Source organism: Dama dama, chromosome 28 (genome assembly GCF_033118175.1).
Source record: "Dama dama isolate Ldn47 chromosome 28, ASM3311817v1, whole genome shotgun sequence".
In the NCBI taxonomy this organism is placed as follows: domain Eukaryota; kingdom Metazoa; phylum Chordata; class Mammalia; order Artiodactyla; family Cervidae; genus Dama; species Dama dama.
The window spans coordinates 21664877-21809055 of NC_083708.1; the positions used below are offsets into that span (position 1 = coordinate 21664877).

Consider the following 144179-nt stretch of genomic DNA (forward strand, 5'->3'; position numbering starts at 1 on the left):
TTATTAATGAGATGTCTCTAAGAAAATGAAAGGGATGTTTTCCCCCCAGAGTAAAATCAAGCGTCACATAACGCTCTAAGGAATTCCACTTTCTAAAACAAGATCTGCCCTCATGCTGTGAAAGGTATTGCCCAATCAAAGACCAGTTAATCAAATGCTTTGTCAGCAGAAAGTAATTGTACCTGTCACACCTGGGTCATCAAACTTTAAAGAATGGAAATGCAGAAGATACTCTTCATAGCAAATCTTCCAGGATTCAAAGACCCTTGAGGCACCTTAAATGTGCTCTTATGCAGCTCACTGAAAAACAAGCATACTTGTGTGGGAACGTTCTCACTTTTGCTGGAGCCAAGTTAACCCTCCTGCTGTGTGTAATGGTCTGTACTTGGTTTGGACAGAAGGATCTGAGGGTGACACCATCAGTAAAAAGGCGGGGAACAGTGGGCCAAGTTCGCATTCCCCTTTGGCAACGTAGGGCCAGACACATAGGAATGTGGTCAAGACAACATTAAGTTGAACTGATATTTAGCATGTTGTAGTTGGGAAAGCCATGGTGTTGCCTCCGTGTGAGCCAGTAAGCCCTAAGAGAAAAACAGACCGTGCGAATGGCATTTCCAAAAGTCACACACTGGCAGGCTGACACGTTTGGACAGCAATGGCCAATCCAAAGTTTTCTTCCATAATTAGTAGATTCATACACTTGAGAAAGGACATTTTCCATGAAGAACTTGCTTTGAAGGCAGACTTTCACTGCCAGGTCTCCTGGGAGGATCATTTTTTCCAGCTCTTACTTTTGCTATCTCTGACTCATCTCACGGTTTAAGGGAAAACATTCTTATGAGGGGGGCCACATGGGGGTCAAGATGAAACTTTGTGAGTGTCTCCAAATATCCCCTATCCTCAGAGCTTCACATAAGTTTACTAAAATGCCCATGTGATGATGCCAGCTCTGGGTTCCATCCTGGAGATAGGGAAACCAGGTGAGCCATAGGGGCAGCTTTTTTTTTTTTTTTTCAGTGGGTTTTGTCATACATTGACATGAATCAGCAATAGATTTACACATATTCCCCATCCCGATCCCCCCTCCCACCTCCCTCTCCACCCGATTCCTCTGGGTCTTCCCAGTGCACCAGGCCGGAGCACTTGTCTCATGCATCCCACCTGGGCTGGCGACCTGTTTCACCATAGGTAATATACATGCTGTTCTTTCGCAACATCCCACCCTCACCTTCTCCCACAGAGTTCAAAAGTCTGTTCTGTATTTCTGTGTCTCTTTTTCTGTTTTGCATATAGGGTTGTCGTTACCATCTTTCTAAATTCCATATATATGTGTTAGTATGCTGTAATGTTCTTTATCTTTCTGGCTTACTTCACTCTGTATAATGGACTCCAGTTTCATCCATCTCATTAGGACTGGTTCAAATGAATTCTTTTTAACGGTTGAGTAATATTCCATGGTGTATATGTATCACAGCTTCCTTATCCATTCATCTGCTGATGGGCATCTAGGTTGCGTCCATGTCCTGGCTATTATAAACAGTGCTGCAATGAACATTGGGGTGCATGTGTCTCTTTCAGATCTGGTTTCCTCAGTGTGTATGCCCAGAAGTGGTATTGCTGGGTCATATGGCAGTTCTATTTCCAGTTTTTTAAGAAATCTCCACACTGTTTTCCATAGTGGCTGTACTAGTTTGCATTCCCACCAACAGTGTAAGAGGGTTCCCTTTTCTCCACACCCTCTCCAGCATTTATTGCTTGTAGACTTTTGGATAGCAGCCATCCTGACTGGCGTGTAATGGTACCTCATTGTGGTTTTGATTTGCATTTCTCTGATAATGAGTGATGTTGAGCATCTTTTCATGTGTTTGTTAGCCATCTGTATGTCTTCTTTGGAGAAATGTCTGTTTAGTTCTTTGCCCCATTTTTTGATTGGGTCATTTATTTTTCTGGAATTGAGCTGCAGGAGTTGCTTGTATATTTTTGAGATTAATCCTTTGTTTCTTCATTTGCTATTATTTTCTCCCAATCTGAGGGCTGTCTTTTCACCTTACTTATAGTTTCCTTTGTTGTGCAAAAGCTTTTAAGTTTCATTAGGTCCCATTTGTTTAGTTTTGCTTTTATTTCCAATATTCTGGGAGGTGGGTCATAGAGGATCTTGCTGTGGTTTATGTCGGAGAGTGTTTTTCCTATGTTCTCCTCTAGGAGTTTTATAGTTTCTGGTCTTACATTTAGATCTTTAATCCATTTTGAGTTTATTTTTGTGTATGGTGTTAGAAAGTGTTCTAGTTTCAATCTTTTACAAGTGGTTGACCAGCTTTCCCAGCACCACTTGTTAAAGAGGTTGTCTTTTTTCCATTGTATATCCTTGCCTCCTTTGTCAAAGATAAGGTGTCCATAGGTTCGTGGATTTATCTCTGGGCTTTCTATTCTGTTCCATTGATCTATATTTCTGTCTTTGTGCCAGTACCATACTGTCTTGATGACTGTGGCTTTGTAGTAGAGTCTGAAGTCAGGCAGGTTGATTCCTCCAGTTCCATTCTTCTTTCTCAAGATTACTTTGGCTATTCGAGGATTTTTGTATTACCATACAAATTGTGAAATTATTTGTTCTAGTTCTGTGAAAAATACCGTTGGTAGCTTGATAGGGATTGCATTGAATCTACAGATTGCTTTGGGTAGAAGAGCCATTTTGACAATATTGATTCTTCCAATCCATGAGCATGGTATGTTTCTCCATCTGTTTGTGTCCTCTTTGATTTCTTTCATCAGTGTTTTATAGTTTTCTATGTATAGGTCTTTTGTTTCTTTAGGTAGATATATTCCTAAGTATTTTATTCTTTTTGTTGCAGTGGTGAATGGTATTGTTTCCTTAATTTCTCTTTCTGTTTTTTCATTGTTAGTATATAGGAATGCAAGGGATTTCTGTGTGTTAATTTTATATCCTGCAACTTTACTATATTCATTGATTAGCTCTAGTAATTTTCTGGAAGAGTCTTTAGGGTTTTCTATGTAGAGGATCATGTCATCTGCAAACAGCGAGAGTTTTACTTCTTCTTTTCCTATCTGGATTCCTTTTACTTCTTTTTCTGCTCTGATTGCTGTGGCCAGAACTTCCAACACTATGTTGAATAGTAGTGGTGAGAGTGGGCACCCTTATCTTGTTCCTGATTTCAGGGGAAATGCTTTCAATTTTTCACCATTGAGGGTGATACTTGCTGTCGGTTTGTCATATATAGCTTTTATTATGTTGAGGTATGTTCCTTCTATTCCTGCTTTCTGGAGAGTTTTAATCATGAATGGGTGTTGAATTTTGTCGAAGGCTTTTTCTGCATCTATTGAGATAATCATATGGTTTTTATCTTTCAATTTGTTAATGTGGTGTATTACATTGATTGATTTGCGGATATTAAAGGGGCAGCTTAACATTCAAAGAAAGTGCTCCACCTGTCATGCCATGGGCCCTGAGGTCCAAAACACTTTCCTTCTTGGGAGGAAGTCATAATTTACTCTTGATGGAGGAAGTAGGGATAGAGTTCTGGAAAATGTGAGGTGGAGAGCCATGGCGGGAAGAAGGGAAGCTTATCCGGATGCTTTAAGAAATTACTAGAAAATAACAAACAAGCTTGGGTGGCCTTCTGAAGCCCCTATAAAAACAACCCCCACTAAACTGGCTAATGATGGAAGTATATGTCATCCAAAAGAATAGGCTTTGATTGGCCTGGCCTCTTGGATTTTCGAAGCATTTAGGGAAACAAATTGACCCTCTGATGCTGGAGACATAAACTATGGCCTCATCTTTGATTTTTTGCTGTGACTCATGAATCTTTCCTTCTCGTTTTGTATGGACACTTCAGGATTAAATTGATCAAAGCATGGGGGGTGGGGATGGGGGTTCAGACAGTGGCAGCTGGTTTTTGTCTGATTTGTTAAATACTTCTAATACCCACGCTTCTAACCGGTGGACTCTGCTTCACACCCCGAGCAGTACGTTCTCAGGATCTCCAGAGTTGAGAACGGCTCCCTTCACGGAGTGCAGGGAGAGGATTAGTGCTATCTCCAGCAGCTGAGCTGTCGGAAGACTGCCCACACGCCCAGGCACTGACCAGCAGCCTGCCTCCACCTTTAGAGGCCCGTAAGCAGGGCATCTGCAGCTTTGCAACTGCATAAATTATACAGAAGTAAAATAATGGTTCCTCCTTTAGGGGTCAGGGGTCTGAGAACCTCTGATTTTTTTAACATTTTACTGTTCTGTAAACAGTCTCCTATGGCCCCGGTTTTATTTTAATTACATGTATCCATCTTTATTTTTTTCTTCTCCAAACCTGTATTGCAGTAATGTATTGCACATTTAAAAGAAACCACATACAGAAAGAAACCACATTCTTGGATTGAAATACCCTGAAAGAGCATTGACGTGTTTCTTTGGACTGATGTTGGCAGCTTCCATACACATGGGTTTAGAATTACTCTCAACAATCGGGGGCTTTGAGGGAGTGCCTGGCCCTCTTCTGTGGGGTCTGATAGGTTTCTGACCTGTGAGCAAGGCAGTCCCCAGAAAAATTTTCTTGGAAATCCAATTTAGTTTCTCCCAAAACATAACAAATTCAGACATTAAGTTTATAAGTCATAAGAAGGTGCATTTTCTTATTGGAGACCAAGATTCCAATTATAGAAGGAAAGGCTCAATTCTCTTGAGTTTGATTTTATGTATGAAAAAAAAATTTTTTTAAGTGAAAAAAATGTGTTAGTCGCTCAGTCATGTCCAACTCTGCGACTCCATAGACTGTAGCCCCCCAGGCTCCTCTGTCCGTGGAACTCTCTAGCAAAAATACTTGAGTGGGTTGCCATTTCCTTCTTCAGGGGCTTTCCCCAGGGATCAAACCTAGGTTTGATCCGTGTTTCAGGAGGGTTCTTTACCATCTAAGCCACCAGGGAAGCCCCTTATGTATGAAAATATATAAAAGCAAATACATATGAATACATACATACCTATACATGTCCATATATTTGCTTTTATGCTACTTTTTTTGCTAGATTTTAAAGTCTTAACTCCTCAAAGACAACTATAGAAACTATTTGATGAACAAATTGTCATTCAAATAAAAAATATAAATTTGTGATCAGAAGACTCTCTTAGTGTAACTCCTTTGGAAAGGAATACTGACTGCACAGAAATGGACTTCAGTGATATTTGGGGTAAAATCCTTGGAGAAGCACATCCCAGAGGGTTGCAGCAGGCAATTACCAGGAGCCCAGAGAAGTAAAACCCAACTTCCCTGGCAGTCCAGTGGTTAAGACACCACACTTCCAATGCAAGGGATGCAGTTTCAATCCCTGGTCAAGGAACTAAGATCTAACATGCCATGTGGCACAGCCAGAATATTTAAAAAACAAAAAAATTAATTAAAAAAAAAGTAAAGCCCTCCAAGGAAAACACAGCATCCCTGGCCCAGGCTGAAGTAACCCTTTATTCTCCCACATCGCTCTGGAAGTACATTCAGCCTTGTGCTTGACACTGTTGCACCTCTGGAGACATGCCATTTCTAAGTGATGGCCACGGCCCTTCCACAGGAGACAGCCTGTGTCTCCCAGACCACCGCAATTATGCCTCTCCTCCCCTGGCCTCTGCCCGCAGCGTGGGTCAAGATGCCGCTGTCCACTTACAGCACTCGCTCGTTTAGAGTCCCAAGGGGATGGTCAATACCACATATGTGAATTCTGAAGAAACGCACTGGGGGTGGTAAAAACCCAGCAGGATTCAGAAATAGCACATCAGTAAAACCCAATGTATAGTCAGTGGTTTTCAAGAGTTCTATATATGTCGATGTTCCAGAAAAACAAAGCTAATTTTTTAAGTATCAAAATGCTTTTCAGAGGATTGATTCGATCAGTAATGAGGCTTGCTCAGCCCTGGGATGGTTGCCTTCTCTGTACCAGTAGACATGCTTTCTAAAGATGGTGCAGGGGCCAGTTCTACTTGGAGCTGAACTGGAGCATGGAAACACCTCTTCACTGAAGAGAGCCGGGCTGAGCACTCATGTTCAGGTCAAACCCACCCGGCAGTAATGGCTCCTACTAATGAAGAGCCAACTATTTTCCATTCCCCTTAAGAGAAAGTTAAACCTATACGGTGTCTCAAAAATTTGATCTTTTCTTTAATAAAAGCCACCGCAAAGAACATACTTCCCTTGAACCATCACATCTCTAAGCAAAATGACTTTGAAATTCATGGACTCTGAGAGGCATTTATTTCCATGGTTGTGTTTTAAGTCAAGGGGGGAAAAAAAGAAAAAGAGAGAGGGGGAAAAAATGCATGGATAGCAATAGAATAAGTACATCTAGAAATTTTCCTCTGGCAGCTGAAATCCTGCTTGGAAATCCTGCTTACGGAATCTGTTTAGTTGTAGGGCTGTTCAACCTCTCATCCATTCAACAAATATTTATTGATGACCAACATCCTGTCAAGAGTGGTCCTAGAGACAGAGAAATCACAAGGACCTAATAGATCGAAGGGCAGGGTATTTGGAGGTATAAATCACGGAGGCCTTCCCTAAGGTGACAAATAGTTGACCGCACGTGACCTGGGGTGGAGGACATTGCAGACAGAGGCAAGAGAGTAGTGTTCCAAGACCGAAAGCCACTCAGTAAGCCTGCAGGGCTGAGGGTGGGAAGAAGGTGCAATTACAAACCAGGCGGTAGGGAGAAGAAAGGCCATCTTAGGAGTTTCGCTTTATCTCAAAGGTGATGGGAATTATCAGAAATATCTAGAATGTGTTACATGAAGATTCATAGTTAGAAAATAGTCAATCTGCAATGGCTCTTTTTTAATATTTATGTATTTATTTATTTATTTATTGGGCTGTGCTGAGTCTTAGTTGCAGCATGTGGGACCTAGCTCCCTGACCAGGGATCGAACTCAGGCCCCCTGTACTGACAGCATGGAGTCTCAGCCCCTGGACCACCAGGGAGGTCCCCTGCCATGGCTCTTAAACATAAGAAGAGATGCTCATTTAAAACTCAGAGAGGCTGCTTTTCACCTATCAGATAAACAAAAAGTTTAAGCAGGGTAGAGAAAGGGGTATTTGACCCGTTTTTCTGGCAGGGGTAATAACAACTTGGCAACATAGATTAAATTTACAAACACATCTGCCCTGAATCCAGCAATTCCAGTTCTCAGAAGCCATCTCGAAGTTACTCTTACAGCAGTATGGAGTGACATATTCGTATTCATTCACTGAAGCATTGTTTGTCATAGCAGAATATCAAATACTCCTAGTGTCCCTTAAAAACAGGCTGGCTAAATATATTTTATTATCTCAATATGATGGAAACCTGACCCTTTGAAACATTAAATGTCTTCCTTACACAGAAAGGTTACTAAGATACATTGCATATTTTAAAAGGAAGTACAAAACAGTGTTTCTTTTTTGTAAAAGTGGATATTAAAAGATACATTAAAATGTTCAATTGTATATGTATGCAGTATCTCTCGGAGAAGGTAATGGCACCCCGCTCCAGTACTCTTGCCTGGAAAATCCCATGGATGGAAGAGTCTGGTAGGCTGCAGTCTATGGGGTCGCGAAGAGTCGGACATGACTGAGCAACTTCACTTTCCCTTTTCACTTTCATGCATTGGAGAAGGAAATGGCAACCCACTCCAGTGTTCTTGCCTGGAGAATCCCAGGGAGGGCGGAGCCTGGTGGGCTGCCGTCTATGGGGTCTCACAGAGTCGGACACGACTGAAGTGACTTAGCAGCAGCAGCAGCAGTAGTATCTCTGGAATAACACAGAATACATTCCTCCCCATGACTGTGCAGAAGGGAACTGGGTGGCTGGAGGTGGGGCTAGCAGGGATCGTTTCCAGTGAAAGTCATCTTCCAGGACCTTGGCCCAAAGAATTTCATGGAGTGTTGTGGGCAGAACCCAAAGTGTAGTTGACGACTGGATGAATGAGCTGTGACAGACAGGAGACCACTTTCAACAATCTGGCTGTGGAAGGGGACAGCAATAGGTCAGGATGGGGGTCAAGGAGCAGTGTCAGATCCAGAAAAGTCTCGCTTCGATGGGGAAACAGAGTTGAGCTTGTTTTCGAATACAGACATGGTAACAAAAGGATGAAAAATGTAAAGGAGGTATTGATGAAGTGAGACAAGGGTGGAAGTGAAAACATTGCAAATTCCCAAAGAAGATTTAAAATGGTAAGTCCAAAGATTGTATCTTTTTCCTGTTTTGTTTCTTTTCCTTTCTCTCTCCCCTTCTGTTGTTCTCAGAACAGCGGTTTATACCAAGCAGGACTCACTAAATGTTTATTTCCCATTTGATGTCATGGTGCCTGAGCTCCTGTTTTGAAGGATCTCCCTTCACTGAACATCAGCTGCAAGATCAAAGAGGCCCGCACCTACATTCGAAAGTGTGTGCAGGAATCCTACCAACCCTATGTCCCTCCCTGTGCCTGGAAGAGTCAAGAATGTGGCTTCTCCCTCCCCTCCCTGGCATTCTTCCTCAGTTCTGCCTAGAGTTCCTGGCTGCAGATGAATCCTGCACCAAAGGCTCTGCTTCCAGCGGGTCCAGACCCACACTTCGTGCAACAGCCAGGAAGGACACAGCCCCACAAATTCCTTCCTAACTTTTCAGTGTTTTCTCTGTCCCAGCATTCCAAACCATCGCCCCCACCCCCACCCTGCCTCCCTTTCTGGCATTTTCCAAGTGAAACATTTGACTCACACTCCCCCTAGTGACAGCCCCAGGAATGCTTTTCACTGATTAAGCTGTACTTCCTGGAGAGCAGAGAGAAGCAGCCAGCCCTGGATGGGCACCTTGGCATCCTCAACTCCCACCCCCACCCTCGACACATTTACTGACATTGCTTTCTGTGATTAGAAAGCAATATCTGAGCAGCTGAATCTCTAGAAATTAGCAGATTAGAGGGAATGAGTTTCAATCACAGTGGAATAAAAGCATCACCAGATCTTAGAAGCAGGAAGACTCTGCACATTAGAAGGGAGTAAAGGGGAATGTAGAATATGCCTGACATGCCCAGGGCTGCACGGGTGATCCCAGAGCCACGGCAGGATGACTCTGGCTCAGTTTAAGAAGACAGAAACTCAAAGGGTTAATGCATGAGGATGGGTTACTCTGTGGGAGATATGGCTTTAAAGGACAGTGAACAGAGTGATTAAATATTTGCAGGGCTGACCAGTGGAAGAGTAAACTTCCTTGTTCAGAACAACTCCCCATTGGTGGTTCTGAACGATTTCACAGTCGGTTTGAGAACTGATGAATCTATAGACTTCCTCTCCAGAATAATATACTTTCACATTTCAGAGTTATGGGGGTGGGGGGGGGTGGGTAATTCTTGCAATAAATGCAGACACAGATGTTTAACCTCACTTAAAAATTCAGGCCAAAGTAACAAGGATAAGAACAGGTTTGGAAAAGATTAATTTAGTAATGCAAATTAGAAAGACATGAGGAAACAGGCACTCTTGCACAATTGATGCATTATAAGCCAGTGCCATCTTTTCTGGAAGAGGCCCCATATGTTAAGTGATTCCCCAGGCCACAGCTTCACTTCCCATCTTCTGGCCTATGAGTCTCCAGTGTGTATCATCCATCCAGCTCAGGCAGGCCTCTTTGAGCTTTAAACATGAGAAATCAACTGTCTTCACTTGACCGTCGCAAAGGTTCTGCAAATCTAACGTGTGCAATTCTTGCAGAACTCAAAGTGTTAGCCGCTCAGTCGTGTCTGACCCAGATAGCCCACCAGGCTCCTCTGTCCATGGAATTTTCCAGGCAAGAATACTGGAGTGGGTTGCCATCCCCTTCTCCAGGGGATTTTCCCAATCCAGGGATTGAACCTGGGTCTCCTGCCTTGCAGGCAGATTCTTTACCATCTGAGCCATCAGGGAAACCCAGAACTCAAAAGCCCCAGAAACATGGTGATATTCCCTGTGGTGTAGAACACCTTATCCATCTAGCTGTGTTAGAAATCCCAGAGGCATCCTTGACATTTCCCTCTAAGTGCTTCTCCCCACTTCTGTGTCACCACAGCAGTTTAAGATATTATCCTGTCTCACCTGGATGACTGTAATAATCCCCTAACTTGTGTCCTAACAGTCTCTCTGATGGGTTCTCTCCATTGCAGTCAGAGTAACCCTTTCAAAGCTTAAAGCAAATCACAGCAGTCTTCCTGTTTAAGTCCTGCAAATGCTTTTAAGATAAAGACAAAAATCTTAAATGCAGCCAGCAGACTGGACACTATCTCACTTCTTATTGCCATTCCAGGCCCCTCTATCCCATCCTCTCCTTCATTCCCACATGCCAGCCTCTGGCTTCTTTCTCTTTCCTTAAAGCCACTTTTCTCTCCTGCCTTGGGGATGGATATATACATCCATATTTCTCTTGTCTCAAATTATCTTCTTCCTCTCTTCACCTAGTTAAATCCTACTCAGGACATAATCAAGTACTGAAGGAAGGCATTCCTGTCATCTCGGTTCAGCTTAGTTTTCTTTTGTTTTTATGAAATCAGAGAGCCATCTCTTTCTTCTTTCTGGATTATAGCAATTTGTAATTATGCTCTAATCTCTGGGATTGTTTCAGTTCTGTCTTTTCCTGCTACTAGACTATAATCTTCATGACAGCAGAGACTTTGTTTTCCCCAAAGTGTGCTAGTGTTTCTTAAATAGCAAGAAGTAGTTGTGTATGTGTGTGTGTGTGTGTGTGTGTATTAGAAAATGTGAGGAAGAAAAAACACAAAAATGTTTATCAGTGGTTATTTATAGATAATGACTTATGCATGACTTTTTCCTTCCTTTATTTTTCTGTAATTTATATATTTTATACACTAGGTATGCATTTATTTATAACCAGATAAAAATCAATGTGTTGTGTTTTGATAACACCTAATAGGTTTTTGATAAAACCTAATCAATTGAATTTCAGAGGAAATGCATTTCAGCCATTTCTTGCAAATAAGAGCGGACTATAATAGCTTATCAGGAATGCTAAGGAAAACAAACAGCATTAAAATGAGAGTCTAAAATGAAATTATAAAATAGCCAAATGTGGGATAACAATAGAAGAGGTCTTTTCAAAAATCTGAATTAGCATCTTCAGAAACATTGGAGAATGTTATTTTCATCATAACAAACTGCTGTGTAAAAGAGAGCAATTAGAGAACAAGAAAGATATTTATGTTAATTAAAAATATATTTGCAAAAAGGCAAGGAGCTGCATGATAAAATACACACAACTGAAGTTGGTGAGCTGAAAGATAAATCAAGGCAGTCCCCCAAAAGAGAGGAAATTCAAAGCAATGGAAAATATGAAAGAAAAGTTAAAAGACACAGCATATGACCAAAAGGTGTTTGAGACAGAGATGGCAGGAACTATACAGAAGGAAGAGAATAAAGAAAGAAAAGAAAAGGCAGAAGAAAACTTTTCTGAGCTAGAGACGAAAAATGGTCATCAAATATGCCAAGTGGAAGAGAAGGGGATTTCAAGACATAAACCTAGATACATACTCTAAAATAATCAATTAACCAAGGATATAAAGAAAGTCAAATTGCCTCAACAAATAAGAATTTCCTGCAGCAATAAATAGAAAAGACATGGAGCCCATATTCTAGTAAGAGGGAAACAAAACAGATAAGGAATAAAATAAATAAGTGAAATATGTATTTTTTAAATTTTATTTACTATTTTTGGCTGCACTGGGTCTTTGATGCTATGCTTGGGCTTTCTCTAGTTGCAGAGGTTACTCTTCAATGTGGTGTGTGGGCTTCTCACTGCAGTGGCTTCTCTTGTGACTCCCAGGTTCTAGAGTATTCAGGCATCAGTAGTTGTGGTGCTCAGGCCCAGCCACTCTGCAATACATAGAGTCCTCCCAGACCAAGGATCGAACCTGTGTCCCCTGCACTGGCAGGTTTAAGTAGTGTTATCAGGGCAGCCTCACTGGGAAAGTCACATCTCAGTCAAGACCTGGAAAAGGTAAGGGATTAGCCTTTCAGATATCTGCAGTAGAACATGCCAGTGGGGGCATGGGGTAGTGTTCATCATGTGCAAAGGCCCTGAGGCAAGAGCATGCTCGTCATGTTCCAGGAACACCGAGGAGGCCATTGTAGCTGAAGTAACAAGGAAGAGAGATAATAGGAGACAGACTACATAGGACCAGTTAGTCCACTGGTAAACATCAGCTTTTACTCAGAGTGAAATAGGAAGTTACTGAACAGTTTCAGGCAGAAGAGGAGACATGATCTATCACTTGAGTTGATGTACTGGAAAGAAATGTGAAGGGGGTGAAGAAAAGATTCAAGGAAACTGGGTGAAAATAAATTCAGGCAAGAGATGTATGAGAGAAGGTCAGACCAGGATGGTACCAGAGGAGGGGGTGAACAGGGCTCATATTCTAGGTACATTGTGGGTGTAGTGCTAACAGGACTCAGAGTCACTGCAACATTTGTGACTTGAGAAACTAGAAGACAGAACTGCCATTGCCTAAGATGAGGAAGGCTGAAAGAAGCAGACGTGGAGGGAAAGGTCAAGATTTCAGTTTTGGATGTGTTGTGTTTGAAATTAGATATCCAGGCGGACTTACAGAAAAGGAAGTTGGATAAACAAGTCTGGCTTCAGGAAAGGATATGAGAGAGAGAGAGAGCTATTTGTATACTGTGTGTGAGTGTGTATGTGTGTGTGTGTGCATATATATATATATATATATATGCACACACATATACATATGTATATATGAATCATCAAGGTGTGTGTGTATATATATATATATAGACATAAACATATACATATGTGTATATGAATCATCAAGGTAGAAGTGTTATTTTAAAGCATGAGGCTAGAGGAAGCCAAAGCAAATAGAGATGGATAAAGGGACAAGATCTAAGAACTGGGTTGTAGGATGTACTAATGTTCAGAGGTCAGAAGGATGGCAAAAGGAGCAATAAAACTGAGAAGTTGCAACCACAGAAATAGGCAAAAACTCAAGGGAGTATCACATCCTGGAGGCCAAAAAAAGAACATGTTTCAGGGAAGAGAGTCATCAAAACTGCTGACAGGACAAGTAGAATGACCGCTGGATTTGGCAACATGAATGTAATTAGTGCTCTAGATTAGAGTGGTTCTGTGGAAACACGGGAAGATACTGATGACAGTGATTATTAGTAAACCTTTAGAGTGTTCTTACGATAAAAGTAAGGAAGGCATAGAGGGTGGCTGGAGGGGAAAGTGAGGTCAGAAAAGCATGTTTTGTTGATATGAAATAGAACATCCTCTTTGAAGGTCAATGGGAGGATTCAGTAGAGAGGGGGAAATTAAGTTGATGAAACAGGAATGAAAAGGGGAATTGCTGGAGCAATGTGTTTACATCTGCAAAAGAGGACGGGATTGGAGGCAGAATGAGAGGAACTGGGCTCGGCTAGGCACGGGGAGAGTTCAGCTGACATATAGGGAGCAAAGTCTCCTTAAGTAAGTGGAAATGCAGAGAGTGAGCGGATGCAGTGAAGGGAGCTTGTGTAAGTCTTCAGACTGTGACCGTCGACTTGAGAATGAGGATGAAAGTGAGGAAAAGAGGAAAGAATAGCATGCATGTAAGACTAAGAAAAGACCAAAACTAGAAAGAAAATCAATTTAACCTTGGTGCTTAAATTAATCTTCTTTAAGGAACTCAATTGGGAAGATGTTATTTGTTCGCTTGTTTAAAAGCTTACATCTATTTTCCTGTGGGTTTAATCACACAACACGCTTCCAAAGTGACATATGTGGTGATATCATGATATATATCTTTGTGTGTGTAGTCGCTCAGTTGTAGCCAACTCATTGTGACCCCATGGACTATAAACCCACCAGGCTCCTCTGTCAGTGGAATTTTCCAGGCAAAAGCACTGGAGTGGGTGCCATTGCCTTCTTCAGAGGATCATCCTGACCCAGGGATTGATCCATGTCCCCCTGTCTCCAGCGTCTTCTGCATTGGCAGATGGATTCTTTACCACTGTGACGCCTCAGAAGACCATAGTAATATATATACATATATATATGTATGTGTATATATGTACATATATGTGTGTGTGTGTAATATATATGTAAATATATATTATATGTATTACTATATAAATAGTCTTCAGTTCAGTAATATATATATATGCATACATATAGTCTTCAGTTTAGTCGCTCAGTCGTGTCTGACTCTTTGCCACCCGGTGGACTGCAGCACACCAGACCTCCCTGTCCATCACCAACTCCCAGAGTTTGCTCAAACTCATGTCCATTGAGTCAGTGATGCCATCCAACCATCTCATCCTCTGTCATCCCCTTCGCCTCCCACCTTCAATCTTTCCCAGCATCAGGGTCTTTTCAAATGAGTCAGTTCTTGGCATCAGGTGGCCAAAGTATTGGAGTTTCAGCTTCAGCATCAGTCTTTGCAATGAACACCCAGGACTGATCTCCTTTAGGATGGACTGGTTGGATCTCCTTGCAGTCCAAGGGACTCTCAAGCGTCTTCTCCAACACCACAGTTCAAAAGCATCAATTCTTCTGTGCTCAGCTTTTTTTTATAGTCCAACTCTCACATCCATACATGACTGCTGGAAAAACCATAGCTTTGACTAGCTATACATATATATATATATATATATATATATATATGTATGTATGTGTATGTATGTATATGTATATATGTATATATACATATATGTATGTATATGTATGTATATGTATACATATATATGTATATGTAACTAAGACGTTTTATATATATATATAAAAGAAGTCTAGCTTCTTTCAGAAATACATATAATGGTTTTTCCACTAGTCATGTATGAATGTAAGAGTTTTTCAATTTGTGGAGCTGGAGAAGACTCTTGAGAGTCCCTTGGACAGCAAGGAGATCAAACCAGTCAATCCTAAAGGAAATCAACCCTGAATATTCATTGGAAGGACTGATCCTGAAGCTGAAACTTCAATACTTTGGCCACCTGATGCAAAGAGCTGACTCATTAGAAAAGACCATGATGCTGAGAAGATTGAGGGCAGGAGGAGAAGGGGACGACAGAGGATGAAATGGTTGGATGGCATCACTGACTCGATGAACATGAGTGTAAACAAACTCAGGGAGACAGTGAAGGACAGAGATGCTTGGCATGCTGCAGTCCGTGGGACCACAAAGAATCAGACAAGACTGAGTGACTGAACAACAATATATGTACACACATACATATAATTTAATATATACTAATCATTATTCATCAGTTTCAACATTTAGAAACCATATATAAAAAATTTAAGAAAAATATGATTAAAGAATAGTGAAAATATTATAAACCTTGACAATGTAAAAACAATATAATAAATAGAATCAGGGGCAAGAGAATGAGATCGAATTGGAACTGCGCTAAAACTCCTTGGGTGTATTTAATAGCTGTTGTGTAGAATATATATATATACCAAAGTCCAGTCCTAAAGGCAAGAACCAGAATAAAACACAAATAAAAATATAATTAACACATTTAGGAAACAGAAGGAAATAAAGACAAGTTAAAGTCTTTTTATTTCACATAAATCCCTGGGTTAATATAGTTTTAAAATTGATAAATCAGGAGGTTAAAGCGTAATTTAAAATTAGAACCATCAGTTCAAAAAGAGGTAAAGAGCAATGTGACTACTTCTGGGGAATAGTACTAACTGGAGAGGAGGTGTTGTGGGGAAGTTCTTTATACGTTTCAGGATTATTTGATTTGCCTGTGATTGTATATACATGTATTGTTGTCAAAGTGTTTTTTTCTTTTTTTTAGTGTTTTTTTCTTAAAGTAATTTAAGAAGCTATGAATACTATTTTTGAATCAAGTAGGATCTCCAAAAGATTATATAATGAAGCATTTGGTGAAGTCTAGGTCCTTTCAGAATGACTTCACCAAATGCTAACATTAATGTGGTAGCTTTTATCAAATGCTACTTAGAGGGGCTTTCCTGATGGTCTGGTGGCTGGAACTCCACTCTCTCAATACAGGGGACCTGGGTTTTGTCCCTGGTGGGGGACCTGAAACCCACATGCTACAACTAGGGTTCCAACACACAGCCACAAAGAGTGAAGATCCTGCATGCTGCCGCCGGTGCAGCCAAATAAATGAGTATATATACTTAAAAAAAAAAAAAGGCTGCTTAGAGAAACAACCATAAAAAAAAAAATTCCTTGTTTTCTCTAGAACTGTTGTTGAGGATATTGATTATGACGTGACTCAGGCTTCACTATGTAGAGCCCTTGAGTGAGTCTCTTCATCTTAGTATGAAACAAAGCTTTGCTTCTGCTGAAGAACTATTTTGCTTCCTCCTAAAAGAACCATCAATTGGTTATATTCACCCTTTTGAACCAAGGGTTAAACTCAAAGCCCTATCCTTGCAATTCTGTTACCTGTAAGAGTGGCTTATTTGTATTTTCCTTACCCTTGGCCCTGGGTTTCTGTTTCTATTTTTATTTTATCATTTACTTTTACCTCTTACTGGTGTAAATTCAATGATGTAAAATCATTTGTAAATTGAGGTGGGGCATAAATAAGTAAATCAAGTTGGTTACATAGCAAAATAAACTATTTATGACCATTTATAAAAGGTATAATCCTTCTATTTTCCCAAGCTATCAAATCTTATGCAAGATCTCCTTTTCCCACATCATCTTTGAGTTCTATCCACCAAACTGCAGACCAGGATGTCCTCAAACTTTCTCAAATATACTGGACAAAAGTTTCAAGAAGACATGCCAAAGGAAAACCTGAATACAACAGATGCAAATATCAAGTGTAAGGAAATGTTTCCCAGTAGCTAGGGCAGTCCAAAGATGGGAAGGAGCTGCCCCAAACCAAAGAGTTGGTCATGTCATGGGACCCTAGATAGCTTTCTGATGGAGTCAAGGGAGACAGTCATGTGTTCACTTTCCCTCACCAGCAACACGGCCCAGTGTCCTCGCCTCTGACCATCTCAGTGTCAGAAAATGTCACTGGATGATACTGCAAATGCCCAAAGTGGAGGACTTGATGCCTAAGTCTCTCTCACGCCTTCCCAACCCCCACATTAAAGGTAAGCACCAGTCTCATGGCTGGTAGCTCTGTCCATCTCAGCTACCATGGAGGAAGATCAGCAACAGCCTTAGTCTCTCAGGTAATAGTTTCTTGTTTGGTCTTCACTCATTACATAGAAGTCTGCAAAGGACTGATCAGCAAGCTTATATGTAAAAAAAAAATCTTAGGAAGCCACAGAGAAAGTATGGGCAACATTAAGATTGGCACATGGTTCTCTGTGAGATTGCCTCAGTGTCCGATTCAGCTGCAGATCAGAGATCTAATCCCTGTTCCAGCTATTTTGCAAGCAAGTCATGGTAATCATCTAAGAATTGTGACCACTGGAACAATTTATGTTCTTTTATCTTCATAAATTTCTGAATCATACACAGTACCCATTTTTTCTATTAGTTTGGGGATTATACTTAGTTAAGCAGACATGGTTACTCAGCATCCCAGACCAGAATCTCTTCTGAGGTTTTGAATGAATTGGGAAACACTCAAGGGAGAAATTTCAGAAGACTTGAATCATTTAAAGAAGCATGCAGAGCAATGCCATAAATGGTCATAGAACAGAATGCAACTAGACCACCAGGGACTTAAATTCTCCAAGGGTGGAAACTGTGGTGATTCATTCAGACCAAAAGGGGTTCCAGAGTCTGATGTCCATAATACCCACTCAGAACTTGAACAGCAACCCTGTCCTTGGGGAGGAGGATGGGGTAGCCAAGAGTGGAAGAGAGATGAGCTCTGAGATTGGGAACAGAGGGAAATTGAGGACTGGACGACTCATAAACTGACCACCAAACCCAGAAACATCTGGACCTGTGATCAGACTGTATCAGAAAACTACCATTTGTAAAACTTCATCCTTTTCTATGATTTTGCTATTTTTCATTTTTCCTATGTAGAAATGTCATGATAATAAATATCATATGATAGCACTTATACATGGGATCTAAAAAAATGACACAAATGAACTTATTTACAAAACAGAAACAAACTCACAGACATCGAAAATAAACTTATGATTACCAAAGGGGAAAGAAGGTGTGGGAAAAATTTGGAATTTGGGATTAATGGATACACATTACTATATATAAAATAGACAAATAACAAGGACCTACTGCATAGCACAGGTGACTATATTCAATATCTTATAATAACCTATAATGGAAAATAATCTGAAAAGAATATATATGTAAAACTGAACCAACTTTCTGTACACCTAAAACATTGTAAATCAACTATACTTCAATAAAAAATAAAAATGAAGAAAGTCATGATAAACTCAAAAATTATAGATGTTATTTAAATGATAAATTAGAAAGTGACTTTCTATTTTACAAAAGGATTCTTGGCTTCACAAAAGAAAAAGTCATAGCATTTTAAAAATGACTACATCCCTTTTTACACCTAAAGTATGATATCATTTTGTATTAATCAAGCTCCCAAGAGGAAACACCACATTCAAATAATGTGTGTAATTTAGTATGCAAAATCTCTGTAGTTCTCATTAGTTAGTTCTTCATTAACCATGGTCTTCACCTCAGATGCTGGGGGAGATTCAGGAAGAAAGCTATTCCTTTCTGGAAGCAGCTCAAAGTTTAACAAAGCTTAATGTTTTGTTAGAAAAAGAAGACACGCCTATGAAGCAGCCTCAATCACTAACCCAAAATTTGTTCTGAATTTTGGGGTGCATTCTACAAAATATTTAGGTGACTACAGGAGCAATGACAGCTGAAATGGTCCAGGGAGACCCCATGGGAAAAGCAGGGAGTGTAAAAGTAGGACTGAACAATTTCTCCATATGGAAAGAAGAAATGGAAAGTATGCAAACTGGGAACAGGTATAGAGACTAAGAAGGGAGTCTGCAGACCGAAAAAGTAATTTGCAGAATGCATGGCAAACCTCAACACTTAACGCCTCTTCTTAAATGATGAGGCTATTTTAGATCTTATCCATATTTTATATCGAAATAGAGGGAAGCATTTTGAGGTGACAATCCCTTCCACTATTGCTCACTCTCATGTAGCTCCCTCCAACAGTTCTGAGGAGGGATGAAGATAGAAAATTAGAAAGAAGTTAACTGATAGTTACGGGTGGTAAAAGGACAAGATTTCACCTTTTGACTACACAGAGGCAGAAAGCATCCTCTCTTTTCACCAGTTACATTGCTGTTTTCCTTTTTTTTTTTTCTCCCACTGGCAACCAAATCAACTCTGACAACAGTTCACAAAGATTAACTTTAGAGGTTTTAAAGTTGATTGTGTGTGGGTTGAAGAGACACTGTGTTTGAAGGTCCATAAAATTGTTTTTCCATTACCTATGACATCAATTTAATACTGATTACAATTTAATATCAGGGAATTTTTAAAAATCACAGCATCAAAGCCGCGTCATTAAAAAACCCTCTGAAACTTCCATGCCCTCGGTGCTCTCAGTAAAAATGTTAAGAGAACATTGTGACCTGGAAATCAGGAATACACAAGCCAAACCAAACAAGCTAACAAAGATAGGGTGATAATGTAACTTGGGCGCTGTCTTTCGTTTACCTTTCCTTGCCTCACTCATGCACCTATTTTTTTTTTTTAAGTGGTTTTGCCATTGCCAGTAAATGGAAAGATGACCTCAAAATCATTTTGTGGTATTCCCAATGATGGACCTTTCTGAAAGGGAGTAGGTGGGAACACCGCAAAATGCTTAAAGGAGCATCTAATTCTAAAGGCATTTAGTCCTCCCTGAACCAGAAGTTCCCCTGACTCATGAGGGTAAAGATCAAACCTCTGTCTTCCTTTCCAGAACAGACGTAGTCACATAGCAAACTGGCTGGAACTAAATAGCCGGAGAGGGCAGACATTTTAATATTTTATGTACTGAGGTAAGACCTTGGATATAGATGAATTCTTGTGCTTTGTTTTCTATCCTGAAATCGCTATTGTTTTTGATTCCTGTAGTTCTCAACCTGGCTGCACAAAAGAATCACCTGGAAAGCTTTTTTTAAAAATGCTGACTCCCTCACCCCACCCCAGACCAATTAAATTGGGATATCTGAGGGAGGAGCTCAGACACTCTTGGGTCACAAGTTCTCCAAGTGATTCCAAAGTTAAATCAGAGGTCAGTACTAGTGTCATTGGAGGCACGCACTTGACTTAAATGAGAATCACTTGGTCAGGGTTGGAGGGTGAAAATGAAAGTGTCCTTGTTTCATAGTTGGAGCAGAGAGCGAGCTGGAGTGTTGGTGGAAGGATACCTGAGGTTGTGATTGGTCCCAGCAGAAAGGTAGAGACTCAGGCTAGTTATAGTCCTTGGACATCCGTACAATTTGAGCCTGTCACGCCTTGCTGTTCTTTTTAGTATGTACTAGTTCGTATTCTATTCTCGGGCTTCCCTAGGGGCTCATTGTAAAGAATCCTGCCAGTACCAGAGACACGGGTTTGATCCCTAGGTCAGGAAGATCCCCTGGAGAAGGAAACAGCATCCGGTATCCTTGCCTGGGAAATCCCATGGACAGAGGAGCCTGGCAGGCTCACAAAAGAGTCAGGCACAATTTAGTGACTAAACAGCAATTTCTAGTCTCACTAAGAGTTTTCCCATCTACCATGTTTGCCTAATGAGCTGTTTGTTATCAGCATGACCTCAGAATACTTATTCAATAGGTTATAATCCACTGGTGCTTAAATCGTCCCAAATTTAGTTCAGACTGGCTCTGGTGTCTTGGGTTCATGACTGGATCACTTTATTCTGATTTTCTTACTTTCGGTCACCACAAGGTATTCCAGATTAATCTTGAACCCTCTATGTCCCAGACCTGGACTCAGCCATTCAGCCATTTCTCCAAACTGCCTAGATTCCTTTTGGTGGAAAATGATGTTTAGAAACCAGGACCTGTAATTAAGGTTTGTTCACTGCAACTGTGGTGTCATCACTTCTAAGGATAGATAGATAAGACAGACACACATTCAGATAGGCCACTCAAGATGACTGTTCTCTTGCTTTCTACATCCCCTGCTCAACCAGACCCAGCTTCAACCACATGACTATCCAGTGCTCTTAATTATAGGGCTTCCTCAGTAACCGCCTACAGTGCTTTCCCCCAGCCCCAGCCACTGGTTCCCCTGGTAACTGGTGAGCCAGTCAGATGTCTGTTTCCCCTATAAATGGTAGTCCCCTTCCTCCATTAGTAGGAGCAAGTTCTGCCTGCCTTTGGCCACTGAACATAGTGGCGTATCGCTCCAGGACCTCTGCCTTTGACATATAACGTGCCCTGTTCAGTAAATCATGGGCGTCTCTGTCACTGACTCCAAGTTCTTTCTTCCGTCTCAGGGCTGGGCAACTACAAGGCTTGCTAGCGACCTTGTGGGGGTACAGTCCAACATATGTATATACCAGGAGTTTATATAAATTTCCTCTATTCTAATCCAACCTTACAGCTACTCCTATCTTGCCTCACCTTCCATATTTGTATCTCCCTTATTTCACAGAGAGATCTTGACTCCCAATAACCTCAATATGTTTGCTCACGTTCTCAGCCTACATGACAATCATGTGAGTCTCAAAATTGCCATATTCATACCATACTTTTAAAAATAGTTTTTAAAAGATAAAGACTTGTCCTCAATTCTTTTTTTCACCTTAAGACTGAGGATAGTGGGTTCATTGTGATTGCTATTTATTTGAAATGCGGGTGGGATCACTTGTTCCTGCTTACATTCATTGTTAGGATATTTTTCTTCCATGCTTATTGATTAAGTTTATTTGTTGAATATACAATATATCAGTATGAGTCCAAAAGTCGAAGCTCTCAGAATTTCCCTCCCTCTTGTATACCTTTTACTCCTTTCCCTTTGAAGGTAAGAATCCCATTTGTTTCTGGTTATACTCCCTGTGTTCTCTTTTGCAAAAGCAAATACATTTATTTCTTTAACTTTTTATCTTATATTGGGGTAGAGCCAATTAACAAAGTTGTCATAGTTGCAAGTGAAGAGCAAAGGGACTCAACCACACATATAAGCAAATATATGTATTTTTATTTCTCCTTTTTTTAACTAAAAAGTAGCATACTGTATGTACAAGTTGGATGTACAACTGAAGCAAAGGTGGACGTAATTTTTATCTTTGTTCTTCTGTATATAAGATCTTTTTCACCTAGCTTCTTTGGAGTTATAATTTTCTCTATCTTTGACTTTCTGTAATTTGAAAATCATATGCCTAGATGTAATCTTTGTGGTGTTTATCATGTTAGGTGTTCTCTAAACTTCTTAGATCTATGGTTTGGTGTCTGACAATAACTTAAGGAACTTCCAGTCCTTTGCTTAAAATAGTCTGTTTTTTCTTCTTCTAGTATTCCCATTACATGTTATGTATTTTGTAATTCTCCCACAGTTCTCAGATATTCTGTTTTCGCCTAGTCTTTATTCCCTTTTTCAATTGTTGTGGATTATATCATATATCCTCTAGTTCAGAGATTCTTTCCTCAGCTATGTCCAATGTACTATTAAGCCCATCAAAGGCATTCTTCATTTCTGTTACAGTGGGGTTTCTTCTAGCATTTATTTTTGGCTCTTTCTTAGGATTTCCATCTCTCTGCTTCCAGAGTCCATCTGTTCTTGCATGCTATCCCCTTTATCCATTGAGACCTTAGCATATTAAATTTTTATTTAATTTAATTTAGAATTTTAAATTCCTGATCTGATCAATCCCACATCTCTGCTGTGTCTAGTGCCAACACTTGCTCTGTCTCTTCAAATTGTGTTTGGATTTCAATGTGCCTTGTACTTGTTTGACAGCTGGACAGTCTGTACCAGGTAAAAGGAACTGCTGTGAATAAACCTTTAGTAAAGTGATGATAGGGCTTCCCAGGTGGCTCAGTGACAGAGAATCCGCCTGCCAATTCATGAGATGTGGGTTTGATCCGTGGTTGGGAAGATCCCCTGGAGAAGAAAATGGCACCCCCCTTCAATATACTTGCCTGGGAAATCTCATGGTCAGAGGAGCCTGGCGGGCTACAGTCCATGGGGGTCACAAAAAGTCAGACATGACTTGGTAGTTCAGTTCAGTTCAGTTGCTCAGTCCTGTCCAACTCTGTGACCCCATGGACTGCAGCACTCCAGGCCTCCTGTCCATCACCCACTCCCGGAGCTTACTCAAACTCATGTCCATTGGATCAGTGATGACATCCAACCATCTCATCCTCTATTGTCCCCTTCTCCTCCCGCCTTCAATCTTTCCAAGCATCAGGGTCTTTTCTAATGAGTCAGCTCTTTGCATCAGGTGGCCAAAGTATTGGAGTTTCAGCTTCAACATCAGTCCTTCCGATGAACACCCAGGACTGATTTCCTTTAGGATGGACTGGTTGGATCTTCTTGCAGTCCAAGGGACTCTCAAGAGTCTTCTCCAACACCAGAGTTCAAAAGCATCAATTCTTCTGTGCTCAGCTTTCTTTACAGGTCAACACATCCATACGTGACTCCTAGAAAAACCATAGCTTTGGCTACGTGGACCTTTGTGGGCAAAGTAATGTCTTTGCTTTTTAACATACTGTGTAGGTTGGTCATAGCTTTTCTTCCAAAGAGCAAGTGTCTTTTAATTTCATGGCTGCAGTCACCATCTGCAGTGATTTTGGAGCCCCCCAAAATTAAGCCTCTCACTCTTTCCATTGTTTCTCCATGACTTAGTAACTAACAACAACAACAACAAAGTGATGATAAGATGTAGGAAAGAGAAGAGTTCTACAGTCCTATGGTTAGATCTCAGTCTTACAGTGAGCCTGTGCCTCTGGATTGTGAATTTCAAGAGTTTCTCAGCTTCCCTTCTGATTAGGTAGGATATAATGGATAGAACTACTGGAGTTGGATATTTTCCCTTCTTCCTCCCCACCCCAGGTCAGTTCAGTTCAGTTCAGTTCAGTTGCTCAGTCGTGTCCGCCTGTTTGCAACCCCATGAATCGCAGCACGCCAGGCCTCCCTGTCCATCACCAACTCCTGGAGTTTACTCAAACTCATGCCCATTGGGTCGATGATGCCATCCAGCCATCTCATCCTCTGTCGCCCCCTTCTCCTCCTGCCCCCAATCCCTCCCAGCATCAGGGTCTTTTCCAGTGAGTCAGTAGGCTCTGATAACTCTGAGAAGCTAGACTCTGGTTAATTGATATCACCTGAGAGCAGAACCTTACATGGAACAACTGACTGGTTCAAAATTGGGAAAGGAGTACGTCAAGGCTGTATGCTGTCACCCTGCTTAATTAACTTATAAGAAGAGTACATCATGCAAAATGCCAGGCTGGATGAATCACAAGCTGGAATCAAGATTGCCAGGAGACATATCAAACAACTTCAGATATGCAGATGATACCAGTCTAATGATGGTAAGTAAAAAGAAACTGAAGAACCTTTGAATGAGGGTTAAAGAGGAGAGAAAAAGCTGGATTAACACTCAGTGTTCAAAAAGCTAAGATCATGGCATCTGGTCCCATCACTTCATGGCAAATAGAAGGGGAAAAGTGGAAGCAGTGACAGATTTTATTTTCTTTGGCTCCAAAATCACTGCAGAAAGTGACTGCCACCATGAAATTCAAAGACACTTGCTCCTTAGAAGGAAAGCTTTGACAAACCTAGACAGCAGTTTTGACAAACCTAGACAGTTGAAAAACAGAGGCATCACTTTGTCAACAAAGGTTTGTATAATCAAACTGTGGTTTTCCAAGTAGTCATGTACAGATGTGAGTTGGACCATAAGGAAGGCTGAATATCAAAGAATTGATACTTTCAAATTGTGGTGCTGGAGAAGACTCTTGAGAGCCCCTTGGACAGCAAGGAGCTCAAACCAGTCAATCCTAAAGGAAATCAACCCTGAATATTCATCAGAAAGACTGATGCTGAAGCTGAAGCTCTAATACTTTGGCCACCTGTTGCAAAGTGCTGACTCATTGGAAAAGAACCTGATGCTGGGAAAGACTGAGGGCAGGAGGAGAAGGGGACGACAGAGGATGAGATGGTTAGATAGCTATCACTGACTCAATAAGTGTGAATTTGAGTCAACTCTGGGAAACGGTGATGAACAGGGGAGCCTGGCATGCTGCAGTCGATAGAAACTGAACAACAACAAGAGCAGGCTAAAAGAGCAAAGTGCTCTGGTATATTTTTAAATGATTCCTTTTCTCTTACCCTGCAGGAGGCTCAAGGGGATTTTTTTCTCTAATATTTACTGTGGGAACCTGGTCAAGCTCCTGGGGGTGAATCTCACAGTATTGTGGGAGTCCCCCATGACTGGATCTCCCTGAGTTTTAACTCTGAGTTATCACACTGAGCCTCCAGCAATTCATCAATTATAGGTCAGGTTTTCTACCGCAGCATTGACTCCCTCATTGGTTTTCACGCATGACTGTCTGCACAGGGAAAGCTGTGATGCCTGTATTTACCTCTCTTTCCGAGTTTGGTGGCAGTACTTTGTCCTGTGTCCTCACGTCTCTTAGGGATTCAAGTAGAATTGTTGGCTTTTCAATCTACTCATGTTTATAATTTATTAAGATGGAATGGTGATTCCAAGCTCCTTGCATGCAGAACATGAAATCAGGAGTCTATTGGCACTTTATTTTTTAATGTGACAATTTATCTTGAAATATGTATAATACATACATATTAGAAAACTTATGAATTTTTGCCTAAAAAATGTATGACACTTTGATTTACTTATTTGACTTAGTATGAATAGAATGCTAGATTTCTAATCAAAAAATAGATATGCAACAAGCAACAAAGGTTTACTGTATAGCACAGGGAACTATAGTCAATAACTTCTAATAACCTATAATGGAAAATAATTTTAAAAGTAACATATATGTGTATGTATAACTGAGTCACCTTGTTATGCACATGAAAAATTGTAACTATACTTCAATAAGATATATATGTATGAAAAAATATATATACATATATATATAAATATCTTGGAAATCACTCTATATTATAGAGATCTTTCACTTTTCAAAACTGCACAGTATTCAGTTATTCTTATGCACCATAGTTTGTTTAGCCTGTTTCCTACATTTGGGCATTTAGGGCATTTCCAATATTTTCCACCTTTACTCAACCATACAGACACCCTGATATTGGATGACCAGTCTTAAGAATTGTGAGAAAATAGACATAAATCTTTCTTCTTCATAAGCCACCCAGTCTGTGGTACTTTGTTATAGCAGCCTAAACAAATGAAGAGAGATACATTGCTAGAAATGAAAGTGCTAGATACATTGCTGGAAGTGGAAAGTGCTAGCTTAAAGGGTACATGCATATGTACTTTTGCTAGATATTGCCAAATTCCTCACCATAACAATGTATAACTCACTGATTTCCTACATACTTTCTGTCAGAGTACAATATTAAGATTTTAAAGTGTTGCCAGTCTGATAAATGATAGAGCTCAGTGGAGTTTTAATTTCATTTCTTATTGTGAATGGTTAAACATCCCATCTTATGAATTGTCACATTTTTTGCCTATATTTTCATAGAATTTTTGTTTTCTTTTTCTTTTATTTGAGATTTACATATAGTTAAATGCACCGATGTTGGTGCCTACCTCAAAGAGTTTTCACAAATATGGTGGTGGTTTAGTTGCTAAGTTGTGTCCAACTCTTACAATCCCATGGAATGTACCCCACCAGGCTCCTCTGTCCATGGGATTTCCCAGGCAAGAATACTGGAGAGGGTTGCCATTTCCGTCTCCAAGGGGTCTTCCTGATGCAGAATCAAACCTGTGTCCCTAGTATGGCAGACGGATTCTTTACCACTGAGCCATCCGTATTATGACAACCTCAATCAAGACATGGAGAAACATTCCTATCAGAAAATGCTCCTTTCCAATCAATCCCCTCATCGCATCAGCATCCAGTTTTGACTTAAGTCATATGGTACAGTCACATCAAAAAGAATAAAATAACTAGGAATAAACCCTCTCTTAGGAGGCAAAAGACCTGTACTCCAAAATCTATAAAATTATAATGAAAGAAAGTGAAGGCAACACAAACAGATGGATATACAATATTCTTGAATACTGTCAAAGTTACTATAATACACAAGGCAATCTACAGACTCAATGCAATCCCTATCAAAATGCCAATGGCATTATTCACAAAGCTAGAACAAATAATTTTAAAATCTATATGGAAACATAAAAGATCTTAAATAGCTGAAACAATCTTGAGAAAGACGAGAACTGGAGGAATCAGGCTCCCTGACTTTAGACTATACTACAAAGCTACAGTAATCAAACCAGTGTGGTACTGGCATGAAAACAGGCCTATGGATCAATGGAACAGGATAAAAAGCCCAGAAATAAGCACATGAACTTATGGTCAATTAATCTATAACAAAGGAAATAAGAATATACAATGGAAAAATGAAAGTCTTTTCAAAAAGTGGAGCTGGGAAAACTGGACAGTTACATGTAAAAGAATGAAATTGGAACATTATCTAATTTCATATACAAGAATTCAAACTGCATTAAACCTAAATGTAAGGCCAGACACTATGAAACTCCTAAAGGAAGACATAGGTAGAACACTTCTTTGACATAAATCATGGCAGTATTTTTTTTTGGATCTGTCTCCTAAAGTAAGAGTCAAAAGCTAAAATAAGCAAATGGGATCTAATTAAAAATAAACAAATGGGACCTAAGTTTTGCACAGCAAAGGAAAATATAAATAAAACTAAAAAACAACCTACTGAATGGGAGAAAATATTGGAAAATAACCAACAAGGATTAATATCCAACATATATAAGCAGCTTGTACAAGTCAATATCAAAAAAAAGCTAACAACCTAAAATCTAAACGATCTAAAAATGGGCAGAAGAACTGAATAGACACATTTCCAAAGAGGAAATACACATGGCCAAAAGGCACATGATGTTCAACATGACTAGTCAGGGAAGTTCAAATCAAAACCACAATGAGACATCACACTTGTCAGAATGACTACCATCAGAAAGAATACAAATGTTGGCAAGATGTAGAGACAAGAGTGCCTTCATACACTGTTGGTGGGAATGTAAATTTGTGTGGCCATTGTGGAGAACAGCATGGAGGGTTCTCAAAAAACTAAAAATAGAGCTACCATACAAGCCAGTAATTCCACTCCTGGGTATATCAGTTCAGTTCAGTCCCTCAGTCATGTCCTACTCTTTGCAACCCCATGAACCGCAGCACACCACGCCTTCCTGTCCATCACCAACTCCTAGGGTCCACCCAAACCCATGTCCATCGAGTCGGTGATGCCATTCCAACCATCTCATCCTCTGTCGTCCCCTTCTCCTCCTGTCCTCAATCTTTCCCAGCATCAGGATCTTTTCAAATGAGTCAGCTCATCGCATCAGGTGGCCAAAGTACTGGAGTTTCAGCTTCAGCATCAGTCCTTCCAATGAACACCCAGGACTGATCTCCTTTAGGATGGACTGGTTGGATCTCCTTGCAGTCCAAGGGACTCTCAAGAGTCTTCTCCAACACCACAGTTCAAAGGCATCAATTCTTCTGTGCTCAGCTTTCTTTATAGTCCAACTCTCACATCCATACATGACCACTGGAAAAGCCATATCCTGGACCATATGGACCTTTGTTGTCAAAGTAATGTCTCTGCTTTTTAATATGCTGTGTAGGTTGGTCATTACTTTCCTTCCAAGGAGTAAGCGTCTTTTAATTTCATGGCTGCAGTCACCATCTGCAGTGATTTTGGAGCCCAGAAAAGTATTCAGCCACTGTTTCCACTGTTTCCCATCTATTTGCCATGAAGTGATGGGACCAGATGCCATGATCTTAGTTTTCTGAATGTTGAGCTTTAAGCCAACTTTTTCACTCTCCTCTCTCACTTTCATCAAGAGGCTCTTTAGTTCATCTTCACTTTCTGCCATAAGGGTGGTGTCATCTGCATATCTGAGGTTATTGATATTTCTCCCGGCAATCTTGATTCCAGCTTGTGCTTCCTCCAGCCGAACATTTCTCATGATATACTCTGCATATTAGTTAAATAAGCAGGGTGACAATATACAGCCTTGACATACTCCTTTTCCTATTTGGAACCAGTCTGTTGTTCCATGTCCAGTTCTAACTGTTGCTTCCTGACCTGCATACAGGTTTCTCAAGAAGCAGCTCAGGTGGTCTGGTATTCCCATCTCTTTCAGAATTTTCCACAGTTTATTGTGATCCACATAGTCAAAGACTTTGGCATAGTCAATAAAGCAGAAATAGATGTTTTTCTGGAACTCTCTTGCTTTTTTGGTGATCCAGCGGATGTTGGCAATTTGATCTCTGGTTCCTCTGCTTTTCTAAAACCAGCTTGAACATCTGGGAGTTCTCGATTCATGTATTGCTGAAGCCTGGCTTAGGGAACTTTAAGCATTACTTTACTAGCGTGTGAGATGAGTGCAATTGTGCAGTAGTTTGAGCAATCTTTGGGATTGCCTTTCTTTGGGATTTGAGTGAAAATTGACCTTTTCCAGTCCTGTGGCCACTGCTGAGTTTTCCAAATTTGCTGGCATATTGAGTGCAGCACTTTCACAGCATCATCTTTCAGGATTTGAAATAGCTCAACTGGAATTCCATCACCTCCACTAGCTTTGTTCGTAGTGATGCTTCCTAAGGCCCACTTGACTTCACATTCCAGGAGGTCTGGCTATAGGTGAGATAATCACCATTGTGATTATCTGAGTCATGAAAATCTTTTTTATACAGTTCTTCTGTGTATTCTTGCCACCTCTTCTCAATATCTTCTGCTTCTGTTAGGTCCCTACCATTTCTGTCTTTTATTGAGCCCATCTTTGCATGAAATGTTCCCTTGGTATCTCTAATTTTCATGAAGAGATCTCTAGTCTTTCCCATTCTATTGTTTTCCTCTATTTCTTTGCATTGATCACTAAGGAAGGCTTTCTTATCTCTCCTTGGTATTCTTTGGAACTCTGCATTCAAATGGGAATATCTTTCCTGTTCTCCTTTGCTTTTCGCTTCCCTTCTTTTCACAGTTATTTGTAAGGCCTCCTCTGACAGGCATTTTGCTTTTTTGCATTTCTTTTTCTTGGGGATGGTCTTGATTCCTGTCTCCTGTACAATGTCATGAACCTCCATCCATAGTTCATCAGGCACTCTGTCTATCACATCTAGTCCTTTAAGTCTATTTCTCACTTTCACTGTATAGTCATAAGGGATTTGATTTAGGTCATACATGAATGGTCGAGTGGTTTTCTCCACTGGTATATATCCCCCTCTAAAAAAAAAAAAAACCCACTAATTGGAAAATAGATGCTTGCCAATGTTCAAATAGCATTATTTCCAATTTCCAAGATGAGGAAGCAACTTAAATATACAGTGATGTGTGAACTGATAAAGAATTTATGATACATATAAACAATGGAATACTACTCAGCCATAAAGAGAATGAAATATTTCTATGTGCAGCAATATAGTTGGACTTGGAGGACATTATGCTAAGTGAAATAAATCAAAGAAAGACAAATTCCATGTGATAATATATATGTGGAATCTAAAAAATATCAAAAATAGTAAATTTTTAAAAACAGATACATGAATATATAGAACAAACTAGTGGTCACCAGTTGGGGGTGGGGGCACAAGACAATGAGTGTAAGACAGGCTCAAGAATGTATTTTATGATGTGGGAAATATGGCCAGTATTTGGTCATTACTGTAAATAGAAAATAACCTTTAAAAATTATATACAAAGTTAAAAAAAAAAACTTTAAATTGTATGGTGCATGTTTCACATGTGATTGCTTTTGTTCCAAACATTTTTGAGATTCATTCACATTGGTACTTATATAAGCAACACAGGGAGTTAGGGATGCAGATCCTCTGTGCAGTTGAAAATCCACTACAACTAAAAGCCTGCACTCCATGTATGGGGTTCTTCCACTTCTGTGGGCCTGTGATCCTGTAGTATTGTTTACTAGCACAGAGAATCCACAGATAAGGGGACCTACACAGTTCACACCCATGTGGTTCAAGGGTCAACTGTATGTTATTAATTTCTTTTAATTTTTAGTGCAAAATTCAGTGGCATTTATTGCATTCACCTAATTATGCAACTACCATTTCTTTTTTTTTCCATTTATTTTTATTAGTTGGAGGCTAATTACTTTACAATATTGTAGTGGTTTTTGTCATACATTGACATGACTCAGCCATGGATTTACATGTATTCCCCATCCCGATCCCCCCTCCTACCTCCCTCTCCATCCAATCCCTCTGGGTCTTCCCAGTGCACCAGGCCTGAGCACTTGTCTCATGCATCCAACCTGGGCTGGTGATCTGTTTCACCCTAGATAGTATACATGTTTCAATGCTGTTCTCTCGAAACATGCCTCCCTCACCTTCTCTACATCCATTTATGATTAAAACTCTCCAGAAAGCAGGAATAGAAGGAACATACCTCAACATAATAAAAGCTATATATGACAAACCCACAGCAAGCATTACCCTCAATGGTGAAAAATTGAAAGCATTTCCCCTGAAATCAGGAATAAGACAAGGGTGCCCACTCTCACCACTACTATTCAACATAGTTTTGGAAGTTTTGGCCACAGCAATCAGAGCAGAAAAAGAAGTAAAAGGAATCCAGATAGGAAAAAAAGAAGCGAAACTCTCACTGTTTGCGGATGACATGATCCTCTACATAGAAAACCCTAAAGACTCTACCAGAAAATTACTAGAGCTAATCAACGAATATAACAAAGTTGCAGGATATAAAATTAACACACAGAAATCTCTTGCATTCCTATACACTAACAATGAGAAAACAGAAAGAGAAATTAAGGAAACAATACCATTCACCAATGCAACAAAAAGAATAAAATACTTAGGAGTTTATCTACCTAAAGAAACAAAAGGCCTATACATAGAAAACTATAAAACACTGATGAAATAAATCAAAGAGGACACAAACTGATGGAGAAATATACCGTGTTCATGGATTGGAAGAATCAATATTGTCAAAATGACTATACTACCCAAAGCAATCTATAGATTCAATACATTCCCTATCAAGCTACCAATGGTATTTTTCATAGAACTAGAACAAATAATTTCACAATTTTTATGGAAATACAAAAAAACCTCAAATAGCCAAAGAAATCTTGAGAAAGAAGAATGGAACTGGAGGAATCAACCTGCCTGACTTCAGACTCTACTACAAAGCCACAGCCATCAAGACAGTATGGTACTGGCACAAAGACAGAAATATAGATCAGTGGAACAGAATAGAAAACCCAGAGATAAATCCATAAACCTATGGACACCTTATCTTCAACAAAGGAGGCAAGAATATACAATGGAAAAAAGACAACCTCTTTAACAAGTGGTGCTGGGAAAACTGGTCAACCACTTGTAAAAGATTGAAACTAGAACACTTTCTAACACCATATGCAACTACCATTTCTATGCATTCTAAAACGTCTTTATCGTCCTAGAAATTCCATATCCATTAAATAGTCATTGCCTATTCTTTCCTATCCCCAGCCCTTGACGACCACTAAGATGCATTCTATCTCTGTGAATTTACCTATTCTGGACACCTCATATAAATGAAATCATATAATATATGCCCTTCTGTGGCTGATTTCATTAGCATGACTTTTGAGAATCATCTGCATTGTAGTATGTAGTACTTCATTCCTTTGTGTCTGACTAATATTCCACTTCATAGACATATCATATTTTGCTTATCTGTTCATTGGTTGATGGACATTTGTTTCCACCTTTTGACTCTTGTGAATAGTGCTGCTACAAATCTTTGGGTACAGGTATTTGAGTACCTGTTTCTAGTTCTTCTGGGAATATACCTAGGAGGCAAATTGGTAGGGTAATTCTGTGCTTAACTTTTTGAGGAATCAACAAACTGCTTTCCACAGAGGCTGCAATTATTTTATGTTTACAGTAGCAATGTACAATAATCCAATTTTCCACATCCTTACTAACAAGTATTCATTCCTACTACTGCTATTAGCATCCCAGTACATATGTATCACACAATTTGTGTATTCATTTTTTGTTAATGGACATTTGGGATATTTGAATATTATTAAGACATCCTGGACATCATTGTACAAGTTTTTTCTGTGGACATGTTTTCATTTCTCTTTGATAAATACCTAAGAGCAGAAGTGCTGAGTCACAGGATATATGTATGTTTAACTTTATAAAAAAAAAATGCCAAAGTTCTCTGAAGTGGTTGTAGCATTTTACAGACCTACTGGGAATGTATGATAGCTCTCAAGGCTTTATACCATAGCCAACATTTAGCACTGTTAGTATTTTTTATTTTGTTGGTTTGGAATGTTACCTTTGGTATCCTATTGTGGGTTTAAAATCTCTTTCCCCAAAGACAAATAATATAAAGCGCCTAGTTTTCTGCATATTGGTCATTTGTATATCTTTTTTAGTGTCAGTTCAGGCTTCGTCCATTTTTAACTGGTTATTTGACTTTGTTACTGATTTGTTAAAGTTCTTTAAGTATTTCTTGAATATACATATTGCAAAAATATTTTCCTGTTCTGTGGACTGCCTTTTCATTTGCTTTCTTGTTTCTTTTTAGGTTACAAGTTGTTTTATTTGGGGATCTTAATTAAGGACTGTAGCCTGGGAGAGAGCCTCTCAGATAGCTCTGAAGAACTACTCTGAAGAGGTAAGAAGAGGAGCAAAGATACAAAGGAAATGTTTTTACTGGGAAAAAAAAAGCAAACATGTAATCAAACATCAAAAGATTACTGCTAATCACAAAGAACAGATATCTCAAGTTAATGATTTTAAGTACTTTTCTATGTAAGGGAAAATATGAGTCTGGGCTTGTTGAAATTATCCCTTATATATGGATCTAGGGCCAGCATCCAAAGCACAGAATGCTTTGTTCTGCTTCATCCTGATTTCCCCTTAGGGCACACTGTCAGTGGGCAGCTGCAGTGGCTAATGTTTTGATCCTTGTAGAACTGGGATGATGGGAAACATCATTGGTTTACTAAAATAGCAGGCAATATTCCCCATCCACATTCCCACTTGGTTATAAATTCAACCAAGGTTTGAGAGGCATTGCGTGACCAAATTGTCCTATTGTGCTAGGAGGTTTTGTTTCTACGTCAGATAAGGATTCCATTGATATGCTACTCATGTGCTATTTTTGGACAAGCCCCTGTTGATGACCTAAAATTCTCTGGATTGTCTGCCTTACTAGTCTATTATGATCCAAGAAATGTTTTCCCCGATTGCTTCTTTCCGCATCTGAGGGCTTCCCTGGTGGCTCAAATGGTAAAGAATCTGTCTGCAATTCTGGAGACCTGGGTTTGATCCCTGGGTTGGAAAGATCCCCTGGAGGAGGAAACAGGTACCCACTCCAGGATTCTGGCCTGGAGAATTCCATGGACAGAGGAGCCTGGCTATGGTCCATGGGGTCACCTCACTAGTCTGTTATGATCCAGGAAATGTTTTCCCTTGTTGATTCTTTCCATATCTGGAGTTGCTCTATTACAATATTATATAGAGTTATATATAGGAACAATTGCCTCAAGACATTCAACCATCATTAATTTTGTCAAAAGCCTGGTTATACATTGAGTAATGCAAGAGATAATAATCTTATAAAATAAACAGAATATAAATAATATAGCTAGTAACATTAATAAGGTTATAGTACAGCTGAGAGACACAAAGCATAAACAGTTTGAAAACAACAAAGAACAAATTAAATGAATGGTTAGTATAATTAGTCATGATCTGTGTCACAACAAGCCATCAAATCTAGAGGGGAGCCAACTGATGAACCAAATTCTAGAGGAATCAGATAGAAAGAAAAAAAATGAATGTTTAACCTTTGTTTACAAAGGAATATTTTAGCAATGTTGTAGGTCATAGTGTAAGGGGAAATGTTTCCTGGAAAACAAAAATTAAAAGCCAGTAATGTTTCTGACAAAAAAAATCATAGAAGTGTAAATCATATTTACCAATTCATTTAGCCCCATGTAATTAATTCCTGTTGATCTGGACAAAGCTCTAAGGTTTTCCACTAGAATTTTGTTGCTTTTTACCCAGTTCAGTGGTGTGATCTAAGAGTCATCAGAAACCTTGTTTATAAAGCCCTTTTTAAGAATCTCTTTAAAGATCTTCATTTTGTAAAAGAATCAGAGTAAAACAATGTCTGTGAATGACCAAAAGAATTGTTAACAAAATGGCATAGTTTAAGATCTTAGGACAACACAATTGGGCCTTAGGAAGCATTACTATGAACAAAGCTAGTGGAGGTGATGGAATTCCAGCTGAGATATTTCAAACCCTAAGAGTGCTGCACTCATTATACCAGCAAATTTGGAAAAGAGCAGTGGCTACAAGACTGGAAAAGGTCAGTTTTCATTCCAATCCCAGAGAAAGGCAATGCTAACGATTGTTCAAACAATTGCACTCATTTCACATTCTAGCAAGAATATATGCAAAATCCTTCAAACTAGGCTTTGGCAGTACGTGAACCAAGAACTTCTAGGTGTACAAACTGGATTTAGAAAAGACAGAAGAACCAGAGATCAAATTGCCAACATCCATTGGGTCATAGAAAAAACTAGAGAATTCCAGAAAAACATCTGCTTCTTTGACTACGCGAAAGCCTTTGGCTGTGTGGATCACAACAAACTGGAATATTCTTAAAGAGATGGGAATACCGGACCACATTATCTGCCTCCTGAGAAATCTGTATTCGGGATAAGAAGCAACATGGACGTGGAACAACAGACTGGTTCAAAATTGGGAAAGGAATATGTCAAAGCTGTATATTGTTACCTACTTATTTAATTTATATGCAGAGTACATCATACGAAATGCTGGGCTGGATGACTCACAAGCTGGAATCAAGACTGCCAGGAGAAATATCAATGATCTCAGAAAAGCAGATGATACCACATTAATGGAAGAAAGTGAAGTGGAATTAAAGAGCCTCTTGATGAAGGTGAAACAGGAGAGTGAAAAAGCTGGCTTAAAACTCAGCATTCAAAAAACGAAGATTATGGCATCTAGTCCCATCACTTCATGGCAAATAGATGGGGAAGAAGTGGAAACAGTTTCAGATTTCATTTTCATAGGCTCCAAAATCACAGCAATGGTGACTGCAGTCACAAAATTAAAAGATGCTTGCTCCTTGGGAAAAAAGCTGACACATACCTGCCAGTGTATTAAAAAGCAGAGACATTACTTTGCCCACAAAGGTCCATATAGTCAAAGCTATGGCTTTCCTAGTAGTCATGTATGGATGTGAGAGTTGTACCACTCAGTTTAGCTGAGTGCCAAAGAATCGGTGCTTTCAAACTGTGGTGCTGGAGAAGATTCTTGAGAGTCCTTTGGACAGTAAGGAGATTGACCAGTTCATGTTAAAGGAACTCAGTCCTGAATATTCAGCTGAAGCTGAAGCTCCAGTACTCTGACCACCTGATACAAAGAGCCAATTTATTGGAAAAGACCCTGATGCTGGGAAAGATTGAGAGCAAGAGGAGAAGGAGGCAACAGAGGATGAGATGGTTGGACGATATCACTGACTCAATGGACATGAGTATGAGCAAACTTGGGGAGATAGTGAAGGGCAGGGAAGCCTGGCATGCTGCAGTTCATGGGGTTGCAAAGAGTCGGACATGACTTAAGTGACTGAACAACAACACAATTTATAAGAAACAGTTGTTTCTGTGGCATACAACATTTTTAGATAAGTAGAAATATGATTACATTATACCAGAACATACCAGATCTTTAGGCATTCCATATACTTTTTGGAACATTTAATGACATTTACCTACACAATAATGGACATTTCTATATAATAATAAACAGTAATGACAGTTATCCATATAATACAACCAAAGAAGTTTTATCACTACTTGTTTGACAATGTTTCCTATGTAATTTAACATACCAAATAAACCTAAGTTTAATATATCTCTTCAGAATCTTTCAGAGGTCCTCTTAAACATCCCAAAGTTAGCTAGAGGTCAAAATAGCTTTATTTAGAATTTGGAAATTTGTCAAGAATATCAAAAGGTTTCAAAACACTTGGCCAAATAGGATCATCGGTTACTGTGAAATAATACTTAATATTCAACCAAAGTTACAATTAAAGATTTTACATACAGAAGCTTGTAATGGGTTACTTTTCCCAGGTGCCTCCGTGGTAAACAATCTGCCTGCCAAGAAGGAGACACAGGTTCAATCCCAGGGTTGGGAAGACCCTCTGGAGAAGGAAATGGCAGCCCACTCCATTGGGGCCTGGCGGACTACAGTCCATGGGGTCACAAAAAGCCAGACACAACTCAGTGACTAAACAAACAGCTGCAAAGAAACCTTACAATCAGTTATCAAAAGCAAATTAATATTCCAAAAAAACCTTTGTTCTCTTAACACAGAGAACATAAACCAGAGAGAATGAACAACATTTTATTTTTGTACCAGCTTACTCTTAATATTAAAATTGACTTACCTAATTATATTTCATTTTTAATCTTAGCCAGTTCTGACCATGCACAAAACTCTTCTCAGGACTCCTTTCCCCAAAAAGCTTATATAACTTTCTTACTTTCAGATTTTGTCCTATGCTTTCTCTTTCTCCTTCCAGGATAAAATTACTTTCTTAGACTTAACAAAGTATTTCCATTTCTTACATCTTTTTCCCCTTCATACAAAGATGTTTTCCATGTGAATTTTAGTAGTCTTGTCAGGTGAGTATAATCTCCTCAGTTCTGTCTCGTCTCAACAAAAATTTGAAGCAACGGACATTAAAGCCCTCGGCGCATCACAGCTCTTGGACAGACCGTGTTATAGCTCTTGGTTCTCAAACAGACCATGTTATAGCTCTTAGAGAGATCAGTGTTACAGCTCTGATTTACAGCCCAGTTTTATTTGGAAAATACATCCTCGAGGCATGAGGTCATGCTGACCCAAAGACGCGAAGAGAAGAGAGAGCCCCGGCCCTTTGGCTCCTCTTTTTATATGTTTTTTCCTCCCCCCTGGGCCTGTCCTATGTAAACTGGGCTAGCCAGGAATGCTATTTGTTCTACCTGAGGTCCTCACTCCGGTCCTCAGGCCTTCCTTTATTCTATTTTCAGGGGCTTTTCCCTTCCTTGTCTTTTAGCCACTGCCATTTTGGACTCCTGTTTCCTATTCTACCTACCTAACAGTCTTAATTATACATATATTAATTAGAATTCTTTTTAAGCTTAATTCTGGTGAAAACTAAGAAGCAAGCAATTATAAACTGGCCTTTACATTAATTAGCATTCTGTAGATTGGCAAAACTGTAAATTCAACTTATAGTTTTTGAAAACATGTGCTTTTTATAGAAAAATTTTCAGTGTGGCATGAAACATTTTTACTAATAGTCCTAAATATCTTTAGTTTCTCTGTAAAAGGAAGCCTGTGTTCAGTGTTAATGTTTCAGTATTTTGTTTGGGAATGATCTGCATATTTAATGAACTTTCATCATTTAACTTAGCAGAACTCTAAAATTCCAAGTTACCAAAAATCTGGAGAAACTATGTTTAAGCAGACATACCACAAAACAGAATTATTTTTAAAGATTCACCTAAAAGCCCTTACCCAATTTATATCTATTTAACTCACTTGTTCCTAACAATTATGTTCAGATTGCCCATGAAAACTTAGAGCCGTTAGACTAAATCAGACATCATCCCTAGCTACTTTCCTTACTGATAAATTTTATAAGAGATAATAGGGGCTTATTCAACTTTTATAAACCTAGGTGCAATAAGAGTAAGACATGGCTGTATTAATTAAACCAGCAAATTTAAACTTTAGTTCTCAGTATTAATTAATACTGAATATTTCCCAGATCATATGAATTTGGAGTTCATTTGAGTTAGTTTCTATTACATTTAGAAATATTTAATTTATAAGTGCTTACTTTTAAGTCAATTAAATAGAGCTCTTACATAAATTTAATTCTGATAATTCTATCTGGAGGTAGAGACATGTATGTATAATGTACATACAGCAGATAAACAGACATAACTAGAGGTGTTATGGCTTCATTTTAAAACTTAGTCATGAATCCAGATACTACTGTATAAACTTACTAGTTTATAAATAACAGTTGGACTAAGTTAAATCTATTTACTTAGCTGACGAAGTCTTTTTACTATTTGTGGAAATGACTTAAGATTTGTATTTATCCTTGGTAAATCTTTAAGGAGGCTATGAATTCGAGTTGGGGTGAAGGAGCCTTTTTAGCAGTTTGAGTATTAAAGGGCTTCTTTTCCCCCTTTTTTGTTTTTTTTCAGTTTCAAGTTCTATCTGATTGAACTAATTGGGCTAAACCTTAGGTCACTGTGGGATGTATTTACACTTCAATTCTAGAAATTTGCAAGACAGAGACAGTTGCTTCTAATTTCCAAATGATCTGGATTGCCACCTAAATGATATCAAATGACCAACTAGCCCAATTGCATTTTCTTTAATTTGCTTTTATTAGTCCCTGAATATTAGCCCCCAGTTTTTACTTTATATTGTGTGGGCTAAGGTAACCCTATTAGTTTCCTTTAGTATATTTGATTAATATTGTCTGAGAGTCAGATTTGTGTGCCCTGTCTTATAATACCATGCAGGGAAGCATTCCCCAGTGAGACATGTCTATCCCATAATATAATTATAAGCTCATTTAAATACATCAATTTTTATAAACATTCATTTCAGTTCTATCAAGTATTTTACCTTTAACTTTAGCTTCCATTAGAACCCTATCGAGAAGTCTTGGTCTTAACAAGGAGTCCCAGAAAGTTTCTGTTGGATCCTCTGGCCATTTTATCTATTTTTGTATAAAGGTTTTGGGATCCCCAGTAAGGAGTTGAGCCTATGGACTTAGGTCCTTTTTGTCAATCTTTCAGCTTGATAAATTCGCCTAACTCTTGCCCCATGCAATTGATGATCAAGTATCCCAGTGTAATTTTCTTCCAGCCTTTAGAAACTTTTTTCAAATGGGGTAAACAGAGTGGACTTGGTTTGGGGTCCTTTAAGGTAAGGGGGACCAATAGGGAGTCCTTTGGCCCATTCAACTTTAGGTAGCATGTTATCAAAACCTGTGTTTAATCCCATTATTGCCCAGTTTATTTATTTCACTACTTAATAAACATCAAAAGATTTCTGTTCTACTGGGACAGGTCCCTTTAAAATTTGTACCTTATTGGGGAGAAGTCTTTTGACTTTCCCCTCAGCTTCTTCAAATTTCCCTGTTAACCAATTTTACTTAATGTAACATTTTTATTAGCATCTGTAAAATTCACTGAAGAAACTTGGAGACAACAAATAAGGTTTCCCAAACAAGTATTTTAGTATTTTTTTCTTTTAAAATTTATTTTTATACAGTTTTCATAGATTACTTTCCATTTACACTTATTACAAAGTATTGGCTATGTTCCCCATGTTGTACATACATCCTTGAACCTATCTTACACCCAATAGTTTGTACCTCCCCCTTCCTCACCCCTATACTGCCCCCTACTAGTAACCCCTATTTTATTCTATCTGTGAGTCTGCTGCTTTTTGTTATATTTACTAATTTTCTGTATTTTTTTAGATCCCCATATAAGCAATATCATACAACATTTATCTTCCTCTGTCTAATTTATTTCACTTAGCATAATGCCCTCCAAATTCATCCATGTTGCTGCAAACGGCAAATTTGCATTCTTTTTTATGGCTGAGTAGTATTCCATTGTATATATGCACCTTTGCTGCTTTATCCACTCATCCATCAGTGGATTGCTTCCATATCTTGGCAATTGTAAATAATGCAGCTATGGATGTTGACATGCATTTGTCTTTTCCAATGAGTGTTTTTTTCAGGTGTATACCCAGGGTGAAACTGCTGGGTTATACAAATTGTTCTATTTTTAGTTCTTTGAGAAACATCTATACTCTTTCCAAAGTGACTGCACCAACTTACATTCCCACCTGCAGTGTAGGAGTGTTCCTTCTTCTCCATAATCTCTCCAACATTTATTATCTATAGACTTTTTAATGATGGCCATTCTGACTGATGTGAGGTGATACCTCATTGTAGTTTTTATTTGCATTTCTCTAAATGGGTAGTATCTTAATAACGAACCAAACCAGTAAGACCCAAGAGATGTCCCCATAAAAAAGTGCAAAGAATGCAGCCTTCATAATATTGAGAGTTTACTTCCAAAATTAGTTTGAGAAAGTAAAGACTTTTATCATAGACATGACATAATTAAAATTGAGATGACAAAGGACCCTTACAGCCTGGAATCCTTTATGGCAATTCTCCTTGAGAGTTGGCACAGCCAGGCACAAAGACTGCTTGGAATTTCAGTTTATTTGACTAGTTGCCAAATGTACACTATTTACGTATCTTGCAGTTGGCAGAGAACAAACTCAAACAGACACACACACACACACACACACACACGCACACACCCCTGAGATCAGATGGAAGATTTGCATCTCAAAGACACGACATAGGGAGAGAAATGCAAATGTTCCTCCTAGAAGGGTTTTGTTTTTTAGGGTCAGAATTCTGAAAAGATGTTTTTTCAAGTCAGATTTTTCTAGCTGCATAGGCAAAAAATTTTAAATGTAAAAAGAACCCCAATTTGACCATTTTGAGGATGAGATTTCCTTTAATTTCCAGTTAAACAAGTACTTGTCTGTATAAATTCTGTCTGTACATAATAAAATCTTCCTGGGTTCTCTCAACTTGGGCAAGACAGTCAGTATCTTCCAACTGAACAAAACCTTCCCAGGGTTTTGCAGGGGTAACCCAGGTACCTCTTTTTGAAACTAAGTTCAAGGGAAATATACGCTTCACAGAGAGGAGTTTATCCACCACCAAATAAACCTCAAGGCTATCCAAGACCCAGAAGAGATCCAAATTCATCTGGACTCTCCAAGGAGGTAGACAGGCACAAGAGGTTTCTGCTGGTGCCAAGGCCCTGGATCCTTACAGAGCTCAGAAAAAGGAGAGAAATCTGGTCTGGGTCTCCAAAACAGATTGAATAAACATGCACCTACCTTTCCATTTTCCTAAAGGTGTCTTTTGATAATTAGAAGTTTTCAGCTTTAAAGTTCAAGTTTTTATATTTTTTGTGACTATCCAATTGAAAAGTTTTTACCTATATCAATTTTGTAAAGATTTTCTTATGTTTTGTAGAAGCTTTTTAAATTTTAACTTTTTAAAATATGTTCACTTCAATTTTATTTTGAGTAGAGTGTGAGGTAGTGTTGATATACTTTTTCATAAAATTATACATTAATTCCAGCACCATTTGTTGAAAAGACTTTCCTTTCCCCTTTAAGTTGCCTTCGGGCCTTTGGGAAAAATAAACTGATCACATAAATATGGGTCTCTTTATGGACTCTGTTTCGTTCTACTCATCTTTGTCTATCTACCTATCAACCTAGCTGTGCTGAATACTGCAGCCTAATAGTATCTTGAAATTAGATAAAGCTTCTAGCCAGACTGTTCCAGGTTCTTTGATTTCCCTAACAAATTTGGGTTGTTTCTTAATTTTCACATTTAATGTTGTGAAGTAATTAGCCTCCAACTAATTAAAAAAAAAAAAAAAAGCACACGACCATCACAAGTAAAAAAACAAAAAAAAAGAACTCTTGGTATTTTGGTTGATATTACATTCAATCTATTCTTAAATTGGAGGAAAATTCATAATACTTAATACTGAATTTTCAGTTCATGAATACTGAATGACACAAACCAGAGCAGACAGCCTTGACAATGAGAAGCTGCTGATACACTGATCTGTGCTAACAACATCTGAAGTTAATCATTACATGTGAGAGGAACCATTGCGAGTAATTATTGCCATTTCTGTCATTGAACACTACAATTCTAGCAAGAGTAGAAACAGAGGGAAATGGGCTGGGAACCCCAGCAAATGTAGCTTTGCATCACTATGCCTCCTTCAGAGTATAGCTCAGTGAGTAAGCATAACCAGGTATTTGCTGAAAGCTAGATGTTATATTGTTAAGATGTTACAGTGAGACTCATTTCCATAAATAGCTAAGGATAAATACGTGAATAAAGGGAAGAAGATTAAACATAGTCTTGAAGGTCAAGACTAAAACATTAACTGTTAAAATCTTCCTCTTCATCCAAGTATAAGCACTCTGATTCTTATTTTGGGAGTTTCATTTTATTCTCCAAATTAATATTTCAAGGCCGTGCCAGGGAAACATTCAAAAATGATCTTTTACACTCTCTCTTCTTTGGTACCCTTATCACCCTCTCCACCCTAATTTGATGGGAAAAGAAGGTTTGAAAGTGATGTAGGATTAAGATTAGATTATAGTATGAAAATCACTTAGTCATGTCCGACTCTGTGCAACCCCACAGACTGTAGCCTGCCAGGCTTCTCTGTCCATAGAATTCTTCAGGCCAGAATACTGGAGTGGGTAGCCATTCCCTTCTCCAGGGGATCTTCCCAATCCAGGGATCAAACCCAGGTCTCCCACATTGCAGGCAGATTCTTTATCAGCTGAGCCACCTTCCTTCTCCAGCAGATCTTCCCGACCGGGGAATCAAACCGGGGTGTCCTGTGTTGCAGGTTGATTCTTTACCAGCTGAGCTACCAAGGAAACCCACATTAGATTGGAATGTGAAGAAATGTCTTCATCATTCTTTTTACATTTTTTTCAAGTGGCCCACCTTTAAACCTGCTTCAAGTATAAGTTAAAGTGAAGCATAATTAAGAACCTTATTGTCTTATTACCCAGGTTTTCTTAAGTTTTATGCTAAAAAGCTAAGAAGACAAAGTTTTTAAAAAAGCAACAAAGAACTCATATATTTCCACTAGTCAATGGTAATTACTGTGAACATTTTGGAGTATATCCTTCTAGCAGGTGTGTGTTTGTGTGTGTGTGTTTGCACACACAGATATCCTAGCCAGTGTTGGTGTCTATAAGCTTCTGGCTTCTCAATCCTGCCCCAGACCATAAGGAGGCTGAGCACTGAAGAATTGATGCTTTTGAACTGTGGTGCTGGAGAAGACTCTTAAGAGTCCTTTGGACAGCAAAGAGATCAAACCAGTCAATGCTAAAGAAAATCAATTCTGCATATTCTTTGGAAGGACTGATGCTGAAGCTTAGGCTTCAATACTTTGGCCACCTGATGCAAAGAGTTTACTCATTGGAAAAGACCCCTGATGCTGGGAGAGATTGAGGGCAGAAGGAGAAGGGGGCAACAGAGGATGAGATGATTGGATGGCATCACTGACTCTATGGATATAAATTTGAGCAAACTCAGGGAGATGGTGAAGAACAGGGGAGCCTGGCGTGCTGCAGTCCATGGGGGTCACAAAGAGTCGGACATGACTGAGCGACTGAACAGCAACTGTGGCTGTGTGATGGCCAAGACCAGCCTTGGGTTCCTGGGGGAATCTGCGGCTACAGCCTTCCCAGCCCACATTACGTGTGTGCAACTAAGAGGACTGGGCTGCTGGGCTGCCTCAGTTTCCTGATTTGTGATTTTTTTTCCCACTGAACACCTAGAACCCTTTTCTACCCAAACTCCTCAGCTAGTGCCTCACACTTAGGGGTCCCCTTTTTCAGAACCACTGAACTCTAGGGGCTGTTGGGTCCAGATATCTGTCCAGGTCACTTCCTGGAGATTTCAAGTGTAACATCCCACCCAATCAGATCAGATTCCTGGGTGCTGAAATCTTACCAGGCATCTTCGACACTGGGTTTGGACCACTTTCATCAGGGATCAGCCCTAAGATGGTTTCTCTTCACTGCACCCTGGACCTAATGGCCCCCCTGTCCCCACCAGCCTATTGCATACACCCCAGCATCTGGCTCACTGCCCATTGCATACTGCTTATTTTAAAATGATTTGAGCTGTATGTTTTCATAGTTTACTTAAAACTGGTTAGCCTTTACTGAGTGCAGTGTTATTTAAACTGCTAGAGGGGTATCAGTGACAACATTCTAATTGTTTAGCACTGTTTCAAAGCAATGAAAATCTACACTTATACCCATGCTCTCCTACAGATGGCTTGGTGCCACCTGACATGAAGTAGCCTTTCCATCCTTGTCAGCAGGAAGAACAGGAAAAAAAGAAAAGAATAGAAGAATGACCAAAGGAGATTTCTTCACATGTTTCCTCCTTTCAGGGTGGAGAGGCTAGATGAGCAGTTCTCTTTGATCCAATAACATTAAGATGTCTGCTTCTTTTGATGTGTTTTCATTTGGATGTATACAAGTATGCTGGACTGCATCTTGCTGCGTTCCCACATGAGATGAAACCCCTCCGTCATAAACAGAGTGGCAAGCCTATGATGCTATTTTGCCCAAAGTGACCAAGATGGGAGATTATTATAGAAGTAAAAAAGGCACACTTGCCTAATAGACACACTCAGACAAGCTCAAGTGGCAGGATTGCCTTTTCCAGAAAGGAAAACCTCCAGGAAGAAGTTTTACAGCATGCTGAGCCATTATCCCAAATGTTCTGCTTTTCCTCCAAGAGAAGTAAGACTGTTTCTGACATTGTATTGTTAATGAGCATATTGTATTGAAGGACAGTGAGGAATTGCAAATCTGTCTCCGTCCCAGCTGTCAGCTCCCAGAAGGAAGCTGATGACAAGACACCTCTCCTATGCCAAGAGGGCGAGTTGGGTCCAAAGAAGGGGAAGAGATGGAGCCCTAATTATCTTGGGTTTAATTTTTATTATTATCATTATTATGTGACTTAATAATTATGGTGGAGGAAGACTTAAAAAGACATAATGGTTTGAAGAGACATTTTAGCCACTGTCAGTCAGAGCTAAGTATTTGTTTGAAGCATCTACACTCATTTTCTGAAATAAGTTTTTATTTATACATAGACAGTCCCTAGATGTAAAAAGTATATGTACTTCCAATCAGTGTGAATTGAGCCTTATTATCTATTCTCATCTTTTGGGAAGCTTGCTGTAATATGGCAGGTGTTGGGGGTAGGGGGCAGTCTTATATCGGGGGCTGTAAACTCAGCCCCTCTAAGGCCAGGCACAGGGTGAGTGGGTGTGATGAGCCCCTTGGCAACACTGGCCACCAGGAAAGCACATCTGCCCAGCCAGTGGCGGCTCCAGCCCGGCCCCACAAGGCCACGTGGGAATGCCAGCCCCGTGTCGACAGATACTGAGGCTTTGCAAGGGAAGGCGGAAATCAGGATGTTTATGAGAATTCCCCAGAGTTTTAAGTGTTAGAAATTGACTTAAAGAATTTTCAACCCCCCGGCAATCCCCACAATACACATGTGCAGGCCAGATGCTACTCTGAGACTTGTAGTTTGTGAGCTGTGTTCTAGAGCACAGGAGAGAGGGTGCGCAGGGCATGTGGCATGCCGGGTGGAGCCCTGGGAGGTGACCTGCACCCAGAGCGTGCCATACTTTCAGTGGGGAGACACAGGCAGCAAAGACGCCTGGATCAGGTCAAATATGGGTCAAGCTGGGCATAGCCCTTTATGTTTTATACCCACACATAAATAACTTGCAATATTGAATATTTAAAATTGTGATATATATGTACATGTATAGATCTATAAATTCTTTGTATCAGTGAAAATATCCATATACATTCACAGAAATAGTCCTTGGTTCATTATCCCTATATACAAGATCACTCACTGCCTTGCACATAGAAGAGAGTCAATAAATGTTTATTTCAAATATATTTAGTGAGCATGAATACACTCTAAGGATTGTTCTAGGATCCTGAGATAATGTAGTGAACAAAGTAGGCAAAGCCTCTGGTCCTCAAGGGATAGAGTTCCAAAGTGGGCAGTCAGATAATCAATAAGGATCTTAAGAAGTAAATTGAATTTCATGGCACAGGGTAGGAAGTTCTGCAAAAAGGAGAAGTAGGACAAAGGGGTTTGGGATTACTGGGAGTGGTGCAGCTCACAATATTAATTGGTTAATATTAACCAATGTTAATTCTTGGCTAAAATTTTTACTTTAAAAAGCTAAGTAGATATGTTTTTATATAATCTAAAGGTGTGGCCAGGATGGGAAGCATGCATTAAATATATTGATAACTTTGAAAGTATTTTTTAGTGATTATGCCTAATTTTTCCTCCAAAGAAATTTTTTTTTACCCAGTATTGTGTATAACTGTAAAATAGATTTCTTTTTTAAAATATTTACTTATTTGGCTACATCGGATCTTGGTTGCAGCATGTGAACTCTTAGCTGTGGCATGTGGGATCCAGTTCTCTGACCAGGGGTCAAATCTGGGCCCCCTGCATTGGGAGCCTGGAGTCAGCCACTGGACCACCAGGGAAGTCCCTGTAAAATAGATTTCTAATTTCACATTTTTAAAATTTTGGTGCTTATATACATGCTAGTCATGTGTCTATTCATTCAGTTATTATTTAATAGAACACCTACTAAGTACAGAGCCCCAAGTCAGGCATCAGGTAGAGAAAGGAGGACAATAAGACTTCGGTGACATGGCTTCAAGGACAAAACCTTCTATACAGAGAAGTTGATTTTTCTCTTCCCAGTGGCCCAGGAATGAGGTGACTTTAAGGGCAAGGTTAGCTTCAATCATTCCTGAAAACAGCTCCATCTCCAAGGAAACCACAGGGACAGCTGTCTGTCTCCGTGGATGTGGGTGGGGTCCTGTTTGAGTCTCATCATCTCCATCACGTCCTCTTCTTGGCAGGCACAAAGTCATGGTGAGAGTTAAGTCAGTGTGGGCTCCCAGAGTGATCTCAGGGGCCAATGCTCTGACCTCTCTATGATAACTCATAGCCATTCCTGTCTTATGTCTTGACTGAAACCCTTTACCGTCCATGAAACACGTATGAGAGATCTTAAATCACAGGAAGAGATCAGCCCACACACAAGAGAGCAGGACCAAGCTCTGGTATAGGTTCTCAGGAACAGAGGGGTCATGGGGGTTATTAGACGGCTAGGACCGAAACCTTCTATCCCCAATGGCTACTTCTGGGGTGTCCTTTGGAGACAGAGGCAGACAGCCCCTTTTCTCAGTGTCATGTTTTAAAGTTAGATTGATATCACAGCTCCCCCAGTGATGTCAAGGGTTAGCACATACGAATAGTTTTCCACTAAGAGGGGTGAGGGGAAGGAGTAGGAAGCTACCCACAAATACATGCTCACCTCATAGTTCATGCACACCTCCCCTGCTCTCCCCACGCACTCTGCTCTGAGGTATCTTGGGGCTTTTGCTATTCTTTGTGAGGAGCAAACAGATGCTGACTGGAGGTCTTCAGGGATTCATTTAAAATTCATTCCCCGTAAAATAATCAAGAACTCATTTTTTTAAAATTTTGTTAAAGCACCAGTGCATTTATTTCATTACTTGGTTCTATTTTATTTCTCAACACCCTCAATCAAAGTGCTCTTATGGTTGGTCTCCTTCAGCGACCTGACTCCTTCCACAATCCAAATTTATTAAAAATGCAAACCCTAATGTTCTCATTATCTACATATCTATAATAAGGAATTTGAAAAAAAAAAAACTAATCTTTAATTCCATAGACTTTTGAGAACACACCACGTTAGGAAGTGGTTAGAAAGAAGGCTGTAATGCGAGTTATACAACTCAGATTTGGATTTTAGAGAGACACTGTGGGGATGCCCCCAGGGTCTCTTCCCACTTAGGACTCTTTTAGAAAAGCCAAGTATGAAAATAGAGCAAGAAAACCTATAACCCTCGGATCACTCTGATTCCTAGTTTCTTACTCAAACTGTGTAGAGGTCATTTAACTTCTGCCTTCTTGATCTGAAGGCTTAGGGGGAAAAGAGTCTCTTTTAACAGAAACAAATTCAGACTAACCTCTCAAGGCAAACATGAAATGAACCTCCCAAATCTTTGGCAGAGGAGGGAGGCAGTCATTATAGGTAATGAACAGGGCAAACCAATTGCAGTGATCCAGAGGAAAGGGGGATTGTCCCAAGTGACAGGTAGCAAGTCCCAGAGAGGATGCTTTCATCCTGGAAGGCATTTAGCTCCACCTGGTCCAATCTCAGGTTTCCCTGATAGCTCAGTTGGTAAAGAATCCATCTGCAATGCAGGAGACCTGGGTTCCATCCCTGGGTTGGGAAGATCCCCTGGAGAAGGAAAAGGCTACCCACCCAGTATTCTGGCCTAGAGAATGCCATAGACTCTACAGTCCATGGGGTTGCAAAGAGGTCCAAACTCATGGAAATCGGAAGGGCTAATTGAATCGGTGAGGATTTCAGTGCATTTTAGCCAGGGTAGTTCACCCATTTCATTTAAAAGTCTCATTAAGGTTTTTAGCTATTCTTTTTATATAGAACTGTCACACATCTTATGCCTAACTCTTATCATCAAAAATCCCCTAAAAGCCAAAAGCACATGACAGCTTCTGAGGACTCTCTTATAACTCACAAATAATTTTTTTTTTCCTATCTAAACCCAAATCCTTATTCAAAGGAATCACATTACCCTGCCCAAGTATTTTCTGATTTGCCCAAAATATTCTGATCCAATTGTCTTATATGAGGGGCAAAAAAAAAAAGAGACACATCATATCTGCTAAGTCTATTCTTGCAGCAAAACACTAGCTTCATCAGGCCAGGGGAGATTGACAGGGAAAACCATTTTATCTGGTGTTCAAGAATATTTGACATTCAACGAAAGAACACCAAAAGGCAATTGCCCTGACTTCACTGTTTACCAGAAATGTCAACAGATGAAAATGGGGAGTAAGTTATATTGACTTTTGCTAAAATATGTACACCTGCCAAGAGCTGAAGTCACACATTCCCTCTTTGGCTCTTAGTTCCTGTCTTAAAATCCCTCATGTTATCCCATTTGTGAAGTTACATCCTCCACAATCCTGTAAAAGGTTCTATCTTGGGGGTGGGGCACAGGCAGAGAGGGGTGGCATGTTGGAATGGATGAAGTCTGTCATTGCAGATAACCTGATGTTTCTGAAATCAGACACACGAGAGAGAAAAAGCAGCCCTGTTAGCTCACCCTAAAAAAATGACAAGATTTAAAGTGACTGATTATGCAGCCAGAAAATTCATCTCTTCATATTTATTGCTTAGTCAGTCATTTGCTTAATTACATTTGATTAACCAAGTGGAAGGTGTTTTTTGTTTGGTATTACTTTACTGTTGGTACTGACTCCCAATTACTGAACGATGTCATGGGTAAGAGAATATCTTCATCACTGCAACCTAGGCAAAGAGCTATTAATCAGAAAAAAAAACACTATAGAAGAAATAATAAATTGGAGTATATTGAAATAAGGGAGAAGTTAATAAAAGTGTACAAGTTTTCAGCTATAAAAAGGGTAAGGTCTGAGCATATAACATGTAACATGGTGACTGTAGTTGGTTATGCTATATGGTATACTTGAAATTCATTGAGGGTAGAACTTAAAAATGTTCTTTTTTAAAAAGGGTAAATGTGTGAGGTGATGGTGATGGAGGTGCTATTTAACTTCACAGTGGGGAGGGGGGAGAGAATCCTTTCAGACCCACCATGGATACCAAAGTCTGTGGATGCTCAAATACATAGTCAGCCCTCTGTATCCATAGATTCTGCAACTGAGGATTCAATCATCCATGGCTGATAAAATAGTACCTGATCTGCCTGCCATTGGTTGAATCTGCAGTTGCAGAACCTATGGCCCTAGGGAGCCAAATATGTACCAAAAAAGAAGAATTTGTGTTCATCAAAAGGCATGATAGGCGAGTGAACAGGAAAACTAAAGCACAAGTGGAAAAGATATTAGCAATTCATGAAAATTTTCTACATATCATCACACAAAAGAAAATCCAATAGAAAAATGAACAGTGATTGAAAAAATAGAATATCCAAATGTGCAAATAATAAACAAAAAATACTCAATCTCACTAAGCATCAGGGAAATGTGAAATAAAACTATGAGGCGATATGACTAGACATAAACAAGAATAAATAAAAATAAGTGATTAAAAAAACCCAGAAGGGAAATAACAAGTGTTGATGAAAGGGCAGTATCACAAGAACTCACATATCCTATTGGTAGAAATGTTCCTTGGCTGGAAAACTGGCAGGATCTGTTAACCAGAACACAAGCATGTCTTACCATCAATAGAAATGTGTGCAAACATTTACAAAAGGCAGTACCAGAATGTCCATAGGAGCCCTAAGGAAAATAGCCCTGAACTGGAAACTACTCAAATGCCCATTGGCAATAGAATGAATACACAAACTGTGGTGTATTCACACAAAAAGTACTACATAGCCACGAGAATAATCACTTGATAACTGTGTATAATAGAGTGATGACTCTCACAAATATAATGTTGTATGAAACAGACCGGCCATATAGGAACACTGCATTATTGTATTACTCCAGTTATATGAAATATAAAATGGGCAAAACTAATGTAAACTATTAGAAGTGGTTTGTCTCAGGAGGGAAGGAGCAGGCAAGTAAGAGGGCTTCTGGGTGCCAGTAACATTCTGATTTTTAATCTGGGTGTCACAAGAGGTGTTTATTTGGTAGGTGAAGCTATTAAGCTGTATATTTCTAAGAGTGTGTGTGTGTGTGTGTGTGTGTGTGTGTGTTCTCAGTCATGTCTGACTCTTTGAGACATCATGGATTGTATCCCACTAGACTCCTCGGTCCATGGGGATTCTCCAGGCAAGATACTAGAGTGGGTTGCCATTTCCTACTCCAGGGGGTCTTCCCGACCCAGGGACTGAGCCTGCATCTCCTGCTTTGGCAGGCAGATTTTTACCACCGAGCAACCTAAACACCACTCTTCAAAAAAGATGTAAAGAACAAGCAAATTGGACATGACTAACTTGCACTCTCATGAAAACACTTTCAGTCCACAGAGAACACTGTACTTTTTAATGGATAAAATTTGCATTTCTTTTTTCATTGATCTCTTTGAAACTGAGAAAGCATATTCTTTGAAACAAGAAAACAGGTACCCTAAATTTACAACAGTACATTTTGTGCTTTTCTTGAAGAGGTGTAATAATTCCTTTTACTAAGCTAGACAATAAACTGAGAAGTATTTTTGTGCTGATAATTACAATATTTTGGTGTACCAGATGCTCTATGTTTAGAAACACACTCTACTTTCACACACTGTATCCCTCCCTAAGCCAACTCTATTAAGTAAAATGAATTATTGTTATTATCCCCATTGTCTGCATAAGGAAAATGAAGCTCAGAGAGGCTGGATGTGTCCATGATCACAAAATATAGTAACTTAACATGGCTTGGATTCAAACTTGATAGAGGATTAGTGCACATATGTTTGTGAAATCAGAACATCCTGTCATTAATTTGTACTTATATTACTACTCAGCAAATCCTTTTATTTTCATTTTTCCTGTACTCCTAATAATCTTCCTGGAATGAAATGGTTCCTCTTGTAATTCTATTTCCTTTCTCTTTCATTTACTAAAAGTTGAAATGTTTCTTAATGCTGATAGCATAAAAGAGTCACTGGAAAATGTTTTTTGTAGTTGGAGTCAATTTTTCTTTTTGTTTTTAATCTGGAAAAGCCTACTGGAACCCTTCAGTGGGTTTAAACTGAATCCACTTATGGCTGCTTATTTCTTTTCCCAGGTAATTAACACAACGTTGCTACAATACCTGGATCATACTATCCATGGGGACTTTATTTTCTTAGGCTCCAAAATCTCTGCAGACGGTGACTGCAGCCATGAAATTAAAAGACACTTGCTACTTGGAAGAAAAGCTATGACCAACCTAGACAGCATATTAAAAAGCAGAGACATTACTTTGTCAGCAAAGGTCTTTCAAGTCAAAGCTATGGCTTTTCCAGTAGTTGTGTATGGACGTGAGAGTTGGATTATAAAGAAAGCTGAGTGCCAAAGAATTGATGCTTTTGAACTGTGGTGTTGGAGAAGACTCTCAAGAGTCCTTGGACTGCAAGGAGATCCAACCAGTCCATCCTAAAGGAAATCAGTCCTGAATATTCATTGGAAGGACTGATGCTGAAGCTGAAGCTCCAGTACTTTGGCCACCTGATGCGAAGAACTGACTCCTTAGAAAAGACCCTGATGCTGAGAAAGACTGAAGGCGGGAGGAGAAGGGGACAACAGAGGATGAGATGGTTGGATGGCATCACTGACTCGATGGGCAGGAGTTTGAGCAAGCTCCAGCTGTTGGTGATGGACAGGGAGGCCTGGCATGCTGCAGTCCGTGGGGTCGCAAAGAGTTGGACATGACTGAGCAGCTGAACTGACAATACCTGGATCACCTTTGAGCTGGGGCTTGGTGCCTTCGTCCTGAAAGTCAGAGATGTAAGAAAGGGCCACATGAGAGAAGTGAGTCCTCAATGATGTTTTGTGAGCTTTCTGCGAAGTATAAAACTAGAAAAGGCAAAAATCAAACTTTTAATCTGTTTAGGGTCTACCTTGAATATCCCCTTTCTGACCAAATTTCTTGGAAAGACATAGAAGTAGAAAAATTAAAATTTACAAACACACCACCCAGATAATAGAGGAGATTGACTGATATATGACAAGCAGAATATGTGAGGAAAAAAAAAAAAACCTAAAGTGATGAATGGCACAAAGCCGAGAAGCCTAAGCAGCAACCTGGTTAGTTTTTCAAGATGATACGTCTTCCCAATCTCCCAATTCATCCTTCTGTGCTCCCCTACCCTCTACCTACACGTCCTGCTTTACACTTGTGTCTCTGTTCCTGCTCTGAAAATAGGTTCATCCGTACATTTTTCTGGAGTCCACATATATGCGTGAATAAATATTTATCTCTTTCTGACTTAGTTCACTCTGCATGATAGAATCTAGGCCCACCCATATTTCTACAAATGACCCAGTTTCGTTCCTTTTAATGGTTGGGTAATGTTCCATTTTGTATATGTGCCACATCTTCTTTATCCATTCCTCTGTTGGAATTTAGGTTGCTCCCATGTCCTGGCTATTGTAAATAGTACTCAGCTTGATGCCCTATGGTGACCTAGATGGATGGAATGGGGATGGGGGGTGGGGGGAGGGAATTCTAAGAAGGGAGGATATATGTATACATATAGCTGATTCACTTCATTGTATAGCAGAAACTAGCACAATATTGTAAAGCAACTATACTCCAATAAAAATAAATAAATAAAAGATGATACATTTTCCTAGTCAGAGGATGTAAGGCGAGAAAGGGAGTGAAGTGAATTTATCAGATGGTGGCTTCATTCATGGATGCTAGACTGACTTATGAGCCACTGAAGGCAGCTCTATAATTTAATACATTTAAATTATACATTTTTCCTTATTCTGTAGCTGGACTCAGTTGTCATTAAAGGTCCCAGCACCCTTTTGAAAAATAGTACTTTAAGAATGAAAGAATGAAAATTACTTTTATTATTGTCATTATTACTACTATTTTTGAAATAGACTTTAATGAGTTTTTATAATGATCATACTTTATTTGTATTTTTTGACCTTTCGGTGATAGAAGCAGTTCAACTTTATGAAAAATATTAACAAATAAGACTATCATGAGGAATGTATGCTTTACATAGACATGGCTGGTAAAATAAATAGATGATTCCTTTGCTATTGTTACTTAAAATTTCAATAAACTTTTCTCTGCACTTAAAATATCCCTTATTCCCTCCACTGAATAATCATAAATGAAAAGGCTTTAATTTGAAATGTGGCAAGAAATTTTACTATGTTAAAATATCTTAATACCACCAAGGCTACTAATTTAGTCATTGTCAAGTCTGATCACTAAATAAGAAGGCAGGATGCCTCAAAGGTATTGGGTCCTTACCGTGATCTCCACTGCAATTGAATTCATAGGAATGTGGGACTTCAAGTTTCTTTCATACACTGGTGGAAAAAAACATAGCACTTCAGATGTCTCTCACCCCTGCAGACAAGCATACAGCCTGATGGAGTTTGAAAACAAAGGTCGTGTGCCTCTTTTTGTCATAGCTCTAAAAGCAGGCCACCGTTGTCTTTTTAAAACATTTTAAATTATTAACAGTGTTGTGTTAGTTTCAGGTGTATACCATTGTCTCTAATAATAAACATTACAACACAACTATGAGACTGAGTCTCTGCCATAACTTCTGAATTTTCCAGATGCCCCCACCAACTTGTAACCTTGATTATTGAACATGACCTACCTACTCTCCCAATCCAGCCATTTTATCTGTCCAAGTCTCTTCTGACTCACACAGGAATATGCAAAAGCCATAGTTCACCAAAATGTTCTAATTGCTTTTGAAGAATGGAGTGCTACCATGATTCTGAAAATGTTTATGAAGATTCTAGAAGAGCTGCTAAAATGAAGGTCATCGATTCTCTTTGATTAGAGGTGAAGAATTCTTCCACATTTGGTAATGTTTAGAATTTGGAGACTGTGAGCTTTAATTCATAACCAGATGTATTGGTTTTCTATAGCTGCCATAATTACCACACTTAGTGGCTTGAGATGGGCTTCCCTTGTGGCTCAGCTGGTAAAGAATCCACCTGCAGTGCACGAGACCTGGGTTCGATCCCTGGCTTAAGACAACACAAACAGTGTCTTAGAGTTTTGTAGGCCAGAAATCCAACAGGGTCTCAGTGGACTGACATTAAGGTGCTTGTCTGAAGTCTCCAGGGAGAATCAGTTGGCATAATTTATTCTTAGTAGCTATAGGTTCAAGGCTGAGGTCCCTGTTTCTTTGTTGGCTGTCAGTTTGGGGCCATTCCTAGCTTCTAGGGGCCCGCTTTCTGTATCTCCAAAGGCAGCCAGAGCAGACTGAGTCCTTCTAATGTGACATCTCTCTGACTCGCTCTTCTATCCTCTTCCACTTTTAAAGATTCATGTGATTATATTCAGACCATCTGGATAATCTAGGATAATTTTCTCATCTCAATGTCTGTGCCCTTAATCACATTTGCAAAGTGCTTTGTGCCCTGGAAGAAAATGTATTCATAAATTCCAGCTGTTATGACTTGGGTGTTTTGGGGGAGGCCATTGTTTTGTCTATGATGCCAACCTTATATATCCCTGGTTGAACAATAATGTCCTCTATTGAAGAGAATAAGCTTACTAAAAAGGATTTCAAATGAATAAAATTTGCTGATGGACAAAGTGTTCTTTGCTTCATTCATCTGTTCTATTCTTATCTGCTACCAGTAGAGTCTAGATAGAGATATGAGAATAAATGAGTCAATGCTATAGGCGATTAATATGCTGAAGCCCTAAACCGCAATGTGGTGATATGTGGAGATGGAGCTTTGGGGAGCTCCTTAGACTCTGATGAAATCATGAAGGCTCATGATGTGGTTACTGCCCTTAGGAGAAGAGACACCAGAGAGTTTGCCTTCTCTCTTCTCTGCCAAATGAACACACAATGAGAAGGTGGCCATTTGTAAGACAAGGAGAGGACTTTCATCAGAACCACACCAAGCCATCATCCTGATCTCTAACTTCCAGATTCCAGAGCTGGACTTCCTACTAAAATTTCTACTAAACTACCCAATCCTGGTTGGTTTGTTTATTTGTTTTAATGGCAGTTTGAGCTGTCTAAAGCAGAGAAGTTTTACATATAAGCAAAAAAGATTCATCCCCCTATTTTCAATCTAAAGAAATGTAGCTTCATAGTGGAGGTGGCATAATCTCTTCAAAAAGAGTAAACTATAGATCTCATTAGATATGGTCTTATTTAATCACAACTTCATCAGCGAAGAGCAAAAACATCTTAACCCAACTCTACTGGGATATTCTAAAATACAACTCTCACTGGAATAGTTTGAGACCTTCAAAATACTATTTATAATAATGATCACTCCTTCTATATGATTATAGATCAGCTTTCTATTAACTAACAGTAAAAATGTTAAGAAGTAATTTTTAAAAAAATTTTGGCTGTACCACACGGCATGTGGGATCTTTGTTACCCAACCAGGGATCAAACCCTCACACCCTGCATTGTAAGGTGGAGTCTTAACCACTGGACCACCAGGGAAGTCCCAAGGAGTAATTTTTTGACTGTTAAACATTGGCAAACTATATAAAACTTTAACCAGTTATTAAGGATTAACAGTGGATTTCTTTCTCACTGCATACAGGGTAAGCTTAAATGTAAACAACATTGAGGATTGCTAATGAACTGATTTAACTATATGTTTCAGATTTTTAAATCTTGAAATATTTCTCCTATATTTTCATTTTTTAAGATCATAGAAATTCCTCAATAATGTAGTGATGGGATACAAAAATAAAGTTATCTGTTTCAGTGGGCAGACATGCCATGGTATATCAAGTCCCCAGGAAGGTCTTTTTGGTAAATAATCTCCAAAGATGTCTTCTTCTCTTCCTGTATAAACATGTCACTCCCCTAACTGGGAGTTGGAGTTTATTTTTCCTCCACTTGAATCTAGACTGCCCTTGCAACTACTCTGTCTAAAATAATACAGAAGTAATACCCTGACACGTTGTAGCACACTAAAAGATGCAGAAGTAATTCTCTGATACTTCAGAGCACACACCTTAAGAAAATGACAGCTTCTGCTTCCTTCCTTTTAGAATGCTGTTTATTGGAACTCAGCCTCCAATCAACAAGGAAGCCCAGGCAACTACATAGGGAGGTCATGTGGAAGTGAACCAGGGTCCCTGGCCACCAACTCCAACTAAACTCCCATCTGGAAGCCAGAAATGACTTCCAGCCATATGTCTGAGGCTACTTGGACCTTTGTGCCACCCTAGTACTCCAGCCAGTAACACATGAAGCAGAAGAATTGCTCATTCAACCAAAATGGGAGAAAAATGGAAAATACCGCCAGCGGAAGAAGGAAGGTGAGCTCTACAATTTCAAATGGAGTAACCGGGGTGAACTCGTGACACGGTTACATGAGGAAGTGACCCATGATCCTGTCTGGAGGAAGACTATCCCGGAGGACTTGCCAGTGGAAATGCCCCAATCCGTGGGCGCATGGTATGTTTGAGAAAAGTTAAGGAATCCAGTACAATTGCAACAAGGTGACTAAAGGGAAGAGTGGTAGAAAAAGAGATCCAAGAGGTAATGGTGGTCCATAATACACTGGATTCTCTAATGGTACCCTAAAAATTGAATGATGGTACACTAAAAATATGCCCACATTCCAACTTCTGGACCCTGTAAATGTGACTTTATTTGGAAAAAAGAGTCTTGCCAATGCAAATAAATTCATGATCTCAAATGAAAACATCCTGGATTATCCATATCATCTTAAATATAGTACTAACAAGTATTATTATAAGAGAAAGAAGAGAATATGGTCATGTGAAGACAGAGGCAGCAATGGGAATGATGCAGCCCCAGTCAAGGAGCACCTACAGTCATCACAAGTTTGAAGAGACAAAGAAGGATTCTCCCTTCAAGTGTCTGGAGAGAGTTTTGAAAACTTGGTTTCATTCTTCTGGCCTCCAGAACTATGAAAGGATTAATTTCTGTTGTTTTAGGCCACTGAGTTTGTTACAGCAGCCCTAGGAACCTAATACAGTCTTTCTAGAACATTGTAAGGATTTTGTACTTTAATTGGGGGAGAAATTGGAGCAAGGTTAGAGCAGAGAAGTAACATGATCTGACTTACATTTTTAAAAGTTAATGAACTGCTAGGTTGAAAATAATTTATAAGGGCTCAAGAGTAGAAGTCAGGAAACCAGTTGGCAGGCTAATACAAGCAAGAGAAAAAGACAGCACCGGCCAATATTACAGCAGTGTTGGAGACAAGGAGTGGTTAGATTCTGGATGCATTTTCAAGGTAGAAAGAACAGAATGTGTTCAAAGATTGGACCTAGAGTACGAGAGAAAATGTAGTGCCAAAGATGACTCCAAGGTTCTGGATGTAAGCAAATGGAAAAATAGAGTTGTCGCTGACTAAAATGGGAAAGGTTGAAGGTAGAACAGATTTGGGGGGGAAAGAGCAAGGAAAATCCATTTGGACATGTTGAAATTTGAAGTTGCTGTTAAATATCCAAGTGGAGATGTCAGGCACACAGTTATACATAAAAATCGAAAGCTTGGGAGAAAGTATCGGCTGGAGATATTAATTAGGGTATGTCAGCATACAGGTGATAGTCAACACTATGGAACTGGGGGAGATCCACAAGAGAGTCAGTGTGGACAAAGAAGGAGACCCCAGACAGAACTTCGAGCACGCTGATATCAGGAGAAATGGGAAGCAGAGAAACAAGCAAAGGAAACCAAGGAGAGTAATCGATAACATGGGAAGAATTTTTTTAAAACCTTTGCTGAAGTATAGTTGATTTACAATGTTGTGTTAGCTTAAGGTATACAGCAAAGTGATTTGGTTATACATATACATGTATTCATTCCTTTTGAGATTCTTTTCTCATACTGGTTATCACAGAATATTGAGTTGAGGTCCCTGTACTACAATAGGTCCTTGTTTGTTATCTATCTTCTGTATAGTAGTGTGTGTGTTAACCCCAAATTTCTAATTTATCCCTCCTCCAATCGTTTCCTTTACTAACCATGAGTTTGTTTTCTAAATCTGTGAGTCTGTTTCTGATTTGTAAATAAGTTCATTTGTATCAGTTTAAAAATGAGATATGAGTGACATTGTATGATATTTATCTCTCTCTGACTTCACTTAGTATGATAAAATTAAAACGTGGTATCCTGGAAGACAAAGGAAGGGTGTTAAGGAGAAAAGAGTGACCAAACGGTGTCAAGAACATGACTGGGGACAAGTAAGATGAGACCTGAGGATGATTCAGCGGATCTAGGCACGTGGAGGTCAATGGTAACTTGACAAGAGCAGTTCTAATGAAACATTTGAGGCAGAAGCTGGGCTGAAGTGGGCTTAAGAGGAAGTAAGGAAGGAGGACTTGGAGACCACATGACAAGTCTTTAGGAGAGTTTAAAGTCAAAGAGGAGCAAAGAAATGAGATGGTAGTTGGCAAGGGAAGAAGGCGCAACAAAAGAGTTTCTGAAATTGCAAGGAAAAGCATCATGTGTGTATACTGATGGTAGCCATTGGGAAGAGGGGGGAAAGACAATGGAGAAGAATGGGAAGTAGGACAGGTGATTCTCATCTGATGCATAGCACAATTTCCCTTCAAGTTAAAGTCTGTACGAGCAGAGACCTCTTTCTCACATCGCAGAGTGTGTTCTCTAACTCTCCTTCCTATCCTACTTATAATCTTTACTTTCATTCTTTGATTCTGCCTTATTACTCATCTCTCTAAAACTATAATGCTTAAGCCTAAGTATGATACAAAAACCTCACCAATGCCAAGAATAGTGGAAGGACCGTCATGCGATCCTTGTACTTCATTTACTTTCCCAGTGTCGTGTCTGTGTTGGATTCTGTGTTTGTCAGCAAGTAGACACCCACCTTCTAATTGAGTCAGTGCCAGGGCAAAAACACCATCTGCCTGAGCCATCTTGCACCTGGAGAGATCTCCTGTGGATTATATGCAAAGATAAACAGCAGCCCAGAGCAGCTAGGCCAGATTATATTTTTATTAACATAGTAACTCTTTTACCCCAGAAATATCCCAAATTGGATAATTACCTCCCACAGTTGCTGTTCCATTGACTTGGGAGCTAAACACCAGGCTCTTTCTCAATTAGTGTTCTGAGCTTTGAGTCAAATTCCTTATGGGCTATTACCGACCTGCTACACAACTACCCAGATGTTGCGTGAAGCCCGGCCTAAATATAGCCCTTTAGTATATTCAGAATTCTCCAGGAAAAAAATATATAACATGATGAAATCAATATCCACCACCACTTAAAAGGTCTTTTAGAAAGCCAATTAAAAGTCAAATGAGCAAAATTTTATTCTGACTGCTAAATTTCAAAGTACTGACCTGATCAGGCAAAGAAGAAAATCAGGTAATAAAATCTGATCCAAGTTCATTAAGCAGCACCTTTATCCAAGTAATATGTTACTTGTGAGTAAAGGTAATTCAGAATGATAAGTATGAAATTGAAGGCAAAAGGAAAAGGGGGCAGCAGAGAGGATGAGACAGTTAGATACTATTACCGACTCAATGCACATGAATTTGAGCAAACTCTGGGAGATAGTGAAGGACAGGGAAGTCTGGCATGCTGCAGTCCATGAGGTCACAAAAAGTCAGACACCACTGAGCGACTGAACAAGTATGAAGGAAGGTAGGTTGAGGGAAAAAAAATCTGCTTGTGTTTTGCATTTAAGTGGTTTAGTTTTTAAATGGAAACCGAAAAAGCAGAAATATTCTGAAGTAAAAACAGAACTGGAATTTCCATTTCCCATCCACACCATAAATGAGATCATCCCACGGCGCTGACTCCCTGCGCGCCACTTTGAAATGAGGGCACTCAGACACAATCTATGGCCCAGGACCCAAGGCACAGAAAACCTGTCCTATGCCGGCCTCTGAAGGATGTATCTCTCTGTCTTTGTCTCTCTCTCTGTTTCTCTCTCTCTCACACACAGAGTGGATTTATGGTTCTACCAGAAGTCGCATAACCTATGGCTGAGTTTTTAAAGTTTGTGAATAAACTACCAAGTAGCCCCCAGCAGAAGTAGCAACAACAACAGAAAAAAACAGCGTCCCTGGAGAATCCCATGGACAGAGGAGCCTGGCAGGCTACAGTCCATGGGGTCGCAAGGTGTCGGACACAACTGAGTGACTAGCACTTTCATTTTTCCTCCTTTTATGTAATTTTATCATTATAAAAATAATTTGATATAAAAAAGAATGATTGCATCTGAAGAAACTGAGGCACAAAGAGCCAGGGTATTTCACTCAGTTCAGTTCAGTTCAGTCGCTCAGTCGTGTCCGACTCTTTGCGACCCCATGAATCACAGCACGCCAGGCCTTCCTGTCCATCACCAACTCCGGGAGCTTACTCAAACTCATGTCCATTGAGTCGGTGATGCCATCCAGCCAGCTCATCCTCTGTCGTCCCCTTCTCCTCCTGCCCCCAATCCCTCCCAGCATCAGGGTCTTTTCCAATGAGTCAATTTTTCTTCACATGAGGTGACCAAAGTACTGGAGTTTCAGCTTCAGCATCAGTCCTTCCAATGAACACCCAGGACTGATCTCCTTTAGGATGGACTGGTTGGATCTCCTTGCACTTAATAAATGGTAGTCTATGTGCACTAGAGAAAAAAAAAAGCAGCATCCCTTTCATGTCTCTTTAGAAACAAAGTCCATTCATTGGGAAAGAAAGCAACATACTGTGTTTGGACATCAAAAATAATGCTTAAGAAATTTAAGATAATATTTAAGAATTTAGAAATCCTTTGGCCTGTGGTTCCATACCCTCCAAAGGATGGATGTCTGTACCCAGTTCCTTAAATCCAAGATCAGAAGGCCACTCAAGCTGCCCATGTGGCATCTGTCCAGCAGTGGAGCTCACATCTGTGCAGCTCTGAGCAAGTCACCCACCCACTGTAGCTGCCCTTCTCACTGACCTCCCACTTACAGGGGATGTGTTATCAATGCTCCATATCAGGTAGGTTATGTAGCACTTTTCTCCCTCAGGACAGAGTGGAAACTTGCATAGGAATTAGCAGATGGGGAGGCAGCCTAGAGGATGGAGGTGGATGGCGCTGTGTGTCATAAAGGGAACTCACAGCTCAAAGGAGAAATCGAGTCGAAATCACAATGCAGCATAGTGAATAAGGAGCACGTGCGGGCGCGCTAAGTCTCTTCAGTCCTGTTTGGCTCTTTGCCACCCCACGGACTGTAGCCCGCCAGGCTCTTCTGTCCGGGAGATTCTCCAGGCAAGAATACAGGAGTGGGTTGCCATGCGCTTTTCCAGGGGATCTTCCTGACCAGGAATCTTCCTGCCGATTGAACCAGCATCTCTTATGTCTCCTGCATTGGCTTGTGGGTTCTTTACCACTAATACCACCTGGGAAGGCTGAATAAGGAGCACAGTTCGCAGCAAAGACTGGGCCCTGTGGGGGTGAGTGCACACTCCAGAGGCAGTCAGAGACGGCACCAAGGTCATGGGTGTCTATTAAAGAAACTTGGGTCCCTGGGCTCCTGGTGATGACCAGCCTGTCTTCCACTGGCCTTCACATTATTATTAGAGCTACAAATATCCTGTGGCCCCAGCACTCACTCTCAAAGCCATCCAAGGTTTGAAACAGGAGAAATACGGCCGTGTTATACATACCACAGAGAGCACATTTTTGTTTCATTTGAAATGGGGCAGGAGGAGGAGGTGGGGAGGGAGGCTCCAGAGGGAGGAGATATATGGATATTCACATTGTCATACGGCAGAAACCAACAAAACATTATAAAGCAATTATCCTCCAATTAGAAAAAAAAAAAGAACTGAAAGTCTAGAAATTTAAAAAAGAAAAAAAATGCCACAGAAATAAGATATTCAGGATAAACTAGGAGGATGGGTCTGATGATGACTGAAGAAGTAGAAAAGGAATCCCCCATCTGTCTTAAATTGAGGGGAACAGGGGAGGGAGAGAGAAAAAGAAAATCGTTCTTAAGAGATTTTTTAAAAAAATAAAAAAATCTGAATCAAAGGAAAGGAATGCTAGGTAACTTTGGAGATGATTCCTTCAAATTCTTAGGTTTCCTTCTAGCATTTCCTGTCAGCTGTCTGGCTATCTCCCAGAGAAAAGAAAAACCTCCTCTTACTGTTCCTGTGGGAATGAGAATTGTTAAGGATGAAAAATACAATGGTCCACAGGCCAGAGAAGGAAATGGTAAAATTCCTAAATGACTTAAGTTGAAAGATCCAGAAGAATGTAATGTCTTGTGTTTTTCCACTTCTCTGTGTGGTTATGCACAAGATAAATCGATCAGTCACAAAGTCCTGGTGATGAATTGATATGAAGCAGCAACCCATTCTGGCAAGATTACTCATCTGTCAAGTATTTTGCTAAATCACCGACACTATGCATTCAGCTACCTGTGGGAGTTTAGGATTTGGGTTCTCCAACCAACCAGGCACATTTAAATCCTCTCCTCTCTATCTGGGTGACCCTGGCCAGTGATTCAGGCACCTTGTGCCTTATTTTCCTCATCTTAGCAAACAGAATTTTTCTGTTTTCTAGCATCACTTCTCTTAGAAAACCACCTTTATATATTAATTAAGACACTAAAGTATTTGGAATAGTTCCTGGCACATACTAGGTACACAATGTGTGTGTGTGTGCTATTGTTACTATTATAATATCAGGAATAGTTATGTTACTTCCTGATGTATTAGGAATATTTTCTATTTTTAAGTATATTTTCAAAAGCTCTGTGGGGGGGGGAATTAGTCATTCAGACACTCATGAGAGGACACAGGTATCTTCATGAAAATAATCAGATGTACTTTTCTTTTTATTTCTCAATAAGCATATATAATTTGGGGCTTCCCTGGTGGCTCAGCTGGTAAAGAATCTGCCTGCGATGCATGAGATCTGGGTTCAATCCCTAGGTTGGGAAGATCTCCTGGAGAAGGGAAAGGCTACCCACTCCAGTATTCTGGCCTGGAGAATTCCATGGACTGTATAGTCCGTGGGGTCACAAAGAGTTGGACACAACTGAGCGACTTTTACACACATATATAATTTTAACTATTTACTAGGTAATTCCATATGTATATATAATAAATAAATAAATTTTATATTTAATTATACATGTAGTTTTGAGTTTATATTGCAAACCTTAGTGCAGTTGGCTAAAAAAAAAGAAATGTGGCTGAGAAATAGCAATAAACTAGTTGTAGAGCTGAGGTTAAGTACAGCTCTAGCTTCTTGCCATTTCATTAAAAAGTAAGAAAAGAGGCTAGTAGGATCTGTGACTTTGCCTGGCAAACATCAGACAGTCTCATGGGTGAATGAGTGAATGAATGAAAATTAGTTTTCTCAGGTTTTTCAGGCTACCCTTCTACTGATAGTATTTCCTTCTATTCTGTCAAAATTCTTTTCAAATCTTGGCTCACATGTGAAAAGCCTTTGAACCGAACATGACAAACATTATATGAGAAAAAAATAAATTTATTCACATACCACCCACTCTGCTCATCCTAAGCCTGTCCCATGCCTCTATCCTCAAAAATCACCTCAGTTCTCTTACAGGATTTACCTTGAAGAAGTTGAAAGCAAAAATATTTTCCCCCCTACTATAACCATACTCAGTATACCTTCCCCATCCTGCAACAGAAGATGAAATAAATGTGAAGAGACCATGTCATAGTCACTCTGTTTCCTTAGGATTTAGGCACCAGTAGGTCTGAGACCTTGTCTTCTGAAAATTGTGGATGCCCAACAGGCATGATTTGAAACCGTTTTGCTGGGAGAACTAAGGCTCTCTCTGTGACTGTCCTCATTCCCGGTTGCCATGGTCTGGATGATGCTTATTCCTCATTATATTTCCACTTGCTTCAGTTTCTGCCTTCTTCCAAACCACAGTAAAGGCCAGAAAGCTCCTCAGTCTACCCTTTACTCAACTAAGGGTGTCTCCTCCCTTCTTCATCTTCCCTGCTATTAAACAGAGTTTTTTTATAGTATCCAGACTAGGTCAGCCCTCTCAGATGAATTACTTTTTCTTAAAGAAAAAAAAAGGAAATGAAATGATTCATGATCTTGACCCTTGGGGCTGGAAAGTAATGTCTCATTGAGTGAAAAGGCAGTATAACACTTCAGAGAAGCTGCAGTTTATATTTCAGCTCATACCTGCTAACCTTCCAGCAGTTGGTGGAAACTATTGTGAAGAGACAAGAAAGAATTTGGCCATGTGGTATGGAAATAGCAATAAAAAATTATTCTGTGTACAAAAAGTTGAGGAAAGCTATTATTACTAGTCCAGCTACTAGTAGGGATCAGTCACTGGTTCATTTAGTCATTCAGGATATAATAATCTCTTTGGGAAAAGTTGATTCCAAAACATTACTCCTAATAACTCTTTTGTCATCTTCTTTATGTGAAATAGACTTACTAATCCTAGCACCAAGTGACAAAAGTGTGAAGGTAAAATAGATTGAATCAGAGTGTAGGAGTGAAACCAAATTAGTTTACCAATTCAAATATCAAAATTCTTAAAGCTTAATTAAATAGGGAATCAAAGGAACTGAAAAGACTAGGCCCAGTCATTCTTTATATTTTTTGCATTTTTGAAAAGTTTCTTACATTATTTTGATTAGAGAAAAAGTTATAGCTATTATTTTAAAGGTACATGGAGTTTCTCCATTTTGTGTCTTTAGACTCTTACTCCTTTGTCCATTTACAAACAGTTATTAAATATACATTTTGTACAATGCAATAATATAAATAAAACACAATTACTGTCCACACTGGGCTCACATTTTTAGAAGGCAAACAAGTGAACAAAAATAACAATAAAGAGGATTTCTCTGGTGATCCAGTGGTTAAGACTCCATGCCCCCAGTGCAGGGGGGTCACCAGTTCAATCCCTGGTCAGGAAACTAAGATCCCACATATTACGTGCTGAGGAAAAAATGATAATAATACAATTGATTAATTAAAAATAGCCATAAAATATGTAGAGTGCAAGAATACAGCTTTCACAAGGTCAGAGATGACTCAAGGGAGGAGTGGGCAGTTCTCTCAAGGGTGTCAGTAGATGAAAATGGATAGAATATATCAGACAGATGAGGTGATAAAGAACATTCTAGAAAGAAAAATGAACTATATGCATGAAGACATGAACTAATGTGAAGCATCTTAGGAACTGCAAGCCAAGTGTTTATGGCTGGAGTGTGTGAGAAGAGGTGGAGGCTGAGGCTGCGGAGTTTGTCAGGGCTGTGGTCACAGAGGTTTTGAATGTAGTGTTAAGAAGCAGAGTCAGTTCCATGTACATGCAAACTGTGCAGCTACCCAGGGCCACACACTCCAAGGGGCTCCAGATCTGGTTTCATGTTCTGCTGTCACCATCTTGAAATTTAAAATTTTTGAACAAGAGGCCCTGCATTTCATTTACCACTGGGCCCTACAAACTATGGCCCTACCCTTGTTGAAGTGTTGAAACAATCTATTTCTAGAAAAAAAAATTTTTTTAAACAATCAAATCTGTTACTTGTCCTTAAAAGGTGTCAATCAGTGTACACAAATGCCAACAACTCTCAAAAGAAGGAAGAGAAATTTCTGAAAAAAAATGCTCCTAACCAAACTGCTAACAAAGGAAATCAGTTCAGTGACTGTAATTCTTGCCCTTTTCTGCTGATTCCTGCTCACACTCTACAAAATTCTAAATATTCCCTGAGATCATCTTTATAAAATGAACACTTTAAACAGCACAGGTAAAATCATTTGACAGTCCCTTTGCCAGAACATACAGTGTTTTATTCTCAGCCTCAAACTTGACCTACTTTCCACTTAGAATCTTAAATCACAATATAAAAGGTTATAGATGAGCTTTCGTTTATGTTCTAGTTGCACATTGGTTTACATTATTGCTTATCTATGGAACAACAAACTAAGTTATGTTGCCAAAATGATTCATAATTCATTCACCTATCTCTAAAATGAAAGTTCTTGGCCCAGCAAAAAATGTTTAATTCAGCTCCAGAAGGCATTTTAAAATGAATTCATTTCCAATCTTCCTTTTATTTGAAGCATCTCATTTATTCAACTCACCATCTGTTTCGGTAAGAATATATAATTTCTCCGTATGTATTATTCACAGCAGTTTTCCATCACAATCTTACATCAAAACAGACAATGTGGTTTAGGTTTTCATTTTGTTTTTCTTGAAATACAATATATATGAAGTGCACAGATCTTAAGTTTACATATCAGTAAATATAAATATACATGTATGTGCATATAAATATAAACACACATACACATATAAATATAACCATGTATTTATATAACCACATGTACACATATAAATGTAACCACCATTCAGATCAAGATAATATATTTCCAATACCCCAGAAAGATGCTGTATATCCCTTCTTAGTAAGTACTTCCCAGAGTTAATTAACCTGATTTCTACCATCATAGATTAATCTTGCCTATTCTTCAATTCAGTTCAGTCCCTCAGTCGTCTCCAGCTCTTTGCGACCCCATGGACTGCAGCACGCCAGGCTTCCTTATCCTTCACCATCTCCCAGAGTTTGCTCAAATTCATGTGCATTGAGTCTGTGATGCCATCCAATTCTTCATATAAATGGAATTTGGAGTGTATTTCACTCATCATTATGTTTATAGAATTTATCCCTATTGTTGTAACAATAGCTTATTCTTTTTTATTCCTGTATTAATATACACAATATATCTATTGCACTGTTAATAAACACCTATTATTGAGCCTCACTCATGAGTCTTTCATCAGTTTTGAAAAACGTTTGGCCATTACCTCCTCAAAACTCCTCCCCATCCTGGGATTCCAATTATGTGTTTATTACTTTTTTATATTAATTTTTTGATTGGGCCCCACATGTCTCTTTCACTCTGTCCTGTGTATTCCATTATTTTTGCTCTCTGTACTTCAGTTGGATATTCTCTATGGACTTATCTTTAATTTCATTTATTCTTTTGTCTTCTGTGTCCAGTGTACTATTAATTCCATACAATGAATTATTAATTCTTCTAAGATTAATACTGTATAAAGCACATTTTTTCTGCTTCTTTAGAGCCTAGTTATTGTATATGATACAGTCAGTGTGAAAGTATTGCAGATGATGCTATTTTTCCCCAGCGAGGATTTACTCTTTGCTCTATTAGAAAAGGAATTGTTGATTTTTTTTTTAAAGTCTTCATTGAATTTGTTATAATATTCCTTACATTTTATGTTTTGGGGGCTTTTTTGGCCATGAGGCATATGGATCTCATCTCCTCCACTAGAGATTGAACCAGCACCCCCTGCATTGGAAACGAAGTCTTAACCACTGGGCCACTAGGGATGTCCCAGGAGTTTTAAAATATTTGTGGCTTCGCCAAAGGCTCAGCAGTAAAGAATCTGCCTACAATGCAAGAGACACAGGAGATGCAGGTTCGATCCCTGAGTCAGGAAGATCCCCTAGAGGAGGAAATGGCAACCCACACCAGTATTCTTGCCTGGAGAGTCCCATGGATAGAGGAGCCTGGCGGGCTACAGTTCATGAGGGGTCACAAAGTGTCGGACATGACTGAGCACGCATGTACCTTGGATACACTGAAATAGAATTAGTTTTTCCGCTTTATTGTCATTGAGGTATGGCAAGTAAAACAGATCAGATGATCAGCATGGAAAAGGTACTCTGTTATACACAGGGATCCCAAGAGACGGGGGACAGACCGCAGCACTGGGGGCCACACAAGCAAGTTCCAGGTTGTTCAGGAGGCAGAGGGGAGGGGACACTGTGGGCAGGGGCCCTTTATCGAGGTTTCTACAAGCAAGAGCAGGTGAGGGAGAGGAAGCTGGCTTTAGATTGGCTAATCTGAGTAATTTTAGCAGACTCTGGGGCATAGTGGTTGTCCCCAGTTGTTGGTACCTGGTCCTGGGGTGATCAGGACAGGTGGTGGTGGCCCAGAGTACAAGAGTCCATTGGAGAAGGTGACTGGGGGAGTGGGACTGGTTAGTTTACATTTGAAAGGTGTGCTCTCTCCTGGGTGAATTTTCATTATCTTAAGAACTGGCTGCACTCTGGAAGGGGCTGTCCTTTCAGGGTCTCAGCAAGGCTACAAGATGTCAAAGTTATCAGAATACAGGAAATAAAAGACATGGTTACTACAGTAAGAGACTGATAACTTCAGTTCAGGCAGAGATTGTGCTAACTTGAGAGCAGGTTGAAGTTTTAGAAAGACCCAGTTCAGCTCTGGTTTGTCCCTATTCCTAATGTTCTTCTAGGCTTCCCTTTGGAAGTTTAAGATGAGCTCAATGGTCTCCCATCCCACACGGGTTCAGAGTTTGGCCAGTGTCTTAAGGGAGAGGACATTCTTGTGTGTGTAATAGACCATGTCCCTCTAGCAGGACTTGATCTCCTCAGTACTATGAAAGTGAAAGTCACTCAGTCGTGTCCAACTCTTCATGACCCCATGGTCTATGCAGTCCATGGAATTCTCCAGGCCAGAATACTGGAGTGGGTAGTCGTTCCCTTCTCCAGAGGATCTTCCTAACCCAGGGATCGAACCCAGGTCTCCTGCATTGCAGGTGGATTCTTTACCATCCGAGCCACCAGCAAAGTCCCCTCAGCACTAAAAGACAACGGAATACTTTGTTCTACCTTTCCAGCCATCACCACAGACTCTTTCATCACAACCAGAATTTTGCAAATGGTCTCTAGGGGAAACAAAGCTTGTATTCTGGCCTCCTCTCCTTTCCCACGTTACACCAGTCCCATGTCGGCTCCTCTTTTCCCCAGTAAACCTTCTCTGCTAGGAAAAGCGTGGTCCTCAGTCCACCATGCAAGTTGTTGATGCTTCCTGGAACAAAGCTGCTAGCAGAAGAGCTTTTTGCTCTCTGGAATTTTATTTAACTAGTCCTCATTACTTTCACAGCTTTTTGGTGTCATTAACAGTAGTATTTTTGCAACTTATTTCATTTATATTAGTTTCAATGAGAGAGTAGCCTGCTACAGCCTACAGTATCTCACTCAGAAGCAGAAATAGGTGTAGGTTATGTGTTTTTAAGGCTTCTATTTCAAAGAAAGAATAAAAACAAACAAAGCAAAAAGAATAGATGAAAGTAAAGATGCAATGCATTATAAGGTACATGAATCACTATTCAGAGTTATTGAGGAAAAACATACATGTTAACTGAATTTTTATTTTTAATCAAATATATGTATAGCCTTTTCAAATAAGCATACCTGGCTGGCTTTGTTGGTTGAGTTACTCATGACCAACACTCTGATTTACATTCTTATCATCCTTACTTAATTCCCATCAATGAGATAAAAGAGAAAGACCATGAAGGACTACCAGCTTACTCCTAAGAGAGAAGCACAAAACTATTATCCATCTTTTCTTGGATATCATGTGGACTGTAGCAGCCATCTTACCATGAACCAGAGAAGGAGGTCCGCAGGAGGCATGGCAGAGTGGAGATATAAAAAGAACCCAAGTCATGGGAAACTCATGGGCCACTAAGCCAAACTTGGTGTCTAACCCGCCTCAGGACTTCCTGTTATATAAAGTATTAAATGCACTCATTAAACCACTATGAAGCCCCATACTACACTGAGTTCTAGTTAGTGGGTTCTCTGTAAATATTTCTTATAGAGATTAAAAAAATAATTCTGTAGAAGGGTGTTAGCTAAGGCGAGATAATTCGTATCACATATATCCATTGAATAAATTATTTTTAAGGCAGCACCAAGAGGACAAGAATTCAAGGTTATTGTCAGATTCAGATTTCACAACCTATATTGCAATCAATGCCATTTAAGTGACTAAAGCATCGAAACTCTGTTACTTTAACAAGTAACTCTAACTCTTCCATATAAAAGAGTTGTGGACTTGAAATAAAAACTCTTGGGTCCAATGAATGAGAAGAATAACAAAAAGCAATAACATTTACCACATTTATCAAATGCTTATCATGTAATAGATAATTAGCTAAGCTTTGTGCATACATTATGTCATTTAATTCTTATAAGAGCCTTATAAAGTAGATATAATATCATGCCCACTATATCATGCCATTAAGAAGCTGGATTTTAGCCCCATATTAAGGAACAAGCTGGATTTTAGGTAATGGAATCATAAAGAATTTGAGCAATTCCTTCTGAAGATAACAATTATTTAAACTGAGGACTGTTATTAAAAATAACTAGTTCAAGGTTTGGAAAATTACCAAAGACAGGCAGAAGCTTAAAAAGAATTTACTGTTGAGAAGTGTTATGGCACCAGGTAATAACTGAATTTGTGGCATTCTTACCTGGAGGGTGCTCCCCAATGACACATCCTCAACCCTGGACACAGAAAACTGCACCCTGGCTAGAGTTGGCAGATGACAGAGTTAAGAGCAACAGAGTCTCTATACGTTTAAAAGTGTGTTAGTCACTTAGTCATTTCTGATTCTTTGTGACCCCCGTGGACTCTAACCCACCGGGCTCCTCTGTCTATGGAAGTCTCCAGGCAAGAATACTGGAGTGGGTAGCCATTTCCTTCTCCAGGGGATCCTAACCCAGGGGTTGAACCTGGGTCTCCTGTATTACAGGCGGATTCTTTACCATCTGAGCCACCAAGGAAGACCTCTATTTATTTCAGGGGTCTATACATTTAAAGGGTCAATTTTGAAAGCAGGAGAAAAGCTATAGAAATGCTCCTATCTGCTCAAATTCATCTCTGGCTGGTAAATTATACCGCTGCAGAAGAGACATCTATGAAGACCATTCTAGACACACTTCTCTGGCAACAAAATACAAAGAAACTATATGAGACAAAATATAACTGCCTCCATGCTGCAGTTGGGGCAAACTCTGGACACAAAAAGATACAAAGAGACCAAAAAACCCAGTTGCTGTTTTTGAGGCATACACCTGGTGTATGCACATGCCCCTTGCATACACCACCACCTAAGAGGTGAGCAAAACACCCAAGCCGCCCCTCCTTCCAGGACACCTGGACACACTCCTACCCTCACCCCACAGAAGGAACAAGCTTGCCACCCCTTAGGGAGTGAGCAAAGAAGGGATCCTGTTGTTTGTTCTCACCCCCTCCCTCCCCAATAAAGTCTTGCCTGAATTTCTTGTCTGGCATCTAGTCAATTTCTATTCATTGGCCAAGGTCAAGAATCCTGGGTAACATTAGTGCCCTCCTCTCAATATTATCTTTTAAAAAGATGATTGAGTTTGAGCTTCCGGAAAAGGATGGCTTTGAAAGAGACACTGGGAGGGGAGCTTTGGTGTGTTTCCTGAAGAAGTAACCCAGGGACCTCACACAGAACCTGCAGGCAAGAGCCTCCTGGGCCTGTGTCCTCAGCAAGAGTCCCTGGGGGCTGGATCTGCAGGCAGCTCTCTTTGCTGCCTGTTTCCCTCTCATGTCTAGACTCTTCAAAACCACATCCAGGAATCTGTACAATGTCAATGTCAAGTTCTGTATGCTATGGCTTTGGTCTTTATTGCAGTATCAAGACAGCTGCATGTTATGAACGATTTAACCAACAAAGTCATGTTCGGTTTAAGTGGGCGGGTGGAGGGGGGGGGGACCCACATGCAGAAAACTTGGGTTGAAAAATCTCAGGTTCGGGGAAATGAGCTGATGGTTCATTGGCTTCCATTCGTTGCACGTGCTGATCCCGATCACCATCTCGCTGCCTAGGGACCAGCTTCAGGAGAGGTCGGCCTCTTCCCAGATGATGAGCTGCCTCTCCCGCCCTGCCTTCCGCGTGATACCCATGTCTGGATGTTGCGGGATCCACATGTGTGCAAACCAGGCCGCCCCACCTGCCCCAGCACAGACAGCAAATAGCCCCCTGGCTCCGAGGCTCGGCCAGGTTTTATTAACTGAACCTGAGCTCTCTCGAGAGGATTTGCTGGTTCCAGCATCCCGCGGAAGGCTGGCCCGGGACAGCCCCCTTGGGAATCCGGAGATGAGCCCTCGGAGGAGACCCCACAACCCGGTGGCAGCGACCTTCGGCATCCTGTCTTCCCCTGCGCAGCGCCCCCCGGCCTGGGAGGTACTGTGTTTTTCTGTTTCCTTAGTCTCGGCGACCGGACATGAGGGGGCCCAGGGCTGATGGTTTGCCCTCCGAGAGGACCTGCCAGAGAGAACCCAGAAGGGGGCGGCTCAGGTCTGGGGTGAAGCAACCTCGGGTTTGTGGGGACCCTGCCCAGCTGGAGACAGAGGGTCGTTTGTATTCCTCGTGTGTTCGAGAAGGAGGCTGGCGTTTTTGGAAACACTTGCTGGGAATGTGTCCTTGAATTAAGTGCTGTCGATTGCGTGCTGGGCTTTTCTACCTTACCTCCTGGCCAGCGGAGAAGTTCTCCTTCAAGAGTGTGTGTGTTCAGTGAGAGGTTTTTGGATGGGCCTTCCACCTTGGTGGCTCAGACTATAAAGCCTCTGCCTGGAATGAGGGAGACCCGGGTTCAATGCCTGGGTCGGGAAGATCCCCTAGAGAAGGAAATGGCAACCCACTCCAGTATTCTTGCCTTGAAATTTCTTGCCTTGAAAATGAGGAGCCTAGTGGGCTACAGTCCATGGGGTCGCCAAGAGTCTGACCGGACTGAGCGACTTCACTTTCACTTTCATCTTCAGTCGGTCCATTGTGATAAGTACCAGCACCATTCCTTTGGCTGAGAGAGTAGCCCTTGCTCCCACAGCCTCAGATGACCTGCCCTTGGGCAGAAAGTTGTGCTCCTCAGAGAAAAGAAACTGGAAACGGAAGGTTGTTTGGGTGTTTGTGATCCTTATTTATGAGGCTAAGTTTTGGCTGGAGTCCAAATGGCTACAGTCCATCAGTCCTGTAACATGGTGTCAACAACCTTCCGTCTTGGGAACTGTCTTAAAACCATCTTGAGAAGGTCACTTGGGAGATGAGGTGTGTCCTACACTCTTTCATCCTTTCATTTAGTTGGAGTGGAATATAATATAACAATTATTGACTTGACTGGGTTCTTATTACCTGGAGCTTGCAGAATCAAGGAAAGAGCCTTGAATGATTTTGTATTCCCGTAGCTGTGCAAAGAAATACCCCACGACCTGCAAGCAGCTCGCAAAGTTGCCCGTGGCTGGTGAAACTCTCTTCATAGCCCTCAGCTATTCTTGTAGGAACCAGGTGTTAAGGCTTGTTGTGTGGGAAATGCTCCTTATAAGAAGGAAGCTTGATCGCTGCTGTCAAGTACTGTAGCACTCAGCTTGTCTGGGGCTTTCTTATAAGAAGCGTGTGTGAGGAATTCTGTCCTAGCATTTTCGCCCCACTGGTATTCCTGGTGAGCTGTTACTGCAGCCTGTAGGTCCACAGGTAAGCCGCCCTGAGCTGGCAGAAGCTCATCTGCCCACTCTGCATGGACCCCCATCTTCAGTACAACAGTCAGAATGCAGCAAAATTGACTTGGCCCTCCTGACTCTGCTCTGGGCCCCACAAATATCCCGGAATGTTGGTCCACCGTGACCCGCGAGGGCAGGTGAGGCAATCCATGGAAGAGTAGCGTAGGGGGTGGTACTGGATCCTTTCAGGGGAGGTGTGGTTTGCAGTTAGAGTCTGTGAATGGGGCCAGGAGCACTGAAAGATGCTCACAGTGCTCATCTGTCATGCTCTGTTCTTCCTGGGCAGCTCAGGGGCGCCCTTCTGGGTGGTGAGTGATTGGTGTCTAAGGGACGCTTGCCCTGCTCCAGGCTACCATATTTGCTCTTACTTTGGGGGACAGACAAAATGAACTTGGGACTGTAAAACTGGTGACATGCAGGGAATGGGTCCCTGGAGCAACAAGCCCCGGTGGTCCCTGTGACCCAGTGGTTGTTGGGCCTAAGGTGCTGGCTTGAGAACGAGGGTGGGATATGGAGGCTCCACTTCACCCGTCTTCTATTCTGTCTTGCTGATTAAACAGACCGAATTTTCAGTGAAGAATCAGCCTTGGTTTGGCATGCCACTCCTGGAGGATCCCAGGCTCTGGGATTTAGCAGGACGGCAAGAAGGGCTGGGCTATGTGAACCTTGGCCGGGCGAGGCAGCCGTGGCCATGCTGGCTGTGGCTGGAGGAGCTGCAGGAGAAACACCAAGACCCGCTGGGGGACTTCTCTGCACATGGATGGTCACTCCCTACCCCTACACCCTAAGGGACTGTGGCGGGCACTGGGGGGCCATGTCCGGGGTGCCTCAGCCTGGCCAAGTGGGCATAGGTAAAAGGGGCCAGTGGATGTGGCCAGGGCCACCATGTGTGTTTAGGGAGAGAGTTGGCTGTGAGTTGAAAAGGCTTGGCCTGTGTTTTCATCCCCATAGTCTCCTCTTGCCTTAAAGTTCTCCATGTGTGAAAGAGATGAGTTGGTGGTTATTAGATGAGTTGGCTAAGATTAGCCTTGTTTGCCTGTGGGCCTGCCTCTCAGGTGCAGTCAACTACTGGGGTCAGGCAGGTAGCACCAGAGATGGTTGGCCATCTGTCTGTCTGTCGTGTCTCACCTCCAGGGACCCGAAGTGCAGCACCCCTGTGTTTTATCCCCAAGTCAGTGGCTCACTTGTCCCTACTAGCATCTTTCAGAAAAGTCCACCAGAGACTGCTGACGCTAATTGTGCTGAAACATTTTCTGTATGTATGGAGTTCTGTAAATGTGATGGGGTCACATATAAAAAAGTGATTTTGATTTGGAGATGATATTGATTTGCTGCACATGAGATGGGAATTCAGAAAAATCCAAGGACTCTGTAATGAATCATAAAGATGTAATGATTCATACTGTATAGCGAGATAAACCACTGTAGTTTTGTACTGTATATGCCTTTCCATCATATGACCAGTAGCTTCTGAATAAAACTAGATGATTTCTTGCCTAAAAGAAGAGAGATCGTGAGCTCTGAGAATTACAACTGAATTCATATAAACGATCTTTGTGTATGTTCATATGAAAGCTGTCAACATCAATGACAGCTGAACATCACAGGTGAGCTGAACACTAGTCTGGAGCCTGTGCAGGTAAGAGTGTAAGACAAGGTTTTTGATGTCAGGACCTCATGATGTCGGTCTGCCATAATGAAGATACATATGAAAATCCAACTACAGATGAAGGTCTATAGACTGTGCTGTCCTTAGTGTCTTACATCTTCATCTTGAACACATGCATTTATCTGGTCTAAAATATTCCAGTTTATTTGAAAAAATATTTGCCAGCTTCTACATCAATGAAATACGCCTGCTTTCTATCCACCCTCCTCCTCTTCCTGCAATGTTCCTTTCTGGCTCAGGGAATTTTAATTGTCTGATTTCTTGACTAGATCTTTGTCTGCTGTCTTTTTTTTTCTCCAACCACTTCCCCCTCTACTCCCTGCCCACACATGTGTCAGAAGATAAAATATACTTCGAAATAATAACACCTTCTCTTCAGAGAAGAGCATAGTAGGTTCTTCAAAATATACTCTGGTGTCCCAGGTTTGGTGTTGATTTTTAAATGCAGGATCATCAGCCAGCTTTCCAAAAGGCCATTAGATGCTTCCATGCTTTCTTTTTTAAATAAACCATAAATACCATTGTGAATTGATAGTGTAGGAGTTGTACATGGAAATTAGCAGAACTCTAGAAGCTTGCAAGTTTAGACAAAAAGCACGCAGAGCATATCATTTCTAAATAGGCAGTTTTCAACATGGATAATTTAAACACTTCAGCATTTGAAATGTGACATAGAGAATTACTTAGGCTAAACTGTAACCCAAATGCTTATCTATATCATATAACACACTGGTGTTCTGACCCAGAAGCCCATAATCCATTTCTCCATATCCCAGTCAACAACCAGTGCTTTATAAATTTGCATATGCATCAGAAATGGCTTTCTGTAAATGAAAATAGTAGTCTGTTGACTAGCAGGATGAAAGAAATTTACTTCCTTGACGAAACTTTAAAATTGTGACTTGGCCAAAAATTATTTTTTTTTCCATTTATTTTTATTTAGTTGGAGGCTAATTACTTTACAATATTGTAGTGGTTTTTGTCATACATATTTTAAAAGTGTTCTCTACCCTTAAATGACTCAGGTAAGAGAACCCAGGGAGGCCTGTGCCCTTTAGCCTTAGCGATGAAAGTACTGCTGTGTCCAGCTGTGAATGCTGGAGAATTCTGTTTCCCGGTAGGCTGCAATGGTCACAGGGATCATTGGCCAAGTTTTGAGTAAGCAGGTGATGTGTAAGGGTGGCAGAATCTTGCCTCTGGAATCTGGGCCTGCATCTTGAATGACCCTCCTTGATCTTTTAAGTGTCCAAGCACCTTCAAAAGGACTGAGAACTGGGATTCTCATGAGCCCACAAATCGGGCTGGATGAAGTGTTCCACTGACACTTGGGTCTTTCTTCTCGGCTTTAGCAATTAAGTCACCAAGAGTGAAAGTGTAGATTGGTATGACATAATACAGTGTGGTAAATATTAATAATAGCTTGTACTCTGAAAGCATTCACTGTGTGCCAGGCACTGTTTCTATGCTGGGGTCAGCAAACCTTTTTATTTTTTAAAAAAGTTCAGATAGTAAGTATCGTAGGTGTGGACCAACAGACAAAATTGAGGATATTGTGTAGGCACTTATATAGCATTTTGCAATGTAATTATATGTAGGTAGTTATATAGTCTTTTCCAATGCAATCATTTAAAAAATGTAAAAAAAATAGTCTTAGCTCATGGATCATAAAAACAAACAAAAACACAAACAAAACAGGCTATTGGCTAGATTTGGCCCATGAACTATAGTTCACTGATCACTGTTCTAAGCACTTTACATATATTAGCTCATTTAATCTTTTCAGTCACCTCTGAAATAGGTACTCTCATATCCCCATTTTAGGGATAAATAAATAGAAGCAAAGAGAAGTTCAGTTTACTTTTTGGGGTCAGACAGTTACATTCTGTTAGTATAGTGTCAATAACGGAGTCTAGTATAATGATTATTTTTCTCTATGTACATATTCTTCTTTGGAAAGCCCAAACACACTACAGAAAAAGACATTGATTGGGATGTCCCTCTAATGAAATAATCTGTTTCTGACATCAAAATGCCCAGTCACTGGCAAGCATGCCGGGGGGGGAGGGTCCGTTACAGGATGAAAGTTTGGGGACAGAAGTCAAGCGTTTTCTCTACCTGTGCCCAGCCTTATGAGCTCTCTCAGCCTCCTTACCTTCCCTAATCTTCTCAGCTATACAAAGTGCCAAGGTCAGGCATTTGGTGACAATCAAGCCACAGAAAACAAAGAGTGAAGAGCACGGTATTCCCTGTAGCTGGTAGGCAGGAACTCTTATTCCCTCTGTAAAATAATGAAGCTTTTATCAAGGGCCTCCTAACACAAATAACAACTGGACATTTATGTCCCCAGATGGCACATTGCAGTCATTCATCTCTGCGTAACCTGCTGATTCACGCAGAGCAGTAGTTGAAGCTAAATTATCAGTTTGTCTTTCAACCTTGCTGATAATATCTGCCAGATACTTCGGACAACCGATGACATGAACTTATGCGCGGAAGAGAAGTTGAAGCTTTACTGTCTCTAAAAGGAAATGTCACAGACAGAAAATGCAAAGGTTGCTTTGGTCCCGAGCCTCTGGCACCAAAGAAGGGCTCTTGCTGGCTAATGTTCTGAAAATGGTGGATGCTTTTACTGGCTAACGGGGCAATGATTCTCTGATACGGGTGTCATTTTTCCTGGCTCTTTAATTTGTAGCAAAGTCAAGTGGAAATAGTTTTGTTGTGTGTAGCCTCGAGTCATAGGGCCCTTAGTTGAGTAATCATCACTCTGGGAACATTTCAAAATGTTAATAGCTTAGAACTTTCCAATTTTCTGAGCATCCCTTATTTGGCAAGGCGAGGCAGTGAGGGTTCTGGCCAGATTATAAGCGATTCTGGATATAAAAGGGAGTTACCACTTATTCCATATGAGGATTTCAAACTGTAAACCATTTCAATTACTCAACGACTAGTGGGACTTGAATGCCTCCTCTGAGCAAAAAATATTAGGTATTGTAACATAGCCAAAAATTCAATGTCATGTTTCTTGTCTATGAACATAATACTAAAATTATACTAAAATCATGGTTACCATCTGGGTTCAGCTGATCTACAAGATTAGCAAAAACAAAGTGTTATGTGGTAAAAGTATGTGAGTGCTAGAATCATGTTGTTGTTCAGTTGCCCAGTCAAGTCTGACTCTCTGTGACCCCATGAGCTGCAGCACGCCAGGCCTCCCTGTTAGAATCATACGAATCTGTAACTTTCTAGGTCAGAAACAGTTGAATCTTGTTCAACCCACTATAAAGTAATAGATTTCTGGTTTAACATATGGAATGTTTACTATTATTAAAATTAGTTTTGGGAGGCTTTCTTGCATACTACTATTCTTTGAATTCCTTTTCTTTTTTGATTGATGTATAGTTGATTTACACTATTATATAAGTTTCAGGTGTACAACATAGTGATTAACAATTTTTAAAGGTTTTATTCCATTTATAGTTATTGTAAAATACTGTCTATATTCCCTGTGTTGTATAATATATCCTTGTAGTTTATTTTATATCTAATAGTTTGCACCTCTTAATTCCTTATCCCCACCTGCCTCTCCCCACTGGTAACTACTAGTATGTTCTCTATATTTGGGAGTCAGCTTCTTTCTATTATATTCACAAGTTTGTTGTATTTCTTTAGATTCACATGTAAGTGATATCATATACTATTTGCCTTTCTCTAACTTATTTCACTTAGTGTAATACCCTCAAAGTCCATCTGTATTGCTGCATATGACAAAATCAGATTCATTTTTATGGCTGAGTAGTATCCCACTGTGTGTGTGCATGGGTATTAGTTGCTCAGTCAACTAATCATGTCCAACTCTTTGCAACTCCATGGATTGTAGCCCACTAGGCTTCTCTGTCCATGGGATTCCCTAGGCAAGAATACTGGAGTGGGTTGCCGTGCCCTCCTCCAGGGGATCTTCCTGACCCAGAGACTGAACCCATGTCTCTTATGTCTCATGCACTGGCAGGAAGATTCTTTACCACTAGCACCACCTGTATATATATATATACACACACACACACACATGTATATGTGGTAGCTCAGTTGGTAAAGAATTGGCCTGCAATACAGGAGACCCCAGTTCAATTGCTGTGTGGGGAAGATCCCCTAGACAAGGGATAGGCTACCCAGCTCAGTATTCTTGGGCTTCACTGGTGGCTCTGATGAATCCACCTGGATGCAGAAGACCTGGGTTCAATCCCTGGGTTGGGAAGATCCCCTGGAGGAGGGCATGGCAACCCACTCCAGTGTTCTTGCCTGAAGAATCCTATGGACAGAGGAGCCTGGTGGGCTACAGTCCATGCGACTGCAAAGAGTTGGACATGATTGATCAACTAAGTGTGCGCGCGCACACACACACATATGTACCAGCTTCTTCATCTGTTGATGGACACTAAGGTTGCTTCCATACTTGGCAATTTTAACTTAAGTACTTTGACTGTATATAGCACTCTACTGCCTAAAACACTTAAGACCTGAAACCCCTAACACTTCTAAAAGAAACCATGCTCACTTTCTCGGTTCTGTGATATCCCTGATGTCCAGTGGCCGTTTACACTGGGTTTACATAGCCTCTGCTTGCTGCTGAGTAACAGGGCATGAATCACAGCTAGTGAAGCGGTAGGAATGTCTTTGCTGAGCACCCCTGGGAGCCACAGAGACCCCACAGTCACATGGCTTCCGGAGGGAGAGTCTCTTGGACCCACAGCGGATGGAAACTTCCAGGTGGGAAGTCCACTCTACACTGTCCTGCCTGAGACATCCTTATAGAGGATGACAAAATGGGCACTAACATCTCACAATGCCGCATGCAGTTAAATGAGCTCAGATATACTCTCATCCTAAATATAATATTGTTCAAATTATAAAGTTACATCGCTTCTTCCCTTCTGGTTGATAATAAGAACTTAAGTGAGAGCTTTAAAGTACCTACAAGTGATTTTCATACCCTTTCACAACAAACAATTATTAGCTATTACCTCCTGTGTCCTGGACTCTGCCAGGCTCTCATATGTCATCTTTTCCTCTCCACAACTCAGTGTAAATAACAGGGCAGGGGTTAGAACCCAGGTTTTCTGAACTAGATCCAGGGGGACTCAGGTGCCACAGTGGCTTTCTGACCTTCTTTGGATGTCTTTCTCAGGGCCATTTAGTAGACATTAGCTAATATGTTTTGTAAGAGGAAGCGATTTGGTAACACAGAGAATGAGAACAGCTTGCTTTTAATTTCTTTGGGAGAGATTGTGTGAAATTAAAAGCTTCTACACCAGGCTCAATGACACTTTTCACTTGTAAGCAACCCTGAATGGGACTGTCCAGAGCGATTATTTTCTTAAGGAGGAGGAAACGAGCCAAAGTTCATGATAACCCTCTCTTAACAGGTCAAAATCAGCCACCCAGCTTGACTTCCCTGGGGAGAACCTGCGTCAAATTGAACACAAATATTTACTTACTCAGACTTAAAGAGGAACCAGAGCCTCCTTCCTGCAGGAATTGCCACCCTGCTCCGGAGAACTGGGCAATCACAACTCCAAAGCAGTGACCACAGCAGCAGTGCTGTTCATTGGAATGGCAATTAGATGTTCTGATTTAGTATATTCTGGTTTAGTACTCTGCTGTAGTTTATTTGGGCTCCCCAGGTGGTACAGTGGTCAAGAATCTACCTGCCAGTGCCAGAGATGCAAGAGACCTGGAGTCAATCCCTGGGTCAGGAAGATCCCCTGGAGTAGGAAATGGCAACCCACTCCAGTATTCTTCCCTGGGAAATTCCATGGACAGAGGAGCCTGACAGGCTATAGTCTAAAAGGTTGCAAAGAGTCGGATATGACTGAGCAACCCCCCCCACCCCCGCAACACACACACTATAGTTTATTTAAGTATATCACAGACAATATGTGGAAAATAAGTCTAGAAACAGGACAGCAAATATTGCATTGATTTTTTAAAACTTGGAGTATAGTTGCTTTACAATGTTGTGTTATTTTCTGCTGTATAGCAAAGTGAATCCGCTATATGTATACATTGATGTTGTTTTAGTCACCAAGTCATGTCTGATTCTTTTGGGACCCTGCTGGGGACTGTAGCCCACCAGGCTCCTTCTATCCATAGGATTTCTCAGGCAAGAATACTGGAGTGTGCTGCCATGCCCCCCCCCTCCAGGGGTCTTCCTGACCCAGATATCGAACCCAGGTCTCCTGCATTGCAGGCAGATTCTTTACCTTCTGAGCCACCATTTGCTATTTAACATAGTACTCCCTCAGTCACGAGTCAATGACGGCACCAGTGCAGACTTTCATCATGATGGACTCCCAGTCCCGCCCCCTCCCTGCAGCTCAGCATGTGGCGTTGCCTCCCACTGTCCTGGAACCTGCACCCAGCCCCACTGGAGGCCAGAAGAGGACAGCAGTCCCTGGACCAAGGCAGGGGCATGGGCAGTGAAGAAGCTGTCCTAGGGAAGCAGCGGGCTCCAAGACACCATCACATCCTCTGTGATCCCACTGGACTTCACTTGCAAAACACAAATGCAAAGATAAGATGATGAAGGATTTCAAGACCATGATGACAGAACATTACACCCCAAGCCTGGAGCCCTACTGAGCAGGTAGAAAGTGCAGGGGAAACAGTGATGCCCAGGAGGTGGGTCCCAAGGGTCTGGCTGGCCCTCCAAGGAGCCTCCATATAGTCAGCAACCCCGCTATCCAAGAAGAGATTCCCAAAGCAGAAATGACAGCCAGAGAGCCACCGCGCTGCCAAGAGGTAGCTCTCCTAAATTTGAATTTAGCAGGAGACAAAATGACCATAATTATGGTGGCTCAGACAGAAAAGAGTCTGCCTGCAATGTCGGAGACCCAGATTCAATACCTGGGTCAAGAAGATGCCCTGGAGAAGGGAATGCAGCCCACTCTAGTATTCTTGCCTGGAGAATTCCATGGACCGAGGAGCCTGGCAGGCTACAGTCCATGGGGTCAGAAAGTCAGATTTGATTGAGTAACACTGACTAACACTGAAGAGGAAAATGAGTTCAGGGATCTAAAATCTTTGCCTCAGGCTCAAGAAAGTCCAACTAATTATTCCGATGATCTTGTAAGTGGAAAAACTTGTTTGTTGACAAGCTAAAGGGAAGGTACTTAATGAGAGCTCTAATCAGATAATCAGCACAGAAGCCACCAAATCATGAAATCCAAACAAGCAAACAAGAAAGCATTATCTTATCAGCTGGGCCAAAAAACCAGATGGTCAGAGAAGCAGCTCTGGGAGCCTGGAAAATAAGATGTTAGGAGAGAAAAAAGAAAAGCACCATTGACACTCCTGAGATAGGAATAAACCAAAATTCAGATAAGCTTGAAAAGAACAACCGTGGGTCTTGCGGACTCTATGGACGTGAATTTGAGCAAACTCTGGGAGATAGTGAAGGACAGGGGAGCCTGACACGCTACAGTCCCTGGGGTCACAAAGAGTCAGATACAACTTGGTGACTGAACAACAACAGTGGGTCTTGCATTTTCCAAAACAGAGTACACATGTCACCCTCACTGGGTTATAAGCCTCCGATAGAATTATTTTGACACATACAACTAGGGCATTAGGTCAAGTGTTTTGTGTGGGCTGTCATGCCTAATTTACAAAACCCCTTCATTTTTAAAAACCTTTTAAATTTAAGTATAGTTGATTTACAATGTCATGTTAATTTCTGCTCTAGAGCAAAGCGATTGAGTTATACATGTTTATACATTATTTTTATATATTATTTTCTCTTATGGTTTATCACAGGATATTAAAAATAGTTGCCTGTGCTATACAGTAGGACCTTGATGTTTATCCTATATGTAATAGTTTGCATCTGCTACTCCCAAACTCCCTCCTCCTTGGCAACCACAAATCTGTTCTCTATGTCTGTGAGTCTGTTTCTGTTTCGTAGATAAGATCATTTGTGTCGTACTTTAGATGCCACATGTGAGTGATATCATATAATATTTGTCTTTCTCTTTCTGACTTACTTCACTTTTTAGTATGATAGTCTCTAGGACCACCCGTGTTGCTGCAGTTGGCGTTATTTCATTCTTTTTTGTGGCTAAGTAGTATTCCATTGTATATAGGTACCACATCTTCTTTATCCATTCATCTGCTGATGGACATTTAGGTTGTTTCCATGCCTTGGCTGTTATGAAGAGCGTTGCTATGAACATTGGGGTGCATGTATCTTTTTGAATTACCATTTTGTCTGTATACATGCCCAGGAGCGGGCTTGTTGGATCCTGTGGCAACTCTAGCTTTTTGAGGAATCACTGTCCTATTTTCCACGGTGGCTGCACCAATTTACATTCCCACCAATAGTGCAGGAGAAAAACCACCCTTCATCAACCTCAGTTTTCAGGAGGGAAACCAGGTGATGAGAGATAGGGGTCTTTGTCTGGAGTCTCCCAGGTGGTACCCAGTCACATAGATGAAGTGGGACAGCAGCACCTGCCTCCACGCTTCCTCAGACGCACAGTACTGGCTGTCTCTGTTTCCCTCTAATGGAATAGAAAGCATTGCTTAAAGCCCTGTGTCCTGATTTTTTACTTGAAAACTGTAATCACTAGAGCAAAAGAACTTGGGTGTGACAACTATATGAAGAGCAGCAAAAGGACAGAAGAGAAATCTCACAGCTCCCCCTGTTTTCTCTCTTCCTTCTGGTATTAATCATTTCTCCCAGACATCCTATGCCTCTGTGTCCTATTTGTAAAATAAAAATCATAACAAGATCTTCCTAGTGGGGCTTCCCTGGTGGCTCAGCTGGTAAGGAATCCACCTGCAACGTGGGAGACCTGGGTTCAATCCCTGGGTTGGGAAGATCCCCTGAAGAAGGAAAAGGCTACTCACTGCAATATTCTGGCCTGGAGAATTCCATGGACTGTATAGTCCATGCTGTCACGAGGAGTTGGACACAACTGCACAACTTTCACTTTCATCATAGTAGTCCATTAGTAGTCCACTCCTACCATTAGTAGTCCAAAACTACGAATATTGGTGATATGTGTACATGGCTTAGCCCTTCCCTCAATGCAGTGTGTGTTATCAGTATCTGTTCGTGTTGGTCTTAATATTAGTGTCTGTGTTGGCATGGAAAAGATCATAGAGTGTGGAAAGGCAGAGGCTTTGGCAGAGATCAAGGGTTGATCTCTGTTGTTTTTGTTTAGTTGTTTGGTTGTCTAACTCTTTGCAACCCCATGCACTGTAGCCCGCCAGGCCCCTCTGTCCATGGGATTTTCCAGACAAGAACACTGGAGTGGGCTGCCATTTCTTCCTCCAGGGGATCTTCCCGACCCAGGGATTGAACTGCGTCTCTTGTATCTCCTGCATTGGCAGGTGGATTCTTTACCACTGAGCCACCAGGGAAGCCCTGCTCTTTCCTTAGTAAGACTAAAATAGGAAAAAAGCAGAGCTGTGCATTAAGGTAGGTCAGAAAGAATTACAAATGTAGGGCCTGATGGTAATTAAATTTTGGGTTGTGTTGCAAATATTAAGAAACATACCTAATATGCTTGATTTCCCAGTCTTACTCTCCTAGCTCTCAGAAAATTCTCTGAGGCTCCCCAGACCCCACATGTGGCCACCTAAGTCAATCAGTAAGGGTCTAAGGGAAGAACTAATCCCCAACTTCCTGGCTTCAAATGTTGCTGATTTATCCTCTCTGAAATTTATTTCTAAGATATTTCTCAGTACTCCTGATCACTTCATTGATTTATTTTCTATTTAGTAGTTTACTACTAAAAGTGATTTAGGAATTGGGTCTCATTGTTCATATACTCTACTTGTCATTTCAGTGCAGAGTAAAAAATCTGTCTTTACCCAACACTGTGATACAGAGCAGAAGATGTATAGCAAAGTCTTCATTGATTTACTTTTCAGGCTAAACACTTTCCAACATTCACTTAGGGAATTCATTCTCCAGTCCCTGTAAGTTGACTTCTGTGAGTTGAGACTTTGGATCCTCCCATCCAAGTACTAACCAGACCCAACCCTGCTTAGCTTCCGAGATCATTTGAGATCCAGCACGTTCGGGGCGGTATGGCCAGAGACTAGACCTTGGATCCTAAAGAGGGATTTGGTGCACCAGGGGGCCTTCTGAGAATCCCACCATACTCTAAGCTACACCTGCCACCCAACCACTTCAGGAAACTCATGTCAAAGGCCTTGCAGGGGTAATCTGCCTTGATCATCAGCCACGAGGAAGACCTGCCATTACCCAGACTGGGCAGAGGGGTTTATGTTTGGCACACAAGTAGTCCATCTGGACTGCTCTTAGTATTTTGTCACCAAAAGTATGGTACTCATCAACATGTACCCATCATAGATGGTGTAGCCACAGCCTAAGAAATGGGACTGAACCCCCTTAATGGTGAGAGTCTGAATTTCTGGTCAAGGAAACCCCAAAGACCAGCTGAGCCACTAGCCAAGGATAAAGGGAATTTTGAATGATTAGCCAAGGAGGGGGAGAGTGAATATCATGTCTGGCCTCCAGGCTAACTGCAGTGGTGGGAGTGTTGTTTGTCTCACTTGCTGTCCCCCTGTAATTTCCCCTCAGAGGCTCACCTGAATCCTAGAGGAGCTGGCCCCAGACTTCATGCAAAGTTAGTAGACTGCACCAGGAAAGGGATATCTGTCATGTATGCAGTGGCATGGCCAGAATCTCCCTTCAAGATGGAAAGATTTATGCCCCAACAACTGACCAGCAATGTTGTTGATGGTTTGCTCTTTTTGGGAATTATCTTAACTGAAGAGGGCCCCCTGGTCAAGGTCACATGCCCCTCTGGGCAGATTGCATATAGTCTGAAGGGCCTTTCCAGCTTCAAAGTGCCCCGCAGTGTAAGGAGAGTTCTTATTGTGACTGTTCCTCAGTTCAGCTTCTCCTTCTGCCCAGCTTTTCTTCATCTGTAACCCCCAACCTTAATAAACTTTCTGTACGCTGAGCTCCATCTCAGAATTTACTTCCCAGGGAACCTAACTCAGGGCACTCATGATTACTTAGTTTATCCTTAGAGTTAGTTAGTCTAACTCTTTATCCTTACAACATATTTCTTTATCTTTGAACTGAAAATCTGTCACTAGGTCATGTCCGACTCTGCAGCCCAGTCCTATCTGGTGGGTCAGATGGACATCCAAGAAGATGGCAGGCTTGATCTATTGTGTTCTACAAACAGGGACTATCCACTGGCCAAAGGAACTAGTAGCAAGAAGTGGAGAGGTCTTCTATGGGCCAAATTAAGAAGGTGGATCAAAAACTTCCCACGTGAGGAGCTGGAATAATAGCAGGTCTCATTTGTTGTAGTTGTTGTTCAGTTGCTAAGTAGTGTCTGACTCTTTGTGCCTGAACTGCATCATGCCAGGCTTCCCTTTCCTTCACTATCTCCTGGAGTTTGTTCAAATTCATGTCCATTGAGTTAGTGATGCTATCTAACCATCTCATCCTCTGTCTCCCCCTTCTCCTCCTGCCCTCAATCTTTCCTAGCATTAGGGTCTCACTGGACACCTTCAAAAAAACTCATACAAAGCTAACATTTTCCTGCCTCCCCCAGAGAAGGCATCATGCACTAGCCAGGATGGACCAAAGATGACCTATGTATTAATACATGTAACAGGATTCCAAGTTAACAACCAGCTTAATCCACAGGGGAAAGTCACTAATTTCTAATGTTTTGCTCATTTCCATGGTATAAAGATTCCCACCATGGCTGATTCTAAGCTACTGATGTGACATTACTCACTGATTGTGAGGTTGAAAAGAATTAGCACAATAGCACATGGCTCCATGGCATCTCCACCAGACATGTGCAAGACACGTCAGTAACCTTAAAGACATGATAGATGATAGCAAAATAAGATAGGAAGGCAGCTATGCTCACCACTACATCACCAACACTCAAAATAAGATAGGAGATGGCAAGTTTTGAGTATTTATTGCCTCTTTTTTAATATAATTTATTTCATTATCATTTTATGTAATTTAATTTTTAATGGTGGCATTTGTAACATTTGGTCCATAAAATTCCTAAAAATTTAACAGTTGGCTCAAACAATCTGGTCCAGGCCAGCTCCAGCATATCACCTGGTGTGGGAGCAGTTAAGAGCAAAGACTGTCCCTATTTTCACCCCTCTTAGCAGTCCCCTACACAGAAAGCTAGAAACAGAAGAGGAAGGTGAAGAGAAAAGTCATGTCCCTCTCCCCAGCCAGAAAGATATGGGCATAGGAAATGTTCCAGTTCTCCATTGCTGTGTAACAAACCATCCCAGGATGTAGTGGCTTTCCTGTCTTGCATCTGAGGGTCAACAGGTGGTTCTTCTGCTCCATGAGCAGGTCACCGGAGCTACAGTCGCCTGCGGCCTTGACTAGGCTTTCATGCCCATGGTGTCCTATTTACACATCTGGCCCCTCGGCAGAGACACCTAGAAAACTGGGCTCAGCTAGGACTATGGGTTGTCTGGGCTCGGGACTTTTCCCTCTCCACATGGTTTCTCCACGTGACAGGCTAACATACCAGATTTCCTACTTGATGGCTCAGAGCTTCCAAATATGCAAAATAAGAAGTGGCCAGGCCCTCTTTTGACTTAGACTCAGAACTGGCATAGCAGCCTTTTCTGCCAATTCAGTTCAGTTCAGTCACTCAGTCGTGTCCGACTCTTTGCGACCCCATGAATCGCAGTACGCCAGGCCTCCCTGTCCATCACCAACTCCTGCTGATTAATAGGAGTCAAAGGGCCAGCTCAGGGCTTCCCTGATGGATCAGTGGTAAAGAATCTACCTGCCAATGCAGGGGACACGGGTTTGATCCCTGGTCGGGGAAGATCCCACATACCTTGGGGCAGCTCTGTGCTGTAAAGCCCACGTGCTGCACATACTGAAGCCCACACACCCTAGAGTCCATGCTCTGCAACAAGAGGAGCCACAGCAATGAGAAGCCCACACACTGCAACTAGAGAACAGCCCTTACTTGCCCCAACTAGAGAAAGCCAGCACAGCAACAAAGAGCCAGCAAAGACAGCCAAGAATAAATTTTAAAAATTACATAAAAAAAGAAAAGGCCCAGCTCAGATCCAGTATAGTGGGGACAATGAAGGGTGTGGTGCTTTAAGGCCATCTTTGGAGATCAGCTACCATGGGATTGGGGATGTCCAGGAGGTAAGAAGGGACAGATGGTTTAAATCAGATGTGAAATTGGAGGTTTACATGTAAGATTGGATCAGATTGAGATTTTTTAAAAAATCTATTGAGTATAGTTGATTTATAATGTTGTCTTAATTTCTGCTGTACAGAAAAGTGATTCAGTTATATGTGTGTGTGTATACATTCTTTTTAATATTCTCCTTGTGGTTTATCACAGGATATTTTTGTTTTGTTTTGGGTTTTGGTATTTATTTACTTTTAAGAAAAGTAATTTTGACTTTCTGTTTCAAGACTATGGCAATAATCATCCACTTGAATGCCCTGCAGTAAAAAAAATAATCACATGAAAATTCAAAATGAACTATCTAATCCAGTAGCATGCTTAAGGGAAATCTATATAGCTTGCCAACTCTAGGAAGCAAAAGAATGTCTTGTTAATAACTAAAGTTAGGTATTCTAGAAGGTTTCTGACTTGGTGAATTTTCAAACTTGTAGCGCCTCATATTTGGGGGTGTGTGCTCTTTTTGAGGGGGTACTGGCTCAGCCGTAAAGAATCTGCCTGCTAATATAGGAGCTGCAGGAGACTCAGGTTTGATCCTGGGGTCAGAAAAACCTCCTGGAGAAGGAAATGGCAACCCACTCCAATATTCATGCTTGAATAATACCAGGGACAGAGGAGCCTGGAGAGCTACAGCATGGGGTCGCAAAGAGTTGAACATAACTGAGTGATTAAGCATGCACACACTCTTTTAAAAATAGAATTTATTTTTTAGAGCAGTTTTAGATTCACAACAAAACTGAGTGGAAAGTACATGATACCCTTTGTTCCCACATATGCACAACTTCCCCCACTATCAACATTCCCCACCAGAGTGGTACACTTGTTATAATCACTGAACCGACATTGATAACGTCATTATCACTATCAACATCCCCCACCAGAGTGGTACATTTATTATAATTGATGAGCCTACATTGATACATCATTATCACCCCAAATCCATAGTTAACACTAGGGTTCACTCTTGGTGTTGTACATTCTATAGGTTTGGAAAGATGTGTAATGGCATGTATCTACCATTACAGTATGCAGAATAATTCTACTGCCCTAAGAATCTTCTGTGCTCCATTTGTTCATCCCTCCTTGCCTAAACCTTGGCAACAATTGATCTTTTCACTGTCTCCATAGTTTTTCCTTTTCCAGAATGTCATATTGTTGAATTATACAACATGTAGCCTTTTCAGATTGTCTTCTTTTACTTATTAATATGTATTTATGATTCTTCCATTTTTTTTCATGGCTTGATAACTTTTTTTTTTTTTTTAGTGCCAAATAACATTCCATTGTCTGAATGTACCACAGTTTATTTATCCTGTCTCTTACTGAAGGCCATCTGGTTGTTTCCCAGTTTGGGCTATTATCAATAAAACTGTTATACACATCCATGTGCAGGTTTTTTGTGTGGACATAAGTTTTTAATTCATTTGGATAAATACCAAGGAACATGACTTCTGGATGATATATGGTAGGAGTAGGTTTATAAGAAACTACCAAACTGCCTTCCCAAGTGGCTGTGGTGGTGGTGGTTTAGTCACTTCAGTCATGTCTAACTCTTTGTGACCCCATGGACTATAGCCCATCAGGCTCCTCTGTCCATGGGATTCTCCAGGCAAGAATACTGGGGTGGGTTGCCATACTCTCCTCCAGGGGATCTTCCTGACTCAGGGATCGAACCCACGTCTCTTGTCTCCTGCATTGGCAGGTGGGTTCTTTACCACTGGCATCACCTGGGACGCCCACAGAGTGGCTGTACCACTTGAGAGTTCCTGTTGCCCCACATCCTTGTCAGCACTTGGCACTAAAAGTGCCTTGGACTTTGGTCACTCTGATAGGTGTATTGATAGCTCATTGTTTCAATAAATCTAATCTTTAAATTGGAAATAATAACACCTAATTCACAGTCTTATGTATTAAATAACGTGTAAAATATGTAGCACAATGCCTACCATTTTAAAAGATGCTTAATAAATATTAGTTTCCTTGTTCTCTCTCTCCTTAATTAAACCTTATAACTTGTGACTTCTTTTAACTTTTTATTTTATATTGGAGTATAGTTGACTAACAATATTGTGATACAGCAAAGTATCACAGGATAGTGAATGTCTATATACTACATATACCTTACTATACTATATACTTATCATATATACTATGATATATACACACCATATACTTACTATATACTATATATACCCTTTGCTATACCTTAAGACCTTGTTGTTTATTCTATGCATAATAATTTGCATCAGCTAATCCCAAACTCCCAATCCATCCCTCCCCAACCCGATTTTGAGGGTTGTTTTTTTTTTTAAGTTTTTATTTTTGGTTGCTCTGTCTTCCTTGCTGCATGCGGGCTTTCTCTAGTTGTGGTGAGGGGAGGGCTATTCTGTATCGCAGTGCACAGGCTTCTCATTGTTGTGGCTTCTCTTGTTGTGGAGCACCGGCTCTAGGCATGCCGGCTTCAGTAGTTGTGACTGGAGGGCTCCAAAGTGCAGGCTAAGGAGCTGTAACACACAGGCTTAGCTGCCCCTTGGCATGGGGAATCTTCCCAGACTAGGGATGGAACCCACATCCCCTTCATTGACATGTGGATTCTCTACCGCTGGACCACCAGGAAAGTCTGAGATTGAGTTTTAATATAACTGAAAAGTGTCAGGAAATCATAGACTCTAAAAAAAAAAAAAAAAAATGCTGTGGGTGGGAAATGAATATTTGACATAAAAGTTTCAGGGGGTATTTGTAATATAAGATAACTTTGTACATATATCTCTACTGTTTAAACTTTTTTTTTTTTTGCCTTTCATACTTTCTTTGTATTTCTCAATAGTTGCTTGACCCAGCATCTTTCTGTCTGCTCTATACAATGAAAATACAAACTAAATGAGAATAGAAAAAAAAAAAAAAAATAAAGCATTAAATTGTACAAATTACAAATCTGCTCCCAAATATACTTACAGTAAGTAAAATACGCATTTCAATAAGAGATCTGCAGTGAATGACTGCATTCTGGGAAGCGTCAGGAAACCTAGAAGGGGCCGACATTCGTGGGCGGAGCTAAGAGGCTTCGCACCAATCACAGTTTGTAGCGGCTTTCTGCTGGCCAATCTGCGAGCTACATGGAGTACGTCATGAGCGTCGCCTGTACGGGACTGACTGGGGGAGGGGAGAAGTGGCTCTAGCCTCAACGCTGAGTTCATTCCCATCAACAGCCTATACAGAACGGTTTCAAAAGTAAACACATTAAGGTAAATAGTAGAACCCCAGACACATTTTCTGGCTGCATATATGTGGAACTCTCTGGCTACAGTGGGCGGTCGTGAAGAGGTTCTTCCCTCAGGACGACATGGTCACGGGACTCGGACGACCCAGCGGGATTGAGGGGAGATGAGAACTGGGAAGAGGCTCCCTCTGGTTTTAGGTGGAGACAATCTTCTCAGGCTCAGCCCAGGGCCCTGCAGTCCTCTCCTCGTATCATCTGGCAGAGCGCTTATTGTAGTCTTCCAGTTGATGCCAGAAGTCCTCCTTGACCTGCAAATGATGTCCCGCAGCTTGGATATTCAGTGGATCATCAAAATTCCACAGATCAGTAAAGAGTTTAATCCCCAAACAACAGCCTTCAGTGTCCTCATGGGGGCCTAGCCGGTGCTATCGGTCGAATGTTCTCTCAGTCAACTGAGACATATCTTCGGCCGTCTCTGTGATGTTGGGGTGCCAGCTCCTGGACAAGCATTTCCACTTTGGGAGGCACCATGTTGCATGCATCAGGAGCTTTCGTTTCAAACTGAAGTTTTCCACCCTGGTAGTAACCCTCACCTGGGGTGACAGTTGGCTGAAAACAATGAAGCTTGTTTGGATCAGGAGCATGCACTTTACACGTTCAAGGTAAATTAGCTTCAAGTTCTACGACCTCTTTCACAAGCAGCCTGTACCTCACGGACACCTGCCGAGTGCAGTCAGGCTGTGGCTGACGCCTGGGACTCTTTGAAACCGTCATCCCGCTTCAGCTTCCTTGCCAGCAGCAGCATCACTGCCTCCTTTTTCCTGGGCACCCCGAGACAGGCGAGGCAGGCCCGGCACCCAACACCATGCCCGGCCGGGGAGCAGCAGCGAGACGCGGCCCCTCACACCTGTACCGGCTCCAGGTGGCAGGACCGGGAGTCCAGTTTAAACTATTAAATAAACCAACTACATAAGACACCGCAAATAATTAGTGCTTATGAACCATTAAGAAAATGTTTCAACTTCTAAGTAGGATTGAGGTAAATATATAGAGCTGTTGTCTTGAGTCAGTGTTCACTCTCACTTTGAAGAAGGAACATCTTAATTTCTGTTTGAACAGCGCAACCTGACAACTGGCTTACATTTATTTCGTTTTTTGTCAGACATTTTAGTTTAAAACTCAGCATGTGAGCCCCTCCAGCTTTCCATAACTCTTTTGCAGTTTTTCCAAATGTGGAAATTGTGGAAAAATAGTGTTCTCTAGAACACACCCACATCCTGCTCAAGTTTGAACAGATTAAGAAACAATCGTCAAGAATTCACAATATCTGTTCCTTTCCTAGAATGGAACAACATGTTGGAGTACATTTGTAAAGTATCATTGGGAATAATATACCAATAAAGTTTTTTATCTGTAGTGGTAATGTATTTGCTTAGCTCTTTAAAGTTTAAAAAAACACCTTCAGGTATATTATTTCATTCCAACCTTGAGCCACATTGAGAAGGAGACTTTTACTGCTTCTTCATTGCAGAAAAAGAGGCCAATACCTAGATAATCTAAGTGATTTGCTCTAGGTCTGAATACCTAAACCCAGTCTTCGGGCTTCAAATTAAATAGGTTTGGTTTTCTAATTTAATAACCTGTTAGCATCTTTCTTCCTAAGAGATAAATCTTCCTTTCTCCAGACAGATCTAGTTTGAAAGAAAAGTGTTACAGAACATGGGAAAACATTAGATCCTAACTCCTAGAGAAGGGTTATCCTAACATGGACAGTATTTCCAATGACTCTTAGTAAGTAAAGTTGCTCAGTTGTGTCCAACTCTTTGCAACCACACGGACTGTAGCCTACCAGGCTCCTCTGTCCATGGGATTATTATTTTCAAAACCCTGGATTTTTCTCTTGCTTCTGTGGGACAAGATCACTTTTTTCCCAGAGACAAGTTGGTTGACAGAGAGTGTCTCTTACTGAGGAAGGCAGATCATACAAAACAGGCAAAACTCTGACAAAGAAGGTACTTTGGGCAGGATCCGGAGAGCACTGGTCTGTTAGCAGCCAGGTTGAGTAAGTGTCTAATTCAAGTGTGGGCTTCCGTAGTGGTTCAGGTGGTAAGGAATCTGTCTGCAGTGCAGGAGACTGGGGTTCGATCCCTGGATTGGGAAGATCCCCTGGAGAAGGGAATAGCTACCCATTCCAGTGTGTTCTTGCCTAGGAAGTCCCATGGACAGAGAAGCCTGGTAGACTACATTCCGTGGGGTTGCAAAGAGTGGGACATGACAGAGCAACTAATGATTCAAGCATAGCTTCTTGAGCTGAGGCATGGCTGGCAGTGCACATTTCTGTACGAAAGAGTCATTTCAGAAAAGTGCTATGAATTACAGCCTGTTGTAAGAATTGATTTTTAGGCCAGATTTTTAATTAGCATCAAAGTTTCTTAATGGGAGATTGTGTAGTAATTAAAACCATGAGATTTGAAGTGAAACATCTAAAGCTGAAGCTGAAACACTAAACTTTTCTTAAAATTTTATGTATTTTTTGGCCACGCCATATTGCACATGGGATCTTAGCTTTCTGACCAGGGATTAGACTTTGCAATGAAGTAGAGTCTTAATGGCCGCCAGGGAAGTCTCCCCTGATTTTTTAATTTACTGTATGTGTGGTCAGTCAAAAGTCATATAACTAAACTCAGATGTGTTCCTATTAACACAAAATAATAAGGGCCCATTGGTTGAATTAAGACAATTGTAAATATTAAGATGGATAATCAGTTCAGTTGCTCAGTAGTATCTGACTCTTTGTGACCCCATGGACTGCAGCACATCAGGCTTCCCTGTCCATCACAAACTCCCAGAGTTTACTCAAACTCATCTACATTGAGTCAGTGGTGCTATCCAACCATCTCATCCTCTGTCATCCCCTTCTCCTGCCCTCGATCTTTCCCAGCATCAGGGTCTTTTCAAATGAGTCTGCTCTTTGTATCAGATGGCCAGAGTATTGGAGTTTCAGCTTCAACATCAGTCCTTCCAATGAACATTCAGGACTAATTTCCTTTAGGATGGACTGGTTGGATCTCCTTGCAGTCCAAGGAACTCTCAAGAGTCTTCTCCAACACCACAGTTCAAAAGCATCAATTCTTCAGCATTCAGCTTTCTTTATAGTCCAACTCTCACATCCATACAGGACTACTGGAAAAACCATAGCCTTGACTAGATGGACCTTTGTTGGCAAAGTAATGTCTCTGCTTTTTAATATGCTGTCTAGGTTGGTCATAACTTTTCTTCCAAAGAGTAAGCGTCTTTTAATTTCATGGCTGCAGTCACCATCTGCAATGATTTTGGAGCCCAAAAAAATAAAAGTCTGCCACTGTTTCCACTGTTTCCCATCTATTTGCCATGAAGTGATGGGACTGGATGCCACGATCTTTGTTTTCTGAATGTTGAGCTTTAAGTCAACTTTTTCATTCTTCTTTTTCACTTTCATCTTGAGAAACCTGTATGCAGGTCAGGAAGCAATAGTTAGAACTGGACATGCAACAACAGACTGATTCAAAATAGGAAAAGGAGTACGTCAAGGCTGTATATTGTCACCCTGATTATTTAACTTATATGCAGAGTACATGATGAGAAATGCTGGGCTGGATGAAGCACAAGCTGGAATCAAGATTGCCGGGAGAAATATCAATAACCTCACATATGCAGATGACACCACCCTTATGGCAGAAAGTGAAGAAGAACTAAAGAATCTCTTGATGAAAGTGAAAGAGGAGAATGAAAAAGTTGGCTTAAAGCTCAACATTCAGAAAACAAAGATCATGGCATCTGGTCCCATCACTTCATGGCAAATAGATGGAGAAACAGTGGCAGACTTTATTTTTTTGGGCTCCACAATCACTGCAGATGGTGACTGCAGCCATGAAATTAAAAGATGCTTACTCCTTGGAAGGAAAGTTATGACCAACCTAGATAGCATATTAAAAAGCAGAGACATTACTTTGCCAACAAAGGTCCATCTAGTCAAGGCTATGGTTTTTCCAGTAGTCCTATATGGATGTGAGAATTGGACTATAAAGAAAGCTGAGCACCAAAGAATTGATGCTTCTGAACTGTGGTGCTGGAAAGACTCTTGAGAGTTCCTTGGACTGCAAGGAGATCCAACTAGTCCATCCAAAAGGAGATTAGCCCTGAGTGTTCATTGGAAGGACTGATGTTGAAGCTGAAACTCCAATAGTTTGGCTACCTGATGCAAAGAGCAGACTCATTTGAAAAGACCCTGATGCTGGGAAAGATCGAGGGCAGGAGGAGACGGGGACGACAGAGGGATGAGATGGTTGGATGGCATTACCAACTCAATGGACATGGGTTTGGGTGGACTCCGGGAGTTGATCGACAGGGAGGTCTAGTGTGCTGTGGTCCATGGGGTCGCAAAGAGTCAGACACGACTGAGCTACTGAACTGAACTGAACTGATGGAACCAGATGCCATGATCTTTGTTTTCTGAATGTTGAGCTTTAAGCCAACTTTTTCATTCCCCTCTTTCACTTTCATCAAGAGGCTCTTTAGTTCTTCTTCACTTTCTGCCATAAGGGTGGTGTCGTCTGCATATCTGAGGTTATTGATATTTCTGCCAGCAATCTTGATTCCAGCTTGTGCTTCAACCAGCCCAGTGTTTCTGATGGATACAATGTGGATGGATATTACAATGTGGTTTATAATAAATGTAAATGATAGGTTCCATTCAAAGTTGTAACTCTATATCCAAAAAGTTTTTTTCACTTGTCCATCAATTAACTTTTCGAGCCTGTCTTCAGGCAACTTACTTACCCTTGACTGTGCGCATAGATGTCCCAAGGTCTAAACACAGCCTTTTGCAAAAACACAGGAAGCAGTTACCTGCGTGATACAAAAATCACTCCAGGTTTACTTACTACTCTTGTTTGCTTTTGTTAGGAAAAGGAGCTTTGGTTTTATCATCTGCAACAAGGTTAAAAATGAAAATGCTGTCTCTTCTCACCTAGTCTCAAAAGGTAAAACAAATGACTAACAGTAAGGTATAAAACATTGATATAAACTGTTGTGAGGATAGATTTCACGAGATACTGGAGATCAAAGAGAAACACAGGATCTATAAAAACTTGAAATCATCGATTCTTTATAGGGAGAGAGAAGAATGACTTACTACATTTATGTCTGTGGGTTTTTAAAAATTATTTATTGATCTACCTACCTACCTATCTGTGCCAGGTCTTAATTGCAGTGGGATCTTTGATCTTTGCTACAGCATTCAAACTCTTAGTTGTGGCATATGGGATCTAGTTCCCTGACCAGGGATCGAGCCCAGGCACCTGGCATTGAGAGCACAGAGTTAGCCACTAAAGGACCAGGGAAGTCCAATGTGTGTGTTTTAATGTGAAGTGAATCCATCAAAGTTATTGCAATAAATAACACTGATGGGAACATGATGTCAAAAAATTTCTCCACTTATTAAGCCCTCGGTGCCAGGGACTGTTCTTGTTGCAGGGAAAACAACAATAAAGAATCGAGTTCCTGACCTCAAGGGCTTTTCCTCTAGAGGAAAGGATGAGTTATCCAACAAGTAATCACTCTAAGTAGAGGGAAACCCAGAAATAAATGTTATTTTGTGTGTTTTGAAGTATTAGCTTTAAACTTTGATTGATTTTTCATCTTTTCAAATTAGGGCAAATAATAATTCAGTATTTTTTCCTATGTTCTTTGATCCCATCTTATTAAGTGTTTGAGACACTTATGTTTTTTAAATGAGACTTTATCTCAAGTCAAGCACTAAATTTGCTGAACCTTTTCCTGAAAATTGGCTTCATTTCCCCTTCATTTTCCACTAAGGGTTTACGTCACTGCAAGAGGAGTAATTTCCCTTACAGAGGAGCCATAAGTATACACAGATACAAATCAACCCTCCTTTTTTTTTTTTTTTTAACTCTTTATCCATCCAGATGCAGTAATTTCTTCTACAAAAACAGAATAATCAGAAACTACTATAGAAATGTTAGGTTTTCATTACTAAAGAATAACTAGAAACACAAGCAACTATAGTACACATTTTCTAGGTGAAATTGATCTTGAAATCTATGTTCCAGTGAGGAGGGTGCTCTAGATTTTAAAAAAGATTTTTAAAAATGAAAGAAATCAATAACAACAACACATAACTAGATGTTGTTAGAGAATGTTGTGAACCATGATCTCTGGTTCACCTTTGTGGATCACTTTATTCATGCTGTGTCAGTGAGTCATTCATTTTCTATGAATCATGTTTGTTGTACTGGTTCCATATTTACTGATCGCTTATTACACAGAGCACCATCCTTGAGGGTGTGAGAATCTCACCGTCTCTCTACCTTTGTAAACTTACAGCACAAACTCCGGCAGGCTGGGAGGTGAGGCCAGATAATCCAGTATTAGTGTGAGAGTAACCTTGACCTTGACCACTTTACTGGCTGAGATGAACTCTGGAGTGAGTTATGTAGGAGAGGGAAAAGTGGCCAACACATGAGAAAAGATGCTTACCTTAGCAGAAGAGATTAAGGGTAGACATCATAGGGTTAATCAAAGAGATTTAATGTTAATGGGGAGGGAGTGGTGGTCAGCTTTAAAAGGGAGCCCAGACTCCCCCTTCCTGATACAACGTGACTTTACCCAGTAGGTTACAGGGTTAGGCATTAACAGAGCCCCCTGCAGAGGGTAGAGAACTTGCCACTACCAACGAAGCACATGAGGCCCTACACTCTGCCCACAGAGGGTCTGTTCTCATTTTGACTGTTCCACTCCTGAGAGTGACAGTCACTTCTCTTTTACATTTTAAAATTAGTTTGATTTTTCTTATTTCTTCTAGGTCTTTATTAAACATTTCTTGTATCTTTTCAATCTTTGTTTCCAGGCTATTTATCTGTAACTCCATTTTGTTTTCAAGATTTTGGATCATTTTTATTATCATTATTCTAAATTCTTTTTCAGGTAGTTTCCCTATCTCCTCCTCTTTTGTTTGACTTGGTGGGCATTTTTCATGTTCCTTTACCTGTTGGGTATTTCTTTGCCTTTTCATCTTGTTTAGATTGCTGTGTCTGGAGTGGGCTTTCTGTATTCTGGAGGTCTGTGGTTCCTTTTTATTGTGGAGGATTTACCCAGTGGGTGGGGTTAGACGATTGGCTTGTCAAGGTTTCCTGGTTAGGGAAGCTTGCGTCAGTGTTCTGGTGCATGGAACTTGATTTCTACTCTTTGGAGAGCAATGGAGTGCCCAGTAATGAGTTTTGAGATGGGTCTATGTGTTAGGTGTGACCTTGGGCAGCCTGTATGTTGATGTTCAGGGCTATGTTCCTGCATTGCTGGAGAATTTGCGTGGTATGTCTTGCTCTAAAACTTATTGGCTCTTGGGTGGTGGTTGGTTTCAGTGTAGGTATGGAGGTTTTTGGACAGTCACTTATTACTTAAAGTTCCATGTAGTCAGGAGTTCTCTGGTGTTCTCAGGTTTTGGGCTTAAGTCTCCTGCCTCTGGATTTCAGTTTTATTCTTCCTGTAGTCTCAGGACTTCTCCAACTATACAGCACTGATAAGAAAACTTCTAGGTTAATGGCAAAAAGATTCTCCTCCATTAGGGACACCCAGAGAGGTTCACAGAGTTACATGAAGAAGAGGAGAGGGAGGAGGGAGATAGAGATGAGCAGGAGGAGAAAAAGGGGGACTCAAGAGGAGAGAGACAGATCTACACAGCTGTCTGTTCCCAGAGTGTTCTCAGTAGCCCAGTCACCTACAAAGATTCACAGAATTGGATTGGGAAGAGAAGGGGAAAGGAGGAAATAGAGGTGTTCTGAGGTAGAAAACAGAGAGTCAAGATTGGGAGAGAATAATCTTCGGTTTAAAAATAGGGCTTCTCTTCTTCTTTTTTTTTTTTTTGTAAGGTTATAGTGTATTGAAAATGAAAATTAAGGAGTAGTAGAGGAGTACTGGAGGACTTTAAAAGAAATAAGAGAAAAAGAAAAATAGAAAATAGAAGAGAAAAAGGAAAGAAAAAAAAAAAGAAAAAAACAAAAAGAAAAAAACAATTTTTTCCCCTAATTAAAAAAATCATAAAAATCTATGGAAATGAAAGTTAAGGAGTAATGGGGGAGTAATAGGGGATTTTAAAGGAAAATAAAAGAGAAAAAATAAAAAGAAAAAATAAAAATAAAGAGAAAAAAGTAAAATTATATCTAGGAGTTTCTCTGGAGCTGTTGCGGTCAGTGTGGGTTCGGCTCAGTTTCAGATTGCTCCTCGTTCCAGCTTACACTTCTCGATATCTACAGGCCCCTTCTGGTGTAGTCGGTGTTTTCTAGAGGGATTTTAATCTGTTGCACCAGTCCCTTCTGAAGCGGTTCCCTTTGTTTATTTGGCTTCTGTTTGCCGGTCTCTTCAGAGCCTCATTTCCGCCCTGACACAGGCGGGCGGAGGTGGACTCTTATTCAGGTAGCTAGTTCCGTCGCTCTGCGGGGCGGGGCTGGCGCCGCGGGGATGGGCTGGGGCTGCCGGGAGGGGCTGACGCTGCCCTCTCCGTCTGCGCTGCTCAGGCTCCCGGCTGTTCTATATGGAGCGCGCCCCGCACTGCGCGAGGTTCCAGCCCTCGGGTGTTCCACAAAAGCGCGGAACGGAAAGCTGCGCCTGCTCTCTGTGCCTTCCCCGTCAGAGCGGTCCAGGCAGCCAGGGGCTTGGTGGGCGCGCTATCCCCAGGTGTGGCGCGCCCCCTCCCCTCCGCGGACCCAGTCTCAGTTTCCGCTGGCGCCAGTCGGGTGCGCGCGCCTTCTGCCCTCCGCGTCCCCAGCCTGAGTCCCTGCCCGCGCCGGTCGGGTGCCTGCGCCCTGTGTCTCGCCGCGACCTTCCCCTCCCCCCTGCCTTCTGCCTCCGGCGGGGCTGGGCCGGTCCGCAGCCTGCGAGCTCTTCTCTGGATTTTCTCGGTCTCTTTGTTCTGCGAACGGCCGGCAGTGTGTTCGGGCCAGTTAATTTACTCTCTCTCTTTTGGTCTCCCACAGTTCAAGTCGGCAACTCACAGAGGCTCCCTCCGATTATCCTCAGGGCACTCAGGCCCGGACCCTACCCCAAGCAATGCCGCCTAAGACTCCCTTCCCGGGACGGATCTCCGTCCTTAGCTCTTTTGTCTCACTTTTTATCTTTTATATTTTGTCCTACCTCCTTTCGAAGACAATGGGCTGCTTTTCTGGGCGCCTGATGACCTCAGCTAGTGATCAGAAGTTGTTTTGCGAAGTTTGCTCTGCGTTCAGTTATTCTTTTGATGAATTTGTAGGAGAGAAAGTGGTCTCCCCGTCCTACTCCTCCGCCATCTTGGCTCCTCCTGATTTTTCTTATTGAAGCATAGTGGATTTACAATGTTGTGTTAGTTTTTACTATACAGCTAAGTGACTTACTTATATATACAAATATATATTTATATATGCTTCTATATATATATGTATGTTTATATATACATATTTATGTACAAAAAAGATCTTAATGACTCGGATAACCACAATGGTGTGACCACTCACTTAGAGCCAGACATCCTGAAGTGTGAAGTCAAGTGGGCCTTAGGAAGCATCACTGGAAACAAAGTTAGTGGAGGTGATAAAATCCCAGCTGAGCTATTTCAAATCCTAAAAGGTGATACTGTGAAATTGCTGCACTCAATATGCCAGCAAATTTGGAAAATTCAGCAGTGGCCACAGGATTGAAAAAGGTCAGTTTTCATTCTGATCACAAAGAAGGACAATGCCAAAGAATGTTCAAATTACCACCACACAACTGCACTCATTTCACATGCTGCTGCTGCTGCTAAGTCGCTTCAGTTGTGTCCGACTCTGTGCGACCCCATAGACAGAAGCCCACCAGGCTCCTCCGTCCCTGGGATTCTCCAGGCAAGAACACTGGAGTGGGTTGCCATTTCCTTCTCCAATGCATGAAACTGAAAAGTGAAAGGGAAGTCACTCAGTCATGTTTGACTCTTAGTGACCCCATGGACCACAGCCTATCAGGCTCCTCCGTCCATGGGATTTTCCAGGCAAGAGTACTGGAGTGGGGTGCCATTGCCTTTTCCGGATGCTAGCAAGGCTCAAAATCCTTCAAGCTAGGCTTCAACAGTATGTGAACCAAGAACTTCCAATGTACAAGCTGGATTTAGAAAAGGCAGAGAAACCAGAGAACAACTTGCCAACATCTGCTGGACCATGGTAAAAGCAAGGGAATCCCAGGAAAACATCTGCTTCATTGCCTACGCTGAAGCCTTTGACTGTGTGGATCACAACAAACTGGAAAATTCTTAGAGATGGAAATACAAGACCACCTTACCTACCTCCTGAAAAACCTGTATGCAAGTCAAGAAGCAACAGTTAGAAACAGACATGGAAAAAAGGACTGGTTGGAAATTGGGAAAGGAGTATGTCATGGCTATATATTGTCACCCTGCTTACTTAACTTATATGCAGAATACAATCATGCAAAATGCTGGATGGGTGAAGAACAAGCTGGAATCAAGATTGCCAAGAGGAATATCAATAACCTCAGATACGCAGATGACACCACCCTTATGGAAGAAAGTGAAGAGGAACTAAAAAGCCTCTTGAGGAAGGTGGAAGAAGAGCATGAAAAAGCCAGCTTAGAACTCAACGTTTGAAAAACTAAGATCATGGCATCCAGTCCCATTACTTCATGGCAAATTGATGGGGAAAGAATGGAAACAGTGACAGACTTGATTTTCTTGGGCTCCAAAATCACTAGATGGTGACTGCAGCCATGAAATTGAAAGATGCTTGCTTCTTGGAAGAAAAGCTATGACAAAACTAGACAATCTGTTAAAAAGCAGAGACATTACTTTGCTGACAAAGGTTTATATAGTCAAAGCTATGGTTTTTCCAGTAGTCATATATGGATGTGAAAGTTGGACTTCATAAAGAAGGCTGAGTGCTGGAGAATTGATGCTTTTGAACTGTGATGCTGGAGGAGACTCTTGAGAGTCCCTTGGATTGCAAGAATATCAAACAAGTCAATCCTAAAGGAGATCAATCCTGAATATTCATTGGAAAGACTGATGCTGAAGCTCCAGTACTTTGGCCAGCTGATGCAAAGAGCCTACTCATTGGAAAAGACCCTGATGCTGGGAAAGATTGAAGGCAGGAGGTGAATGGGGTGACAGAGGATGACATGGAGAGATGAAAATCATTGACTCAATGAACATGAGTTTGAGCAAACTCCGAGAGATGGTGAAGGACAGGGAAGCCTTCCCAGGTCATGAAGCCAAGGAGCTTCAGGACAGAGCTAGAAAAAAGACACCAGAACTGTACTGGGCTGACTCTTGAGGCAAGCCATGGGCCAAGCTGGAGGACTGGTTCCCCAGTTGCTGAGAGGGCTGACAGAAGAGGATCTTGAGTCATCATCGTCATCGCTCTTCAAGGATTGCCTTAGCTAAGAAAGTTGTCCTGCTCAAAGTTGTACCACCTTCTGAGGTCAGCTCACATTCACAGCAACATATCCCAGCTCAAAGAAAACTCAGAGTCATCCCTGCAGAAGATAGTATTAATAGAGTTCAGTTTTTCCCTCTGCCCAGTCCTGCTTCCTTCCTATTCCTTTGGTAGCACAATAGTGACGTGAGTGAAGTCGCTCAGTCATATCCGACTCTTTGTGACCCCATGGATTGCAGCCCACCAGGCTCCTCTGCCCATGGGATTTTCCAGGCAAGAGTACTGGAGTGAGTTGCCATTTCCTTCTCCAGGGGATCTTCCCAACCCAGGGATCAAACCTGGGTCTCCCGCATTGCAGGCAGATGCTTTACCCTCTGAGCCACCAGGGAAGCCCTTGCTAGCACAATAACAATCCTTAAATGAAGGTCCTGCTCATTTTTATGAAGTACAAACCTGTCTTGGCTTATAAGCTATGCAGAAACAGGCAACAGACTAGATTTGGCCCACGGCTATCATTTGCCAATCTTTGTTCTATAGCCATTTTCATAAATTAAGTCAGTTTGGGTATGAGCTTATATCACATGATGCTCATTTCCCAAAGTTAAAATAATTAAGCTAAAATGGTTACATTTAAGTCATGGATGGAGAAATCAATAATGCCACCAACTTGAAAACAATAAGCAAAACCATTTCCAAGGGAAAAAAAAAACACTCTGTCCATGCTGTATTTTCCCATGAAACAAAAGGAAGCCTTTGTCAGTTTGAGCACCAGACATTCTTGAAATGACGTGTATGTCTCTTGACAAAGGAAAACATTGTTGACGCTTAAATGTGAAAATTTGGTGCTGTGATAAAGAGTGGTTTTCAACAATTTTCTCACTTTGAGCTTCATGGAATCTAGTAGCCGTAAAGACAGAAAGGCGGCACAATATCACATTCACTTGGGATTAACATTGGAAAGAAGCTCTCTGGCAACGATTCACTGGACCCATTCATCAAGAGACCTAGAATCTGCTCAGGGGCAATTGTGACCTCAGGCCGGCCATGCCAGCCACCACCCTGTTCTTCAGCCACTCTAGCAACTAAAGTGGCCATTATGCCCTGGAGGGGTTCCATGTTCCATCTCTGAGCTGCAGAAGAAACCAGCATCAGGGATTGTCCCCTTAAAGGCTAGGTACTCAAGAATGGTCATGGTATCAACTGTGAGTCAGTGAACACATGAGCTCAGAACAGATCCTCCGGTGGACTATACTTCTCTTTAATTTTTTTGTTTCAACTCCTGTGCAGGCTTCAGTGTCAAACTGTGAACAGGACATATTTTTCTGATGGTTTATTTGACGTTAGTACCTAGTCAGATGTGACCTTGTATGAAAATAGACTCTTCAGTTTTCACATTTTAATTAACTTCATATTAAAAACTGATTTTTTCCCATAGAATACAGGAGTCAGACTCCTGCATTCTAAATGAGAATTAAAATTTCCCAGAGGAGAGTGTCTCAAATAGGCCCCTGATGTGATCCATGATTTCCTTTGGTTGCCTTCTCTCTTGTAGGTGTAATCTTTTTAGAGGCATTCTCTGTTAATCCCATAATGATATCTGAAAGAAAATCAGTGAGGATAGAGGAGGTCTGACTTTTCCAACCCTAAACTCTCTCAGTTAGAGCTAGAAATAACTTCGGGAAACCATCACCTCAAAGACTATGGTTAAACTAAAAATAACACGATACAATTTGAAGGGGGTGGATGACTGTGGTTCAGACAAGAGTTTTGCCTTTATTGCAGGTTCTCAGGCAGAGGTCACTATGAAGTCAAGCATTGTGGTTTCTGTGACAAGCCTTCTCCAGCTCTGCAGAGATCCTGGGCATGATCCCTCTTCAAGCCTCCTTTGACTTCCTGTCCTTCTAAATCATCCTCAGAAAAAAATTAAAAAGCATCCTCAGATTTTCTGGGGTGCCTGATCTGGCCCCTTCTTTATTCAAGGCTAAAAGATGGATCATCAGGGTGGAAGGGGGAACCAGAAAGGATGATGAGCAATAATGGTATCTAAACTACTTTCTCTGCATCCCAGGTGGCTCAGTGCTAAAGAATCCGCCTGTCAATGCAGGAGACACAGGTTCAATCTCTAGGTCAGGAAGATCCCCTGGAGAAGGTAATAGCAACCCACTCCAGTATTCTTGCTTGGAAAATCCAATGAACAGAGGAGCCTGGTGGGCTACTGTCCATGGGGTCTCAGAAGAGTCAGACACGACTTAGTGACTAAACAACAACAAAAAGCTACTTTCTCACCAGGGCTCGAGACCTCCCACAGCTGGCGCAGAAGGAAGAGGTGGTGGAATTCATCCTCTTCCACGCTAATCTGTCAGTGGAGAATTGGAGTCTGAGAGCCATGTCACCTCAGCCCAGGCTGAATGTGAACACTACAGCTGAGCAGTAGTTTCATCTGCTTGGTGATTTAGTTATTTCCTTATTACTTAACACAAACTCATTTTTTAAAAAAGAAAAACAAATCTGTAAAAATAACACAAAAGCTTCATGGTCATAACGGTCCTTGATACTGCCCTAACACACTTCACTTGGAGAATCTCAAATAAGTATTGAGTCACCAACCTTTAGGGGGAAGGGGATATGATTTGAAATTGTGATATGACCTGGTCATTCAATGTGTAAAGTCAAGATACAGAGGTAATGGTGAAACACAGGAGAAAATTGAGTTAGAGTAATCCAGAAGGCTGAGGAGCGCAGGTCAGAGGCATCTGGGTTCTGCTGTCTTGCTCTGTGTCCTCAAGGGAGCACGGTTGCTCTTGCGAGACCCTGCTGTGCAGTGCTGTTTTCAGGCTTTCTCGTAGCTCAGGGTGTCCATGTGATGGTATACTTGTATTCAGTGGAATGTAGGGGGTGGTTGATAGTTCCTGCGAAACCCTGTTTATATTCAACAGCCTGAGCCTTTTCCCCTGTGCCTTCCCCCTTTTTTCTTAAAGGCACCATGTTTGGAGGTGTGTGTATATTTGTGTGCACGCATGCACACGCACTCAGTCATGTCTAACTCTTTGTGACCCCGTGGACTGTAGGCCTCTAGGCTCCTCTGTCTGTGGGATTTTCCAAGCAAAACTACTAGAGTGGGTTGCCATTTTCTCCTCTAATTTTTGGAGGTCGAGGAGCCGAGTTAGCATCTTGAGGAAGAGAGGCCCAGCTAAGGGTGGCAAGGCAGAGAGACAAAATCCCTGGACCGGCTGCTTCCTCTGACCTCTGTATTTCAGCAACTGTTGTTTTGATCATTTAAGCCAAACAGCATCCCTCACGGACACACTTATCAGGTCAGGGGCCCTGAGGACCCCTTAACTGAGCAAAGTCACACAGTGAAGCCATGGTTCAAGCTCATATCTGCTTCAGGAGACCACTCTCGCTCCACTTTTTTGTCTTTGATTCTGCTTCCTCAGTGGAGTCCTGGAACGTGGGGTGTTTTCCTGCGGCTGAAGTTCCTAAAAGTGATTTCCTTCACTGTGTTAAGGGACAGACTTATTCAGGTGTATAGCAAAGTAATTCAGTGAATATATATATATAAAATATGTATATTATGTATATGTATATTATATATATTTATATATATAATTAAACAGATACACATACTGCTATATAGTGGGTCCTTGTTTTTATCTATTTTATATATAGTAGTCTGTATCTGTTAATCCCGAACTCCTAATTTATCCCTCCTGCCCTTTCCCCTTTGTTAATCATATGTTGTCCTATCTGTGAATCTATTTCTGTTTTGTAAATAAGTTTATTTGTATAATTTTTTTAGATTCCACATATAAATGATACTATATGGTGTTTGTCTTTATCTGACTTCACTGAGCATGATAATCTCTAGGTCCATCCATGTTACTGCAAATAGCATTATTTCATTCCTTTTAATGGATGAATTAATACTCCATTGTGTTTTATGGATGAGTAATATATATGTATATACTCCACATATACATATATATATATACACACACACACCACATCTTCTTTATCCATTTATCTGTCAGTGGACACTTAAGTTGCTTCCATGTTTCGCAATTGCAAATAATGCTGCCATGAATTGGGGTGAATGTATCTTTTCAAATTAGAGGGTTTTTTTTCTGGATATATGTCCAGGAGTGGAATTGCTAGATCATATGGTAGCTCTGTTTTTAGTTTTTTAAGAAACCTCTATATGATTCTCCAAAGTGGCAGCTATACCAGTTGAAATTCCCACCAAGAATGTAGGAGGCTTCTCTTTACTCCAAACCCTCTCCAGCATTTATTATTTGAAGACTTCTTGATGATAACCATTCTCATTGGTATGAAGTGATACCTCATTATAGTTTTGACTGGCATTTTTCTAATAATTAGCAGTGTGGAGCATCTCTTTATGTGCCTATTGACCATTCTGTATATCTTCTTTGAAGAAATGTCTTATTTAGGTCTTACGCCTATTTCTTGCTTGTGATGTTTGTTTTGTTGTTGTTGAGCTGAGCTCTTTGTATATTTTGGAAATCAAGCCCTTGTCAGTTGTGTAGTTTGCAAATATTTCCTCCCGTTTTATAGGTTGTCTTTTCATGTTGGCTATGGCTTACTTTGCTGTGCAAAAGCTTGATTAGGTCCCATTTGTTTATTTTTGCTTTTATTTCTTTTGCCTTGGAAGACTGACCAAAGAAAACATTGGTACAATTTATGTCAGAGAATGTTTTGCCTGTGTTCTCTACTAAGACTTGTATGGGGTCATGTCTTCTATTTAAGTCTTTAAGCCATTTTGAGTTTACTTTTGTGTATGGCATGTTCCAACCACACACATACACAAAGTCATTGATTTACATGCAATTTACTGTTTTTTAAAGATTTTTTTTCTTTTAAAATGAGGTTATGTTTTATTTATTTGGGAAGATTTTTCTTATCAAGGGGAAAATCTATTTTCAGTATGATATCAAAAGCTCAGTGCCATTCAGCAAATAGAATTAAATATCAAAAAGGCAGTATCAACAGTTATTAGCCCTAGTGGGCTTAGATTTCCCTATTTTCTCTCATAATTAGTTGCAAAGGAGTAATATTTTATACAAGTTACTTTACATTACACTAATAGTCCATATTTACAGATCTTACTGTATTCGTGTTGAGAATACTTATATGTTATGTTCCTGAACAGTACTGAAGATGAGTTGAGTACCCATTTGACACTAAATTTTCTACTATATTTTATCCAATCATAGAAAGTACACATGGTTTATTTATTTGTTTTACAGTTTTGTTTCATTTGAACTCTGTATTGCTTGTTATTTTTATGTTTCTCTAATACAATATATCATAGAAACATGGATTTGAAGTGAGATTTTTAGAAAAATGTAACATCTTCCTCTAGAATAATATAAAATACTTCTCAAGTGATCATACATCACCTCAACACCATTAGGTTGTTAGAAGTAGTGACCATTTAAATTCAGCCATTAATATATTTTTTGAAAGATATTAATTATAGGTTCCTTTATCAGCTATGCTACTGTGCTAAAAATCTTACAGCATCTATCTAATGTTGCTGTTGCTTAGTCACTAAGTCGTGTCCAGCTCTTTGTGACCCCATAGACTGTAGCCCACCAGGTTCCTCTGTCCATGGGATTTCTCAGGCAAGAATACTGGAGTGGGTTGCCATTTCTTTCTCTAGGGGATCTTCCCGACCCAGGAATCGAACCTGTGTCTCCAATATTTGCATATGGGTTCTTTATCACTGAGCCACCAGGCAGGCCCATCTAATGTTACTACACTCTTAAAAACAGATACAGCATCTAACCACAGTGGCCTTGTGAATACTGAGTGTAGGTACCTGGGATTTGACACAACTTCTTTGAAAAAGTTGTGTTTAACCCTAGCTCAGTGCCTTTCATCAGTCATCCACTTCCTCTAATACTGGTATCTATTAACATGCAGACAATTTATCCCAGAATATGCCTTCAGTTCAGTTCAGTTCAGTCGCTCAGTCGTATGTGACTCTTTGCGACCCCATGAACTGCAGCACGCCTGGCCTCCCTGTCTATCACCAACTCCCGGAGTCCACCCACACCCAAGTCCATTGAGTCGGTGATGCCATCCAACCATCTCATCCTTTGTCTTCCCCTTCTCCTCCTGCCCTCAATCTTTCCCAGCATCAGGGTCTTTTCCAATGAGTCAGCTCAACACATCAGGTGGCCAAAGTATTGGAGCTTCAGCTTCAACATCAGTCCTTCCAATGAACACCCAGGACTGATCTCCTTTAGGATGGACTGGTTGGATTTCCTTGCAGTCCAAGGGACTCTCAAGAGTCTTCTCCAACACCACAGTTCAAAAGCATCAATTCTTCGGCACTCAGCTTTCTTTTTAGTCCAACTCTCACATCCATACCTGACCACTGGAAAAACCATAGCCTTGACTAGACACATGAGTGTTTCTTCACATAATTTACTAATCAAAAAGAATTGAAATATTCAGTTTGACTGAATATTCAATACTTCTTTCCAAGTAATAAGTAGAGACTCCAACCAACTCCTCGGAACTTTTCCTCTTCTACAATTTGCACATATTCAGGGGACCCATGCTTCTGAAGTAACATGCTGAAGTGTTTTTAGTTGGATTAGCTTCTTCATTTCTATGTGTTTTGTTCTAAGATTCTTTATTGTGACAATGTTGAGTGTGCCTGTCTTGTATCACAAAACTTGTTATGTAAATGTAGATATATTTCCTTTTAAAAAATTATTTATGCACTTGTTCAGTCACTAAGTCATGTCAAGTCTTTGCAACTGCATGGACTATAACATGCCAGGCTTTGCTGTCCTTCACTATTTCCTAGAGTTTGCTCAAATTCGTGTCCATTGAATTGATGATGCCATCTAATCATCTTATCCTCTGTCACCCCTTTCTCCTTTTGCCTTCAATCTTTCCCAGCATCAGGGTCTTTTCTAGGGAGTTGGTTCTTCACATTAGGTGGTCAAAGTATTGGAGCTTCAGCATCAGTCCTTCCAGTGAATATTCAGGATTGATTTCCTTTAGGATTGATTAGTTTGACCTCCATGGGACTCTCAAGTGTCTTCTCCAGCACCCACAATTTGAATATTTCTAAAATCATTTTTATGGTGACATACAGTGAAAACTGAAGAAGAGATAAAAACCGTAAAATCAAAACAAAATATTCACAAGTACTTGACCACTTAGACTCAGGCCAGTGACACTGTCCAGGAGGGCAAGCTCCAGGGGAGAAAAAACAACTATTTGCTGTTTTTTGAAGACAAGCCAACCACAGGTCTTTGATTCCAAGCTTTCCTTGTGGTTTAGTTATGGGTTTGCTGTATTACCAAGACTGATCACTTTTGAAATGGTGACTTTTAAGTCCTTTTAGATATTAGGAATCTCTTTGAGGAGAGAGGACCTGAGCATTCTGTTACAGTAGTCCCAAGGAAAATAATAAGGAATTACAGTCATGCAACAAAACAGCTGAGAAAGAGAATAGAGGATATTAGTGGATTTGGTGTTGGAAAGAATCTTAGTGAGAAAATGCCGAAGAATTCCTAGGTTCCTGACATGTATACCAAATGAGATAATATTATTAATAATAATTCAATAGGATAAAGACGTAATGGACACGTGTGGGTATATTATCCATAAGGAGAAATTTACAAATAACCAAAATGTTCAATAATAGGGAAACGAGGAAGTAAACTGTGGTTGAGAATGAAAAGTATCATTTCATAATCTGACTACATGTGAGAACTTAGGGAGACCAACAAAATTCTGTTGTGGAACGGAGATCAGCTTTCTTCCTGAGTTCACCAGATTCTTTCACCTGCCTGTCATTAATATTGTCGAAATGAGGGTTGCCGGACCTGGCAGAGTTCCTAGGCATCTGTGATGCCTAGGATGAGGCATGATTTAGGATGCCCAGGTGAGGCATGATTTACCTAAGGTTAGACAGCTCAGGTGAACATTCATTGAAAAGCAGTCTATTCAAGCCAAAGCATCACTCCAGGAAGTCCGGGCATGGACATGGAGGCACAGCCCAAGGAAGTCCGATTAGCTGAACTCAGAAGGGATAGGAGGCAGCTGTAAAGAGATTCCCTGAGGACTCAGAACTGGTATGAACCGGCTTCTCAGTGGAGAAAGGGGGATAGGGAATTCACCAAGCACCCACATGCTGTTTTCATACTTCTGTACAACCCATTTCCTGTGGGCACAACCCCACCAGTAGAGCTGTGGGAGTGGCATGTTGCGGAAGAAAGCATAGCTTTCTCTCAACCCTGTGCCAGCCCTGAGATTCCACTTTTCATGGCCCTGAAAGAAAGAGATTAGCAAGGACCCAGAGAAACTGAAGTTACTGGTTCTTTATGTAACCACATTCTTTTTATACTGTATTCCACCCAATAAGCATGTACAAAGAGTACATTTAGCAACAAAATAAGGACTTCTAGGATGGTGACATGTGTGCCAAGAGCACTGTGGTATAATCTTCGTGTGGCTATTGTACCTTTGGGTTTTAAAGCTCTTAAGAAATCCACATTTGCCTGCTGCAGGAAGCAGGATGTGGTGAGCGGTGCTGGCCTTCTCTTCAACAAGAGAGGCCCTGGGGAGTTCAGAAAGAGCCCTGGATTCACAGGCAGGAGACCCATCAATTGACTAGCTAAGTGACCTCAGGAAAGGCATTCAATCTGAGCTTCAGCTTCCTCCTCTGTCATATTAGATGGATGGTGGCTTTCTCATCTTTCGAAATTGTTGTGACCACCGTGAGATACTTAGGTTCAGTTCAGTCGCTCAGTCGTGTCCGACTCTTCACGGCCCCATGAATCACAGCACACCAGGCCTCCCTGTCCATCACCAACTCCTGGACTTTACCCAAACTCATGTCTATTAAGTCAGTGATGCCACCCAGCCATCACATCTTCTGTCATCCCCTTTTCCTGTCACCTTCAATCTTTCCCAGCATCAGGGTCTTTTCGCATCAGGTGGCCAAAGTATTGGAGTTTCAGCTTCAACATCAGTCCTTCCAATGAACATTCAGGACTGATTTCCTTTAGCATGGACTGGTTGGATCTTCTTGCAGTCCAAGGGACTCTCAAGAGTCTTTCCAACACCACAGTTCAAAAGCATTAATTCTTCGGTGATCAGCTTTCTTTATAGTCCAACTCTCACATCCATACATGACTACTGGATAAACAATACACTTGACTAGATAGACCTTTGTTGGCAAAGTAATGTCTCTGCTTTTTAATATGCTGTCGAGGTTGGTCATAACTTTTCTTCCAAAGAGTAAGTGTCTTTTCATTTCATGTCTGCAGTCACCATCTGCAATGATTTTGGAGCCCCCCAAAAATAAGGTCTGCCACTGTTTCTGCTGTTTCCCCATCTATTTGCCATGAAGTGATGGGACTGGATGCCATGATCTTTGTTTTCTGAATGTTGAGTTTTAAGCTAACTTTTTCATTCTCCTCTTTCACTTTCATCAAGAGGCTCTTTAGTTCTTCTTCACTTTCTGCCATAAGGGTGGTGTCATCTGCATATCTGAGGTTATTGATATTTCTCCTGGCAATCTTGATTCCAGCTTGTGCTTCATCCAGCCCAGCATTTCTCTTGATGTACTCTGCATATAAGTTAAATAAGCAGGGTGACAATATACAGCCTTGACGTACTCCTTTTCCTATTTGGAACCAGTCTGTTGGTCCATGTCCAGTTCTAACTGTTGCTTCTTGACCTGCATACAGATTTCTCAAGAGGCAGGTCAGGTGGTCTGGTATTCCCATCTCTTTCAGAATTTTCCACAGTTTATTGTGATCCACATAGTCAAAGGCTTTGTCATAGTCAACAAAACAGAAATAGATGTTTTTCTGGAATTCTCTTGCTTTTTTGATGATCCGGCGGATATTGGCAATTTGATCTCTGGTTCCTCTGTCTTTTCTAAAACCAGCTTGAACATCTGGAAGTTCACAGTTCACATATTGTTGAAGCCTGGCTTGGAGAATTTTGAACATTACTTTGCTAGTGTGTGAGATGAGTACAATTGTGTGGTAGTTTGAGCATTCTTTGGCATTGCCTTTCTTTGGGATTGAAATGAAAACTGACCTTTTCCAGTCTTGTGACCACTGCTGAGTTTTCCAGATTTGCTGGCATATTGATTGCAGCATTTTCACAGCATCATCTTTTAGGATTTGAAATAGCTCAACTGGAATTCCATCACCTCCACTAGCTTTGTTTATAGTGATGCTTCCTAAGGCCCACTTGACTTCACATTCCAGGATGTCTGGCTCTAGGTGGGTGATCACACCATCATGATTATCTGGGTCATGAAGATCTTTTTTGTACAGTTCTTCTGTGTATTCTTGCCACCTCTTCTTAATATCTTCTGCTTCTGTTAGGTTCTTACCATTTCTGTCCTTTATTGAGCCCATCTTTGCATGAAATGTTCCCTTGGTGTATCTAATTTTCTTAAAGAGATCTCTAGTCTTTCCCATTCTATTGTTTTCCTCTATTTCTTTGCACTGATCACTGAGGAAGGCTTTCTTATCTCTCCTTGCTATTCTTTGGAACTCTGCATTCAAATGGGTATATCTTTCCTTTTCTCCTTTGCCTTTCATTTCTTTTCTCAGCTTTTGTAAGGCCTCCTCAGACAGCCATTTTGCTTTTTTGCATTTTTTTTTCCCCCCTTGGGGATGGTCTTGCTCCCTGTCTTCTATACTATGTCATGAACCTCTGTCCATAGTTCATCAGACACTCTGTCTATCAGACCTAGTCCCTTAAATCTATTTCTGTCTTCCACTGTATAATCATTAGGGACTTGATTCAGGTTATACCTGAATGGTCTAGTGGTTTTCCCTACTTTCTTCAACTTAAGTCTGAATTTGGCAATAAGGAGTTCATGATCTGAGCCACAATCAGCTCCTAGTTTTGTTTTTGCTCACTGTATAGAGCTTCTCCGTCTTTGGCTGCAAAGAATATAATCAGACTGATTTCGGTGTTGACCATCTGGTGATGTCCATGTGTAGAGTCTTCTCTTGTGTTGCGTGAGATACTTAAAATCTTTAATTTTTTATAAAAAATGGATATGAGTATCTGTAAAGTGCTACCTAAGCTAGTATCGAAACAATGTACTGAAACCTGTTCCTACCTGTTACAGAAACTCCTAACCCCCCCAGATGCATCCTAGAGTCTCTTTAAATATAACATTGAAACACTGAGGATTTTTAAACCTATCAGTATAGCTAACCTCTCTTCTGAGTTCGAGGCATCTGAATGTCATTTAAGCCTCAGACTCAGAATAGCAAAACTTAGAGTCTATCCCTGCTCCTGTCTTCTCTTGCTTAACGAATGACATCACCATCCATCCAATGACACAAACCTGAAACTGTCATGCCGCCCCCCTAGCCGCATCGCACCCCATTTACTCCTAAATTCTGTTGACAGACATGTCTGTATCTGCTTCTATCACCTTTACCGTAGTTCTTTTCTCAATTCCTGGAACTTATCATCTTATTTCTGTTTATGCCTCCTGTGGCCACTTACCTTTGCTGTTGCCAACAGCATCTTTCTGAAGGTTAAGTCCAGTTACAGCGTGCTATGTGTGTGCTGAGTCACTTCAGTCGTGTCCAACTCTTTATGACCCCATGGACTGTAGTCCGCCGGGCTCCCCTATCCTTGGGGCTCTCCAAGCAAGACTACTGGAGTGAGTTGCCATGCCCTCCTCCAGGGGATCTTCCCGACCCAGAGATTAAACCCCCATCTCTTACATCTCCTGCACTTGCACCACGTGGGAAGCCCCCCAGTTACAACACGCCTAAAATTCTTCAATGTCTTGCCATGCTTCTGATACACACCCAACCTGTTAGCAAAGCTCACTAAGCTGTTCATGATTGGCTCCATCTCATCTCCAGGGTTCTGTTTATGTTCTGTGCACTCACGCCCACACATGCAAATACACGTATTCACACACTCTGCTCCAAAATACAGACACAGTGCCCTGTGTCTCTCCATGGGTGCAGCCATCGCCCCATCTCTGTGTTGTCCATGCTGTTTCTGGAATAATTTCTCTGTTGAGCTTATTCTTAAGGATCTTCAAGGCTCAATTTAAATACTGTGTCTTCCAACATACCTGAAGTGATTTCCATGTCACACCACACACACCCCATCCCACCCACCCACCCCTTCCATCTCTGTGGCCATAGTCTCCCATGGGCTTCTCCATTTATAATGGTTTCTTTTTCTGATTTTGTTACCACATGCGCTCCTTGAGGTAAAGTGCTAAAATTTCCCTTGTTTTCTCTCCAACAACTTGTTTGGTGCCTGGCATTCTTCTGACCCTGACAGATATGAGGAGTTGAAGAGATTCACCCAGAAGGAATATTCTTTGGGATCCCTGCCCAGACAGAAAGAGCATCTCTTTAATCAGGGACAACCCTGACATTGTCCAGCAGGTGGAAAACAAGAGCTCAATGGTCAAGTCATAGGTTCTAAGAATGTTCTACACCAGTGGTACTTTGAAGGAGAGTTCACGGCTATCTGATTATTCTTCAGATATGACATGGCACAGAAAGCAGAAAAGGGCTCCTTTTATTAATAGTAAGATACGGACCAGAAGAGAATCAATGGGATAGTATTCCCAAGGCTCAGGGCCAAGTGAACACTTCAAGTAGGAATGGAAAGTCCACGGGAGTCAACAGGGCCAGAGAGAGACCGCAGCCCTATGGAGTCAGGCCCTCAACCCCTCTACTTGTCCCAGGGAGAACTTCTCCCCGCACCTGGATCTCACACATGCAAATACACATATTCATACACTCTGCTCCAGAATACAGACAAGGGTATTCCCTTGACACACCCTTACCCTTGATGCATCCTTGGGGGAGGGCAGAGGATGAGAGTGGCACCTTCCCTAGATATCTACTCCTCGATCACTGTTCATTCCTTCTTCAGAAGTCACACACTTCATTAAAATAGTGTTTAATTAGTGTTGCTATCTTGATGTGCCCAAGCACTATCCAGGAAGCCCAGGAGAGGTGCTCCCTCCTGATTAGGTCTTGTGTCTTAGGGCCATCCTTACCCTTCAAGCGTTCTCTGCTCGCCCCTCCATACATGTCTCAGGCCCACGCGTGCACTCCCGCTCACCTACTTACACGCATACCCACACATGCAAACACATACACACGCACAATCCTCCACTCACCTGAGAGTCCTGGTATCAGAAGCAGCTTTAAAATCCTTTGGAAAGTCAATGGCCATTCTCCCATATTATCCTAGCAAAATGCATAGATAACAACAAGCGTATATCAAACAACAACAAAAAGGAGGAAGTCAGGGGAATTTGCTCAAATGTGGGGGCTGTGGTATGTTTTTCATTCATTCTGTCAGTTATAATCAGATGGATAGAAGCATGGAGATGCATACCACCACACGTCTTTCAGTAGTGAGGGCCGCCCTTGCCACTCTCTGGCTGCCAAAGATGGAATAATATGTTATCTGTAACCTGAGTTTTCTAGGTCAATATTTTAGCAGATTCTTAACAGTCTAGCCAGTGATATTTCTGGCTTTACTCCAGCATGCATCCATCTTCATTTTCTTAACAAGATGACTCCAGAAGAAGGGAAAGCCAAAGGGGGTTAATGATGCTGACATTACTTGTTGAAAATACATAATTTTAAAAATATTTTAATTTATAATAATTTGGTTGGGAAGCACCCAAATTAGTTCCAATTGTATTAAGGGATTAGGAAAAGAATCAAGAATGCGAGAATCCTGGTGATTATGTTTCTTTGTTTTTGCATTTATATAAAGCATGAACGTAGGATTGCCAGATTTAGCAAATAAAAGTAGAGAATGTCCAGTTAAATTTGAATTTCAGATAAACAATGAGTAATTTTTTAATGCGTGTCCCAAAGATTGCGTGGGACATAATTTATAGCAAAAATTCTTCATTATTTATCTGAAATTCAAATTTAACCAGATATCTTCATTTTATCTGGCAACCTTATGTGTATTACGTATGATAATAAATAGTTACAAGAAAAAAACTATTGACATTTTAAAATACTTTATTTGATCAAAGTGTAGTTGGTTTACAATGTTGTAATAAATTCTACTTATATAGCCAAGTGATTTGGTTGCAATGTTGCAATAAGTTCTGCTTAACAGTCGGGTGATTCAGTTGTATGTGTGTATCTGATTATATCTGATTCAGTTGTAGGTGTGTATATACACACATACACACATTCTTTTTCATAGTCTTTCCCATTGTGGTTTGTCACAAGATATAGAGCATAGCTGCTCGTGCTATACTGTAGGACCTTGTTTTTTATCCAGTGTATATCTACTAGTTTGCATCTGCTACTCCCAAACTCCCCATCTCTCCCTCCCTCACCTCACCTCCCCTTGGGAACCACAAATCTGTTCTCCATCTCTGAGTCTGTTTCTGTTTTGTATAATAGATCATTTGTGTCATATTTTAGACTCTACATGTAAGTGATTCCATATGGTATTTGTATTTCTCTGACTTAGTTCATTTAGTATAATCTCTAGGTCCATCTATCCATGTTGCTGCAAATGGCATTTTTTCACTCTTTTTTATGACTGAGTAGTAGTCCAGTGTGTGTGTGTGTGTGTGTGTGTGTGTATTTTTATGTGTGTATATGTGTGTATGTGTGTGTGTATTTGTGTGTGTGTGTGTGTATGTGTGTCTGTGTGTGTGCGCGCATACACATCATCTCATCTTCTTTGTCCACTCATCTGTGGATGGACATTTAGGTTGTTTCCGTGTCTTGGCTTTTGTCAGTAGTTTTGCTGTGACCATTCTTAATCAACAAAGCTTGCAAATTAGAAAAAGTGTAAATTTAAATTTCCTAGAATATGATCCAACAGTTCTTGTGTGTGAACTTGCATTTATTCCACCTTTTCTTTAAATTCAATCACTGTCCTAGGTGGACACTGCATAGGTGGACATCAAAGAAACAAAACAAAATTCACACCCATAGAGAATTCTCTTCTGACTTCAGTATCAAAGACCACAGATCCATTGAGGCTTTGCTATCCTTTCAGAATTGTGACTGAGTAAACTTATTGTTAATAATCAAAACCTAAAGTTATTTTTTTCATGACTTAACAAATATCATCAAGAAGCTTGCATTAACATCCCATTGAAGTCACATTCATATACCAAATTTGTTTTGATTATATTCCTTTTTAAATTACCTTCACTTCAAGGAATGATTTGTCGAAATTTGATAGTCTCTGTGGTTTTATAAATCATCCTAGGAAATGGTTCCTCACAAATTTGCTGTGATTCTTAATAAGTTTACATGATTAATGCCTATTAAAGGTTATTAAGAACTTAACATGATAAATATTAAATGTCCATTGTGGTAATTATTGGCTCTTATTCAAAGTCATTTCTGCAATGAGAGTAACTGAAAGATCTCTGCAGGGAAACAAAAAATATCAAAGATGGGTCTTCCTTTTCATAGAAGCCATGAGCTTCAACTTTTGATTTTCACTGAACAGTTTTCTAACCCTGGTAGAAGGATATGTATGGAGAGGAGCTTAGCAGAGTCAACAGGCAGCCTGTTTGGGTGTTTGGAGCTTTTTGTCTTAATTTGGTTTATATTTACTGTGTTCAGGCTTCATTATTCCAAAGCTTAAGTAGGGATCTTAAGGCAAATATGAGAAGGGAGGGCATTCATTGCCTGTAAATTCTCTCAGATGATGAAAAGCCAACCTTCCATGTCAAGGATATGAGAGAAACAACACTGGCATATTATTTTATTTTTTTTACTTTTATTGAATTATAGTTGATTTAACAGTTTGTATGAATTTCTGCTGTACAGCAAAGTGATTCAGTTATATGTGTACATTCTTTTTTAATGTTCTTTTCCATTATGGTTTATCACAAGATATTGACTATAGTTCCTTGTGTTATACATATACGATAGGACTGTGTTATTATCCATTTTATACACAGTAGTCTGCATCTGCTAATCCCAAACTCCCAATCCATCCCTGCCCCTCTCCCTCTGCCTTGGCAACCACAAGTCTGTTCTCTATGAGTCTGTTTCTATTTTATAGATAAGTTCATTTGTGTGATATTTTAGATTTCACATATAAGGGATATTGTATGATATTTGTCTTTCTGACTTCACTTAGTATGATCTCTCAGAACATCCATGTTGCTGCAAACAGCATTACTTCATTCCTTTTTATGGCTGAGCAATAGTCTATACACACACACACATATATAAAATACTCTTCTTTATCCATTTTCTTTATCCATTTATGTGTTGATGGCCATTTAGGTTGTTTCCATGTCTTGGCTATTGTAAATAGTGCTATGAACACTAATAATATGTGCGTATCTTTAGAATTCTATGTCTGGATATATGCCCAAGAGTGGGATTGCTGGATTATGTGGCAACTCTATTTTTAGTTTTTTAAGGAACCTCCAGACTGTTCTCCATAGGGGCTGCACCAATTTATATTCCCACCAACAGTGTAGGAGTGTTCCCTTTTCTCTACGCCCTCTCCAGCATTTGTTATTTGTAGACTTTTTAATAATGTCCATTCTGATAACAACACTGGCCCATTAATAAAATAACAGTACAGTCCTGCTTGTCTTCCCTTGATTTTTGAAAGTCCTGTCCTTCTAAAGGTCAGAGTGGTAAGCAGACAGCCAGTTTGCTTCAAGAGGCTGCAGACCAACAATGGAATTGTTCAGGCCACCTGCAAAGTCAGCAAGCAGGAGGAAGCCAAACAGCCAGAAAAGAAAGAGATTATTTTTGCTGCTTATTTAGCAACACTCAAGGTGGTGATAGGTAAAAGAGTGTGGAGCACATTGTCAGAAAGTATAAACTGAGTCCAATCCTTCCTCACAACTTACACAACACCGTAAGCCAAGTTTGCCATGGTTCAGTCCATTGAAGGAAACTGGTGATCACATCTCTTTCATTCAGAAGAGAATGTATAACTTAGATCCAACCAGGAAGTGTCGAAGACAAAAGCCTCAGTGAAGACTTACTTTCAAAATCTTTGTTCATAGGGTTGTATTAGGCATGTGTTCTAATAATATCCTGAAAAGAATGTGAAAGGAAGGGGCAGAAGAAGTAACTTCACTGGGACCTGGGACCTGGTGCACAGACACTGCAGTTGGACTGAGCTGCAATTCCTCATTTCTCTTTCTTTCTCCTGAGTATGCAAAACAGGAATCTAGTCCAAGGTCCAAAAGTTCTGAGTTTTTTTGCTCAGAGTGAGTTTTTGTTCAGTTTCTGTGTTGCTTTCTGGGAAGGTGATTTCAGGAAAACTCTTTCTCTTCCCAGTATTACTCATTTCCAAGAGTCTGAAATTGGACATTGGATGTTGTTTTATAATGAACATGAAACCAGAACTAGCTCAGCATTGTGACACAGAAAAATCATAAGCTTCTTGGGAGAAATTTGAGAAGAGGATTGTAGAATCAAAAGAATCAAAAGTTCTTTTCTAAGACATACTTGGGAACTCAGAATGCATTTTTCCATAGGAAATTTTAGACCAGTCCACCGCGGCCATTGGCACTCATCACAAAGGCAAGAGAGTGCTATACTAACAACATTCTAGAACCTGATCAGCACTGCTGAGAGGACGCATCACAAGTCTCAAATAGGGCTCCCAGAACCATGGCCCTCTTGCTTTCCCTATTCAGTGGCAAGATCTTCTATTATCTTCCAACTCCCATTTGACCCCAGTGAGCCCTGCAGGAGGTTTCCTCCCAGCGAAGGCCTTGCAAGTACCTTGTAAGACCCACAGGACCTGCATGGTGGGACTTGGCTGAGGAGAAGCTTCCAGCGGAGGAGACGGATATGAGAGCCTCTAGAATTACAGAGCCATGGCCCCAGTGAGAATGGGATTCTTCAGGAAGTTTTCACTGAGTCTGGTGGGGCAGGAAAGGAGCTGGAGGGGGGTGGTAGAAAGAACCAGATGTCAAAGGGAAGCAGAGCCTGATAGGAAGAGATTTTAAGGGAAGTAATTTTCCTGGTAATGGTTTTGTCAGAGGGTCCTTTGAAAGCCCCAGGAGAAGAGCAGCAGGGGAGCTTTTCTGTTGTCATCTTCACTGGTGAAGGCCCCTTTAAATGAACCTGACTTATCTGCAGTTCAGCCCCCCAACTCGCCTGGGCCCCAAGTCCTGCCTCAGACTGAGGTTCAAGGGTATCCTTGACCTCCTCTTGCATGACTGGGACATCCTGTCTCAACAGAGGGTCAGTATTTATTCTCCAGTCCCAGAGGGCAAGTCAGAGACACTTCTGCTTTTGGAAGTGATTAGGTTTCTGTCTGTTTGTAAGAACACATTCTAGGACCAAACCCTTATATCTCTGTGGCCAGGACAATGCAAACGTTTCTCTGCTTTTCCTTTTTCCTCTCAAATACTAAAGACCCACTATGTCTGGACTTACTTTGGCCTTGAAGGAACAAGAATAAATACTAATGGTGGTTGGGTGGAATGGTTGGCGACAACGCACTTTAACACAAAGTGGTAAATATTATAGAATCATTTGGAATCCAAGCTATTGGCCCAAAAGGAGGAAATGAGTAATTCTTCCCAATCTCACGTTAAAGAGACCTATAACAGTGGGAGCCTCTCAGGAAGCCACAGTGAGTGCAAACAGTTGTAACCACCTCTGAGAAACCAAAGGAGTGAGTCTTGGTTATCCTGCAGTCACCAAGGTCACAGTGACCCCACTCTGCTCGGGTTCTTTGACATCTACTCTAAACAGATTCACCCAGATGCTTGCCCACTCATGCTGCCTCTTGGCCATGTGGCTTTTCTTCCCACCTCCAACCTACAGATGTTTTGGGGAATCCCCATGTGAAGGAAACCTAGAGTGGAAAACCAGAGTAGTAATGGCCAGAATCTGTTGGGCTGAAGCCTGACAACTCTCCCGTCTGAGATTTCTTTTCTCATTGGCTCTGATTCCACCAGTTAGGGGATGGATGAATCGGGCAACTTATTTTAACCTCCTTATGATTCAACTCCCTCAGCTTCAAATGGGAGATTTCCCAACCTTGTGGATTTGTTATGAGAGCTAAACGATACAATGCCCAGAAATCACAAGGCACACTGCCTGGCAGAAAATGGGCCCGGAAGAGCTGGCAACCACTAGTCCTATTTGCCTCTTCTCTCTAGAGGCTGCCCCAGGCCAAGAAATACGAAGGCTGCTTCCCCTGTGGTTCTCAGAAGTTTCACCTCTCATAACCCACATTCCAAGGCCTGCAGTGGGCCCTGCTGTAGAGCCCAGGGAGACACGTGCGTCTATGAAATGACCAGTCAAGATTTGGCCCACCAGAGTCTGATGCCAGGAAATGTCATCAGATGGTTTCTCCCTTTGCCTGGGAGTCTAGGGTCTCTGCCGTCTGAACATCCGTCGTTGCCATATGCTGCCACCCTCAGCGCAATGCTCCCTGTAGGTGCCCCAACTGCCAGCCAGAGCCTGGGGCACCACTTTCCTTTCCGTTTCCCACAGTGATCTAGGGTTTGATCCAGAAGGAATGGAGAAGTGGGGTGGGGGGCGGGCAGTTGTGCACGAGGCCTGGCTGTCTCTTGATCAGATGCTGCCTCCACTGATGTCCCTGTGGGAAAACTTTCCTCTGCCACGTCTGGATCCACAGGGCCATGGGATGAAGCTTTGGGGAGGAGCAGTATGTGAAGATAGCAGTTCATGGAGTATTTTCCCCTCCCCATATCTTCTGTTTCCTTTCCCCACTTCCAACATGGTGGCAGGCTCGGATCTTACAATCTCGGGGCAGCGGGTGGTACCTCTGAGTGTCTTTGGAAGATGGAGCAGGGGAGATGCAGCCTGCAAGCCTCTCTGAGTCGTGCTTTCTAGAAGTTCCCTTAAGGAAACACACCCAGGCTCTGAAAGAAGTGAGAGGAAGAGACTACAAAGAGAATGTCTTGAAGAAATAAGGTTGCCCAAGTTTCCTTCTTGCTCTCTGATTTCGCCTCCAAACTGGAAACAGAGACCCCAGATGGGAGTTGAGGACAAGGCCTGGGATGTACATGCTGGTTTCATTTTGTTACATCACCTGTCCCCACAAAGCTAGCAGCTTAAAATACCACTCAGGGTTTTGTTTCTGTAGAACCAGCCAGTCTCACTTACAAGCTACAGTCCCGTCCTGTAGGTCCAATCTGGTGGGGCTGGATCTCTGCTCAGAGTATCACAAGACTGAAGTCAGGGTTTCAGCCAGGCCGGGAGAAATCCACTCCAAGCTCACTTGGGTTGGAAGAACTCAGTTTCCTGGCACTCGTGGGGCTGAGGCCCATGCTCCCCTGCTGGCCGCCAGTCAGGGCCGCTCTCCATTCTCCCTTCAGGCCAGCAGTGGTGTGTTGAATCCTTCCCATGCGTTGAATCCTTGACATCCTCCTCTACAACCAGCAGGAAAAATGCTCCGCTTGTAAAAGACTTAGGTAATTATGTCAGGTCCACGTGAATGCTCTCCCTAATGTAAGGTCAACTGATTCAGAACTTCAGTTACATCTGCAAAATCTCTTCACAGCAGTACCCAGACTATTGTTGGTTGATCACTAATGGAAGGCGTGTGTACCCCTGGGGCCAGCAATCTTGGAGGCTGTCATAGAATTTTGCCTCCTGTTGTCCTGGGGCAAGGAACTGAACCCTGCTTCCCTGCAGAACCATTAAGGCAGCAGAAGGAAAGGTTGGGTAATGCGTCCAGGGATACAGGATCACGGGGACCCCTGCAGAGATGCTCACAAACTCTAGGTTTGACACGAAATTAATAGGACAACATTAACTCCCCAGGCATGAGGCCACCATGTGGAACTGGACAGTGGACATGTGCAAAGTGACCAGCTGTAATCATATTCTCAAAAGTATGCACTTAGATACACCGTCAGAAATGAAATTGACTTACAGAAATCAACGACAGTGATATTTCTTTCACAGCCACAGGATAGCAGTGGGAGACCTTAGTACCTCCAACACTACCTCTAGTACCTGATGTGTTTTTTCATGACTGAATGAGTGAACATATGAATGAAACTAGTAATGAATGGTTGGCAAAAGTTCACAAGAGCCACCAGCTTCATGAATCAACCTTTCTTTAGGTAACGGGAAAGGGAAAAAATGTCAGGGAAGCTCTTCCAAAAAAGTGTGTTTGTGAAAAGTTATTAAGTATTATGTTAAACAATAATTCTTTAATCAAGATTACTGGGGAAATGCTAGATCACAATGGTGAGCCAGTTTCTTTCCTGCAGGATTTTTTTTTTTTTTTACATCTTTTAAAATGCCAGTGTACATTATTAGGTAATAACATATGCGGGACAGTGTATGTAGCATTTTCAAAACTCATTTGATAACAGAGAGCCCCCTTTGTTCCTGACAGTGTATGGTGAGAATGAGCTGGGTAATGCCACTGTAACAAAATCTCAGTGGTTATAACAATGCTGTTTCTCTCCTCTTTCACTACTCAGTGGCCATAGCTCTTTTCGACATCTTTTTCACTCTTGGATGAAGACTCCCATATAAGCAGCTCCCATATAAGCCACTGCTGGTCTCATGGTGGAAATCAAAAGAAAATGGTAGAATCTTGCCATGGTCTTAAGATCTTGCTGGAAATGGCACCCATTTTATTGGCGGAAGCAAGTCACATGGCCAGGTCTCATATTAACAGTGAGACCATGTATAACCCTCCTACGGGGAGCATTTAGCAATACTGATTGTGTGTGGAACACACTTTTTAAAAGCCCCACGTTAGAGATGGAGAACTTGACAGTCACTATGGGCTGAGGGCACCCCGCATTGCCAATGACAGAGGAAGGAGTCAGAACCACAGGTCACAGTGAAATTAGACCATAGGAAAATCTTGGCTTTCACCCCAAATCTATTATACTCATCGTTTATGCTTCTCTGTCAATTTGAGAAAAACAGTAAACAAAAGCAAAAGGTATAATTATCTGAACTTTCACTGCTTTAGCTTAATATGCCTCGATATTTTCAAAAGAAGAAAAACATTAAATCTTCCATTATCTTTGGCCTAAAAATTCTGATTGTTGGCCATAGCCAAGAGAAAATTGAAACCGGCCTGCTCCTCTTGAAAGGGAACAGAGTTTATTTGGTTTTCTTTATGCTATGAATGATACAGAGCTCCGTGAGTAGGAAATTAGCACAGGCCACCCGAGGCTCATCTTTCCTGACAGGGCTGTGAGCAGGTCTGACTGGCCCTGCCAATGTGTCACTGCAGATAGGTCTGGATGACTTGATGAAAAACAAACAGTTGTGTCTAAATGACTACCTGACTCTGGGCTATATCTGAGCCGATAACAAAGCTGATGAAAGGCTTCAAAATCCCAATGAGAGAACATGGTATTCTGCTACCAAGATAAGGAAGAGGATTCAAGAGAAAAAGACACAAATCCAAGGTTGATGATTTGGCTTTATTTTTCCTTCTTCTACATCTTGCCTTCACCTTCTCTTCTTTTGAACTTGGCAGGGGACTGACAGAACTTGCCTAAATTAAGAAAAACAATAAGTGATTGGGATCAGTAATTAGCCAATAGGTATAGTCAAACTTTGGGCTTCCCAGGTGGCACAGTAGTAAAGAATCTGCCTGCCAGTGCAGGAGATGCAAGAGACGAGAGTTTGATCCCTGGAGCAGGAAGATCCCCTGGAGCAGGAAATGGCAACCCACTCCAGTATTCTTTCCTGGGAAACCCCACGGAGAGAGGAGCCTGGGGGGCTACAGCCCATGGGGTCGCAAAAGAGTCAGACACGACTGAGCACACACAGTCAAACTTCATTCTCCTGGCTGCATCCTGAAAGCACATCAAATTTTACAGATAATCCCAGTAACAGTTTCATCCCAATGAATCCATATCTGACATTTCCAGAGTAAGGATTACTTGGTGAGCTCCACTTCTGTAGGAAACACCTTGATACTCTTGCCCTGAGTTGCTGACCTGTTCAACACAGTTAGAGAACCACTTTCAAGATCAGCTTTAAAATGGGATCACAGCTACTAGACTCTCACCTGTCACTGCCTCTACCATTCACTCTGGTCCCTTCATTAAAGAAACGTTTCTAATGATGTGAAAACAAACTTTTAATACACACTCACCACACAGACATATACCATATACAGTTATATGTCTCAAGTTAAAACTTACTTTAAAACCAAATAGTTATACATTAGTAGCTAGAAAGACCATGATTGAAATCTTCTGTTCTAACAAAGCTTCTTTAAGGTGGTTTTAATTGATGCCCTTTCAAAAAGCCTAGAACTGACCCACTGAGTGTTTTATAAATGTGTGGGTTTATCCTTTCCTGGGTCATGTGTTTTGAGCAGTGTAACTATTAAGGATTATATTTTCATCCCTGCTCCCAAGCTACTTGGCTTCACAGACAATACGATTGAGCTGAATTTGATTTTGAATGAAACTATTCCTTGTTCTCAGCTACAGGTCATCAGGATTTGCAGCCAGTACCCCAGGTGGATATGATGGGCTTTTTCTTTACACACAAAAGAAGTTGTATTTCAAGCCTTTTAAATGGTTTTATGCAAAATAAGTTAGTTTGTACTGCCTATATATAATGAGGACAAATCCATCAGAGTGTTTACAAAACAACAATCTACACTCTTCTCCACAGGGGTTTTTGTTTGTATTTTGGCCTTGCCGCACAGCATGTGGAATCTTAGTTCCCAACCAGGGATCAAATCTGCGCCCCCTCCAGTAGAAGTTGCAGTCTTAACCACTGGACCACCAGGGACGTCCCCACATGTCTTTATATGAGTCTGATTATTTTGTTAGGTAAAACCTATCATTAAGATGTAATAAGAATCCCCTACTTATAACTAGATGTCAGAGCTAATCCCCTTGAAACACTGAACCATTTTTCAACTTGATGCTTATTATTAAACTGTCCAGAGAAATGGAATATGATATTTTATTCTAGGCTATGAAGAATATATACTATAGTTATAACTTTGATTTTTAGGTGTTATAAGTTATTTATTCAACTTTTCATAGTACCAGAGAACTAGAGGAAATTTAAAGAAAGAAGAAAATGGTCAGGACTCCTGTCAGTGAAGACCACAGATGCATGCTAACTAAACTGGCAAATAGTTCCTCCCTGTTGGAGACAAAAGAGTATATGTCGTTGGCTTATAAATATTTCAGGTGGAAAGTTTTAAATTTCCCTTTTATAAAAACCAGCCTTAAGAGAACCTGAATCCCGTTGCCTAAACCTGAAACTTTTCACTTTTCACTTTCCCCTCCATGATTCCTTCCCGCCCCATCTACATAAAACTTTCAAAAAATATAAAGCGTCCCTTTTAGAATCCGATAGACAAGAAATTCACCATGAAGAATTTTACACCTTGGGGAATGTAAAAGGTCATTTTCCATGAGCCTAATGAAGAAAATTTCTGTCCTGCCGAGAAGTCATGACCACATTTGATGACAGGTTTTCCTTACATCTTGATGATATTCACTCAACTGAGAAAACAGAAACAGATGCTTCTCCAATTTCTTAGCACAAATCCACAAACCTTCTTTCATTTTTTTTCTATTTTGGCTGTGCCGGGTCTTAGCTGTGGCATGCTGGATGTTTAGTTGTGGCATGAGAGATCTAGTTCCCTGACCAGGCACTGAACCCAAGGCCCCTGCATTGGACCACCAGAGAAATTCCCACGAGCCTTCTCTTACCCACTCACGTTCTTTGTTCTCCCCTTTGCTGAAGGAAGAGGTGCTTCTGCTCCTACCCAGCGTCTCCTCTGATCCTCTAGAACCATCTCTCTTTTACCAGGAGGCCCCCCACCCTTGCCCTTCTTTCCCCCATCCTTTATTTTTCATTCTCTGAACCTCTCAGCATATGGACATGTTTATGTGTTCCTTCTCAAAGAACCAATGATGAGAGCGATTAAGACACTCCTTCAGCCCCACAGCATCCTCTCCTCCTGACTCACTGCACTTCTCATCTTTGCAGCAAAACTTCTCAAACTGTATGTCTACCCACTGTCTTCACCCCCAAACCTCCTTTCCCTTCCCCTGACTGCACTTTGTTTAACACAGTCACTGACAAGCTGTGTGTTGCCATTCTTTCTTAGAAGATCCCAGAAATGTGACTCCACATGTCCCATGGGCCCAAATTTTTCACAGACATACTTCTAATCTATTTCCTTTGGATAGGGTAATGCCATGCGAAGGGTGGGGTCAATCTATGCTACCTAAATCAGTAACAATGATATGGGAGAGGATTATCTTGATGAAGATAAAACAGTCATGAATCCATGTCAGATTTCAGGTGAGGAGTCCATTCCCTCCAGATAATATGGGTGCCACACAGTGGTGATGGGAAAGAAAGCATTGGGGGAGGTACCCCCATACTGTTTCCAAAATTATGCTTTATTTCTGATTTCTTCTCTATGCTCCAGACTTAAATATCCCATTATCTCCTTGTGATATAATCAAAAGAGCACTCTCAACTCTCTGTTACCCCCATCTGCCCTCACTCAGTCTGGTTTCTCCAACAAGCACCTACTTGAAGAGCACAGGGAACTCTGTTCAATGTTATGTAGCAGCCTGGATGGGAGGGGAGTTTAGGGGAGAATGGATGCATGTATATGTGTGGCTGAGTTGCTCTGCGGTACACCTGAAACTATCACAACATTGTTCATCAGCTATACTCCAATATAAAATAAAAAGTTTTTAAAAATTAAAAAAGAAATTCAGTTTCTCATCTAATATTCTGTTGTCAGTAAATGGAACCACCATCACTTTGCAAAAGACCAAGATTTAGAGATTTCCTTTGTCTTCTTGCTTGTCCTGACCCTCATCATCTAATCCACCACCAAGTCCTATTGGTTCTACGTCCCAGTTATATACTGCAGCGATTTATTTCCCTGTCTCCCACCACTGTCACCTTCTAGATTCACATCATTACTGTCTCTTGCCTAAACTATCGCAATCACCAACCAAATGTTGTCCTGACTTCCTTCTTGCCCTCCTTTAATTCATTCTCTACACAGCCTCCAGAGTGGTCTTTCCAAAAATATCTGATCATTGCCTTTCAAAGGCTCTTAAATGTCACTGCCATTTTTAAATCCCTTCAGTGATTTCTCAATGTTTTTTTCTTTTAAAGTATTATTTATTTGGCTTCGCCAGGTCTTAGTTACCGCACATGGGATCTAGTTCCCTGTCCAGGGATCGAACCCAGGCCCCCTGCTTTGGGAGCTCAGAGTCTTAGCCACTGGACCACCAGGGAAGTCCTCCTCTCAGCCTGTTTAGGTGGAAACCTCAACTCTTTATATGAAGGCCCTCCCTTATCTAGTTCAGGCCCATTTCTCCATCATTATCTCATTCCACTTCCCCTATTCTCTTGTTCCAGAGACAGGCCTTTTTCACATGCTGCACATGGCCAGTTTGGATCTCCTTTTCACTGTTGAACTCTTAGATCCCAACAGCCCATTCTTTGATCATAACTTCTTATCCTTCCAGTCTCCTCCCTCCTACTTCAGTCACTCCTTCTAATGTTCTCCAGGCCCTGACTCTTTCCCAGACCCACAGTGTAGCCATCCCTCCACCTGTGCTTGCTTCCTGCCCAGCCAAGACAGCATTGAGAAGATTATACAACCACACATTAGCACCATTGTCTGATCTGACCTTTGGCCTCGACTCTACCCAACACACTCTTCAACAATCTTACTGGTGTCTCAAGTCAGATCCTCTTTCATTCCCTTTAAATTGTCATCAATCTTCAATGTCATCCCCTCTTTCATCATCTAGTTTCTTTAAAAAAATTTTTTTTTATTTATTTGGCTGCACAGGGTCTTAGTTGCTGCATGTGGAATCTAGTTCCCTGACCAGGGATTGAAAGGCCCACATCTAGCTCTTAAATCACACACACAAAAAGCTCCCTCAGCCTACTGCCTTTTTACCCACAATGGAAGATTTCTATTTTTAATTGTTTCTATCTTGTCTCACAGAAAGAGGTTTTTTTAGTTTTGATGATGTCTGCTAAAAAAAGTATTAAAATGAATAGGGTTTAAACAGCAGGGAAATATAAACCTTCACATAACAAGAAGTCTGAAGTTTCAGGGTAAGTTCTGTAGCTGATGTTGTCAAGGACCTGTCTCCTTTCTGTCTCTCCACCCTGCATTCCTCATCAGGTTGGCCTTCATCTCTAGGTATCACTTCCTCACTCAACATAGTCCAAAGTCAGAAAGGTTAGTAGTGAGATCTCTTCGTATATCTGTTGACTTGAAAAATATTCACAACCTGAAAGTTAAGATGCTTTATTTGATAGGAATTTTTAGGACTTCCAGCTCAGGAGGCAGCATCTCAAGTAACCCTGAGAGAACTGCTCTGAGGAGGTGAGGCAGGAAGCCAGGTTCTGTAGAAGTTTTGCAACAAAGGGCAGGTAGGCTGAGTGGCAAAAGATTATTGTAAATGAAAGGAAAAACAGATATCTCAAGGTAAGGAATTTGGTGCTTTTCTATGTATGTGAAGATATACAAGAGTCTGGGCTCACTGAAATCATTCCTTCGTTATGCACCTCAGCTCCCTGGGGCCAGTATCCTGTGTTTTCTTATCCTGAGCTTCCTCTCCTCAGGGCTCACCATAGGGAGTGGCTACAGTCTGATGGCTGCTAGATGGTAGTCCTTCTTTCCTTCCTGAGTTTCCTCAGGGCTCACTGGCTCACGTTGGAGAGTTGCAACTGATGATGGCTATGATATCCTTTGTTTATTGATATGGCAAGCAATGTTCCATTTATCATCTCTTTCATCAAAAGTGGAAATCTTCCCCAGAAGCAACCAGGTATACTGTATCCAAGGTCCATAACTATCAATGATCACATGCATCATATGCTATAAATGTTTACAACTGCTACCTCTCCATGAAAATGCAAATAATCCCTAGTAATTTATCTTCAGTCAACACCTTTTTTTCCTTTTAATTCCAGATCTCCACAGATGACCGTCTTTTACACACTGACATAGTAAATTCTCCCAAGCATCTCCAAACCTACTGCTGCTGCTTTGCTGGTAAAGCCTGTGGCTGACATCAGTTATCCTGGTTAAGATGGTTTAGAGAGTCATTTTACATCCTTCCATTTCCTCTACCTGTATTCCAAGGAAAGCCCAGCATTGGGAGTCTCTCCTAAACATCTTCCAAATCCTTACTCAGGGGCAGGGTCCATATTCAAGAACTCATCACCTCTTTCGGCACCATTGCAGTAGCTCCAAGTGTTCTCCATGTCTCTGGATTTTCCTGCACACCTTTAATCTATCCTATCCAACTTTTCTAGAGGTCTTTCTGTTGCCTCAAAATTCTTTAGTGGCTCTACATTTTCCAAAGGGCAAACTTGAGCCTCCTCTGATGTATGCATGGACCACCATTATCTGGACTCCAAGAGCCTATCCTTTCTCATCTTCTGTCTCACCTTCCTTCCCTCCTTACTCTAATCTTATCCTTTCACCATAATGACCTATTTGTGCAAAACACATCATACTCACTCCTGCTTCCATTCCTTTGCACATTCTGTTCTTTCAAATGTACTTTCTTTGGTTCTGTACCCAGAAAACTCTCTGTGGTCCTCATGCTCATGGAGTTGTGTGCAACCCTTTGCAACCCCATGATTGTGACCGGTCCGGCTCCTCTGTCCATGGGATTTTCCAGGCAAGAATACTGGAGTGGGTTGCCCTTTCCTGCTCCAGGGGATCTTCCTGACCCAGGGATCAAACCCATGTCTTTTTCTGTCTCCTGCATCTGCAGATGAATTCTTTACCACTTGTGCCATCTGGGAAGCCCAGAAAGCATTCAGGGAGTCTCTGTGCCACTGTGAGGTCTTCTCTGAATCAGAGAAAATAGTGGTTTCTCCTCTCTTCTGACTGCCTTTTGCATATATCATTATGAACAGAATTCCCATTGTATTTTAATTCTAGATTTGTAAACTTTTTTAAGGATAAAGACGGTTTTATCTCTGGACCCTCTCTGCCCAGAATAGTACCTAGCACACAATAAGTATTAAATAAAAACTTTTTGAATAACAAATATATTAATACTGAATCTCTAGGATAATAATTGGTGTTGTTCAAAAGAGAACAGAGGCTGGTTTAGTAAAGTACTGCAGTAGTGAGTCCCAGATCAAGATCACCAGTCTTGTAAAGATCAGATAACTCTACTCATCTCCTTGTCAGCCAGCCATCAACTTTTTCCCAACAATATATTAAGATTGGTATAAATGTGTCTGCTGCTGCTAAGTCACTTCAGTCGTGTCTGACTCTGTGCGACCCTATCCCTGGGATTCTCCAGGCAAGAACACTGGAGTGGGTTGCCATTTCCTTCTCCAATGCAGCCTACCAGGCTTCTCTGTCCATGGGATTTTCCAGGCAAGAGTACTGGAGTGGGGTGCCACTTCCTTCTCCGATAAATGTGTCTACTATGCAAAAAATAAACTACATGGTCGATTGATAATAGGACTTTATGTACGGTGGAAAACACATAAAAACATACACTTTTGAGATAAAATCAGATATGCAAGACTTCTAGAAGCTAATTCATCCATTTCCTCTCATCTAAGTTTATATTAGGCTAATTATATTAGAATATATCTTTTACTCCTAATTTTTTACATACCCTGCAACCTTCCAGCACAAAAGTTTTGCATTCTACACTTTTGAACCTTCGTCCTGAAGGGACTGCTGCTTCTCTACTATTGTGTCTTGCTTTTTGTAACAATCTATTGCTTGGAGAGCAGATTTAGGAAAAAATATGACTACTATTTGGTTATGTTTTGCTTAAGATGCAAGGCTAAGATTGGCCAGATGGTCATTGGATGTGGGTCTGGGGGTTGAGTTTATCCATTTCTGGTTGCTATCCATAGTAAATGATGTCACCAATTTCACTGTCAGTGATTTCATGAATGATGGGGTTTGGGCGAGATTTTTTCTATCATATAGATGTTTCTTCCTTTGTATCCTAAAAGGAATTTTAGGTTATGTTTTCTAAGTAAAAATCAGAATCCTTTTGTGTGTAAATAGTAACAGTGACTCAAGATAATTTCCTACAAAGGATGGATTGACTTTCTAATTTTCTCAAAAAGCACACATCAAAAATCATATAGTTATTACATTCAGTCTTAATTAAATAGAGAACAAGTCTTTAAATTATTTGGAATACAGAAAGAATGGACGTATGGATCCATTGATGGAATAAATAAAGAACAAGAGTTGAATCCTGAACATTTCTTTAAAATATCTTCAGGAATCCTTTAAAAAGTCTTGGATTGATCAGAAATAAAGTAATTGATAGGCTATTTTAAAACTATTGATGCTGAGTCTTTCCTATTGATTGGTGGTCGTGTGGTTAAGACTCTGCACTCCCAAAGCAGTAGGCCCAGGTTCAATTCCTTAGTCAGGGAACTAGATCCCGCATGCTGCAACTAATACCTGATGTAGCCAAATAAACTTAGAACAAACAAAAAACTTATTGATTGCTAACCTACTTAGTGAAAATTTACTAGCCTCACTAATTACTATTTTAGCTTACTTTACCTGAGCTAGGGTCACCTAAAAATTGTTTCCATGGCTATTAGAGTTGAAATTAAAATTAAATAGATTTTGAAATGTGTTTTGAGTCCTTATCAGGAGAGTTTTTAAAATTATAGATACTTTGAAATAAAATCTTAACAAAATTGTATCATAATCCAGTAGGGACTATGAACCCTGGTGGCTCAGATGGCAAAGAATCCGCCTGCAATGTGGGAGACCTGGATTTGATCCCTGGGTCGGGAAGATCTCCCTGAAGAAGGAAATGGCAACCCACTCCAGTATTCTTGCCTGGAATACTGGCAGGCTACAGTCCATAGGGTTGCAAAGAGTTGGACACAACTTAGTGACTAAACACACACACAAGCACAATTCTTTAACTTTACCAAGTCCTGTTGTCGCAATTGCTGCTTCTCCTCCAGGAACCAGAATACACATCACTCTGCCAACTCTCGGGACTTTCTAACTATAACCTTTTGCTTATCTTTTGAATCTGAAGTGACATCTCATTGCCAATTGCACTGGCACTTACCAGAATAGTGTGAGACTAAGCAGCTGAGTCTTTGCTTTGTCTTTCAAAAGTAGGCAGTTAAAGAGTACTCATTAAAAAATTGAAAAAGAAAAACCCAAAAAACTCAGGAAAAGAAAGCTCGCCCTATAGGAAAGATTCTTGGGAGGGAGAGCTTCTCTTGGTATTTGGACCAGGGAAATGGGCATAGGGCATACTAGAAAGAAAGAAATTATTCTAGTGGGGGAAGGTGGGATAAAACCCATCAGTTCAGAAGCAGCTCATTCGAGGAGGTGTCCTTCAGAAGATGGGGATCCTCAGGCAAGACTAATGTCGGCATCCCACGGAGGTTACTGGAGTCCAGGGGCAGGCATTTGGATTTCTGAGGGAACTGAGAAATCCTCAGAGCAAATTAAGCCTGCGATCCATCACTCTATTGGACCAGCTGGGGTTCAGAAACACTTGCATCCTGCTTTCCAGACCCCACCTCCATAAGAAGTTAATTTGCATTGCACAACCCAGTCTTCTGGCTTCCACAGAAACATTTCGTTCTTTAGAAATTACCCCCAAATATTTATAGCTTGACGAAGCTAATTTGAAACACACAGGAGAAAGCATGCCATGCCTGACGGAGCTCTCTGGGCTGCAGCTGCGGGTGTGGCCGTGCGTCTCAAAGCCAGCGGCAGCCAGCCGGGGCCTCTCTGTTTCAAGCCATGCTCTCTCAGCATCAGGACCACCACTCAGGTCACCTGGGTCACTCTTGCTGTTGCTAGGTGACCGGCCGGCATGGATGCCGCTGTTGCCTATCACACATCCTTCAGAACCTCAACTTTCGAGGCATTTGGTTCTGGAGCAACATCCTGAGCTTGTCTCAAGATCGAGGCATGTCATGTCCCACGTCCTGACCCAGCAAAATGTTTTACAATCCATGTCCTAATCCAGGAAAAGCTGAAAACCTGGAGTTTGCCCTGAAAAAAAAACAAAAGCAATTAAATCAAACAATTGGGAAAAGATTGCCTTTGTTCTGCGGAGAAGATTCTACGCCTGCCCCAGGGCCACAGGCAGGAGTCAAGGCCAACACTGCGGGCAGCCCCAGAGCTGCCTGGGTCACCTGACCCAGCCACCAGATGTTTCTGCATCTTGTCCTCGGCACTTCGGTGGAAGCAGGAATGACCATGAACCTCTTTAAAAGAGCCACCAAGGGATTTTCCTGGCAGTCCGGTCGCTAAGACGCCACACTCCCAGTGCAGGAGGCCCATGTTCAATCCCTGGTCCGGGAACTCGATCCCGTGTCTTGCAAGTAAGACCTGGCACAGCCAGATAAATAAATAGTTTAAAAAAGACACCAAAAGGTTCTCAGATTTCCAGAGAATGGGAATATCAGTGTAGGTATACTGGACAAACTCTTTACTTTTCCGATTAAACCAGTTAAGTTCCAACTGGGAAAGACTTTTCTCAGACATTAGAAAGGGCATGGGAGGAGAAATTTGAAGTGTGTTGTTTGCTCTGAAACGTCAACATGAAGAAAATAAGAACGGAAGACGGGAGCAGAAGAGGGGGTCCATTAGGAAACAGAAGTGCCCACCAAGTCATGTTTGTTTGCAAGCAAATGTTGACTTCAGCCCACATGTGATTTCCACACGCCGCCTCAGAAAAGCAAAGGGAGCAGGATGACAAAGCCCAGCATTGTCATCACCATCAAGGAATATGCAGATTACGGTCTTCAAATAAGCCTCGCAGACCAAGGCAGCTTCACCCACAAGAAGGCCACCGCTCTGCTCTGTTCTCACTAACACTCATCTCCGCTGAAGCGAGCGTGGCATTCCTACCAAGGGCAGTGCTGTGATTCATGACATTTAACAGATGAGGAAGGGCCCCCCCCACCTCCAGGAATGAGCCACTGGGCTGAGACTGGGCAGAAAATAGCCTGAAATGAGTCACACCGTGTGAGACAGCACAAAAGATGATTCACTGGGTCCCAAGGAAAATAAAGAGGAGGGGACCCTGGTGTCGCCGGGGGAAGCTAAGGTCCTGGTGGGCAGAGTTTATGGGTCTGCATCCCTGGGAGCCTCATGGAGCTGGGGGGGGAGTGGGGAGGAGGGGATGCTGACTGGGGAGGAGGGGTGCTGGGAGGGGGAGGAGGGGGTGCTGGCTGGGGGAGGAGGGAATACTGGGAGGGGGAGGGGGGGGTGCCAGGGGGGGAGGAGGGGTGCAGGGTAGGGGAGGAGGGGGTGCAGAGTGGGGGAGGAGGGGGTGCAGGGTGGGGGAGGAGGGGGTGCTGGCTGGGGGAGGAGGGAATACTGGGAGGGGGAGGAGGGGGTGCTGGGAGGGGGAGGAAGGCAGTGCTGGGAGGGGGAGGAAGGCAGTGCTGGGGGGGAGGAGGGGGTGCCGGGGGGGGAGGAGGGGTGCAGGGTAGGGGAGGAGGGGTGCAGGGTAGGGGAGGAGGGGTGCTGGCTGGGGGCAGGGCGCAGCGCCTGCTGGGGTGGTGGCACCACCGGGCGGCTGGTTTTCAGTCCAGAATCCTCCGTGGCCTGGGGACGCATCTGTACTCAATGCTCTGAAGAGGATGATGTGAAATGATTTCTCCAGAAGGCTGCACAGCTGGCCTCAGAGAAAACCATTTGGAATCGTTTTCCATGTACGTTACCTAGAGGCAAGCTTTCCCTCGCCGGTGCTAAATTTAAACCATTCCTGTCCTTTCAGACTCTCTATTGAAAATCTGTTTCTCATAGAATGTCTCTGTCTTGGAAGTAGCACGCGACCCTCTCGTGTAAAAATGGAAGGGAATCTAAAGCATATAAGTCACCCGCTCATTCTTCTACCTCCCTCGTTCACTCTCTATACGCGCACACATACACACCTTGCTCTTTTAAGACAAATTTTCCAGAAGGGAGTAAGGAAGGTATGGAAGGGAGAGAGATGTGCTTCCTAGGATGGGGAGGGGCTGGTGTCTGGTCCCTGCCAGCAGTTCACAGGCAGCAGTGCCGACTGACTCATGCAGGAGCCCCAAGGGCATCACTGGTTTCCTCAGTCGCCCTTTAGGAGAAGAGAGACAGAAAACGTGATATTATAAACGTTCCCACAGAATCACAGCCTTACTGGATCCAAGGGAACCACAGGCTTACGCGGCTGCCCACCAGGCTGGAGTGTAAATAAGCCGATGAGTCCCACACAGCTGAAGATCTCACAGAAAACATTTCACACACACGTTCGCACATGAGAGACAAGAGCCAGTGGGAAAGTTACACCGTCTGATAGTGTGTCCTATTCTACGCTCGAATGTTACAGTAGGTTTTCAAGTCCTCCAGTATTTCTTGAGAGCTACCTTGGTGGTTCAGACGGTAAAGAATCTGCCTGCAATGCAGGAGACCTTGGTTCAATCCCTGGGTCGGGAAGATCTCCCGGAGAAGGAAATGGCAACCTACTCCAGTATTCTTGCCTGGAGAATCCCATGGACAGAAGAGCCTGGTGAGCCCTGGTCCATGGGGTGGCCAAGAGTCAGACATGACTGAGCGGCTAACACTTCACTTCAGTATTTCTTGATGCATTTTAAAAGCAGAGTCAAAACAAAACAAAAAAATAAAAGCAAAGTCAAAAGTAAATAAATAAAAGCAAAGTCAATGTGTAACTATTAATTGTTGTTCGGTCACTAAGTTGTGTCTGACTCTTTGCAAACCACATGGACTGACACAGGCTCCCTTGTCCTCCACTGTCTCCCAGAGTGTGCCCAAATTCATGTCCGTTGAGTGGGTGATATAGCATCACCATCTCATCCTCTGTCGCCTCCGTCTCCTTTTGCCTTAATACCCTTATTTTAACTGTAGAGCCCATGATCATTTCAAGAAGTTAAAAACCAAATTGAAATGAAACTCAGGAAGAGTTCCGGCTTGAAGTCTAAACACAGATGCTCTTTGCTGTCGGCAGACGGGGACCTGGCTCACACCCCTGACGATGACCCGCAGGCCTGAGCACATCGCATCCCTCACTTTGTCTAGGCATCTTGGTTTCTTGTGGTAATGATGCTGCTGCTCACCCTGGCTCTTCTCCTTGCCTGGAGTGAGTGAGCCCCGGGCAGGGGGGGACACTGCTGTTCGGGGCGGAGGTGGGAAAGATGCCGGGGTTCTGTGCAGTTTGGAGTAGTGCTCGTAAGCGCCTAGAAGTGCGGGAGAGGGTTGGAGCTGCGTCTTGTCTGAGGGTCCTCCTGCCTCCCCGTGGGGCTCAGAAAGAACACGGGACTAAGTCAGCCTGCGATGCCCCTCTCTGAAGGTGAGCACAGTGGCAGGGTATCTGGAGCCCTCAGCAGAGATGGCTCGGGGAGAACCGGGCAAAGTCTTGGGCTGTTCTATGCCCCAGGTAACAGGCCCACCGAATATTTCCTTAGAATATTTCCTCCGGGCTGCTGGGTCTCTTGAGTTTCCAGGGTTTTCTATCCAGGCCTTTTGCCAAAACTGCTGTTACCACTATGCATTGAGATTACGGTGCTCAGCAAATGTGGCTGGAACCCTCCACTTGATATTTTAAGGGCTATGACATAAAGCCACCAGGAAAGAAAGGCATTCTTTGTAGAAAGCCGTAGATCACCATACATCATTTCAAGTGTCAGTCTTGCTCCTCAGCTGCATTGTCAATGCTTCTGGCCTTAATTTAGGCAAGGAAACCACCTGTTGTCCTTAGGCTGCAGCTAGGAGATTTAGCCTTCCTGGGGTTCTGCCACGTTTTTTACCCATATTGAGTGTTGCTGAAACATGTAATCCCCTCACACGTGTCTTTATGAGGGATCTGTCATCATGAGGATGTTTTCTGAAAAGTCAGGCCAGCATTGACAACCTGGTATGTGTCAGTATACACTGGTGACCGCAAGTGACTCTTCTGCATCACTTACCATGTCTTTTTGCAATACCTTGCCTGCATGCTCAGCACAAGATCACCTGCAAAGTCATCTACAAATGTCACCACCGCTATAGTGACAAAGATGAATGACCTTGCTCTATTATCCAGCCAAAATGTTCAACACTGGCTCTAGCCTACCGACTACTGCTGATTGTAAACATCTTGGTGGAGTTAGACCAAAGCAGAAGTTACCTCGATGAAGGTTATGTCAATGAAGTCCAGTCCACTTCCTGCTTGGTCAATGAAATCTTTACTCAATGCTCAGGCCAAAATTTGATTGATTACCTGCTGAATTTCAGAACACACAAAAAAATCCATATTTTCTCTTTGAGTCACAGAGCCTGACAATATGTAGTTACAGAAATCTTTCTGTAAAGTATCACAAGATGAGGAACTTCCTTGGTGGTCCAGTGGCTATGATTCTGTGCTCCCAATACAGGGGCCCTGGGTTCAATCCCTGGTCAGGAAACTAGATCCCACCTTCTGTAAGTGTTCACATGCTGCGACTAATGAAAGATCCCGCCTGCCACAACAAGGCCTGGCACAGCCAAATAATTAAGTACATAAATAAATATTTCTTATAAATACCACAAGCTGATTCATAGGTAACAATCATGAAACCAGGACTCAGAGTCAGATATAAAATGAAGCACAATTCTAAGGCATATTTCTTTTCTAATAAAAGGTATTTGCAGAGCTCCCTTTTTGCCATAAGAAATAGTTTTGCTTCTTCAGATAGCTAATATCTAATACTGGCTGTCTCCTGAGGGTTTCCAGGGTCCCTGCTCAAGGCGGTGGTTTCTACAAAGGAATAAGGGTAACCTAACAGCCACGTGTGAGGGAGACCTTGCACTATGCCCTAAGGCTGGGCCAAGAATAGCCTATTTTAGAATATAAAATAAAAGTTAATTCCCACTTTGAGAGCTCAAAGAGCTTTGAGATTTAAAAAAAAGCTAACTTTGATGGCAACTCACTGAGATAAGGAACAAATGTTAACCAGATTCTTGTTCGACTATTGCAATTCTAGGCGGGGAAGAGCATGGTACGCCAGCAATCCGACCAATCAACTGGGGTTAAACCAGTTCAGTTCAGTCACTCAGTCGTTTCCGATTCTTTGCAACCCCATGGACTGCGGCACGCCAGGCCTCCCTGTCCATCACCAACTCCTGGAGTTTACTGAAACTCATGTGCATTGAGTCGGTGATGCCATCCAACCATCTCATCCTCCGTCGTCCCCTTCTCCTCCTGCCTTCAGTCTTTCCCAGCATCAGGGTCTTTTCAAATGAGTCAGTTCTTGGCATCAGGCGGCCACAGTGTTGGAGCTTCAAAGGGGTTAAACCGCTCTGCACTAATTTCTGGTCTGTGTGCCACCGACCTAGCTTCCTGTTGAAACGTCACTTCATGCTTTCATGCAACATACTTGTCCAACGTGTGAAACTAAATTCAGAATCATCTTCCTGTGAGTGTAAATACTTCTGCTAATTGAAATCTTGGCCTTCATAGTCACTACCGTCATTGTTAAAATACAGCCAGAGTGATGTTTGGTACCACTTGGAGTTATGTTCTAATGGAAAAATCTATATGAAGTTCATGCCAAATTGAAAAGTCGTAAGGGCAGCTGAGCGAGCGCATTTATCACTAAAGCTATTATTCACAAATGCTCTGTTTAACTAAGAGCATGTGTTTAAACAGTATCCCACACTAAACCCGAGATTTTGAAGCACTGCTTATTCAGTAGCCAGTGAAAACAAGCCTATCATCCGTGTGGCAGCACTGACTATCAAATTGAGTTGTTTTTTGTTTGTTTGTTTTTTTTAACGTCCTTTCTGTACAAGCCAGACTACCACTGGAGATCAAATTAGGTCCTAAGAAAAGATTTATATTGTGTACCCGGTAGCTGACATTTCTAACATTCAAGTGGGGGCTGAGTCACAGCTGTGTGTGGGCAGGAGTGTGGAGCTGGGGTAACTGGAGGGGCGTGGAGACAGTTCTGTACTAAACTCACTTGCTGGGATGGGGTGGGAAGGCAGGGACGCTGAGACAACCAGCATTTGTCTATGTGGCTGTTTACAGTTAATGGGAACATACACGCAAGCTGTTGGTCTATCCGTGTAACCTATGAGGCAGGGATGGAAGGAAAGATCAGGTAAACTCTAGGTTACTATCTTGGAAAGTGGACAAGAGAGTAGGATTTTTTTGTGGGGGGGGCCACACAGGATCTTAGTTCCCTGCCTAGGGATCAAAAGTCGTAACTATTGGACCATGAGAGTCCTTGGTGAGGAAAGTTATTTTTTTTTTCCACTTTTTATTTTGTATTGGAGTTCAGTCGGTTAACGATGTGTGACAGTTTCCAATGCACTGCAGGGTGACGCAACCATATATCTACATGTGCATGCTCAGTCACTCCAGCGTCCAACCCTATGGGCTGTAACCCACCAGGCTCCTCTGTCCAAAGGATTTCCCAGGCAAGAATACTGGAGTGGGTCGCCATTTCCTCCTCCAGGGGATCTTCCCAACCCAGGGATCGAACCCATCTCTTGCTTTGCAAGTGGATTCCTCACCCACCTGGGAAGCATTCTTCCTCAAATTCCCCTCCCACCCAGGCTGCCATATAACACTGAGCAGAGTTCATGGTCTGGGGAATTTCTAAGCCCAGTTACTTAAATCTATTGACATAGCTTTGTTGGGAGATTGCATTGAGATTTTTTTAAAAACTTTCTTTCTTATTAAAAGAAGAAAGCAAAGACAGTGTCCATGAAGCACAGTGCCCCTCAGAACCCTCCCCCTGTCCAAAGAAACATAATTACTTCAGTGGCCATGTGTGGTTTGAGTCTGCCTAAGTATTGATAGGGCTTAGTTTCATTGAGCTAGACAAGACCCAAGATGGTCGGGTCATGGTGGAGAGGTCTGACAGAATGTGGTCCACTGGAGAAGGGAATGGCAAACCACTTCAGTATTCTTGCCTTGAGAACCCCATGAACAGTATGAGAAGGCAAAATGATGGGATACTGAAAGAGGAACTCCCCAGGTCGGTAGGTGCCCAATATGCTACTGGAGATCAGTGGAGAAATAACTCCAGAAAGAATGAAGGGATAGAGCCAAAGCAAAAACAATACCCAGTTGTGGATGTGACTGGTGATAGAAGCAAGGTCCGATGCTCTAAAGAGCAATATTGCATAGGAACCTGGAATGTTAGATCCATGAATCAAGGCAAATTGGAAGTGGTCAAACAGGAGATGGCAAGAGTGAATGTCAACATTCTAGGAATCAGCGAACTAAAATGGACCGGAATGGGTGAATTTAACTCAGATGACCATTATATCTACTACTGTGGGCAGGAATCCCTTAGAAGAAATGGAGTAGCCATCATAGTCAACAAAAGAGTCCAAAAAGCAGTACTTGGACGCAATCTCAAAAACGACAGAATGATCTCTGTTCATTTCCAAGGCAAACCATTCAATATCACAGTAATCCAAGCCTATGCCCCAACCAGTAACGCTGAAGAAGCTGAAGTTGAATGATTCTATGAAGACCTACAGGACCTTTTAGAACTAACACCCAAAAAAGACATCCTTTTCATTATAGGGGACTGGAATGCAAAAGTAGGAAGTCAAGAAACACCTGGAGTAACAGGCAAATTTGGCCTTGGAGTACGGAATGAAGCAGAGCAAAGGCTAATAAGAGTTTTGCCAAGAGAACACATTGGTCATAGCAAACACCCTCTTCCAACAACACAAGA

General features: G+C 41.4%; 1 long non-coding RNA gene and 1 pseudogene across 1 annotated transcript; one reads left to right on the top strand and one right to left on the bottom strand.

Moving 5' to 3' along the window:
- The first annotated feature begins 7927 nt into the window (after positions 1–7927).
- LOC133048104 (uncharacterized) lies at positions 7928–54010 on the top strand. Its single transcript, XR_009690953.1, has 3 exons — positions 7928–8198; positions 33650–33739; positions 52676–54010. It is a non-coding gene; the product is annotated as an uncharacterized LOC133048104 (long non-coding RNA).
- Positions 54011–93309: 39299 nt separating this feature from the next.
- Positions 93310–93863, bottom strand: LOC133048321 (NEDD8-conjugating enzyme UBE2F-like; annotated as a pseudogene).
- Positions 93864–144179: the final 50316 nt, after the last annotated feature.